The sequence below is a fragment of the Lepidochelys olivacea genome, assembly GCF_965140295.1.
Source record: "Lepidochelys olivacea isolate rLepOli2 genome assembly, chromosome: 10".
Lineage (NCBI taxonomy): Eukaryota > Metazoa > Chordata > Testudines > Cheloniidae > Lepidochelys > Lepidochelys olivacea.
In genome coordinates, this window is record NC_140420.1 from 36,365,272 (window position 1) to 36,508,764 (window position 143,493).

At 47.6% G+C, this 143,493-nt stretch overlaps 2 protein-coding genes across 6 annotated transcripts; one reads left to right on the forward strand and one right to left on the reverse strand.

Annotated features, from left to right (window-relative positions):
• The first annotated feature begins 8,544 nt into the window (after positions 1–8,544).
• Positions 8,545–32,963, forward strand: VRK3 (VRK serine/threonine kinase 3). Of its 2 annotated transcripts, none has more exons than XM_084642307.1 (14): positions 8,545–8,751; positions 10,776–10,918; positions 11,385–11,525; positions 11,936–12,082; positions 13,196–13,248; positions 15,675–15,741; positions 16,573–16,657; positions 17,469–17,571; positions 18,211–18,303; positions 18,683–18,815; positions 19,768–19,888; positions 20,250–20,308; positions 20,961–21,109; positions 32,394–32,963. In XM_084642307.1, exons 1-13 carry the CDS (start codon positions 8,552–8,554, stop codon positions 21,107–21,109), a joined length of 1,494 nt encoding a protein of 497 aa, XP_084498433.1. In that variant the 5' UTR covers positions 8,545–8,551; the 3' UTR covers positions 32,394–32,963. The 2 variants fall into 2 exon arrangements, with proteins under 2 accessions (XP_084498433.1, XP_084498432.1); XM_084642306.1 differs by lacking the exon at positions 32,394–32,963 and adding an exon at positions 22,469–22,860.
• Positions 26,444–45,694, reverse strand: CCNF (cyclin F). 4 transcript variants are annotated; one of them, XM_084642301.1, is made up of 17 exons: positions 45,545–45,694; positions 41,525–41,679; positions 40,931–41,037; positions 40,152–40,219; positions 39,325–39,518; positions 38,881–38,934; positions 38,050–38,154; positions 37,481–37,558; positions 36,847–36,998; positions 36,055–36,219; positions 35,091–35,214; positions 34,443–34,623; positions 33,902–33,989; positions 32,341–32,440; positions 31,892–32,022; positions 31,288–31,457; positions 26,444–28,355 (listed from the first exon to the last, which is right to left on the reverse strand). In XM_084642301.1, exons 1-17 carry the CDS (start codon positions 45,555–45,557, stop codon positions 27,889–27,891), a joined length of 2,352 nt encoding a protein of 783 aa, XP_084498427.1. In that variant the 5' UTR covers positions 45,558–45,694; the 3' UTR covers positions 26,444–27,888. The 4 variants fall into 4 exon arrangements, with proteins under 4 accessions (XP_084498427.1, XP_084498428.1, XP_084498430.1 ...); XM_084642302.1 differs by having other exon boundaries at positions 41,525–41,559; positions 45,545–45,680; XM_084642304.1 differs by having other exon boundaries at positions 41,393–41,559; positions 45,545–45,660.
• Between the last annotated feature and the right edge of the window lie 97,799 nt (positions 45,695–143,493).

A 143,493-nucleotide genomic window follows, 5' to 3' on the forward strand; every position in this document is an offset into this window, starting at 1 on the left:
TTGCAGAGACAAACTGAACTGTGGTAATTCATAGATTAATAGAGTGTAAGGCCAGAAGGGACCATTAGATCATCTAAATCTGGCCTCCTGTGTATCACAGGCCATTAAATGCCAGCCAGTTACCCCTGTATAGAACCCAATAACTTGTGTTTCACTACAGTAGAACTTCCAGGAAGGCAGCTAGGCTTGATCTGAGGACATCAAGGGATAGAGAATCCACCATTTCCCTGGTAGTTTGTCCCAATGGTTAATCCCCCTCACTGCTAAACATAAGTGCCTTATATCTAATTTTGAATTGGTCTGGCTTTGGCTTCTAGCCACTGGGTCTTGTTGTGCCTTTCTACCCACTATTTTCTTGCTGTGGAGATATATACACTCCACAATCAAGTCACCTCTCACCTCATCTTCTTTTTGATAAACTAAACAGATTAGGCTCTTTAAGAATCTCACTGCAAGGCAATTTCTCCAGCCCACTAATAATTTTTGCATCTTCTTTCTGCACTCTCTCCAATTTTTCAACATACTTTTTAAAATGTGCACCCCAGAACTCTGGACCCAGGTATTCCAGCACCAGTCTCACTAGTGCTGTATGCAGAGGTAAAATCACTTCCTTGTTCCTACTCACTACATCCCTGTTTATACATCCCTGGATCACATTAGCCCTTTTTGCCACAGCACCACACTGGGAGCTCAGGTTCATTTGCTTGTCCACTCTGACCTCAAAACCATTACTGCTTTCCAGGATACAGCTCCCCATTCTGTAGGTCGGGCCTGCAGTCCTCGTTCCTAGATGTGTAACTTTGCATTAGGCTGTATTAAATGTATTTTGTTTGAACAGGCTCAGCTTATCAAGCAATACCAATTGTTCATCATGACTGCCTTGTCCTCATTGTTCTTTACCATTCCACCAAAATTTGTGTCATCTGCAAATTTTATCAGCAGTAATTTTATATTTACTTCTCGATCATTGATGAAAATGTTGAATAGCATCAGGCCTAGGATCGATCCCTGCTGAACCCCAATAGAAACACCCTCATTGGATGATGCTTCTCCATTGACAACTACTTTGAGATCTATCAGTTAGCTAGTTCTAAATCCATCTAACCTGTGCTCTGTTAATATTGTTTAGTGTTATTTTTCATCACGTCATGCAGTTCTAAGTCAAATTCCTCACCAAAGTCAATTACATCTACACCGATACCTTTATCAACCAACTTTGTAATCTCAAGAAAGAATGAAATAAGGTTTGTTTGACAAGACTTACTTTCCATAAAACCACATTGACTGGCATGAATTATATTCCTGATCTTTAATTCTTTATCAGTTGAATCCCAGATCAGCTTTTCCATTATTTTGCCTGGGATTGATATCAGGCTAACTAGTCTATAGTTACCTGCATCATCCCCCTGCCCTTTTAAAATACTGGCACAACTTTAGTACTCTTCCAGTCTTCTGGAATATTCCTAGTATTCCAAGAGCAGGCCAAAAATCTCTTCGGCCAACTCTTTTAGGACTCTTGGGTGCAAATTATCCAGGCATGCTGATTTAAAAATGTTTATCCCTATTAGATATTGTTAAACATCTTGTTTAGTTCCTAATAGACTGGAAAGTACTTCCTCATCCTGCTTCTTTCTAAAGACAAAACAGAAATATTTATTGGACATTTCTGCCTTTTCTGCATCATTAGGAATTTTACTATTTCCTTCTATAGGCCTATATCTTTGCTAGGATTTCTATTGTTCCTAATATACTTAAACTCCTTCTTATTGTACTTAGCCCTGCCAGCCACGGGTTTTTCCCTGATGGCTTCAGCTTCTCTTATCAATTTTCTCCACTTCATACCTTCTAATTTATATTGATTGCTATCTTTTCCCCATTTGTTATATATTGCTTTTTTATTTCAAATTGCTGCCTTCACTTCGCCCTTGAACCAGGATGGGCCACAGTTGTCCTCTTTCTTGATTGTGGAATCATGAGTTTTTGGCTATCTAATAAACTCTTCTTAAAGAGTCCCCAATGTTCATTCACATTTTTCCATCTAAATTTTTTCCTTCCAGCTAATCTAATTCCTAATTTTCCTCAAATTTGGGAAACTATAACAAGTCTCTAGTGTGCAGGGTAAATTGAGATTTTTTTTCAAAGGCTTATAACTTGGCCAAGTATAGGCGAATTTTTATAGGGATGGCAAAAAGCACATCCCTGACACCCACTGCCAAATTTCAATTCCTTGCTTCAAAGTAGGGAGGCAATAGAGCTTTTCAATGAAACTGTTGCATGAATTCTTTTTACCTGGTAAAAGAATAATTTTTTCCTTAATCTCACTCTCAGAAACAGCTGGGTTGCTTTTGCTTGAATGTTTTTTGCCATCTCCCTCCTGGACCCTGAGCCTCCTCTCAGGGGGTCTAGCGCTGAGCCAGCCTTGCATGCTCTGCTGGGCAGCCCTGTGGTGGGGAGGGTTGAACAGATAGCCAACTCTCACTAATTTATCAGGACTCTAGTGATTTTGGGGGTGGTTTTTTTACCTGTCTCATAAACACATGATGAAAAGCCGCCAGTTGGGACCTTTTCCCTTATTCAAAATGGCCACCATCTCCCAGGACTGTCAATGCAGCTGAACCAGCAAGATGGCTGCCATTTCCCTACAGTCTATCTGCCCTCAGTAAAGTTGTCTGCCACCTCCCACTGTTTTTTCAATAAGGTTGAAGCCAGGCTTACCAGCAAAACAGCTGCCATTTTATTGCTCAGGAGCCAGGGCAGGACACAGGGACTCTAAGGAGAAGCAGCAGAGATGCTGCGAAAGGGATGGCAAGAGTGAGGGGGAGCAGGGCACTGGGCAGAACAGGAGGCAGACTTAGGGGCTGTAGGGGAGATGGGGCAGAAGGAAGGTTGAGAGGGGTGCAGAGAATTGCAATAGGTGAGAGATGGAGGGCATTGAATGGCAGCTCCACCAGCCTGGGGGCAGGGAAGGGGAGTCCCCTCTGAGCAGCCAGGGCAAGGCAGTAGGTGCTGCTAGGTCTCAAGTTGGTCACGAGTCAAGGGAATTTGGTGCCTGCAGGAGGAGCTGTTGTGCTGACATGAGAAGCTCTGTGAATCCTGGGTTTTTAGGGCTGGGCACCTGGGCTAGAGTGACCAGATGTACCGATTTTATAGGGACAGTCCCAATATTCGGGGCTTTGTTTTATATAGGCATCTATTTCCCCCCACCCCATCTTGATTTTTCACACTTGCTATCTAGTCACCCTCACCTGAGCAGAGCTGTATGTGAGAGCCTTGGAGCTAGGGACGCAGATCTGCCCTGCTTCTGGGCCATGTCTTCGTATTTTGCCCTACAACACAGAGAGTGGGAAGTGCTGCCACTGGGACCCAGGCAGAGGAGAAGCCCTGGGGCAGGGGAGGTGGGGGAATTGGTACCATTGTGTCCCAGGCAGAAAAGTCCCAGGGCAGTGGGAAGCAGATAATGTAGCTGCTGGGTAGGGGCAGCTTTAGCATGGGCTTAGCTATACCCACAGAAGTTACCCCACATCAGTGGCTCCTGTCCTGCAGGGCCCGGCCTGGCTCCCCACTCCAGGCATCATGACCTGGCGCATGGGGTCACACTGCCGCTCAGGTTTGGTCCAGCCAGCCCTCCATCGTGACGGGTGACTGGACTGGCTGGCTCAAATTCGAGTGGCATGGCAATCCCATGCACCAGGTCATGATGTCCGGAGTGGGGAGCCAGGCCCGGCCCTGCAGGACAGGAGCCATTGCTGTGGGGCAGGCTTGCTCTCCAGCCCCCATCCTTCAGGGCCTCCCCAGGCCAGGATTCAGGTTACAGTTCCAGGGTGAGTGGTGCTTCCTCAGCAATAGCGCCCTCATTGGACCGTGAGGCTACATCCACCCCTGCTGCTGGGCCATGACACAGTAGAGAAGTGATGGCCATCCCGTCTCAGGGATGAGGAGAGGGTAAATGGAGACTCCGGCTAAGTAGCAAGGGAGAGGGGTGCATTTGTGGTTGATTTTTTAACCTGAAGTTCTCACAACTCTTGGCAGAAGAATAGAGGGAAGGCAAACAACAGACTAAAGATAGGATTTGGGCCAATATCATGATTTTTGATCTCTTGAGGTTGGCAATACAGGGTAACTCAGGAATTATCATGCCTTATGCCTCTGGTGCTCCCTCTCCTCTCCTGTGTGTTTTTTACCCACTCCCCACCTTGGGCAGGCCTGGGTGTGAGTCTCAAGGAGCCACTGGCCCCAGGGGCTCAGCATCAAGAACAAGTGCATTGCACAGTTCTTCCTGCAGGTGGCTGGGGGGGGGCGGGGGGGAGGTGTGAGTTCATCACCCCAGATTCCCCAACATTCCATCAAGGACCACCCCCATTGACATGCACGTCACCTTCTACTAGAAACCTCATTATGCCTGCAGAAGAGTCCCCCACAACTCCAGGGGGACCCTCCCACTTTCAGAGCCTTTTCCCCCTACACATACCAGGGCCCTAGTAATTTTCCCTCATGGTCATGTGCAATGCTACAGGTGTGCCCTGCCTCAATTTCTCCTAATCTGGGATGTAAACATGTCCAAGTAGGCCTTCAGGTACTAAAGAACACCTTCTTTGGAGAGTTCCATTTATTTAACAGACACCACCCCCACAAAACGTAAGCAGAACCTTCAGTCAGCTACCTCACCAGAAAACCCTCTACCTCTGGATTAAGCAGTCTTGTACCTTGGCCCGTTAGCCATGAAGCACTCTCAGGCTGAATTCTTTGTCTGGAGCTTGGGTCTACACAGGGTGTCCTGCTGGCTGCCACTGTTCCCCCAACACTGCATGATTTGTTAGCTTAGGTGCTGGAACTAGGGGTGCGGTTGCACCCTATGGCTTGAAGTGGTTTCCATCATTGTGCAGGGTTTACAGTTTGGGTCAATGGCTCTCAGCACCCCCACTAAACACATTGTTCCAACACCCCTGTTTGCTAGTAGCTCTCCAGGTCTCATGCCCACCTTGTTCTCTTAGGCTGCTCCCATACATTCCCTAGGAGCACTTTCCCTCTGGGACGAATGCTCTTTCTGTGATTCCTTCTCTCCAGAGACACCTTCTCCCTAGGAGTAGCATCCCATCAAGGTTTGGGAGATTGCTTTTGTTGAGACCAGGCCTTCTAGGCTCCTTGCTCTAGTCTCTTGGGAGTTCTCTGTCTCCAGAAGCACACCCTCCAGGCTCCCTACTTTGATGAGCGCTCCTGCCTGATCCTGAGAAGCTTCTTGAAAGCCCAAGTAACCTTTTTATTAGGTCCAGGTGCTTGTTTACTGATTAGCCATTAAGTGGCCACCTGGGCAGTCATTCACCCCAAGGTAGGCCTTCAGAAGGCAGTCATGGACAGCATGGGCCCTGATTCCCCTTAAAGGGCCATCTGCCCTGTGACAGGTTCCAAAATTGGTTTTGTAACCTGTGCTTATCCTGTAAGGTATGCTTGCAGGACGTGGGATTGCTCTGTGAATCTTGGGACAGTCCCGGAAATATTGGGATAGGTGACAATCCTAAATCAAAGGATCACCTATGGCATAGGTAGTTATTGAGTCTTCTGCACACACTGGCTGATAAATGCCCTGCTTAGCAACTTGTGGTATCTCCATAATCTCTCAAGTCAGATCACATAAAGTAAGAGGTGGAAAAATTCTTGTTTTCCAGCCCATAAATCAATAAGAAAAACATATCCCACCTGGACTGTGCAGTCCTTAGAATATCTGGTGTCTATAAGCTATACCTATATCAAAACCTTAATATTGGTAGGACTGTGTTCCCAGTGCATTAATTTAACCATTTCTAACCAATCTAGTTAAGTAAGTGCAAAAAACTGTGTACACCCTGGCCTAGTGGAAAAGAGAGAACTAGTAGATGTGATATATCTCGATTTTTATAAGGCTTTTGATGTAGTCCCACGTGACATTATCTAAGTAAACTAAAGAAATGTGGTTCAGATGGAATTACCAGAAGGTGGATGCATAATTAGTTGAAAGACCATACTCAAAGAATAGTTATCAATGATTCACTTTCAAACGGGGGTCCTGCAAGGGTCTGGTACTAATCAGTATTTTCATTAATGACTTTGATAATGGAGTGGACAATACTAAATTTGCAGATCACACCAAACTGAGAGGGACTGCAAGGGAATAGGATTAGAATGCAAAACAACCTTGACAAAATGGAAAATTGGACAGAAATCAAAAGGATGAAAGATAAGTGCAAAGTGCTATACTTAGGAAGCAAAAATCAAATGCACAAATACAAAGTGGTGAATAACTGGCTAGGCTGTAATACTGTTGAAAAGGATCTGGGGTTTTGGTGGATCATAAATTGAATATGATCAAAAAAAGTTTAATATAAGTCTGGCGTGTATTAATAAGAGTGTTGAATATAAGATACGGGATGTAATTGTCCCACTCTACTTGCAACTAGTAAGGCCTCAGGTGGACTACTATGTCCAGTTTTGGGTGCCACACTTTAGACAGATGAGGTCAAATTGGAAATAGTTCAGAAAAGAGAAACAAAAATGTTAAAAAGTTTAAAAAACCTGACCTATGAGGAAAGGTTAAAAAAACCTGGGCATGTTTAGTCTCAAGAAAAGACGACTGAAGGAGGACCTGATAACAGTCTTCACATATGTTAAGGGCTTCATATGTTAAGGGCTGTTAAGGGATGGTGATTAATTGTTCTCCATGTCCACTGAAGGTAGGACAAGAAGTAACAGGCTTAATCTGCAGCAAGGATTAAATAATAGGGAACACTATCTAGCTATAAAGGTAATTAAGATCTGGACTTGGCTTCCAAAGGAGGTTGTGGACTCCCCCTCACTAGAGATTTTTAAGAACAGGTTGGACAAATTGTCACATTCTCGGGTGCAATCCAGACCAGTGAGGGGTTGTCACCACTTGCCCCGCAACTCAGGATGCCTCAATGCTTTGCTGTTGTAGCTCCCAACCTGGGCTGCTCACAAACAGCCACCAGCATGCAAGTCACACCCTGAGTATCTGTGTAGCTGCAGCTCTGACCTCAATAGCCTGTCAGCAACACTCCAGCTTCACTCTGGCTTCCACCAGCCTTGGTTACAACTTGCAGGGTGAACCCAACATGTTCCCAGTCCCAAATTTTCTCCAATATGTGTGTTCTGTCCAGCCCTCTCCTGGCCAATTCAGATATTAAAGGTCCTTTGCCGCTGCGAGGTATCAATATTCAACAGTTAGCTACTTTAACTGGAGATACCAAATAGTGCAGTTTAAACACAACACTGGATTAGTTTAGATTAAAAATAAAGTAAGTTTATTTAACTACAAAGTGATAGGGTTTAAGTGAGTACAAGGTATTAAAGTCAAAAATGGTTGCAAGAAAAAAGTGAAGATAAAATGTTTTCTAGTAGCTAAAACTTAACAAGATAGACTTGGTTCAAGGTAAAATCCTCTCCGCTTGTTCAGCAACAGAGCTGACCAAGTTTCATTACTGCTGATCTAGCTTTACTTGGTCCTGCCTTAGCACAAGGGCCTGGACAAGATAACCTCTCGAGGTCCATCCCAGCCCTGCTTGTCTATGAATCTATGACCCTGCAATGAGTCCTGCATAGACAGAATCCCACTGAGTTCAGTGGAGCTCCATGCAGATGCATTGGGTCTCCCATGTAGCAATCACAGCAGGAACTAACCCCTAGTGACTTACTTCACAAGTGTCTCTGCTTTACCTGCGCATTTTATCTGCACGTGTACATCTACATGAAGAAATCCATTTATTTTTCCACAAGCGTGAGATCTGCAAGTACCTGCGCATATTGATTTTTTTTTCTGATGGCTACCCAGTGCGTGACATTTGGAAAAAAATCTTGGATAAATCTAGCAATTAAGACCTTAAACCAAAGGTCAAATCAGTGAGGTACCAGTGTGAAACAGAAACTGACCCAAAGTACTTAATGTGATTATTTCTCAACAGAATATTCCTACCTGCCAACCATCTACCTGGAATCTAACTTTGAAGTCGTGTAGATATTTCTAGTTTTTGTCAGTAATTATTTACTCTACCTCTTCCAACTGCCCAACAATTCTGCAAACAGGACACCAGAGCTAGGTAAAGACACTTCCTGAAATGAGGTAGGAGAGGAAGAATAGAGAAGTGGCACTCACTCACGCCCTGGGTTTCCTCTGTGTGAAACAAGCGCGGCTGCAGGACTGCCAGCTCCAAGCACTGCAAACCGTGCGTCAGGCCTCCGAACTCGTGAGACTTGCTTACGAATCAGGGCAGCTAGGGGCTTGCCACTTGCCCTCCAGTGCCTGATCCTTGGGGTACGCGCGGGTCACGTGACGATCCCCCTTTGTTCCCCTCCCCCACGAACAGGAGGGCCAGCATCTTGCTCTTGGCTTTGCAAGTCCCGGCGCAAAGCTCCGGCTTGCAGGGCAAAGGCGTGAGGCCCCGCAGCCAGGCTGCCCGTGCAAGCCCCGCCCGCGCTGGAGCTGAGCCCGAGACGCCGCGGAGGTCAGAGGGGCCGGCGGAGGCGGAGGCGGAGGCGGGCGGGGCGGGGCGGGGCAGCGGCGGCCATGGGGAGACGCGGCCGAGGCGGCAGGAGGTTGCCGCTGCTGGTGGGCACCGGGCCGGCGGGCGCTGGGCGCCGAGCGATCCCCGCGGCCCGGCCCGGCCCGGCTGCAGCGGCCCACCGCGGTGTGCCCAGGCCGGGCCGGCCCAGTCCCTGGCGCCGGGGAGAGGCGAGCTGCCCGGCCCGGAAGCGGGGAGCGCACGGGTAGGGCCCCAGACCCGCTCCTAGGCCGCGGGGCCGGGCAGGTGCCTATGGCGGGATGGGGGGAACCCTGGGGAATGGGCAGGTGCTTGGGGGCGGGATGGGGGCACCAAGGGGAATGGGCAGGTGCTTGGGGGCGGGATGGGATGGGGGCACCAAGGGGAATGGGCAGGTGCTTGGGGGCGGGATGGGATGGGGGCACCAAGGGGAATGGGCAGGTGCTTGGGGGCGGGATGGGATGGGGGCACCAAGGGGAATGGGCAGCCGCTTGGGGGCGGGATGGGATGGGGGCACCAAGGGGAATGGGCAGGTGCTTGGGGGCGGGATGGGATGGGGGCACCAAGGGGAATGGGCAGGTGCTTGGGGCTGGAGTGCACAGGGAAAATTTGGTGGGTGCAGAGCTCCCACAGGCAGCTCCCTGCGCCCGGCCCCAGCTCGCCACCGCTCCGCCTCCACTTCCTTCCCTGAACGCGCCACCCCGCTCTGCTTCTCCCCCCTCCCCCCAGCTTCCCGCGAATCAGCTGTTCGTGTGGGAAGCCAGGGAGGGCTGAGAAGCAGGCGGCAGCTTTGCGCTCAGGCCCAGGGTGGCGGAGGTGAGCTGGGGCAGGGAGCGGTTCCCCTGCATGCCCCCCGGGTAACCTGCTCTGGCGCGGGCAGAACTCCTCGCGCCCCCCAGCTCACCTTCGCCTCCCTGGGCCTGAGTGCGAAGCCGCCACTTGCCTCTCAGCCCCCCGGCTTCCCATGCAAACAGCTGATTCACGGGAAGACGGGGGGGGGCGGAGAAGCAGAGCGGGGCGGCGCGTTCAGTGGAGGAGGCGGAGCGGAGGTGAGCTGGGGGCTGGCGCGGGGCGGGGAGCTCTGCACCCACCAAATTTTCCCCATGGGTGCTCCAGCCCTGGAGCACTCATGGAGTCAGCACCTAAGGAGCCACTTTTGGCTGGTGTTAAATTTAGAAGCCCTTGGGCTTCTAAATTTAACAACCGGTTCCCGCGAACTGGTGCGAACTGGCTCCAGCTCACCACTGGCTTCGGGGTAATGTGGGGCTGGACAGAGTCTCTGGGGCAGGAGTGCCTCTGGGTGATGGGGGCTTTGGGGCTGGGCAGGAATCCAGGGGGGCTGGCTGGGTAATGGGGCCTGCAATGTTTATGACACTGCTTTGGGTTTATCTATGGGCCCAGCCGGGCAGATGAAAGGCCCAGTGTAAGACTTGGTTTTGCAGCCCTATTGTCTCTTGAGGGTGTTGGCCTGGACCTAACCTCTTCCCCATCCTCTGGTGCTACTCCCTGCTCTGTAGCAGTGCTGCTGTAATCCTGGCAATTCATCATGGGACCCAGGGTCTTGCTGTGACTTCTCCACAAATACCATACTGGGAGTCCTGCCTGTTCCCAGTGCCCTCCTATTCCCCAGCGTTCACACCCACTAAAGGATTTCCCTGCAGTAGGAAAAGAAAGATTCAGTTAGCAAGTTACCTGCTACCTTTGGGAGCTTTAGTGACCATTTAAGCATTGCCCAGATGGATAGGTGAGGGGCAGAGAGGCAGAGTGCATGCTAGGACCTAGCAAACACAGCTGCATTGGGACTCCTTCCCCAGGTGGTGCAGAAACTGTCTCACTTGCTGTTGAGGTTGATAATAGTGATGTTGATAAAGGCAGATGCTTTCCCAGTTCTGCTGTCCCAGTGCTAGTTTGGAGACTCCACTTGCAGCATTATCTAGTGGCTGGAATGAGGACTCCTGGGTTCCCATCATCTCTCTGCCACTGATTCACTGTGTGGTCTTTAAATCATTTAATCTCTGTGCGCCTCATTTTCCTGATCTTTGCAGCTCAGTTAATTACACGTTTGCTCTTACAATAATATGCATACTGAGAGCCTCTGATGGTGGGTGAATGGACGTCTCCTCTTAGTAAACCTCTTTCTCCAGAGACGCAGCCACCAAAACACCAAAAAAACCTTTGAAAAGTTGACTTCTCACTTCAGCTCTGACACCTGTCCCTCTCCACCCTGCTTTGCCTTGGTTTGTTTTTCAGAATGATCAACTTTTGCCCGCAGTGTGGCCAGAAGGTAGAGACAGCATTTCATTTCTGCCCTGTCTGTGGGTATAAGCTGCCTAAAGAAGAAGATGAGGAGCCAATGCAACTCACTCCAGATGCCTCTTTGTCCTCTCTGAAAGGTAGGTAAGACTGGGTTAAACAGCAGCCTCTTTGGATAGAGATTCTGGATTAGCCAAACCCTCCTGATTACAAGAAGTAGTGGAGCATTGGCATACCAAGTACATGTCTGTCTGAATAGATCCTCTTATTGCTTGCTTTAGGGTATGCAAAATTGTTGTCTTTGATGGCAGTGCAGTGGAAGGGAGTGAATGCAATCTGACCTGAGGAGTAGAGTCCCAGGACTCCTGGGTTCTGAACCAGCTCTGCCACAGGCTCACTATGTGACTTCATCTGTGCCTCAGTTTCTCCATCTGTAAAATGGGGCTAACAGCACCGACCTGTTTTGTGGTGTGGGTGTGAGGTGTTTCACCTAAAAGGGCTTTGAGCCCCATGAATGGAAGGCGCTGTAAGTGCGGAGTGTTATGATCGACAATCATTGGAATACCATGGATGGCATTGTGAGGGTTTGTTTCTTTAATTGTTCAGCCCTGAGGCAGGATGAGCCGACTCCAGCAAGAGAAACAGTAGAGTGGATGTCTTCTGAGAAAATGCTAGCTTCCACTTCGACTGAAGAGAAGGCTTGGAGCCCACCAGCTGCTTCCCCAAGCACCAAGGTGGCATCCAAGGGTGAGAGCTGGGGTGTTCCTCACCACTGCTGTGCTCATGTGGGGGTGGGGCAGACAGCTACTTCATGGCACTTAAGGTAGCACTGGAGCACTAGAGAGGTGGCTTGTTCATCCTGCCATCATGTCCCTTCCCTACCTCCTGACTGAAGTACAGGGTGGTGTGGATGGGTTACAAGAGATGTTTGATTGTCCACTGCTGGAAGGAGAATACATGAAACCCAGGGCCTCACTGCAGGAGCAGGGTGAAGTGTCTGGGAGCGAGAGATGGGGAGCTCTATCAGGCTGGGGTGGTATTATCACAATGTCTCTGGTTGGAATCTGAGCTGCGGTGTGCTGGAGAGCAGCAGGACTCACTCTGTCTGTAGTGCCCTGTTATCTGATCAGAGCCCTGTTTTTGTGTCCTCTTCAAAGCAAAGGTCAGTCCCCGATCTCCCCGGCGGCTCAAGTCCACCTCCGTGGCACCTCTCCCAGAGGGCAAGATCCTGACCGACCAGAACAGCAAGCAGTGGAAACTGGGGAAGCTTTTGAACCAGAGCGAGTGTGGGCTGATGTATGAAGGTGCTGTGCAATCTCATGCTGGGATGCCGTCTGAGGGAGGATGATGAGTATATAGGGTGGGGAGTAGAGGAAGAGTAGCCCTCCCTTCCTCTCTTCTTGTGGCATGCTGAAAGTTCAGTCTACTGGGGAGGATCCCTCAGGGGATGTGAAGAGAGGGGGAACTGCTTCTTGAAAGAGATCATAATTGAAGCCTCTTGCTGACACTTCCCAGTTTGAAGACAGAGCTGGTCACCGGTGAATTCATATCTTAGGTAAATAAGGGATTTAGCTGCCCTTCCCCATCCTGATCCTGCCTCCTCAGACTCTATCAGTTCAGCAGACTCCCTGATTGCCATGTACAGTGCAGCAAGCACCTGAAGTGCCCTCGTAGGCCCATACCCCCAGAATCCTTTGCTCTGTCTGTAGCAGGTCTTCCAAAGAGATGCCCTGTGCAAAGGATGCTGGAAATGCATCCAACATTCTACCCAGCATATGTCTGGGTAGTGGTAGTATTTAAAAGCTGAGGGTTAGACTATTAATTCTTCCCTCCATTTTAGAGCATCCCTGTTCCACCCACCTCACACACAAATGGAAAGAACAGGTTCTGAGCCTTGGAGGAGGCCATAGATGTCCCATACTCTTCTTATGTGGAAAGGGACAGCATTAAAGGGTTGAAAGCCATTGATCCATTTCCTGTCCCTAGGAGAGGATAACATGCACCTTTGGCAGCTCTCTCATTAGCTTGGGATCTTACACAGTTTTCTATATTTGTGTTTTGTCAAAGACTGTGGCACATCTTTCTCCTGGTATTGATGAATCATTTTATTTACATACCAGGTTTAAAGAGCAGAGTCCCTTGATACTACAGCCATGCCTAGGTGCTCCAGTGTTTGTTGCTTTAGCAGTGTCTGGAGAGAGTTGAGACAAAGGTCTTATAACTCTGAAGCAAGGTGGGTATTGTCATGCAGCCACTTGCAAAGAGGCCTCCACAGATGGTATTTTCACAGTCCCAAGGTGAGGGAGGCAGAGGATAACTGAGACTCAAGCCACTCTTGCACTAGTTTCTGAGCAGCTAGCACTGCAAGTACTTTTGTCCTGTGCACCTGTAACCTCATTTGTTCCATCCTTCCACAGCACAGTCAGCATCTGGAGCCTGCCCTCAAAGGCAAAGATACTCTCTCAAACTTGTGAGTTCTGGTCTGTTCCATGTATGGGGCCCTTTGGTCTGACCTACCAGCACTGCTGGTACTATGGTGAAAGGAGTGGTAGAATGCAGAAGCTCAGATCATTATGGTTCCCTCTAGTCTTATTCTCCATAAGATTTCACAGTGTTAACTAGCATAATTGTCTTTGTTGTTGCAGGTGAAGTTAGTCAGAGAAATGAGGAAATAAACTGCATAGGTTAAAGACCCCGTACAACTCCCTGGGGAGTCTTACTTAGACTTCAATGGAAGCTGGATCAGGAGGCCCTTAATAAATAGCAGTGAGCAAAGCTGTAAGGAAAACAGATCTAAAGATTTAAAAAAGCCACCCCAAAGTGGCTGCCCTTTATATTACAAAGCTAAATTCTACCCTCTGTTACACCTCTGCTGTCCTGTCGATTTCCTGGTTGTAAATGAGGGTAGAGTTTGTCCCCTTTGTTTATAAATTTAGTATATGTCATAGAATCTTCTTTAAGCCTGTTTTGTAAAGGTTAACAACAACAAAACTCTAGAAAGTGTTACTTAAAACTCTTGGCGTGCGTGTGTTTTGTGTTGTTTTTTGTCCCCAGAAGTACTGAACACTCTGTAGTCTGAAAAGTGACTATAGATCTAACACTGAGCTCTTCTGTATCTGTTACCTCTCTGATGCCAGAATGAGTTTATAAAGTCAAATGCTGATTGATCTAAATTAGTTACCCTGTGACAGCTCCCCGGCATCTGCCAGTTCAGCTGGGCTTTCCAGAACTGGCATCATTCCCAATCATAAATAGTCTGCAATTGGAATTTCGCTGACTGTGCTTGACAATGCATGAGCCAGAGTGGTATCCAGGTCACTGTCCTGTGTCTGCCTTGGCTTTTCTGGTTAATGGGATTTAGAAATTGTTATTAGCAAAACCCAGGGATGAATCCTAGGAAAGAGGGGTTTTAGGAAGAATGTGCCCACTTAGTCACTGGAATAGTGTCACTGGAACTGTGCCAGGGAAGAACGAGTTAAAAGGTGCAGAGGAAAACATTACTGGGGAGACTTCTCCAATGAAGGGTTAATGAGAAATGTTTAACACCACAAAGAATGTGTAGATAGAACTAACAGATTGCCAGGAAACCTTCATCTCTGTGTGTTGACAGTACTATAGAGCAGTACCAACTCTCCCATTCAGCAGTCCCGTCCCATGCCAGCACTACCCACCTCATCTGCCCTGACACTGCATTGTTTCTACAGCCCAAATTCCTCCCTTTGCAGTGGCAAAGGATTCTGGGATATGGTAGGACACTGTTTTTGTTCATGGACACAAGGTCTTAGTTGTGGGTGTTGAGGATTCAGAAAGCAGGACAGGTTCAATACACATTCCACCAGCCAAAATACTCTTGGTGGGGAGGTACTGAAAGAATTCTGCAGTTTGTTTAATCTGCACCACCTGCCAGCTGCCGATTAACAGCACTACTCACCACGTGTGGGTGGGGCTAATGATATCAAACTGGGCCAGTGGATCTGAAATTGTCACCTCTCCCACTCTGTGATGTCTCTCCTAAGCTAGCATGTGGCATCCTGCAGCTTCTGGACAATACATTCAGGCCATTAGGGAACTGCAGTGGCAAAAGAGCAATACCAAATACATACCAGCATGTATCCGTCCACGTGCAAGAAGGTGTTCTGGGAACCCCAGAGGGTTTGTGGGTCAGTACAGCACCCAGACATTTGTCTGCAGCTTCTCAGGGGCAGGAAGTGGCATGAGAACAAGCTTCCTTGCCATATTTCTGGTACTTCTTGGCAGGTTGAACTACAGGGGGGTGGCCTTTCTCAGGGTTCAGTGCAGCTCCTGTTGTTAGAATTCCCATGTTATCTCACACGGCCTTGCCCCTGCTGTGGACAATTAGAGTTTCACCTTCAAGGCTGTCACCTGGCTCCTTCCACCAGCCCTGAATGGCCTGAGGAAACTCATAGAACCAAACTTCAGTAAGCTCCTCCACTGGAAGGCTCCAACCCCAGAAAGAGCTGCAGGATCGCACAGTTCCGACCAGTTTAGGGGGCTGTCTTCATTCTCTGGAGCACTTAGTTACCTGCAGAGAGCACTGAGCAGTAACACTTGAGCTGTCTGACCTGAGGCCTTCCCGTGCTTGGGTTAGCTGTGCTGTATAGATAGTGGGAGGTGGCGTGGTTCAGTAGATGGGGCACTGGACTGAGAGGCAGGAGACCATGTTCTGTTCTTAGCTCTGCCACTTACCTCCTGGGTGACTCCCCCTCTCCTTAGCCCCCTCAGTGCAGTACTGTGAGATCCATAGGTGAGAAGGGCTAGGGCAGGATTCTTACACCCACACTCTCCCTAGTAAATGGACGTGGTGGTGATACTGACGCAGCACATCGCTGAAGGTAAAACAGTGCAGCTTCGTCTCTCTCTCCTCCCAACCCTCAGGACACCAAAGATGGCAGGCTCTACAACGAGCAGATCTTCCTGCAGCGAGCGGCAAAGAAAATCACAGGTAAGTGCCATTCCTGGATGGTTGGGTTCCCTGTGCATCTGCTAGGAGACACTCCAAAGGCAAGACTCAGGTGACTCAAATCATTGTCTGACCTGTGCCTCAAAGAGTGCTGAGTGCTAACCAGTGTGTTTAGAAATGACTCTCCCAGGAGCGGGAAACCTCAGGGTGTCTGTTGGGCAGCACCTTCCCATTCCCAGCTCGGTGTTTTTCCTTGCTGCGCTCAGAGGAGTTCCCCTGCTGTAGAGTTGTCTCTGTCTCACTGACAGCTGTTTAACTGTGCACCCTGACCCCTCTGGGGTTGACTGGAGCCCATCCCGTAGCTGTTCCATCAACCCTGGCTGTGCAGAGCTGCTCTCTGTCCAGCTAGCTGAGCCTGGGGTACTCCAGTCAGGGCATGACACCTGAGGAGTAGGGATCCAGGTCAAACCTGCGCCTTTGTGATTCCCACCTCCCTTATATGTGGGACATAGGTGTCCATGCCATTCCCCTTCTCAGAATACCTAGGGCTGTAGCATCCCACACCTCTCCCCCTTTCCTGGCCTGGATTTGGCATCCCCACACCCCGATCCCCTCATCCTACCCTTCCTGTAACTCCTGCTGCCTGCCGCTGAGCTTTTACTATTACGTCTGATTGCCTGCTACTCTGACTTTTATGGGGACAGCTCAGGTGACAGGATGAGCCTTGAACTCTCAATTGCCCAGTGCAGAGGGTCTGTATCTGTGGGAGGAAGGAAAAGCGCTGGGGGGGGGGGGTGCCCTCACTGTTTGCAGAGTTCCTTAGCCAGCAGCATGGCAAAGCCGTGCCCATCTGTCCTGTTGTCTCCCTCCTAGTGGATAAGTGGAAGAGGATGCACTCGGTGCCTTTGCTGGGGATCCCAAATTGCGTTGGCTTTGGTCTCCATGAGAGTAACTACAGGTAAGGCAGGACTGCAAGCTGCCAGATGGGGACAGCTGGGGAGTTTCCTCCTTCCCAGGACTCCACTATCCTCTTTATCTCCTCGATCCCCACTGCCAGGCTCTTGCTGCAGCCTCTCTCTTCTCTCTCACAATACCACCCTTTTCTGTCCCCCAACCCTCACCCCACCAGCTACTGACCCACTGTCTGTGCATTGGCCCTCTCTCATCTGATTACTGTAACCCCGGCTTCCTGGGCCTCCTTGTCTCTCCTCCCAGTTAGTCTCTCCAAACTGTAGCAGGTAAAATCCTTTTCCCCTCTCGCTGTGCTGACCTTCATTGGCTTCCTGCATCATAGTGCTACTCAGATTACCCCACTGCTGTCTGCTTCCTGCCATTCACTCTCCTAGCCTCCCCTTCTTCCACTCTTGCCTTTGCATCTTCTTTCATGCTGCTGCTAAGGCTTGGAACACTCTCCTGCTCCCTGTGCACATAGTGACTTCTCTCTCTTTCACCTCCTCCTCCCAGGAATCCTCCTTTCTGCTGTCCCTTCCCCCTTGCCTGTCTTGGCCTGTGAGCTCTGTGTGGAAGGGAATGTGGTAATGAGTCGATAATACTTCAGAGGGAATGCTGACCTGCCAGTGTCTCTCCCTCTCCTCTCCACAAACAGGTTCTGTTGTCAAATACGAGGGAAGCTGTGTCTTTGTTAAACTAGAGAGTAAGGGAAAACAGTTCAGGTCAAGATTGGTAGCTGAGCTACCCAAATAAGCTTTGAGACCCTCCCATGACAGGTGCTGACCAAGTTCAACGTGCTCTTATCTCCTCTCTCACAGGTTTCTGGTGTTCCCTGAGTTAGGACGAACCCTTCAGTCAATCCTGAACGATGGCACGAACCTTCTGACAGAAAAACCAGTTTTCCAGATCGCCATCAGGGTGGTATGTGGCAGGCCGATCCTTTTGGGGGTCGTTCAGAGCTGGATTCTCTCTGGCCTTTGCAAGGATGTTAGTTCCAGTGCAGGCCAAGGCTGGGACCAGTGCGTCATGGGTGATTCCTGTGCAGCTGCTGCTTGTGCATTGCCTCCAGGGAAATTTTAAGGAAACTTCACAACTTACTTTCTAAACACATGCACAAAAGAGCACAGTGAAATGGCTCAAACTTACTAGAGTAACTTCCTGAAGCACTGAGCACCCACAGATCCCACTGAAGTCAATGGGCGAGAGCAACTTTTGCTAAGCACCTTTAAAGATCAGGTACAGCAGACTGAGCCGGGCTCCAGTCTCTGAATAGTATAACATTGTGCTTGAGCATGGGGCTGGTTGGGGCGGTTTGTGATGAACTTATGGGTCTATTAATGTTCTACCCCAAGGAAATTGGGAGACAGAGTGATTGGGACCCCCCTGAATTTCTCAGGTACCTCCCAACATGTGAAAAGCAGAGAGTGGAAGAGGCTGTGCAGTTAGCCTGCTCCTTAGTCTCCCAGCTGCCACGAGCCTGGGGAAGATGCTCTAGCTCAGAGCTCACTGGGGATGCTGAAGGGCTGTGCGTGAGTGTGACGTCTCCTGTTCTGCCCCTAGCTAGACTCCCTGGAGTACATCCATGGAAACGAGTATGTGCACGGGGACATCACAGCAGAGAACATCTATGTGAACCCAGACGACCTTGCAGAGGTAGGAAGTGAGAACAGCAGGAGCAGAGGGAGGTAGCAGGAGAAGTGGGGCAATGCCCTAGCCAGAGCATTCTCGTATGGAGGGGAGGGTTGATTCCTGGCTGCACCCTGTGTCAGTGCAGCCCCATAGCAGGCGCTGTGTGCAGCATTGCAAGGGTCACTGTACCCGACGTGTTCACCCCCCAGGGAAAGAATTTGGGCTCCCTTCAGTCTCTGCATCTTAAGGGGTGGTGCAGGGAGAAGGGGTGGGATCTCTTAAACTGGAGAGGGGACGTTGGGAGGTGAGGGGCTCCCGGGTTCTCCCAGAGCAGCAGCACTCTCCTCCTTCCCCTTGCGTGGTCGCCCAGGAAGACATTTCACAGTCTCTCTCTCTCTCCTAGGTCACCCTGGCGGGTTACTGCTCTGCATTCCGATACTGCCCGGGAGGAAAGCATGTGGCTCAGCGTGAAGGCAGAAGGACTCCTCATGAGGGCACCATTGAGTTCATCAGCCTGGATGGGCACAGGGGAGCTGGTGAGACTGCAGTCCCTGATGGGTTGGCGAGACTGTGACAGCTCTCCTCCCCTGCCACCCCTGCTTGCCTGGGGCGCCCTCTGCCTGTATCCTTCCCCCTCACTGTTCTTCCATTAGCTTTTGGTAACGGCTTCCTCTCTGGTCAGCCAGCTGCTCCCTCCTCCCATGCAGCTGCTCTGCTACTTCCACAGTCGCCAAGTGACTCAGGCAGGAGCGTGACATGGTGGGAGAATGTTTCCATTCCATGCGAGGTCGTGGTAACCCAGCCATGGAGGGGAGTGGAAATCCAGGACAGTGGGTGCTGGTTTAATGGGTGTCTGTAAAGCTTGGCAGAGTGCATTTCTCGCTGATTCAGGCCAATGTACGGGGGGGGGGTTCCCCAGCCTGTGTCCAGTTGTGGTCTCATGGCTATCTCCATGAGATGCTTGTGCATCTCAGCCTGCTCATCAGAGATGAGGACATTGCGGGTTCTGACCTGGACCACACAGCGGTGAGAAGAAACTGGAGACTTGGTTGGCTGGTCTGCCCCACCCTTTATCACCTAGGATAGAAGCCTGAGGTGAGTCAGGGCGCATGTGTGGACCAACGGATGCTACTTCAGATTCTGCGACTCTGGGCGCGTGCCGCACATGTGTAACCCTCAGTGAATATAATAGGGACCATCACTTGAAGAAGAGCTGAGGCACAAAGAGGTGAAGAGGCGCTCCCAAAGTTGCAGTGAATTGGTGGCTGAGCTGGGATGAAAACCCAGGAATTCTGACTCTAATCACTAGGCCACTCCACTAGGAAATGTTTCCTGCTGTTCAGCCGTGTGCTTTCCAGAGCTCGGTTCTATGCTGTCCCCTTGCGGGGAGGGACCCCCTTGAACCAGGCCTTTTTGGGTATTACTCCCAAACTCTGCTTTTCTCACTGTGTTTCCTGAGCTGCTGGGTTTCTCTCACTTTCCCATCAGGACCATCTCGCCGGAGTGACCTGCAGTCTCTGGGCTACTGCATGGTGAAGTGGTTGTGTGGCTTCCTGCCCTGGACTGACGAGCTGGCTGATGTGCACAAGGTCATGGAGCAGAAAGAGAGGTGAGCCCTGGGGTTGGGGACCCTGCCTACCATTCTGAGGGCCTGCGGGAGGAAAGCAGTGAGGGAAGGGGGTTCAGAACTAATGGGGAACTCAATAGTCCTGGTACAGATCTTGGGGTGTCTGAAATCTGTAACTGGAAGTGCTGCCTCCCATGGAAGTAGCTGGCCAAACTCCTCTTGACCGCAGTGGGAGCAGAATCCACCCTGAAATCACTGTGAGGGCGAAACGGGCTGGAGGGTTTGAGTTGAGCTGGTCATCATGCATGGCTTTCACCTGTCCCCATCGCTGGGGGCAGTTTGTTCAAGCGCTCGGTCCCTTCTTTCTTGTTTACTGGCATTGAGTGTGTGCTAAATGCTGTAGGTACAAAACAGACGTGGTCGGGCTTCTGCGACTGTGCTTCGGCCAAAAACCAGCTCCAGGTATGGACTTATACTGAGTGTGGCTGTGGGACCTAGTGGGTCACTGTGTGTGAGGGCTGGTTGTTCACTGAAGCTAGAAACTGGGCTGTCTCCCCCATGCAGTCTCAGCTGAAGAGCTGTGTCTGACCATAGTCATTCTAAACCCTTTGCTGCAATGCCAGTCTGCTCATGAACTAGTAGCCTTGACTGCGAGAGATGCCCTTGTAGATCCTGCCCAGGGAGGCTGTGGGAGCTTCAGAAAGATTTCTGATATCTGTGCGGGGTGACATAGCCCACTCTCAGGTTCCCCCATGGATCCAGTTTTTCTCCTTGCTCTGCATCCAGCTGGAATGAGGGTGATCCATGCAGCATGAGGTGGTGATTCTGAGCCTTGCTACAGTGGGATGCTGGCCAGGGATTAAAGCAAGTGAGTGGGAACAGGGAGACCTTGGTTCTAGTCCCAGTTCTGCTGCTGACTCATTGGGTGACCTTAGGCAAAGTGCTTCCCTCTCTGGGCCCGAGTTCCCCCATCAGTGCAGAGGAGGGGTCTGTTGGGAAAAGCCCCTGCGGAAGTGTTGTTTAACATCTGGCTTAGCTACGCAGGGAGTGAATGCTGGGGCTGCTGCTCTGGAGAACCATAGCCATTCCTGTGAGTGTCTGTACCACTTTGCAGATGCCCTGCACAGCTACCTGCAGCAAGCAATGGCCTTGGCCTTTGAAGAGGAGCCAGACTACAAGGCACTGCGAAAGTTCTTGGGGAAGCCGCTGGAGATGAGGAGAACTTCGGCTTATGACTCGGTGAATCTCAAGGTGGTGCCTTAGGTAAGGCGCTTTCTATGGGGGTAGCAGGTTGGGGGAGCACAGTCACACACACACACCCCTCCCCCCACCCCAGGTTACTTCAGCTGGCAGTGGTGACCACAGCCTTGTTATCAGATCTCCCCTCCACATGTGAGTCTAACATGGTCAGCAGGGAGGAGGCTTCTCTCTGCACTGGGTGTGAAGCTCTAGAAGGAGGGCTTAAGGGACTCTGACCACTCCAGTGGGGCCTGTGTTAACTCTTAGAGCACCGAGGGTGCTCATTTTCCATTCCTCAGCCCTCCTTCCCCACTCAAGCACCCTGCCCCTCCCTCCGACCTCTTTGTGATCAGTATCCTCCCCATCTCCAGTTGTGTTGAGAGTGGGTGTGGGGTCTCGTGGAGAACATGCATGTGGGTTCAAGGAAAGTTTCTGGCAGCAGGGAATAGGACTTCCTATCAGGAAGAGTGATGTCCCACCCTGCTTCCTCCCGGCTGGGGAGCCTCACATGCTGGCCTCAGGTCTCTCCCCCTAACACTGTTCCCATTTATCATCACTGGGGAACTCAGCAGTTCTGAAAGGGTTAAGATGTCCTGAGGGTCACTGCTCAGTACAAGGGGAGCTAGTTGGCTGGCTGTTCCCAAAGGCTGGGGCAAGATCAGAATTTGTGGCACTGTTCTTTGATGCTAAATGTGCCTAACCTGGCCAGATTGGCTTTGCCTCTCTCTTTGTCCCTGCGGCTCACAGACAGACTGTTGTCAGAGCCCTTTCTGGGTAGGAGGCAGGAGGAATGAAGATGTGCCCAGCCTTTTGGTAGAGAGCTGCCCAGCCTCACGCCACGTTCATCCATCGAAGCAGGCGCTTCGCTTTCTCAGGGACACTGACTGAGCAGTGGACACTCACGCCGTCCCCTCCCTGGAGGCATAGGTGTAGCTCTAGTTTTGCTGAGTTCTGGCAGCTTGCCACCTTCAGAGGCTCCCATGGCTAGTCTACGCCCACATCAGTAGGACCAGCCCTACTTTTGCCCTTTGGTCTCTCTGTGGCGTCCATCACCTTGGGATCTAAGGTGGGCAGAGGATGTGGTCTTGCTAGAGCAGGCAGCACACGGGTGGTCAAGTCCACCTAAATCTGTGCTGGCTAAAATCTCTCTTCCCACCCTGGAAGCTGTAAAATTTGTTGGTAGCCACCAAGGTATTGATCCAAATTCAGCCCTAGCACAATCTAATGAATTCACATGGAGACTTGGCCCTTGTCTCAGCTTAGAGTCAGACCCAAGTAAATTGGCTCCAGGTGGCACTGCCAACAGCACTGGCACTGAGTAACAGAGTAGAAGGGGCTGGTCATGCTCCATCCCGATTTATGTTTTTCTTTGTGGCTTTTCAGATCTCAAGAAACTGACTAAAACTGTGAGAGGTTTAACCTATTGGAAGGGCCCTGCTCTGGGGCAGCCAGCTCCTGCTGTCCTTCATTGTACACCTGTTCTAGAATTCCTTGGGGGTTTGAGAGGGATTGTTTTTAGGGCTTTTACAGTGATTTTTAGAAAGCTGACTTCTGAGCCAGTGCTGTAGCTTAATGAGCTCCAGCTAACATGAAGACTAAACTCCTGCTTGGCAGATGGCTGCCCCAACCACTGTTTGGAACTACCTAGCAACTGGGAGTGTTGCCATAGGGGGACAGACTGAGCCTGGTGAACAGAAAAGAAATCAGGGATTTTAAATGTTTGTATCCTGCCTACTAAACACTGCTTGTTTTGTAATAAATGCTTTGTGGATGGATCCCAAGGCTCTGTTTTCTGTGTTGATCCAGGGAGCGTAGGCTCTTTATTTAAATCCTACGTGACATCGACCTTGCCTTTTCATCAGACCTGAAAGCACTTTACCAATGAGGGCATGCTTCCAGATGAGGAAGTGGAGACACACAGGTGAAGTAACTTGGCTAAGCTCACAGGCAGGGACAGAGCTGGAAATAGAACTCATGTGTCCTCATGCTCAAACCACAAGAGTAGGTTGTCTTCCCTGAAAAGTAATTGGAAGGGAATTGTAGTAGCCAGTTATGTACAAAGCACCAAGTGTGTGAGTCATGAAATTTTCCCCTCTGTTCAATAAGCTGAGTAAAGATTCCTGCAGCAATGGCCTGGATGCCTGCAGCACAGAGGGGGCCTGTTAATAAAACCCTCCTCATTTTTCAACCTCTGCTCAAGCCAACATTCCTCCAAGGCTGGATTGACACTGCCTTGTGGAAGATGGAGCCAGGCACCAGCTGTGACCCAGTAGGGAAGCCTACTGTGACTGGCCTTTGCTACCTTATTTTTCTACAAGAGATTTAATTTGTAACATTGTTACGGGGGGCAGATGCTCAGGAGCCATACAGGAGGAAATATGGGCAAGTAAGGGCAGAGACCTGAAAAGTTTTTGGATTTGCCTGACGAGCTCTGAGACCATGAGCAAGTCAGTTAGCCTTGCTGGGGCTCATCTGCACCCCTTTGAGATAAGGAAGCTAGGTTTTTCATGCAGTTTGATGTTTATCTTTGCGCTGTTACCCTTGCTCAGAAACAATGCAGGCTGGCTCCCCATGAGGTCAGATACATGCCATTTTCATGTGAGAGTCATTAACATAATGCTCCTTTGAGCTATAAGCTGCACAGTTATTTGGTATAGTTCTAGTCTGCATTTTCCCTGCTAAGAATTCCTTATGTGAACTTACTACTAACGGATTCAGCTTTTAGCCCTATGGGCATAGGCCAGGGCAATTTCAAAAGCAGACTTAAGTAGGACCAATACATATAGCATAGTACTACTGCCTACATAAGAGAGCTGGGGTCAAAAGCCTTTCCTCATTCCCTATAGAGGAAGGAGCCAAAGGTATTTAACAGGGTCACAAGAAATCCACCTGTGTAGAAGTGCATGAGGGTCACATAGAATCTTAGGGTTGGAAGGGACCTCAGGAGGTCATTTAGTCCAACCCCCTGCTCAAAGCAGGACCAATCCCCAACTAAATCATCCCAGCCAGGGCTTTGTCAAGCCTGACCTTAAAAATATCTAAGGAAGGAGATTCCACCACCTCCCTAGGTAACACATTCCAGTGTTTCACCACCCTCCTCGTGAAAAAGTTTTTCCTAATATCCAACCTAAACCTCCCCCACTGCAACTTGAGACCAATACTCCTTGTTCTGTCATCAGCTACCACTGAGAACAGTCTAGATCCATCTTCTTTGGAACCCCCTTTCAAGTAGTTGAAAGCAGCTATCAAATCCCCCCTCATTCTTCTCTTCCGCAGACTAAATAATCCCAGTTCCCTCAGCCTCTCCTCATAAGTCATGTGATCCAGTCCCCTCATCATTTTTGTTGCCCTCCACTGGATGTTTTCCAATTTTTCCACATCCTTGTTGTAGTGTGGAGCCCAAAACTGGACATAGTACTCCAGATGAGGCCTCACCAATGTCGAATAGGGGGGAACGATCACATCCCTTGATCTGCTAGCAATGCCCCTACGTATACATCCCAAAATGCCACTGGCCTTCTTGGCAACAAGGGCACACTGTTGACTCATATCCAGCTTCTCATCCACTGTCACCCCTAGGTCCTTCTCTGCAAAACTGCTGCTGAGCCATTCGGTCCCTAGTCTGTAGCAGTGCATGGGATTCTTCCGTCCTAAGTGCAGAACTCTGCACTTGTCCTTGTTGAACCTCAGATTTCTTTTGGCCCAATCCTCTAATTTGTTTAGGGCCCTCTGTATCCTATCCCTACCTTCCAGCGTATCTACCTCTCCCCCCAATTTAGTGTCATCTGCAAACTTGCTGAGGGTGCAATCCATACCATCCTCCAGATCATTTATGAAGATATTGAACAAAACTGTCTCCAGGACTAACCCTTAGGGCACTCCACTTGATACCGACTGCCAACTAGACATGGAGCCATTGATCACTACCTGTTGAGCCCGACAATCTAGCCAACTTTCTATCCACCTTATAGTCCATTCATCCAGCCCCTACTTCTTTAACTTGCTGGCAAGAATACTGTGGGAGACCGTGTCAAAAGCTTTGCTAAAGTCAAGGAACAACACATCCACCACTTTCCCCTCATCCACAGAGCCAGTTATCTCGTCATAGAAGGCAATTAGATTAGTCAGGCATGACTTGCCCTTGGTGAATCCATGCTGACTGTTCCTGATCACTTTCCTCTAAGTGCTTCAGAATTGATTCCTTGAGGACCTGCTCCATGATTTTTTCTCCCACCATCCCTTAAGCTGTTTGTTTTTTTACTAAGTTGTAGCCTTTCTGCTTGTAGGTGTAACTGCTGCAAGGCTAGGTGCAGCTGGACACCACAAATGCCCCTAAAAGGCCATCTCAGTGCCAGAGTCCCCACTTCTGACTTCAGAGTTGATTCACTCCTTCCCATTGTGATCAGAATTGCTAATGCAATGGGCTTAGGCTTTGATGTTCTGCAGGGATAGAGGTGCATGCTAAAATCTACTTGTTTTCCATTTGTCTAGGTGGTTGGAAGAGCCTTAATAGAAGCCTGGCTACTGATTTTTGGCCCAGATCCCCAAAAGTATTTAAGCACTTAACCACTATGGAGGAGGTGGGCTCCTGGGGAAGGTGTAAAGCTAGGTTTCTACATGCTGAGTCAGTGTAAGCACCAGCTTTGTCAACCTTTTCCAGATAATTTCTAACATTGTAGCTTTTTTTTTTAGTAGGTTACTATGGAGGGATAGAGAAAGTATAAGAGTCAGGAGTTGTAGCAGATATTCATAGGCTTATAGATGACTAGCTGTTACACAAGGAGGGTGAGGTTATTTACAGTTACAGACTAGAAATTAAACCAGTTCCACTGCACCTTGACAGATGAGGGAAAGTGTCTTAGAAACCCTGCTTCTCTACGTTCCAGCTTTATGATCCACCTGTCAGTCAGGCTAGTTCTAGGAGAGCAGCTCAAGATCTGGAAGAAGCCAGGCTTTGTAAGTAATGTGCTTCCTGGAGATGCAGTATTCTCAAATCCAGCTTGTGAAAGTGACAATAGCAGCTTGCTTGATAAACCGGTGCTTTTCAATCCGTCAATGCTCAAGCTGGTAGCTGTAGAAAATAAGCCACTGTTTGCAGCTGCTAATATCTGTTCTGTAATGGTCTCAGTTGCAGAGACAATGGATCAGCTATAACCAACAGCTATCTAGTAACAGGTGACAGACTTGCATTGAGGCTTCTGCCAGTGACTTTGTAACACCTTAAGTAAGTCACTTCACCTTTCTATGCCTCAAGGCATGTGACTGTTAGACAATTTTCCTCCCATCACAACCCCTTTACAATCAGCTCCTTTACCAGACACAAGCACTACCCCTGTTTTTTAAAATAACACAGACAAGTATAAAAAAATTGTTTTATACAAAAGTCACTACACTGTATGTGAACGGTCAGTGTCTCTGCCACAATAATTTCTCAACAAAGGAAGGTAAACAGGGAGTATAGTTCCAGTGTTATCAGATGCCAAGCATGACAAACAGCTGCCAGAAATCTTGTACCATGTATGTTCTCACCACCTGTTCTAGAGGGTCAGCCCCTCTGGTAACAACTAAGTCAGTGGGTAAAGTAGCCTCTAGTCCCTCAGCTTCTTAGGGCTTTTGCTCTTCTTGTACAACTTCCACAGACTGTATAAGGCATGGAATCCTTTATCCAGGATTGTGGGAAAGACACCAGCTCTTCCTTGCTGACTGGGATGTCATGGAGAGGTATCTAAGATAGGGCTTCATGTAGAAGGGTTATTTGCTATTGCTACATTGCTTCCTCTGTCCTAGTGTTCAAAATAAATTCAAACAGGAAAGTAGAATCAGGCTCTATTGCAGGCCATTTTGGAAGAATAGCAAGGAAGACAAACTGCAATATGGACAGAACACAAAAGTGACACTGGGACTGAGTTCTTGCAGATTGTACCAGTGGTGCTGTAACTAAAGGCAAAAGGCAGTGAAGTGGTAAGGCACAGATAGGATGTTCTTCACTTGAAGAAACACATGGAGCTAGAGGGAGGGTCTGACTGACAGCTCTGTAAGTGAGAGTGAGCTGACTGGAGCTCCAGCAGTGTAGGACTAATGGAAGGAGAATAAGGCCTAGAGCCTGCCCCAGAGAAGGGACATTTAAAAGCTCCAGTCTGTTAGAGTAAGTATCCCCACTTACCACTACCACCCTTTGCTTGGCTCCAGAATATACTCTAGTGCAGTGTAGTTAATGTCCAGAGAAAGTAAGAGGGGCACCAGCTGGGAGTGAACTAACACCCTGCCTTAGCTTCAGGCACAAATAACCTGTTAAGGGAGTCTTCAGACAGCACTAATAAAACAAACAGGAGAGGCTGCAGCGTTGACAGTGCTCCACCTCATGGCTGGCTACAGCCAGGTTCCCTCGAGAGTTTTTCCTAGATTACGACCGTGTATGGGGAAAAACAGGTCATAGCAGCAGAGTTTTATTTTTTCCCCTTCTTCCTCTGTGGAGGAATCGGCTACCCACCGGGCAATGCATTGCAGGTAAAATCAAGATGGCTTTGGGTAGCACACAAGGGTTCTGGGTTTTCCTGACATGTGCTCAAGACCAGATGGGGTTCTTAATTTGCATAGGATCAGACTATAGGGAACATTTTAAAAAGCAGCTACCAAGAAACAAGGTAGCTCAGCACTAAGCCACAGAAGCATGAAATGGAGCTTGCAGAGCATGATTGGCATGGGCCGTCTGACACTGACAATTACTTGCTACCTTCCCTGCAAGACTATACCAAAATACTGCTTCCCAGAGCCCTCTGAAATGAAAGTAAACAGCACTGAAATCAGAGGCTCAAGAAGCCCAAGTTCATCCTCTCTTCTTCACTATGCTCGGCCACATTTTTCCGTTTGACTTGCCTTCTCTCACACTTGCCCTCAGTGGACCTGGGCCGGACAGATTGTAAATGTGATTTCAAGTAGTGAGGCAGGTATGGCCCTTTGTTCACGGCCCTGCCCAGAGACAGTGCTGAGGTAGTTTTGATCGGTGCTCCAAAGCTGCCATCTACAGAGGAAGTAGGACTGGCACTGTGGACAGAGGAATAGCCTGAGGTGGCTTCTAGTGTGGGTTCTTTTCGACCGTGACCAGCAAGCCGCTGTTTCTCAGCATCTGGCTGCTCAGGCTTCCTGGCTAGTACATCCTGTCCAGGCCATTCCGCAGCTAGGCTGTCTTCATCACTGGAATCCTGACAGCAGTGCTCTGCTGGATCCATATAGACCACAGTTACATCCAGGACTCCACTGGGAGCAGTCACTAGAGGAAGATATAGAACAGTGATTTGGATCTACCTGAGCAGCAGTGTAGTGAGAGCACAGAAGTCAGAGCCAGGAACTCAAGATCTCTAATCCTGGGCAATTAACTTTCTCTAAAGCCACAGAGGAAGTTAACACACAAGCTCTGATTTCTCCCTTGTGTAAAGTAGGGACTCCTCCCCATTCCACAGGTATGTTCTAACAGTTGTTTGTACAGGGGACATGGTATAAAAAGCTTTAAGGCTCAGCACTAACAAAACAAAACAGGAAAGGCTGCAGTGTGGACAGTGCTCCACCACATAGCTGGCTACAGCCAGATTCCTTCAATAGCTTTTCCTGGATTATGAGAACAGCAAAATCCCTTAATATGAAGCCATGAGGACTCCCCTTCACTCACCAATTGATTCAAAGTGCCCAGTGCTATCTGGGAGCACTCCTACCTCACAGCAGTACAGACAATACTCAGTAATCCTGTCTGCCATTTTCTACATTCCAGAGTCTGCAGCCATTGAGCCATATAAATAAGAAGGAAACAAAGAAAAAGAAGTGGGACCGCTAAACACTGAGGATGGAGTGGAGGTCAAGGATAATCTAGGCATGGCCCAATATCTAAACAAATATTTTGCCTCAGTCTTTAATAAAGCTAAAGAGGATCTTAGGGATAATGGTAGCATGACAAATGGGAATGAGGATATGGAGGTAGATATTACCATATCTGAGGTAGAAGCGAAACTCAAACATCTTAATGGGACTAAATGGAGGGGCCCAGATAATCTTCATCCAAGAATATTAAAGGAATTGGCACATGAAATTGCAAGCCCATTAGCAAGAATTTTTAATGAATCTGTAAACTCAGGGGTTGTACCATATGATTGGAGAATTGCTAACATAGTTCCTATTTTTAAGAAAGGAAAAAAACGTGATCTGGGTAACTACAGGCCTGTTAGTTTGATATCTGTAGTATGCAAGGTCTTGGAAAAAAATGTTGAAGGAGAAAGTAGTTAAGGACTTTGAGGTCAATGATAATTGGGGCAAAATACAACATAGTTTTACAAAAGGTAGATCGGGCCAAACCAACTTGATCTCCTTCTTTGAGAAAGGAACAGATTTTTTTAGACAAAGGAAATGCAGTGGATCTAATTTACCTAGATTTCAGTAAAGCGTTTGATACTGTGCCACATGCGGAATTATTAGTTAAATTGGAAAAGATGGGGATCAATATGAAAATTGAAAGGTGGATAAGGAAATGATTAACAGAGAGACTACAGCGGGTCCTACTGAAAGGTGAACTGTCAAAAGGCTGGAGGGTTACCAGTGGAGTTCCTCAGGGATCAGTTTGGGGACCAATCTTATTTAATCTTTTTATTACTGACCTCGGCACAAAAAGTGGGAGTGTGCTAATAAAGTTTGCAGAGGATACAGAGCTGGGAGGTATTGCCAATTGAGAGAAGGACCGGGAAATCATACAGGAAGATTTGGATGACCTTGTAAACTGGAGTAATAGTAATAGGATGAAGTTTAATAGTGAGAAGTGTAAGGTTATGCATTTAGGGATTAACAACAAGAATTTTAGTTATAAGCTGGGGTCGCATCAATTAGAAGTAAGAAGGAGGAGAAGGACCTTGGAGTATTGGTTGATCATAGGATGACTATGAGCCGCCAATGTGATATGGCAGTGAAAAAGCTAATGCGGTCTTGGGATGCATCAGGCGAGGTATTTCCAGTAGGGATATGGAGGTTTTAGTACCGTTATACAAGGCACTGGTGAGACCTCACCTGGAATACTGTGTGCAGTTCTGGTCTCCCATGTTTAAGAAGGATGAAGTCAAACTGGAACAGGTACAGAGAAGGGCTACTAGGATGATCCGAGGAATGGAAAACCTGTCTTATGAAAGGAGACTCAAGGAGCTTGGCTTGTTTAGCCTAACCAAAAGAAGGTTGAGGGGAGATATGATTGCTCTCTATAAATATATCAGAGGGATAAATACTGGAGAGGGAGAGGAATTATTTAAGCTCAGTACCAATGCGGACACAAGAACAAATGGATATAAACTGGTCAATGGGAAGTTTAGACTTGAAATTAGATGAAGGTTTCTAACCATCAGAGGAGTGAAGTTTTGGAATAGCCTTCCAAGGGAAGCAGTGGGGGCAAAAGACCTATCTGGCTCTAAGATTAAACTTGATAAGTTTATGGAGGAGATGGTATGATAGGATAATATGATTTTGGCAATTAATTGATCTTTAAATATTCATGGTAAATAGGCCCAATGGCTTGTGATGGGATGTTAGATGGGGTGGGATCTGAGTTACTACAGAGAATTCTTTCCTGGGTATCTGGCTGGTGAATCTTGCCCATATGCTCAGGGTTTAGCTGATCGCCATATTTGGGGTCAGGAAGGAATTTTCCTCCAGGGCAGATTGGAAGAGGCCCTGGAGGTTTTTTGCCTTCCTCTGTAGCATGGGGCACAGGTCACTTGCTGGAGGAGTCTCTGCTCCTTGAAGTCTTTAAACCACGATTTGAGGACTTCAATAGCTCAGACATAGGTGAGAGGTTTTTCGCAGGAGTGGGTGGGTGAGATTCTGTGGCCTGCGTTGTGCAGGAGGTCAGACTAGATGATCATAATGGTCCCTTCTGACCTTAATATCTATGAATCTGTGAATAAGAGCTCTCCAAGTCTTGTGCCCAAACATTTTGCAGCATTGCAAATGGACAAGGAGATTTTGGCATCGATCAAGAAACTTTTGCTGTTACAGGATGTGGTGTAAAGATAATCGCCATGGTACAATAGAAAAGGGACGTTCTTTCAGTGACTGCTGTCCCTCTGAAAGAGTTTGCACTTTTCTAGCAAGAGTAACCTGACTTTGTTAAGCTGCAGATGGGAAAATGCGGTCTCTCTCTATTGTAATCAAAGAAGAAAAAACACACTACTTACCATCTCCCTCTCTCTCCCCTTCACTTTCCTGATCTCCTTCATAACCCGAGCAGGAGTCCAAGCTCCAGTCCAGGAAGTTGTCCAGAAGGCTTTCCTCCTGCGTGGATAGTTCAGCTGTGGGTGTAGTCACAAAGCTGCCCCTATCTTCCTGAATGCTGTCTTCTCTTCTCCTGTTGCAGGGAAACTCAGAGGTTACTCTCTCAGCATATATATGGAGGAAATCATCCTGAATCAGGAAACAGGCTAGTCTCTGACCATTTGCCTCACTCAACTCTTTCAGCGAATACTAAAGATACAACTGGTCATTTGGTTTGGCCAGCAAAACATGGCATGAAACCCAAACTTTCCCTTCCAGCCATCCAGGGGAAGAGGCTAAGCAGAGTTAAGGTGACTGGGGAAGGACTGATTGAGTCCATAGAGAATGGCAGCTCAGAACAGGGAAGTGGGTAAAAATCCCACTCAGTGATTTGCACACAATTGATATTTTGGAGAGGCAAAAGACCCCCTGTCAGATGCCCATGAGAACTCCATACTGAATCATCCATGTCCAGTGGCTGCAAACATAGGAGAGAGAGTACACAGAACAGAGCTTAGTTTTACTTGCCTTTTAGTTCTCTTTCCAGAGGGAGAGCTAAGGAAAGTCTGAATTTCCTCAGCACTTGTGTGTAAGGGACTGGGCTCTGGGTCCTCCTGTTTCACTCCTAACAGTGAACAGAGCTGGCTATAACTCATCACCTAAACAACAAGACAGCCTAGTCAGACAACTACAGCAGTGCCCTCCCAACAACCAAAAATGCCTGATACTTTCTCTAGGATAAATATGTCTTGAACTGCTCCTTGGCATTTACAGCCCAACTGTGCAACTTGTATCCCCACAGGGTGCGTGAGGCTAACACCACTGCGCTAGCAGTGTACTCTCTTCATCTTCCCTTTGGGATTTTTAATTTGAACTTGTTACTTTTCAGAATACTGGATAGCCTGCTACACTGGTCGCTCTGCTTAAAGTGCTTGCCACTAAAGAATGGAGAGCAGAACAGTAAGGCTACTCCCCACCTTTTCCTTGCCAATTTCTTCATAACGCTCATCTTCAAATCGTTGTTTCACAGCAGTCAACACCACCTGCCTATAATCCTTTGGGACATCATCATGGAAACTAGGAAGAAAGAAAATCACAGCACAGGTGTTACAAGAGCACATTGGAAAGGACACAGTTCATAGAACTTGCTGACCTAAAAACATTCCTCCCTTCTTTTATGGCTCTGGAGGATGTTTCCCCTCAGTTCTGGTGTGACAAACTGTCATAAATATAAAGGGAAGGGTAAACACCTTTAAAATCCCTCCTGCCCAGAGGAAAAATCCTTTCACATGTAAAGGGTTAAGAAGCTAGGATATCCTCGCTGGCACCTGACCAAAATGACCAATGAGGAGACAAGATACTTTCAAAAGCTGGGAGGAGGGAGAAAAGAAAAGGGTCTGTCTGTGTGATACTTTTGCTAGGGACAGAACAGGAATGAGTCTTAGAACTTAGTAAGTAATCTAGCTAGATATGCGTTAGATTCTGATTTCCTTAAATGGCTGAGAAATTAAGCTGTGCTGAATAGAATGGATATTCCTGTTTTGGGGTCTTTTTGTAACTTAAGGTTTTGCCTAGAGGGATTCTCTATGTTTTGAATCTAATTACCCTGTAAGGTATTTACCATCCTGATTTTACAGAGGTGATTCTTTTTTACTTTTTACTTCTATTAAAATCCTTCTTTTCAGAAACTGAATGTTTTTTCGTTGTTCTTAAGATCCAAGGGTTTGGGTCTGTGGTCACCTATGCAAATTGGTGAGGATTTTTACCAAACCTTCCCCAGGAAGTGCAAGGGTTGGGATGATTTTGGGGGGAAAGATGTTTCCAAACAATGCTTTCCTAATAAATAAACCCAGATAAACGTTTGGTGGTGGCAGTGGAAGTCCAAGGGCAAAGGGTAAAATAATTTGTACCTTGGGGAAGTTTTAACCTAAGCTGGTAAGAATAAGCTTAGGAGGTTTTCATGCAGGTCCCCACATCTGTACCCTAGAGTTCAGAGTGGGGAAGGAACCTTGACACAAACCAACTGTGCTTCATCAGCAGGGAAGCTGACTAGCAGGACTGGTAGCTGGGCCTGAGACTGCTTAAAGGACCATCCCCCTTCCTCTCCTTGCCACTTGGTCAGGTCTGCAGCAGGGAGTGGGATCTGGGTCTTGAGACACCTTCGGAGATGAGCTTCCAGCCTTGCTGCGGATCTTCCTGAATTTGCTGACAAGCAAGTCCCAGCCTTGAGAATCGGGAGACTTGGCAGGCTGAGACTGCTGGTAATGAGAAGCACACCCCCTAGAACCCAGGGCACTATTCAGAGAACGCTAGGGCTGGTACTAAATTGGAGCAACAGCAGTAGGTCTCTCAACCTCTCCCGTGCTGTGGGGAGTGAGGCATATACTCTCCAATGTCACCTCCTTAGTTCCGAGACAGTAATTAATTAGCAAAACTTTATTATTAAGATTTATGCTGTGGGTCTGTATACAGCTGGATGCCAAACACTCCTCTCCCCCACAACCCCAGAGCTACTTAGAAAGGTTCTGAAGGTTATACCATTTTTGGTGTAGGCTTAGCACACAGGGTATCAGGTCTTCAAGAGAGAATCCAGTGCATTCAGACAGCTGGCTGTTCCAAGGATGTGCTGGAGAAGGGAATAAGTACATTAGCACCTAAAACTCCATACTGCAGAAATAAAGCAGATCTTACATAAGATCATGCCAGCAGATAATCCATCTGAATTTCAGAAGCAATTGTCGGGCTCCAACAACAGCTGCAGGTGCCAGAACTAGAGAGATTCCTAGCTGTGTAATCTAGTCCGTAGCATCGCTAGTAAAAATTCCGTGGGCATTTCTTAAACCCGAGTCTTGTGATAACGCTTGAGCTCAACACAGCAATTACTGGAGAAAAGGACCAAGCCCACCCCATCCTTCAGAAGCGTCTTATCTTTAACATGACTGAGGCAAGCTGGCACAAGTAGATACCTTGGTGCTAAAGCAGAAAGATTGCTATCCAGAGGGACAGCATGGATGAACATGCTACATTGCAGTTCCTGCAGGTCCAGTTATGAAATGATTAGCAGCAACCTGTTCCTTACCTTGCCTGTGCAGTATCTTAGCCAGTAGTAGTGCTGCAGCAGCCAGATTGGCAGGGGAATACACACAGAGACCTGTGTTCAATAGTGAGAGTTCACAGATAAAGCTGTACAGGTGAAGCGTTCGCCTCTCCAGAGGGATTATGGTCAGTAGCACTTCTTTGTAATCCACAACAGTAGGAATCTAACACATAAGGGAGAACACAGAGTTTGGCAAAACTCCGACACAACGAAGCACCAAACACAGAATGGAATTGTTCCCAGATGACCATCCCTTTTCATGGCTTCTTATTACCCCGGTGGTATCAAGATGTTTCCCAGACACTAAGGCAGGAATGCATGAGATCTCTGGACTTGGTCCCAAGGGGGTTAAATTTAACTTCCTACAGTGCAATCACATCAAGTACTTGTAGGTACAGAATTACATACAAACAATCCTCAAACATCTCACCCAAATGAAGAACCCAGTCACCAAAGCAGCAAAGGATGCTGGTTCAGAGGAAACCAGTAACACCCAAAACAACATGCCTAGTCTACAGAGAAGCGGAAGAAGGATCCACATCTCACCACTCAGTAATAGCAACTCTCCATAACTTAGCAAAGGACAGCCAGGAAGGTAAGCATCCCACCCCCTTGGTTTTCCAAACTTACCCTTATCTTGCCTTCCAGGGCAGAGATGATCTCCCCCATCATCCGGACCAGATCTTCATATTTGTATGTGTTGTCTGTTAGCCACACAGCTTCCCGTATTGTCAAGATCTCTTTGCTGATGAAGCTGCAATATTAAAGATGGTTAGCACTCAGGCCCAAGGCAGAGCCACACACACAGTGTTTGGTTGCATGCAGATATCCATGGATAGCCTATGCTATGGAGACACCTGCACAAGCGAGGAGAAGGAGAAGTTAGTACAGATTAGGAAGACACCAGGTAGAGTCATGTTGAGAGTGTCAGGTGTTCCCACAAGACGATGCCCTGTCCATGGCACCTTTAACCTGGGCCTGCACCTTTATTATATCACTGACTAGAAGGCCTAGATCCTGCAGCAGTTTTCACAGGTGTAATTCTCCCAGAAAGGCTGCAGAACCAGTAACCAGACCTATTCCTTGTGCCTGGAATTCAGTCTCCTGTGACTGGCAGCATCTCTGTTTAAACCCTAGAGACTTTGAAATAGCAGAAGTAGCGGAATTAGTCCCACATAAAACACTAGGCCGGGAACACAATACTTCTGTGCCACAAAGACTTGTTATTAAAACTGCATGAACACAGACATAGGTACAGATCTGCTTTTCTGAGTTACTTATGGCAGATGGGCTGATCAGAATGATAGTGCTGACCTGCTTTCTAGTAGGATTTCTGATGTTAATCATCTACTCTACACAGAAGACAGCACTTCACGTATGGAGAGCTCCAGCCCCTTCAGCACATTTAAATAAGTGTTCAGGTGGCAGCAGCACCACTTTGTATCTCATTTGGAAATATTAAGAGCAACATTCAAAGGGAAGTCACTGTGTAAAGGGATAAGGAAGGCCTGTTACTAGTGCAGCGGAGAAAGCAGAACATGATAGCTAAATGCTGAGTTCGTATCACTGATGCACATCAGTCATCAAAACTCACCGTGTACAAATGACCATGCACGCGATTCCCAAAAGCTGGAGCCGGGCCCGGGATACAGGTCTCAGCTTCAAGTACCGATCCACGCACCCCACTGTCATATGAAGACAAAGACTGGAGAAATCCTTCATGGTGGCCACTTCTACCAGCCAGTCAATCAGGATGTACCTAGATAGGAGATAAAAATCAAATGATCCCCTAGGTAAGAAGCCATCCAGACCTGTGCTAAGTGACAGCTATAACACCAGAGACTCTCCACACATATCAAGACTTATCCTTTCAAAAGTTACTAGCCAACAAAACATTGAACATCAAAACAAGACTTCAGTAAAATGTCCTGTTGCATCTAGGTAATAGGACAGATACTTGAGTCAAACTGCGGGCTGATGGACCATGGTAGGTGTTTTTTAGGCAGACTGGCAAATTAATGCAGATTGAAAGTAAAAAAGACATCTTAAAATATGAACTTATCAAAATAAGTGTCACTGTCATTCTGGGTCTATCCAGGGACACTGTGCAATGACCTGTAGCTCACAAAAGTTTGTTACTCTCTAAGGTGCTACAAGTCCTCCTTTTCTTTTTGCAATTAGTGACATTCACAAAATACAAACTTTTCTGCATTGCACTTCACTGCTCGTGTCCCAGAACTAACTCCACAAAGAGCTTCATGATCTAGTAGGTCGCATCTCATTCCAGACAGAACTATAACAAGCACAATGAAACAGTAGCAGCCTTTCCTGCCATGTCATAGACACACTTCTTTGCCAAAGACCTGGCTGCTGAGCTTGCCTTTACCTCATTGTTTCATTCATTCCCTTCTGCACAGTGAAGATGCTTTGCTTTCTGACAGAAAGGGAGGCCTGGAAGAGCTGAGACACCATCTCATTGGAGGCTTTTGCTTCTAATCCTAGCTGGTTTCCATTCCCACAAGCTTTGGCTAAAGATATCTACAGCAGACAGACAAGAGGTGAAATGTAAATAGCAAGTGAGATATTTTCCATTTGGACAGAGAAACAAAATTTGAACTGAAATCCTGGGAGAACTCATGTCATTTTTACATTCAAAATGAAATGAAACCTAGCTTATGGGACCCGCTCCAGAGACATTAAGAACAAACAGTTATTTTTCAAAGCTGGCAGAACTCTGGTACACAATGTGTGTTGAGTATTTTGGGACAGGCTCTTCAGACTAAAGATTGCTTACTAAAGATGAGCCCTTGCTCAGATTTCTTTATGCAAGTGCAGTATTTTCAGAAGAGATTACCTTGCAGAGTACATTTAAGTAAGTGTTTTCTGAGAAGAGTTTTAGCTGCTGTTCCTAATGGCCAGCGACTGGATCCATGTTTAAGCACACTCCCATGTCTTTCTACGCCAGTGTGGACAGGGCCGTGCAAAAAACAATGTCTTGGCGTCACTAGTGGAAGTCTTACCTGGGCTTCCCAGCAACCCTTTGCTGCATAGTCCCTTAGTTTCCTGAGGCTCTGAAGGTATCTGCCGGGATCTGACATCTAGAGAAAAGGAATATGAACAGCATAAGAAGGTATTGCCCCTTTTGTCCAGGGGAGATAACCACTTGGTTCGATGTTTATGAAGGCTGGAGTACTCCTACTATCCAACGGCATCACTTCTCTATCTCTTCTGCCCTTTGTGGGAAAATCCTCACACAACAGTCAGTCTCTTTCTCTTAAGGATGATCCTGGGTTGAAGGAATTGGATGGGGACTGAAGAGATCAGAGTTCAATTCTCAGTTGGGCCACAGACATCCAGTGTGACCTTGGGCAAGTCACTTAACCTCTCTGTGTTTATCTTCCCAATCTGTAAAATGGAGATACTACTTCCTCTGTCACCATTTATCCATCTTGTCTATTTAGATTGTAAGCTGTCTCTTGCTGGCTGTATATACAGCACTTAACACAACAGAGCTCTATTCTTGGTTGGGGACTCTTGGTGCCACTGTAATAGAGGTGAAAAGATCATTTTAAGAGCCAAGTGTACTCACAGCAGCTCTTCTGTTACTTTCCCAGAGGCGGTAGGAGCTGTTTAGGCAACCCTGCTTCGAAGACTCTTCAAACATTTCAAGGGCTTCTTTCCTTTTTTCTTCATCCTGAAAATAAAAAGGTCAAATGTTATTTATGGTTCATACCCAGTCAGCCCCACAAGCCCCAGAGACTCTGAGTGGTACAGAACATCCTCAGATTGAAAGCTACAGTACAGAATCAATCCATTACCATCAGGAACATCCTTCAAATGTTCAAGATGGTTTCCTGGACCACTGCAGGCACGGTCTTTAGAGACCCTGGCTTACGAGTTACTTCGCAGCTTTCTTCAGGTAGTCAAAAGCAATTTAGGCTTCCTGGTGGCCAGCATGCCCCTTCCTTTGGTACCCAGCGTGACAGGTCTCAAAAGGATGATACCTGGCATCCTATACTGCAAGCACAACAAGCGGGCCTACTAGCTAAAACTACTTTCAACTCATTAAAAAAAACAAACAAACAAAAAAACAACATGGGGGCAGATACTCAGTTGATGTAAACTGGCACAGTTCCACTGAAGTCAACAGAGCTGCACAAGTTTACTTCAGCAGAAAATGTGGCCCAGGATTTAATCCATAGCGAAGCTTAATTAGATTTCAAATTGACTTTCCCTTTAAATAGAAAAGGCCTTCACAGACTCTCTCACACTGGGGGAAACCAAGAACAATTGGTTTGATCTCACATGAAGATAATAACACAACTCATCTAACATTTGAAAAGTCACAGGGGAAATTTGTATTGTAAAATTGTACCTTTAGAATTCCCAAAGCAATCAGTGGGAAATGAACACTACTCACCTCAAAGAGACTTAAAACCTTAGCCAAGCAGTGGAGAATAGAGCCTTTCTGGGCCTAAAAAAATAGTTTTAAAACTGCACATTATTAAAGAGAACCACAAAATGAAAGAGACTTCTTCAAAATAGTCCCAGGCTAGAGCTTTGTTTGCCCTTGGCCTTTCATGGACCGACCATTTCCTCCCCCCTCAGTATTTCTTCACTTTTGAGATAGAAATTAACCTGGCAGAACAATCAGTTACAATCCTTTGACAGCTATCAAGCAGTGCTTCTCCTACATACAATTTTGCTCTGTATTAAATTTAATTTTTAAACAATGGTTAAACAGCTATAAATCAATGGCATGAGAACAAGATACTCCTTGGAGAAACTGAAATGTAATTGTGCAAATTGCTGGGTGGATGTGCTGCCCTGCCCTAAAGCCACTGACAGAAAGAGCACCACTTACTTTCTGCAACTGACACTCTGCTTTGAGGCTCTCATAGACTACAGCTTTACAACAGCTCCCGCTCACAGACCATGGGGGACGAATAAAGAGCCAGATAAAGGGGGCTGCCCAGACATTCAGACGCTCGGTCAGGCTGAAGAAATGAGATGCCTTTAACCCATTCACTTCTGCACGACCCTCATCGGAGATGGATACTGAATAAGTGAAACAGATGCTTTAAAGAGGGAACAGAAGCTAATTCATAATATCTGCTTGGAATTAAATAGGGCCACAGTACAACAGTTAGCAGGATGGTTTCACAGAAATGGTAACAGGTTGCAGAAGGAGGACTGAATAGTGCCTCTGCTTGGTTCAGTGTGAACCTTTTAACTGGCAAAATGACCCAACCAAATTTGACTGGAGGCTTCCAAAGCCTAACTTCAAGAGCTGCTAACAGTGTGATTCAAACACATCCACATTTCAGCTAGAAGTGGAATCCATTAGTGCTGTTTAGAGGTTTACTGTAGCATAATGGCATTTTAGCCCCAGAATTTCAATAGCCAGGGAAATGCTCGCAGTGCCATTGGCAGCTATCATAGAAAAGGCACAATGGTATACAAGACCTTGCCACATACTCAGAAATGACAGGGCAAAACAATCTTATAACATGGGCAGAAAAAAACCCAAACATCCATAAAATAGTAGGGATAAAGATTAGCATGTTGCAGATAAAAAGAATCCAAGCTTATTGATCAGACTTCACTATAAAATTTCTTTGTTCTTTTGAATAGAACCACACCCTCCACCATCATTTCCCTCTGCTCCACAGCACGTGCTTTCACACTTACAGCCTTCGTTGTACAGGTATGCTATACCCAGCTTCACAGCAGCTTCAAAGTTACCCCTTTCAGCAGCCCTAAATAAGAGTACAAAAAGGTAACTCAGTGGGCATCTGAATCATTTGAAGATTCCAGTGCAGCAGGAGACCTTGCTTCCATGTTCATTTCTACTAGATGGCCACAGCTCCAGAATGCAGCTGAGGAATTCAGAACTTGCACCTCTGAAGCACATAGGATGGTTACACAGGCACCAGACAGATTCAGCTCTTACGTTCTGCCTCTGCCAACACCCATACACACCTTTTTGAGATAGTGTCTTTATTCTTTCAAAGTACAGTCATTTGCTTGCAACTTTAGGTTTTTAAACTCATTTTGAAATATGGAGAGAGTTCAAATATTAGTCTTAAATTCTTTAAAAAACACAGTTGTGCAGCCTTTCGGTCCACATTTCTGGCTTATACATTACATTTATACAGTAGCAATACTTTTAGCTTATGCAGTACATTCCATCAGGGGATTGTAAAGCACTTTGTAGACACAGCATCCATTTACATTCCAAATATAACTATGACCCCTGCTCCGCTTAACAAGACATTTCCAATCTGAAGTGTAGACAGGAAACTAAGAGTACTCTTAATCAAATTAAGGGGAAGAGTTTCAACGGCAGAAAAGGCAGTTAGGTGTCCAACTCTCATTGAAAGTTAATGGGAAATGGGTACCTAGTTTTCCTCTGCACCTTTGAAAGTCTCCCCTAATGCATAGACCATGCCTGGATTCCTATACATTACCTTTCAAACATCTTCAGATTGTTTGGAGAAGGCCATACTTCTTGAAAACTTGCACATGCCCAAACACTAGCATGATTATCTACAAGGTACTTAAGATGAGAGTGCACCTAGAGGGAAAAATACAGAAGTACATTATTACAACATATAGGAATCCACCGAAAAATCCTTCTTGTGGTCTACTGTTATAGCCATATTAACATGGCACAGGTAGACTTTTGTACAACTATTGTTCCACTTTATTTACGTTAATTAAATTAGATTAGACAAAAGTAAATTTTGGAAAATAAGATAAGCATTCTTAACCGAACCAAACTGGTCAGAATGATTTGTCAGGATAGCTCCCTCTGGAAAATTTAAACAAAACACTCATATACTGCTGCTAATCCTCAATCTTGAGAGGTTTAGCAACGAAACTGCTACCACAATGGCAGAGATCTGAAGGAAAACTGAAGGAATACATACAGTAGTTAGATTTGCTCTGCCATGAGGATCCAGCCTTCCCTGTGTCCAGTCCTGCCATTGGGAGTCAGGGCATCACACTGACAGAGGTAAACCCCATCCCGTTACAGGGGTGAAGTGGGTTAGCAGACTCACAGCTCGGATGGAGAGGATATCCTCAGCAGGAAGGCCTTTCAGAACATGAAACAGAACATCTTCAGGGAGACTCAGTAATGTCAGGACACGAGGCCGTTTTCTTACCCTTCGTTTTGAAGGGAAAGAAAAACACCTGGAACATCTACAGTGGATTACTAGAAAAAACAAAAAGCCCAGACATCTCAGTTAGTGAAAGAGCACTGTCAAGTCGAAATTTCAGGACAAAAGACAACAGCTGTAAAGAATACTAGTCCGTATATTAACATGAAAATGATTGCTGTTACTGAGCCTGCTCTACTGCAGCACAAATTATGTTGTTTCTTCAATGAAATGGAAAGTAAAAAAGAATTCTAGGCTCTGATACGATAGCAAATCAATTGCACAGTCATATAGAAAAGGGGATCACTAACCAACTAAAGTAAAAATACTTAAATTGACAGGGCCAAAAGAGATCACTTGGGCCATTCAGCCCAACATCCTCCATTGTGCAAACTTCCTCCATATGTAATTCCCATTCATGCAGTATTTAATGTGCTGGAGTAACATCAGTGATGTGGACAGTCGCCTTAATTTTTTTCCCCTGTCAATATTTTCCTATCCCTTTCCATGGCCTCTTGTCACTGCTCCTTGAAATACCATCTTCAGAGATTCAAGTCCTTCCTTCATGCATTTGTTCCTTGTGATATTTAGACTAGTGCCTGGTCTATATATATTCTAGTCCCTTACTTGCTCCTCCTAAGGAGGGACAGGAAAGTTCACCCTGCACCTGCTAGCGAAAGGACTAAGTTAGCTAGAGAGAGGGCTCACTAGAGAGATTCAGGGGCAATACTCTAGTGAGAAGCCCAGTAGTGCTCCCACTTGCTGGGAAGGGCGAGGTGTCCAGATTTCTGCTGAGAAGCTGGCCCTGGATTCTGCTCAGGAACTCCATCTTTTGCATCAGTCTGAGTAGTAGGTGTCAGAAATTTGAAGCACCCTGACCTGCTAGAAGGGAAAAGGATCTCTCTTACCTTAAGCCCTGAACTACATGAAAGGGATCCCTCACCACCACATAGCTTTCTTTTGGGATTTTCCTCCCCAGCAAACAGCCCCAGTACCTGCTGTGGCTGCTGCTCAGAGATTTGCCAAGCAGCAGCAGAGTGAAAATGACATGAATCTTGTCAATTTCACTGCTGCCCACTCTGAAGAGCAGCAGGGACCAGAGACTTGCCAGTTTCATTGACAAGGCTCTGTGCAGCAGACAAAGCAAGTCTGTTTGCTCTGCGCTGGGTCACATTTGGAAAGTTATCTTTGCAGCCATAAAGGCTAGAAACACACATATATCCCCCCACTTTTCTGCAAATTGATGGATTAGGGCTGTTGTTCTTACCATGGAACATTTCCCACTTGGCAATGTCAGGTGTATTTTTCAAATCCAGTTTGTAGGTCTTTTTATTCAATGATAGTTTAGCCAGGAAGTCTAATTAGCTGGGTTTTCTTCTAGCTCAGTCATGAAAAATATGGGTCCCACTAGGGATCCCAGTGATATTCCACTTGCGGAATTAATGATTTTCCTTGTCCCCTGTTCTATCAGTTAATTTCCAATCCATGGTATTAAAAAAAAGTTTTAAAATAAGTGTAAATTTACAGAACAATGAAAGTCAGAAAGGTAATATAACAAGTGTACCAAACCACAAACAAATCATACATGAAATTAAATAAATAAAAATAAAGCAGCTGCAGGGACTTGATCATTTTTAATTATAGCACCACAGGCACTAGCTAAGCTAAAGATAGTCCCCACAACTGGGTATTTCCCAATGCACGTTTGTAAGTATCTGTCTAGGCAAAAAAAGCAATGGGCCACCTAGAATATCCTTTTATGCCAAAATGAATATGGAACTCTTTGGAGTTTCCAGGATCAACAATTAAACAAGCTACTATTCTAACTGAATGCCCCATTCTCCCCCAGGTAGCCCTTGGCTTACCTATTAGTTACCTTTGACTAAAGGATGATATCCACGTAATTAAGGGCAATTCTGACATGCACAAGTCACCAGACTATTATTCTCATAGGTGTTCCTTTCCCCACCATCCCCAATTTCAGCAAGAGAACTACTGCAATATAAGAGGCAATGCATTTCTAGACTGGCAGGCCAATTAAGCCTGTATTCAGAACTGAAACTGACGAAACAGCCCAAGAAATTGAAGTAAGACTAGATGGCGGACAGTTCAGCTCTCGTAGCCCAGAATTTATATTAGGATGGCTTTACTTTAAAATGACCCCATATACTACAAACATATCTATATTGTGTACACAAGCTGCATTTCTAATATTTTAAATTCAGGTGCTGATTAAGTAACTGAAGCATTCCAAAGTACATTTGGCAAACAAAGATAGTGTATTATAGAAGCAGGTCTGCTAGTGTTATGTACCCCATAGAACCAGAACATATTAAACTTGGGTGAAGTATTCAAATTCTGTCCCATTAATGCAGAAAGTGTAATTTAAAAAATCATTCCTTTTAAAATAAACCTGCCTTCAGCAAAATATTCTTCTCGATAAACCCATTTATAGTTTTTGGCAAAAAAAAAAAAAATTCAATGTCATTAGATGATCTCCCTAAATAGGCAGAGTGCACAGACCATAAAAAAGCAAGTTTTGTCTGCTCAGAACATAGGAGTCCTTAGCACTTCTGTAAAAGTAGAGGAGCTTGCCCCCATGACTTAGACCATATATTCTCTCTCTTCCCTCCATAAATGTGCTAGTTAGCTGCTACCCTCAACCCAGAGAAAGCCATATTAAATTAGCAATGAATATTGCAGTTTGTAAAGCATTTTGGTGTCCTGCATGATAAAAGGCACTCCAGAAATATAAGCTATTATTACATTAAACAACTAGAATTATATTTGGACATGAAAGAATGAGGTGCTGCTTAGATGTCATATTTCAATGTTAGATTTTACTGTCATGGCAAAGATAAAATCTTGATAAAAGGAGACTTCTGTTTAAAAGCAGTAAACTGCAATCCTCTCGTCTGATTTCTAGTCCTGTGACTAGCCTGAAATATCAAAAATCTCTCATTTTGAATTAAGTTTTTAAGTATTTTTATTAAAGTCTCTCCTTTTGATGAGGCAATTTTACAAAGTGTATATTTCAATAATTTACATTTCATTCATTCAAACACCCTGCCTTTCTGAAACAAAAATCTCATCTGCTCCTTGAAAAGCCTGCAGCCTCTCCTCCATTTTATAATTATAACCTTACTTTATAATTTAAGTGAAACTCTTTGCGCCGATGAGAAACCCGAAGTGGCCAAGACAAGACTGGTAGCTTTTTTCTAATGTCCTGGGTGCCCATGCAGGAGCCCCGAGTGAGTCCCCTCCCCCTGCAGGCAGGTCCTGTCCCACTATAGGCTCGGTTGATTTTTAAATCCACCCGCCTAAACCAGTGGGGCTCCCTCTCTTTTAGATTTTATTTTTAAATTCCAAACACATCCTCTGAACACAGGGGGAGAAGTAAAAAGGAAAATTAGGAGGTGCCACGGCCAGATACGGTCTGAGGAAAGTGGAAGGGAAGGTTGCAGGGGTTTAAGCCCATCTGATGTTGAGGGAAGTTGGTAGGATCCTGGCAGGGGTATTTCAGACATTTCACGGCCCTCCTGCGTCAGGTCTTAGAATGTAGCATCTGAGGCTTAGAGGATCATCCAACAGAGAGGGAGCATTTATCCATCCCAGGGATCCCCACGGACCCCGCCAGAAATTAGACAACCGAGCCGGCAGAGCCCCCGCCCTGGGCTTAACCCTCCCCAAACCCCACATGAGGAGTATTGAGTTCTGCCAGAACAGGGGCTGGAGCCCCCTAGCCACTGGCTGGCAACGCACCTTCTGCAGGATCCTCCATACTCCGCCCCCCAACCGCAGAGGGCCCCCACTCCCCAGAAGGACCCCCCCACAGGGCCCCATCCCCCCTACACTGACCACAGAGGGACCCCAACTCCCCACAGAGGCCCCAACCCGCCCAGGGGCGTGGAGGACGCTCACCGCCCACTTTCATTCCTGCCCCTCCACGCTGCGGTGCGAATCCCCAGGGAGCCGAGCTGTCACCAGCCACCACCGCACCCGCGAGCCGGCCAGGTCCAAATGAGCCCAGGTCCCGGCCCTGGGGGCCGGGGCGGAGAAAGAGGGGGCGGGGCGGGGCTCCAACTGAGCCCCGCCCCCATGCCGTTGGGCCCCGCTCCCCGGTATCAATGCGGGTTAGGGAGAGAGCGAGGAAGGAAGCTCCACCCAGGATCCGCCCCTTCGGGCTAGGCCACGCCCATAGCGTGCCGGATATCCGCTTCTCCACTCTGCGCGGGCCTTGCCACCAGGGAAAGGCCCCGCCCACCAGCCGCGCGCACTTTTTTTCAAACCCAGCTGGAGCTGTCACTGGTCGGTCTGCTGACAGGGCGGGGATATCGTGGCCGCGGCCCCGCCCTCCGCTCTGTCATTGGGCGCTCAGGATGCGAATTCGAATCGGGGCGGTTGGTGGCTCGCGCTTGTAGCTCGCTGGAATTGGGGGGCAGAGTTCTCAGGGACACCGTCCGACCGGAACTTCTACATCGCCTGCGGCGGCCTCCCCCCCCCCAGCGCCGGCCGGTGCAGTGCGGGAAACGGCTCCCTGTGGGACTTGCTACCTGCAGCAGTTACCCGTATGTAAGGGGCTGCAAAAACTGCTCTCTGATGTAATTGGCTGCCAGTAGCAGGCCAGCCGTGCCCCCCCCCGCGCGGCGTGTGAGTGGGGGCGCGCGGCCCCCTTGCCCCGAGGAGCCCCTGCGGGAAGCGTTGGGGGTCGGGAGGACAGGCGCGGTGGGAAAGGCTGGGGATCGGGGGAGCCGAGCCTGCGGGGAAGCACAGAGCCCCGCTGGCAGTGAGGAAGGCCGCAGAAACCCGGGAAGCGAGGCCGCGTGCCCGCCCTCCCTGGAGGGGGAAGGGGCTTTGCTGATCGGCCCTTGGAGACACTGGCGGGTCTCTCTCCCAAGCAGAAGAGCTCTGAGTGGGGCGGGGTGGGGACAACGGTGTGACCCTTTTGCCAGGGGGAGCTGGCAGCAACAAGGGCCTGGCTCAATATTCAGGGCTCCCTCTTAACAATAGAGCACAGAACCGGCCTGAGCCCTCACCCAGTAATCTGGGGAAATTAAGCACCACCCCAGCTGAGAGGCAATACTTCCCCCAGGCAAACACTGAGTCTCTGTATAGCAGAGAAAACATTTAATAAAAAGAGGAAAGGAGCCTGGCATTAATTTGGGGAAATGCCACAACCATGATTCAAACACATCTGACCATGAGCAAAACTCCTGTCCCAGAGTCCACGGGGCAGTGTCCTTTTGCCTCCCTTTCTCACCTTGTGGTGTTTAAATCCAACAAATGTTCCTTTAACACGCCAGTCCCCTCTCCCTTAGCAGAGACTCAGTGGTGCATTCACATGAGTTTATCTCCCTCCCAGAAAGCGGGGCGGGAGAAGAAACATTGAGCAATGACACCTCAACTGGCTTATAGTTGCCACCATTCACTCCATCATGCCATCATCTGCTCAAGTCACCTATGGCCCTGCAGTGTTACTTCTGCTGCCACCTCACCTGCCTCTCTACGGGGACCTATGTGAGTTGGTCTCTTGAGGTTCCACCCAGCTCGTGCAGGCTGGGTAATATTCCCCCCCAGGAGTCCTGTCCCTCAGCAGGTCTAAGCACTTAGACCTGATTATCGGTGATTTCAGCTCCAGTGATCACTTAAGACTCTGAATAGGGCCTGATTAGCTCTATCTTTAAACAGGGAAAAGGGGCAGGTCAAGTCATGCCTATAACTCTTACATAAAGCCTACACTACCGTCTTCTACCCAGCTCTGGCATCTGAATTCCCTTAAAATTAAATTAAAAAACCGTATGCTTTCATGAATTAATTTGATGTTGGTGAAAAGTTCTAGATTGATAACCTTCACTGGCAGGTCTCCAGAACAGGTTTTCCCAGGTGAGCAGGTTTCCCATGTTGCCTTTCCAACGTTTCTCACCCCTGACTCAGAAAGAACGCGTCTGGAATGATACAGGATCATTTGCCAAGACCTGTTCTGTCCTTGGCCTCTCTGCTGACACTTTCAACAAGAGGGTCAATTGCAGTGGTTCCTGAAATGGGGGTGCCCATCTAGATTGAGACTTCTGAACTCACCAGGTTGCTGAAGAGCCATCAGTCAATAATAAATGCTTTGCTCTTTTATATCACCCTCACCTGAGGAATTTAGATAGCATTACACATGTCATCAGTATCTCCATTTTACAGATGGGGAAAGTGAGACAGCGAAGCAGTTGATTTGTCTAAGGTTTCACAGCAAGTCTGGCAGTGCTGGAACTAGGACACTGCTCCACTGACCCTGCCAGTCCATGCTTCAATCAGCAGACTAGAGGTTTCCAAACTTACAAAATGAGAAGCACATCTTAATGAAGAGTTTATCTTGTGGATACATTTCTCCCACATGTGATCATTTGGATCCACCTCCCCTTCCTTTCAGAGTTGCATAACATCACTATGGCAAATACAGCAATTGCACGAAAAAGTAATATTGGGAAAGGAGTGAATGTATTTTTAGCTTTTAATGAGAAGTATTGTGTCCTTTTTGGAAAAAAAAGTTCATCACACTGTCAATATTTGTGCTCCATTTCATGTCCCCCCTCCTGCTGCTTTGTTTCAGCTAAAAACCAGTTGAGCCAGCACCATGTGACCAGACAGTTTTCTGCAAGCCACTAGCAAGAGCAGGGCAGGGAAATGTGGGGCAAAGGACATGTTGGATTCAGGGAGTGTGTTGTGACAGGGAAATGTGTGTGTGTAGAAGCGGGTACCAAGACTGGGAGGAAACAGAGAGGGAGAATATAGAGGCCAGAAGTGCATGGGGTAGGATAAGAGACATGATGCTGTTACTGGTACCAAAGCAGCTAAATTCAAAGGGTTGATTGTGTACAAAGCCAAAATATATTGTTCTTTTTTGACCTGAGATCTATCACCTGGGGACATCTGAAGGAGCATGTACCTCTTAAATGAGCATATGAGGCCTAATCCAAAGCCCACGGAAGTCCATGGGAGTCTCTCCATGGACTTCAGTGGGTTTGTGCTCAGGCCCACGAAGAGACAGGTCTGGAAAAAGCCACATTATTCACAGCAAAAATCCACTCCTGGCTCTGTGTCTACTGTCGCTCTCCGCCTGCCATCTCCCACAGATGAGCCTGTCCTACTCCAAGAAAAGGAGTACTTGTGGCACCTTAGAGACTAACCAATTTATTTGAGCATAAGCTTTCATGGGCTACAGCCCACTTCATCGGATGCATAAAAGTGGAAAATGCAGTAAGGATGTTTTTATACACACAGATCATGAAAAAATGGGTGTTTATCACTTCAAAAGGTTTTCTCTCCCCCCACCCCACCCTCCTGCTGGTAATAGCTTATCTAAAGTGATCGCTCTCCTTACAATGTGTATGATAATCAAGGTGGGCCTTGATTTGTGCTGGAAATGGCCCACCTTGATTATCATACACATTGTAAGGAGAGGTTTCAGAGTAACAGCCGTGTTAGTCTGTATTCGCAAAAAGAAAAGGAGTACTTGTGGCACCTTAGAGACTAACCAATTTATTTGAGCATGAGCTTTCGTGAGCTACAGCTCACTTCATCGGATGCATGCCGTGGAAACTGCAGCAGACTTTATTTATACACAGAGAATATGAAAAAATACCTCCTCCCACCCCACTGTCCTGCTGGTAATAGCTTATCTAAAGTGATCATCAGGTGGGCCATTTCCAGCACAAATCCAGGTTTTCTCACCCTCCACCCCCCCACACAAATTCACTCTCCTGCTGGTGATAGCCCATCCAAAGTGACAACTCTTTACACAATGTGCATGATAATAAAGTTGGGCCATTTCCTGCACAAATCCAGGTTCTCTCACCCCCCTCCCAAAAACCACATACACAAACTCACTATCCTGCTGGTAATAGCTCATCCAAAGTGACCATTCTCCCTACAATGTGCATAATTAAGGTGGGCCATTTCCAGCACAAATCCAGGTTTTCTCACATCCCCCCCACCCCCATACACACACAAACTCACTCTCCTGCTGGTAATAGCTCATCCAAACTGACCACTCTCCAAGTTTAAATCCAAGTTAAACCAGAGCATCGGGGGGGGGGGGGTAGGAAAAAACAAGAGGAAATAGGCTACCTTGCATAATGACTTAGCCACTCCCAGTCTCTATTTAAGCCTAAATTAATAGTATCCAATTTGCAAATGAATTCCCATTCAGCAGTTTCTCGCTGGAGTCTGGATTTGAAGTTTTTTTGTTTTAAGATAGCGACCTTCATGTCTGTGATTGCGTGACCAGAGAGATTGAAGTGTTCTCCGACTGGTTTATGAATGTTATAATTCTTGACATCTGATTTGTGTCCATTTATTCTTTTACGTAGAGACTGTCCAGTTTGACCAATGTACATGGCAGAGGGGCATTGCTGGCACATGATGGCATATATCACATTGGTGGATGTGCAGGTATACGAGCCTCTGATAGTGTGGCTGATGTTATTAGGCCCTGTGATGGTGTCCCCTGAATAGATATGTGGGCACAATTGGCAACGGGCTTTGTTGCAAGGATAAGTTCCTGGGTTAGTGGTTCTGTAGTGTGGTATGTTGTTGTTGGTGAGTATTTGCTTCAGGTTGCGGGGCTGTCTGTAGGCAAGGACTGTCCTGTCTCCCAAGATTTGTGAGAGTGTTGGGTCATCCTTTAGGATAGGTTGTAGATCCTTAATAATGCGTTGGAGGGGTTTTAGTTGGGGGCTGAAGGTGACGGCTAGTGGCGTTCTGTTATTTTCTTTGTTAGGCCTGTCCTGTAGTAGGTAACTTCTGGGAACTCTCCTGGCTCTATCAATCTGTTTCTTTACTTCAGCAGGTGGGTATTGTAGTTGTAAGAAAGCTTGACAGAGATCTTGTAGGTGTTTGTCTCTGTCTGAGGGGTTGGAGCAAATGCGGTTGTATCGCAGAGCTTGGCTGTAGACGATGGATCGTGTGGTGTGGTCAGGGTGAAAGCTGGAGGCATGCAGGTAGGAATAGCGGTCAGTAGGTTTCCGGTATAGGGTGGTGTTTATGTGACCATTGTTTATTAGCACTGTAGTGTCCAGGAAGTGGATCTCTTGTGTGGACTGGACCAGGCTGAGGTTGGTGGTGGGATGGAAATTGTTGAAATCATGGTGGAATTCCTCAAGGGCTTCTTTTCCATGGGTCCAGATGATGAAGATGTCATCAATATAGCGCAAGTAGAGTAGGGGCTTTAGGGGATGAGAGCTGAGGAAGCGTTGTTCTAAATCAGCCATAAAAATGTTGGCATACTGTGGGGCCATGCGGGTACCCATAGCAGTGCCACTGATCTGAAGGTATACATTGTCCCCAAATGTGAAATAGTTATGGGTAAGCACAAAGTCACAAAGTTCAGCCACCAGGTTAGCCGTGACATTATCGGGGATAGTGTTCCTGACGGCTCTGTCCAAACTGAAAACCCCTCCAGCCCCTGCTCTGGCCTTTGTCCCTCTCCCAGGCAAGGAGACAATCCAATCTCTTTGTTCTCCAACATCTTTAGTTGGCACCTTGCAGAGAAGGGGTCCAGGTCATCAGGAGACAGGGTGTTGGCCATTCTCTGTGCAGACCACGGCACACCCCTGCCCTTCTAGGGCTCTGCAACAATCACACGACCTTATCCCACCACCTAGATACTTAAGAAATGCATAAGGGAAACTGAGGCATCTACACAGTATTCAGAGAAAATATTAAGAACATTCCCACATCTCTCACCCCTTGGAGACTGAACTGAGCGGGGTCACTCTAACCAGTGACCTGGGGAAGTTCAGGCCCCCTTCTCCGGGAAAACGCATCAGCTATCACGTTGGCACTCCCCTTCACAGGGACCACCTCCATATCATAATTCTGCAGGAGCCAGGCTCCACCTCAGGAGACTGGCATTGGCTCCTTTCATCTGGTGTAGCCAGGTCAGGGAAGAGTGGTCAGTGTACACAGTGAAGTGTCTCCCAAATAGATATGGCTGTAGTTCTTAAGGGCCTACACCATAGCCAGGCATTCCTTCTCTATGGCTGTGTAGTTTTGCTCCCGAAATAACAACTTCGGGGATGTCTCTCCCCATTTTCATTAGCCTGCATTAACACTGCACCCAGCCCTGTGTCTGAGGTGTCGGTGGATACCATAAAGGGCTTGTCAAAGTCTGGGGTTACCAGAACTGGGCCACTGACCAGAGCCTCCTTCAGCACACACAGAGCCCTCTGGCATTGTTCGGTCCAGGCCACCTTGTCTGGGTTCCCCTTCTTGCATAGCTCTGTGGTGGGGATGGCTATGGAGCTAAAGTGTGGCACAAATCTTTGATAATACCCCGCCATTCCAATAAAGGCTTAGACCTCCTTTTTGGTTTGCGGAGCGGGCCAGTCTCTGATTGCCTCCACCTTGGCTGGTTCTGGCTTTAGGCAGCTGCTCCCCATCCGGTGGCCCAGGTAAGATATATCGGCCATCCCCACCTAGCACTTCTCAGCTTTTATGGTCAGCCCAGCCTCCTGGAGTCGGTCCAGCACTTGTTTAAGCTGGGACACATGGTCCTCCCAGGTCTGGCTAAAGACACAGATGTCATCAATGTACACCCTCTGACAGGCGTCACAGGATCGGCAATACTGTTGGACAGTAATAAAGACTCCAGGCCAGTAAAAGTTCTGTAGCAGCCTCTGCCTAGTGCACCAAATTCCCTGGTGTCCTGAGAGAGGGATGTCATGGGCCAGGTACAGTAACTTGCGGGGATACTTCTGGGGGACCACCAGCTGCCTGCAGATCTCCCAGGACTCCACTTCCCCTGGGGGAGCCCATTCTCGGTACAGGAACCTCTTCTCTCACAGGAACCTCTCCTGGTAAGCTCTCCCCACGGTCTGTGCTGCACTGAGGCCACTAAGCTTCCTCAAGGAGGGATCTTTCTGCAACTTGGCCTGGAACTCAGCAGCTGGGGAAGGGATGGGGACCTGCTCCCTCTCACTGGCTGGGTCTGAAGCCACCACCCCTCTGAGTCTTGTCCCTGGGCACTCCCTCCCCACCAGAGTAGGGTCCTATGCCTCCGGTGAGGTACCCTTCCCAATTTCAAGGCGTAGTACCCCTTGCCGGCTCTGGCTATGGGTCATTCTGGAGTTTGCTTGGCCAGTCCTCTAGGTCACCCCATCAACACCTCAGTGGGCAAATGATGATGCACCCTCACATCCTTGGGGCCCTCCTTGGCCCCCCATTTCAGATGTACCCTCGCCATGGGCACCTTGAATGGTGTTCTGCCCACACCCATCAGGGTCAGGTAGTTGTTGGGCACCACCCAATTTGGGGCCACCACCTCGGGCTGGGCCAGCATCACCTCAGCACCTATGTCCCAGTGTCCATTGACCTTCCTCCCATCCACCTCTAGGGGAACAAGGCACTAGCTCCACAGGGACAGCCCCGTGCCCACCCTTTAAGCTGAGAACCTTGAGTCAGGAGCATCCAGCTCCCCAGAGGAGCTGGTCTGGGAAACTCCTCCCTCCTGAGCAGCTGGCAAGCTGCCAGCTTCCCCTGCCTGGGAAGCCTGCCCCTCCTCCAGGTGGGTCCCCACCCAGTTAACCCTGTGTGGGTTCAGTCTGCTCAGTCTGCCCTTGAGCTTTGGGCACTGGGTCTGTACATGGCCTCTCTGGCCACAGTAATAGCAGTTTTTGTTCCATTGGTCCCCTCAAGCCAGGCGGTTGGTCCTGATGCCAGTTGTTCCCCTTGGGAGGGAGTTCTCCACATTCCCCCTTTGGGGGGTCCCAGAGTGACTTTCTGCAAATCATCGTGGGCTTATTCTTTTGGGACTCCTCCTTTCCACCCCCTGAACGGCTGTCCACAAACTCATCAGCCAGCTGCCCTGTGCTCTGCAAGTCCTCTGGCTTTTTGTCCACCAACCATATCCTCGGGTTGGTTGGGCAATGTTCATACAGTTGCTCCAGTACAATCAGTTTAACCATGTCCTCCTTAATCTGGGCCCCATGTGCCCACTTGCGGACATATTCCTCCATTTGGAGGATCAGTTCTAGATATGTGTCCTCAGGGGTTTTATGCTGACTCCGGAACTTTTTCCGATTCGCCTTGGGAGTCATCCAAATTTGCATAGCAGGGCCTTTTTGAACAGTTCATAGTCCTCTGCCTCCACCCCTTCCATTTGGCTGTACGTCCCCACGGCTTTGGGGTCCAGTAAGGGGGTGAGAAACTGGAGCCTGTCTGCAGGTTCAACCCTGTGCAGCTCACAGGCTTTCTCAAAGGCAATCAGGAATTCATCTATGTCCTCCTGTTCCTTAAACTGGGGCAGGATGTGCTTATCAAAGATCCATGCAGTCTTGGATCCCCCCTCACTCGCAGCAGCAGGGGGCTTTCTGCTCCTCAGCTTTGCCAACTCCAGTTCATACTGCCGCTATGTTTCCCAATTCTCCCGCTCCTCCAGTTCATGCAGCCGCTATTTTTCCCGATCCTCCAGCTCTTTCAGTTTTAACTCCCTCTCCCATTCCAAACCCCTCAGCTCCAGAGATGGGGAGCTCTGCCGTGAGGATCCCCTGCTAGCTGCAGGGGTCACAGTGCCCTCTGTGTTCGCCAGGCTCCTTCCAGCCCCTCTCATAGGTAGGTGAGACCTTGGAATGCCCTCAGCAGCAGTTTGACCCCTCCCAACTGGGACAGACACCGGTGCCCGCGCTGCATCTGCCAGGCTGCTTCTCTCAGAGACAGGGATTGTCTCCTCCTCCAGCTGGGCCATCGGCTGTTTTTTGGTGAGCCTTGCAATGCGCAGCCCTCTCTGCTTGCACAGCTCGACCAGGTCCCTCTTAAGGTGATGGTTATACATCTTCCCACTGTTCCCAAGTTGCTGTGGACTTGCAGACTTGTGCTCTCAGTTTCCCATGGTTTCCAGGAAGAACCCCTACTGTGCCAGCCCTTCTCCAGGTCACCACCTCTCTCCTGGGGTCAAGCCGCAGACTCCTCCGCCCCTGGAATTGCTCACCAGGGGGACCCCATTACTGCAACAGTCCTCCCTGGTCACACCCTCCCAGGGGTTAAGTGTAGCTTCTCTGTCCCCCAAAACCGCTCCTCTCTGAGCTTTCAGCATGCCTGATCCTTGTTAGTCCCCCTTCATTTTACTGCTCCCCAGTCACTTACTGCAGGAAGCGCCATCCATGGGGTGAAGTACATCCCACCACTGCCACCAGTGGTCATGGAGTGTGGGGGAGTCAGGGCCCTGCACCCCCCAGTTCCTGTGATTCACTGTGACTCTCAGCCAGCCAGTAAAACAGAAGGTTTATTAGACGACAGGAACACAGTCCAAAACAGAGCTTGTAGGTACAGGAAACAGGACCATTCAGTCAGGTCCGTCTTGTGGGGTAGGGAGCCCAGACCCCGGTCTCCGTTTCCCCAGTCAGCTCCAAACTGAAACCCCCTCCAGCAGTCTCACCCAGCCACACACCCGAGCTCCTCCTCCAGCCTTTGTCCAGTTTCCTGGGCAGAAGGTGTCACCTGGCCCCAACCCCCTCCTGGGCTCAGGTTACCTGCTCACATATCATCCCTCAAGTGAAGTCACACCCTGACATCCCATCACCATCCAGCACCAATGCAGACAGTACCAGTAAAACTCCCACGCAACATTCCCAGGTCAATACTCTCCACTCCCTACTCCGTCACAGAGGGCGCTGTCCATGTCTGGGGAGGAGTGCGGGGGGCCGCCATCGTCACCTGGGGAGGGAGATGGCATGGTTCTCTTTGGGGCATGGGGGAGCTGCTGTTGTCTGGGGAGGGAGGTGGGGGGGTGCTGTTGTCGTCTGGAATATTTTTATGACGCCAATGTGTGCCTCAGTTTCCCCCTGTAATTTTCCCCAACCGGGGGAGAAGGGTTATGTTTGCTTTGGGCCGGTGCAGGAGACATGAGGTGTGCGGCTCGCCTTGCAGTCTGGAGTGCAATGAATGGGCCGCTAAGGAGCTGGCTGGAACCTGCTGAATGTGACCCCATATCAGCATCCCAGAACATTCACACCCAGCAACTAGCCCCTGGAAGGAAGGAGGTTTCCCTCCCTGCCACCTCTCAAGACTCCAGCATGAGTGGGTGTCTGGAAGAGACTGGCTGCTCCCACCTGGCACTGTCAGACAGAGACAGAGCCTAAGATGGAGGTGCTCCCGCTTAGCTGCGGCGTGCTGTGGGTTGGCCAGCTGGAGGATGCTTTAAGCAACATTTCTCCAGGCTAAGCTCGGGACTCCCCACGCTAGGTTCTAGCTGCCCACTGAACGCGACTGCTTTGCAGACGCTGCCTGGCATGAGGGTTCCTGAGAATACTTGCTGTGGTACATTAGTCCCTGCAGAGCATGGCAGTCTCTGACCAGGAGTCTACGGCTGTGGGACTCGCCAGGCAGAGCTCCCGGGATGAAGCAGGGGGGCTGGAGCCCGAAGGCTCAATCTCAGAGATGCTGAGCCTATGGGCCTGCCCTTAAGGAACATTGGAGCCATGTGGGGGGCTGGTACACTGATGGACTCCTCCAAGGGACTGTTTGACAGCTGGGCACAGCCAAGACACCGGGGGTCCGGGACAGTAACACCCCAGCCGATAGTCCGCAGTTTTGGGAAATGTTTTAGGCATCAAAGGGCAGAATGTGAGCTATTTTGGTGAAAACTGGAAAACCATAAAAGCCTTAAACTGCTGCTCCCTGTTCTCCCTGCTGAGCTCTGCCTGACAGCTGTGGGACAGAGGCTCAGCTGGTGAGGGGGAGAGGGGCAGTGGAAGAAGAGAACAAAGGAGGTTTCATTCTTCCCTCCCTCCCAGTGCACTGTCTCCCCAAAACCTGTTCCATGGGGGAGTGAGAGATAGAGTGGGTGCCAGCTGTCTGCTCTCCCTTCCCAGCAGGGGCGCGTGTAGCCCATAGGATTATTTTGCTAGCTATTATATCCTACTAATCCAGCCAGCCGTATCAAATAATATGTTTCTCTTTCTGAATTAATCCATTTCATATATGATTCTTCTAGGTTATCAGTATTAATTCCTATGAAATTAGGATGTGTTGAGGCATATGATATGTGTTTCCTAATAGTTATACATAGAAAAAGTTTTGCTGAAATGAAAGAAGCCTACTGGCTTGTATCCGGTAAGATCCGCTAAATAGCTAAAAGTATGATCAGTTGAGACTAAGTCAGTATAAAAGCTGGCAACCTTTGGCACAGATAGAAATGGTCCCTGAACTTTGGTGAACCAAAGGAAGGAACTACACACAACACTGAACAGGTTTATCCGGCGTCTGCAACCAGTTGGTAACCGCAGGGTATACCACAAACCTGGAAGTCACCAAGAGAGCCTACGATAGCAATTTTTTGGAGTGAGACAATACTTATTAATATGTAGAGAATAAGTGTCATAATCTACTAACCTATAGGCTAAGGGTACGCATAAATTTCTTAGGGTATGGAAATAAGATTTGGGTATAGTAGGTTGGGCCTGAATTACATAGTGTCAGGATCCTATAAAATAAAATAAAATAAAATACCATGTAAGGATATCTTAGGGAGCTCTTTCTTTTCTTTGTTCTACCTATCATTCTATCTTCTGTCATGCTATCAGCTCAGCTTGTATGGTGTAGTATAACTACTCAACAGTCCTAACTACTTGGGAAGCCAGAGCCATCGTGTTATCGGGCATGCCAGGAGTAAGGTTGGTCCTTCACCTCCTATTACTGGATCCTCAAGGAAGAGTGTGAGTATGTTAGGTTAAGGTACTTATAATAGGAATGTTACTACCAGGAGTTTTGGAATTCTTTTACTGTTTTACAGTCACAAGTTTCACAGCATTTATTATTCTTTTGTTAATCTCAATAAACTTTTATCAATTTGGTATTGTCCTCAGTGTAAGTGTTTTTGACAAGCACCCTGAGAGTCTTCTCCCCATATAGAACTCTCTGAGTTCTCAGACCCTGTTGTCTGAATTGGACAAGAACCTATCAATCTTCTGGTCAGATGCGATCAGTGGCAAGCCATAACAACTATCCCATACAATTCAGGTCAAAACGGGGTAAGAAAGCTACTGTGGAGGGGGGAAAAAAAGAAGAGCCACAAGAGCCACTGCTAAGCAGGGCAATGGGGGAGCCATGGCATGGATGGGGGCACAGATGCCTGGTATGGGGGAGTTGCAGGGGATCCCAGAAATAGAGCGGATGGCAGAGGAGTCCCCAGGAAGCCTGGCAAGGTGTGGAGGGATGCAAGGTGCACCTGGTGCAGGCAATGAGCTTAGCCGACAGATGCAGTGAAGTTTGTGATCCCCCAGATGAGCGTTTCTCAGGTGGGGGAAGGTGTTTCTTGTGGCCACAGCCTCCTGGGCTGTGATATGGGGGTGGGGAAGCAGTGGTCCCCTCCCCAAGGGCTGCCAGCAGGGGTTAGACCCCGCCCCTTCTGGAGACACAAACACTGAAGAAGGCAAGAGCCAGTGAGTTCCCCACCTTCCCAGGCGTGATGGAATTGAGCGTTAGCCCTGGGGTGACAGGGCCCAGGCTCTGGCCATGGGGCTTCAGGCTCCATCTCTGTGTTCCATCCCTGGGCCCCATCCCCCGGCCAGGCAGCAGCGGGCTCTGACCCTGAGCTCATGCCCCCTCCCCCGCATCACCTCTGGCCCCAGGCTTCGGCCCAGTGCATACCCCAGCTGCAGGGCTTCAGGCCCCAGGCTCCAGCCTCAGGGCTTCAGACTCAGGCCCTGGAATCCGGCTATGGGGCTTTGGGCTCAGACCTTGGCCGTGCAGTGGCTGATGCCATCCCCAGCCTCCAGCCCTCCTATTGCTCTTGGCCCCTGCTCAGGGCCGGCTCTAGGTTTTTTGCTGCCCCAAGCAAAAAAATGTTTGGCTGCCCCCCACCCCAGCCCTGGGCTCCCCCCTGCACCCCTCTACCGCTCCAGCCCTGGGCTCTCCCCACTCCCACACCGGCACCCCCTGCTGCTCCAGCCCTGGGCTCCCCCGCACCAGTGCTGATGCCGCCCACTCCCCCCTTGTCTCCAGCTGGTCCGCCACTGGCAGTGTAGGGGTAAGCAGCGGGGCTCCTGGGCCACGCCTCAGCCCAGGGTCCCTCCAGCTGGGGCTCCTGCCTCCAGGACCGGCCGGGACCCGGGAGGGCAGAGCCAGGGGGACCACCCCAGCAGGGGGCTGAGGAGCCGGGGCAGGGCAGCCCCAGAGGGAGCGGGGCCCTGGAGAGCGGGATGCGGGCCCCACACAGCAGTGCCCTGGGCACCAGTCCCCTCTATGGTCCCGCTGCTGCTGCTCCTGGCCGCCCTGCCGCAGCCCCTGGGCGGCTTGGCCTGCTTCGCCCAGTCCCGGCTGGGGGGCGGCTGTCCTCCAGCACCTGCAGGCGGTTCCTTGCGCCCTGCGGGGCAGCCCTCTGCCCGAGTGTCCCAGTCCTTTTGCCGCTCCAAGGGAAAAAAAAAAAATAGCCCAAATGCTGCCCCTGAAAATGTGCCTCCCCAAGCACATGCTTGGTTTGCTGGTGCCTAGAGCTGGCCCTGCCCCTGCTGTCTCCCTACCCAACTCCCGATCCCGGGCTTTATTTGTCCCCAGGCTGAGTAAGCCTGCTGCTGTGAAAAGTGATACTTGTATGTTAATATCACTTTTCACAGCAGACTTACTAGCCAGCAAGTCTTAAAAAAAAAAAAAGCAACAACAAAAAAGACAAGCAAAGAACGTTATTCGTGTTTCTATTTTGTGTAGGTCCAGGAAAGAATAGAGATAACTGTGCATTATTTGTATTATTGAGTCTGCAAAAGTTAATTAAGTATTTTAGGAAAAACCGTCAGATCGGCCATGAGCAAGAGTTGGTGTCCGCACTGAGAGGCCACCAAAAAATGTGTAGTGAGAATCCCTGCCCTAGTTTATCTCCACAATGAGCAGAACCAGCCCCACCCTGGATCCTGGGGAGTGCTGGCACTTCTGGCTCCTGCATCATGCCCACTGAGCTATCAGGCACAGGCGCTCAGAGTTTCATCCAAAGGGTGGCACTCCCAGAAGCACAGTTCCCCCAGCACCATGCTGGCTCCTGGGTAAGGGCAGCCCCTGCTGAGTCACCCCCACAAAGAGAGAACCACCCCATCCCTACATAGTGCTGAGACCTCCCTGGGCTCAGCCCCTGCGGAGCAATCTGGTAACACCAGCACCACCTCCCGTGCAGGGGGCAGTTGGCCTCCAGCAATCCCCACTTCCAGCGTGCATTCGCCAGCTCCTCAGAGGAGTCCCAGGCTAGGGAAGTTCAGCTCCAGGACACGGCGCCCTCCATGCTCCAGGCCGTGCTATCTGTACGTGGAGACCCTGTCGAGGGCAGTGAGTGCGCCTAGGAATGTTCATGGCATGTGACGCCGGACGAGGCTGGGGCACTCCATGCCATGAGCCCTCCGCAGGGAGTCCCCAGGATGGGACACCTGGGGAAGCCTCCTCCCCCACCTCCCAGAGGGGCTGTGCACCCCACCCCTGCAGTCAGCAGTAACCTCAGCCAGCGGGTAACACAGATGGGTTATTAGTGGTCGGGGACGAAGGATAGAGTGGAGCTCGTTAGCACAAGAATTAGGAATATTCAGCAAAGTCCATCCTAACGGGAGGGCAGAGAACCCCAAGGCCACAGCTCTCCCCTCTCGAGTTCCCCAACTGCAGATGGACCAGCTTCCAGCAGCCGAGCCTCAGTCATTCCCAGCTGCCCTCCTCCATTCTCTTTCTCTTTCCTGGGCAAGCATGTCCCCTGGCCTACACCTCTGGCTTTGTTCTCCAACACTTCCAGCTGGCTGTCGCAGAGCATGGGCCCCAGCCATAAATTGCCAGGATAGAGTGTCGTCCATTGTCTGTGCCCAGGCAACCAGCCAGCAGTCACACCTGCCTGCTAGGGGTCTCTGGAACGATCACATGCCCTTATCCCACCACCTATATACTTGCGTAACACACCAGGGAAACTGAGGCGCACACTCTATTCAGACAAAATATTAAAAACATTCCCACTTCATCACACCCTCCCACCAGACAGACCAGAACCGGCTGGGACATCTCCCCCTTCCCTCCCCTCCCCCAGAGAGGCCGGGACATCTTCCCCCTTCCCTCCTCCACAGAGACTGGGACCAGCTGAGACATCTTCCCCCTTCCCTCCCACCAGAGAGGCCAGGACTGGCCGGGACACTTCCCCCCTTCCCTCCCCCATAGAGACTGGGACCGGTTGAGACATCTTTCCCCTTCCCTCCCACCAGAGAGGCCAGGACTGGCCGGGACATCTCCCCCCTTCCCTCCCCCATAGAGACCAGGACTGGCTGAGACATCTATCCCCTTCCCTCCTACCAGAGAGGCCAGGACCAGCCAGGATGTCTACCCTCTTCCCTCCCTCCAGACAGACCAGGCCAGGCCGGGCCATCTCCCCCTTCCTTCTCACCAGAGAGACCGGGACCGGCTGGGATGTCTCCTCACTCTCCTGCCCTCCCCTCCCAACAGAGAGACTGGCACTGTGAATGTGTAGTAGAGTCTAGGGCCAAGGGGAGTGGGCTGCCCTGCCCCACTTCGTTGTGGTCCTGGCAGGAGCCAGTAACCCCAGGGAGGTGAGGGCCTGGGTGATGGGCTGGTGATGTATCCCAGCCCAAGGTCCTTTTGAAGAAACGGCGCCTGACTCCAGACACGCACCTTTTCAATATCCCCTGAAGGGTGGGAAGTTTAATAGAGCCACAGATAAACTACACAGACATTGCTATGGACTGTACAGGTGAGCCAGTGTTTCCACAGTATCTCATCTCCCCCTGCAGAGCAAGGCTGGGGGCACACAGGGTTTTCCCTCACGCCCCTTGCTCTCCTAGATCCAGCCCCACTGAGCAGAGGCCACTGTCAAGCTTCCTGCCCTGCATCTGTAACCCAGCACAGGCATCAACCCACCCCGGGTGACAGCTCTTGCCTGTGTCCTGGTGTATATTGCGCAGTACACGGCAGCCCCCAGGAAGAAGCAATGGGTTTGTAGTCAGCACGCTCTTGCTTTCAGCCTGCCCCGGGCACACTCCCCTACCATCCAGCAACTGCTCTGGGGATGGCTGAGCCTTCTACTGCCAGGTGCTCTCTCATCAGGGTTCAGCCACACACGCAACAGGGGGCACCAGACACCCCATCGATAGCCATGTCATGTGGGGGGACCAAAACCCCTTCTTGTCCAAATGGGTAAATGCCAGATCTCTGGAATGCTCTGGTACCATGTGCCTGGCCGGTGTGTCCACGAACCCCGCCTCTGTTGTTGACCAAAGGCTATGTAACAAGGGAGCAGTATGCTTTCCAGCAGCATATTCCTGTGCCCCTTGTGCTAGGCAGACAGTGGGAACAGAAGTGCCACGAGTAAGCAGACCACGGGTCAAATCTGGACTGCCAGACGCTTTTGAATGGACTGTGAAATCTTTCTACTTACTTATTATCATTATGATTGTTATTATTTTTTAAAATTACCTTGATCAACAAATTTGGACCTTGACAAAAAATAATTGACTACCCCTGCCCTACTCAGTTCAGGAAGGCCATCTGCTCAAAGCCAGCTAGTATTTCAGGGCCCTTAGTAATTGCCGCCACCCGTGGGCAAACCACAGGAATAATCACCTCCCAAACTTCCATCACAACACCAACGGTTGGCTTGTCACCACCAAACTGACCAGCCACTGACCTGCAGCAGTCTGGGGCGGCCAGCTTCCATATGGCAATGGCTACCCGTTTCTGGACTGGTATGGCCTTCCTGCATTCTGGGGCTCAAGGGTCGGGCAAGCTCCTCACATGGAGCCTGTTTACTGACTTGGTGGGCTAAAAACACTTCCACACACGGGCCGAGGACAGACAAGTTCTCCCACAATACATTACAAAATAGTTCAGAGAGTGGCTTGGTTTAAAAATTGCCGGTTACGTGGAATCTGCCACAATTGTTGGCTGTTAAAAATGTGTGCCTTATTTCCAGTCTGAATTTGTCTGGCTCCAAATTCCAAAGATTGGATCTTGTTAGACCTTTGCCTGCTAGATTGAAGAACCCATTATAAAATTTCTACTTCAAAGTAGGTACTTAGAAACTACTATCGTCACCCCTTAACCTTCTCTTTGCTAAGCTAAAGAGACAGAGTTCCTTAAGTCTCACTGGTTTTCCAATCCTTTCATCATTCTCTGAATCTCTCCAATGTTTCTAAATCCTCTTGAACAGTAGGCTCCAGAACTGGACACAGGATTCCAGCAGCAGTCACACCAGTGCCAAACACAGAAGTGAAATAACCGCTCTGCTCCTACTCAGGTTCCCCTGTTTATACATCCAAAGATCACATTAGCCCTTTTGGCACAGTGTCACACTGGCAGTTCACGTTCAGCTGATTGTCCAAGATGATCTCCAAGTCTTTTTCAGAGTCGCTGCTTCTCAGGATAGACCTCTCCCACCCCATCCAGTAAGCGTGGCCTGCGTTCTTTGTTCCTCGCTGTACATTTACATTTGGCCATATTAAAACATACATCGTTTGCTTGTGCCCCATTTACCAAGTGATCCAGACTGCTCTGTATAGGGTGATTAGATGTCCTGATTTTATGGGGACAGTCCTGATATTTGGGGCTTTATCTTATAGAGGCTCCTATTTCCCCCACCACCCCGTCCCGATTTTTCACACTTGCTAGTTGGTCACCCTAGCTCCGTATCAGTGGCCTGTCCTCTTCATTATTTACCATTCCTCCAATGTTTGTTTTGTCTGCAAACTTTATCAGTGATGATTTTTTGCCTTCTTCCAAGTCATCAATAAAAATGTTAAACAGCGTAGGGCCAAGCTCCGATCCCTGTGGGAGCCCACTGGGGAAACACCCATTAATGAGGATTCCCTGTTTATGGTTACCTTTCGAGACCTGTCACCCAGCCAGTTTTTAATCCACTTAGTGGGTGCCAACATGTTAATTTTGAACTGTTCTAGTTTCTTCATCAAAATGTTATGTGTTAACAAGTCAAATGCTGCGCAAAATTCTAAGTACTACATCAACGCTATTACCTTTATCAACCAAATGTGTAAACACATCAAAAAAAGATATCAGGTTAGTTTGAGTGGATCTATTTTCTATAAACCCATGCTATTGGCATTGATTATATTACCCTCCTTTAATTCTTTATTGATTGAGTTGGGTATCTACCATTCCATTATTTTGCCTGGGATCAATGCCAGTCTGACAGGCCTACAATTATCCAGGGCATCCTATTTACCCTTTTAAAATATTGGCACAACATTAGCTTTCTTCCAGTCCTCTGGAACTTCTGCAGTGTACTAAGACTTATCGAAAATCAGCATTAATGGGTGAGCCAGCTCCTTGGCCAGCTCTTTTAAACTCCTAGATGCAAGTTACCTGGATCTGCTGCTTTAAAAGTAGCTGCTGTTGACATCCTCCTTAGTCACTGTTGGAATAGAAAGTATTTCTCACCATCCTATAACATGAATACATTATCTGGCATTTTTCCAAATGGAAAACAGAAATATTTATTGAATGCTTTGGCCTCCTCTACATTATCATTGTCAGCTCTACCATTTCCACCTAGTAAGGGACAAATACCATTGTTAGGTTTCCTTTTGTTCTGAATATTCTTTAAATGTGCTTTTATTGTCCTTAACTTGGCTGGCCATAGATATTCTCCTTGTGATGTTGTTTTGCTTCCCTTCGCAATTTTCTACAATTCCTAGCGTCTAATTTATATTTTCCCCCATATGATACATATTGTATTTTTTTATAGCTGCTTTCACATCTCCTCTAAGCCAGGTTGTTCGGGGTTTTTTCACCTGTGTAGCCTTCTTTCCAGCTTGGAGAATGTTGGCTTTTTGGGCATCTACTACAATGTTCTTATACAACTTCAAAATATGATTTACAATTTTCTGATTAAATCCTTTCCCCCAGTTCATTTGACTCGTCACTGTTTTCAGCTTTGTGAAACTGGCTCTTTTAAAGCACAAGTGTAGATATAATTATGCTGGTTTGGACATTATTCTGTTTGCACATGACAAATGTAATCAAGTCATGATCACTGGCACCTAAGCAATGATCAATAAGCCCAAGATGCTGCTCCTTAACAATATAATAAAATAAAATAATAATAAGACTCAGCTCTTATCTAGTGCTTTTCATCACTAGACCTCAAAGTGTTTTACAAAGGTCCGTAACATTATCTCCATTTTACCGTTAGGGAAATTGAGGCAGAGAGCGGGGCAGTGACTTGCCCAAGGTCACCCAGCAGTCCAGTGGTGCAGCCAGGAAGCCTTCTCCTCTGGTTTTCATCCCAATGTCCCCTACTACATGATTCCCATGCAATTAATCACTCCAGGAATGTGCTCCCTTCCCCCAAGCCCACAACTCACAGTTGACCCCACATGCCTCAAAGGGCGTGTGATGCAGAACGTGTCTGGTGGGACAGGGCCCCGTGGGCCCAGAGGACGCAGCTCTGCTGGTTTCTATCCGGCGGGGTGTCTCTGATGCGACATCAGCTGTGACACCCCCCACAGTCAGTGCACGGATGGGGTTTCTCTCTGTGCAGCACCAGAGGGTGCCCCGCTTTGCTTGCTCTCCAGTCAGGATTCCCAGGTGAGGACTCTCGAGTTGGAGACACAATCCCGTCATCATCTGGGATAAAGAGGCTGTCTGGGCACAAGCCATCCCATAGGGGTGAGAGACAGGGAACCTCTGTAATAGGAACTGCACACAGGTGTGTCACATTGTCACTGATAACCACTGCTCCCAGGGCACAAACCCCAGAGCTAAATGCACAACATCCATCTGCAGAGGGGAGGAGATGGGAGAGGACAGCTAGGAAAGGGAAGGCGACAGAGTGTGGGGGCTGCAGGGGTCTCTCTCTCTCTTTGCATCCCGAAGATCCTTTCTGGCTCAGTCACTAGCCACTGGACTGGATGCAGGATTCTCCAGAGGACGTTCTCTGGCCTGGGTGATTGAGGAGGCCAGACTGGATGGGCGTAATGGTCCCTTCTGGCCTCAGGACTCTATGTTTATGTTTTGTTTTATGGCTCCAGAACTCTCTGGTACTCAGGAGGCGAATCCCCCCAGGCAAAAAGGGGCTGCTCAGAGCCATGGCAAACACTGCACATTGCAGCTGAGACCTGCCTCTGCAGAGCTCACAAGAGGAGGCAGAGCTGGGGGGCTTGCGCCACTTTCCCAGGGTGCCAACATTTCATTTCACTCGTTGATGGGTTCGGAGGGGCTTTATCCCATCCCTCACCTGTGTAGATGCCTCGCAGGATCTCTGGTTCCTCAAGGCCCTGGGCAGCTGGGACAAAGGGCTCCTCGCCTCGCTCCAGACAGGAGATGATGTCAGGCTTGTGAATGGGAAACCCTGCTCCTTGGAAAGTCAACAGGTAAGGTCCCAGCCTGCCAAATGTCTCAGCATTCACTGTTCCATTATTTTAACCCCAGCCACCCTTCCCGTGTTCAAAAGGACGTGGGATCTGCACAGCTGGGGAAATACCAAGGAAGCCTTCTGGGGAGGTGAAGTGTCTGCGAGGGGAGTTAATGTGCCCCTGTTAAGACACCAGCACCTCTGTTAAATGCCAATGGATCCTCTATCTCCAACTCAGAGGGCTAAAGTCAATCCCTGCACTGCCGCTACTGTTCCCCGCCCCCCCCCAGGGGCAAGTTATAATGGGGGGGCACAAGCTAAAGAGGAGGACATGTGACCACCCCACGTGTCTCCCCTGCCGAGTGACACCCCCACCCTGCTCAGCCCCTGTCCCTAGCTGTTGGGGTGGCAGGAGGGTGCCCCCTCCCAGGCCTTGCTGTGGGATCAGGGGCCGAGTGAGCTGAAGTCCCCTCTCCCCCCTCTCCTGCAGCTTTCTCAGGCAGATGCGGCTCTGTCCTGCTCCCTGCCTGGCTGTCAGGGAGAGCAGCCAATTTAGCCAAAGGTACGGGGGTAGGGGAGGCACAGGGAGAGAAGGTCAGTGACGAGCTGCCAGAAGCTGAAGAACCAGTTCCTTCAGTCGCTCGGGGTCTTCGGCAACACTGAAGGGCCCACCACCAAAGTGCTGCCGAAGACCCGGAGCGAGTGAAGGACCCACCGCCGAAGTGCCGCCAAAGGACTGCAGGGCCACCGGGTGAGTAGAAATTCCCAGGGGAGCCTCCCCAGCCAAGAGCTCAGGTGGGACGGACAGGACGGTCCCGCGGGCTGCATGTGACCCCTGGGCTGGAGTTTGCCGAACCCCTTTAACAACCGATTCTAAACCGGCTTCAAAATTTAACAACCGGTTCGCGTGAAGTGGTGCGAACCGTCTCCAGCTCACCACTGGAGAAGGTAGAGCCTCTCTCCCTCCCCACCCCCAGGAAGACCAATCAGGGGGGCACTTGACACCACCCCCCATAGCCACCCACGCATCGCCTCTGCAACGTGGCTGACACATGGTGCACGTCGGGTCACTGCTCTGAAGAGTTCCGGCTCTGGCACATGGCACACATGCGCACCCACGTTTGGAATCCAGATAGGGACAACACATCTCGAAGAACCTCCAGTTACAGTAAGTAACCTCCTCTTACAAGTTAGATGATCTCAATATAATTCCCAGTGGTTGCTTCCCTATGTTATGCATAGTATTAAACCATAATATTATTGGGTCTGACTTGCAGTGTCTGCTTAGAATACACCCTGTAGAGGGAATAAATATTTCAAGTGTGGACCGAGGTTTGTTAATGACACTGTCTGAGGATGCTGTGTGTAATAGCAGGAGGCACTATAGATCAGGATTGAGAGGAACGGCATGGCTGCATTGTTGAAATGTGCACATTCTCTTTCCATATCTAGGGTTACCAGGTGTCCGGTTTTCAACCGGAACACCCTGTTGAAAAGGGACCCTGGTGGCTCTGGCCAGCTCCCTCGACCAGGCCATTAAAAGCCCGGTCAGCAGTGCTGCGGGGCTAAGGCAGGCTAGGCCCTACCTGTCCTGGGGCACCGCGCTTTGTGCTGGAAGTGGCCAGGAGATCCGGCAGGAGGGCCATGAGACGGCCACAGGGCTCCGCACACCGCCCGAGCTGGGGCGTGCCTGTGGGCAAGAGCAGCGTACACCGCAGAGCCTCCTGCCCCTGCCCCTGCCCCTGCCTAGGTGCCGGACCTGCTGGCTGCTTTCGGGGCACTCTGTGGAGCCAGGAGAGGCAGGGAGCCTGCCTTAGACCCCCAGCATCGCCGCCCCAACCCTGAGCCCCAAACCCCTGACCCAGCCCTGAGCCCCCCCAAACCCATAGTCCCCTCCTGCACCCCAAACCCCTCATCCCTGGCCCCAGCCCAGAGCCCTTAACTCCTCCTGCACCCTAACCCCCTGCCTCAGCCCTGATCTGCCCTCTGAACTCCTGAATCCCACCCCAGAGCACCCTCCTGCACTCCAAACCCCTCAGACCCACCCCAGAGCCCACACCCCCAGCTCAGAGCCTGTACCCCTCCTGCATCCCAACCCCCCTGCCCCAGTCCAGAGTCCCCTCCCCTCCCCTGAACCCCTCATCCCCAGCCCCACCTGAGAGCCCTCACTCCCTCGCACGCCCCAACCCCCTGCCTCAACCCGCAGCCCCCTCCCACATTCCAAATCCCTCGGCCTCATCTCCCAGCCAGGAGCCCCCTCCTACACCCCAAAACCTGCCCAGATCAGCCCCACCCCAGAGCCTGCACCCCCAGCCAGGGCCTAAACCCCCTCCCGTACCCCAACCCCCTGCCCCAGCCCAGTGAAAGTGAGTGAGAGTGGGGTAGAGTGAGCCACTGAGAGAGGGGGGGATGTAGTGGGCGGGGCCACAGGGAAGGGGCGGGGCCGCAGGGAAGGGGCGGGGCTAGGGTGTTCTGTTTTGTTCAGTAAGAAAGCTGGCAACCGTATATTACACCTAGTTTTCAGTCCCTCTCTTTCAAAAGAAACAACTTTTCCTGAAAATATACAAAAAGAGATCGAAAACACACATCCATCACCTATCACACATCCATCCAGCTTTTACTCTGAGGTCAATGCATCAAATTACCACCAGGTGGCATCAGACCCACAGGTGATTGCAGAATCCTGTTTCCTCCCCCCTAAATTTGGACTGATTTTAGTGCAAATGGTGACCAATAGCAAGGGGCACTAGTATTTTACGGACAAAAGCCCAGATCCTCCAAGGCACCTAACTCCCATTGGTTTTAATGGAAGTTAGGAGCCTAATAACCTTTGAGGAACTGGGCCAAAGGGCCCAATTCTGCAGTTCTTGCTTATGTTTCATTCAGATGTAAGTAATCTCGCTAACTTTAGTGGGAACACTACCATGAATACGTACTATCCAGGGTGAATAAGGGACACAGAATCAGGCTTTTTGTCATGAAACAGATTACTGCAGTACTTCCCAAAGGGTGGGGCATGCACCACCGGTGTTCCCAAACTTTTTTTGCTAGGTACCCCTTTAAAAATATTTCAGGCTGTTATGATCTGCCCCCCTCCCCAAGACCATGCCACCCTTACTTCTGTTCTGCTCTTGGCAGCAGCATTGCATTCTAGCTTCAGAGTTGGGTGGCTGTTGGATGAGCACCCAGCTCTGAAGGCAGCAGAAGTAAGAGTGGCCTGGTATGGTTCTGCCACCCTTACTTCTGTGCTGCTGCTGGCGGGGCGCTGCCTTCGGAGCTGGGAAACCGGCCAGCTGCCACCTCTCTCCAGCTGCTCAGCTCTGAAGGCAGAGCAGAAGTAAAGGTGGCAATACCGTGACTCCCTGTACAATAGGCTTGTGACTCCCTTTTGGGTTGGGACCCCCTGTCTGAGAAACAGACTAGCCAGAGCAGGGATGAGCAGTGGGATGGGCAGACCTTTAACAACACATGGTAGGGCTAGAGGGGCTGCAATTAATTCATTTTTCTGAGGGAGAGGGGCCCTCAGCTTTCAAAAACAATCCTAGGTTACTGGTTTGAATCCATACTAGGTTGATTGGCATTGAATGGCTGTTTGTGACTCATGTGAAATCAGTCTGTAGTCTCAGTCCAGTCCTTTAGTGGACACGTGTCAACGGAACCATCATCACGCTCAGCCCAAGGAGGTAATGAGCTAAGGAGATTAAACTCCTCTGCCCCACTTGAGGGTTCCCTCCAGGTCAGGGTTTGAGGCACACTGAACAAGCTGGCAAAGCCTGTGCTGCTCTTGTCCTGTGGCTTTAGTTTCTGGGTGCTTTTCACTAGCACTAAAGCCACTTGGAACAAAGACCACCTGTGTTAACATCTGCTGAAGAAAACAGGAAATGGAGTAATTCTCCCCCATAGAATAGCTGATTCACTTCAAACTCCTGCTAAAATAAGCGCAATGTAAAGACATAATTAAAGAGCAGCAATCCATAACAAAAAAAAAATGTACATTTGTGTGGGTAGAAAAAGCCTGGAATAGTACTAACCAAGTCCTAATTGGAGAAATAATTACACAGTGAAGACAGACAGCAGTCTTTTATCCGCCAGACAAGCAACAGCTGTCCTAGAGAAGAGCCAAAGGTTCTTAGCTCAGCGAGGCTTTATGGATAGCCCTGGAGGCACTCACAGATCAGATAAACCTCAGTTTCATTTATCTACCAGGACTATACCTTTTATAAAAAGTGTGTTCCAAGCTGCTTTGCTTAGTTAGGTGGGGTGTCCTTAAGGCACATCTGCCAGAAAAGGAGCATTGCAATTGGCGCTCATTAATAGGAAACTCTGTCAGCACTGGATGGCCCAGTGATCCTTTCTCATACCCCAAACAAAGTGAACCGTAAACTTGCTTTTGCTCACATTAGCAATCATTTGTCCTACGGAACACTGACGACCAGTGCCCTGGTCAGGATAGCTTGTCCTCACTGGAGTCAGATCTTTCTGACTTCAGAATTAAGAGCTCAAGGGGGCTTGGGGCTTGTAAGGTCTTGTTGCCACTTGGATGCCGTCATGGATCTAGACTGTTCTCAGTGGTAGCTGATGACAGATCAAGGAGTAATGGTCTCAAGTTGCAGTGGGGGAGGTTTAGGTTGGATATTAGGAAAAACTTTTTCACTCGGAGGGTGGTGAAACACTGGAATGCGTTACCTAGGGAGGTGGTGGAATCTCCTTCCTTAGATATTTTTAAGGTCAGGCTTGACAAAGCCCTGGCTGGGATGATTTAGTTGGGGATTGGTCCTGATTTGAGCAGGGGGTTGGACCAGATGACCTCCTGAGGTCCCTTCCAACCCTGATATTCTATGATTCTATGATTCCCTGAGGGGAGAATGGTATGGGTAGAAAGAGTGACCCTTGCCTGCATACCCCATCTCCTGGGGGGTTAACAGACAGGTCCCCCGGCTGTGGATGTGTTATTCTTAAAAGAAGCACATGGGATCTTTTTCAGGGGAAAAGGCAATACACCGCATTTATTGGAGATACAACAATTAGCATATGTATTCAATCACAACATACACACACACACACTGTCCTGCCAGTCAATGTTATAGTTACCAGTCCAGAGTCCGGATCAATCTAGTGGCCAGCTAGGTTGATCACGGGTAGGTAGGAGATGGGTTCTGTCGGTCACAACACAATGCTCCGGGGAAGTCTTGGCAGGACGAACCCAAAGTTTCATGGCAAGGCACCCTGTTTATATATTGATTTTCTTTCATTGGGACCAATGAGTTTTGCACCATCATGCTGTAATCAATTGTTGTTTGATGAGTGCTTGTTTTCTTAAATTGTCCTTCTCATCCTTTATCTTGTTCTTTCATCGAGTCTCTCAGGGAGTTACCCCATGCTGTTTTTGATCACAGCTATCTTGTCCCCATTGGTAAGTGCCTGTCTCATCTTTAGAGTCGCCAATCTGCCTTCCTCTGATATTTCAATAGGGGCGTGTTGCAACCTCCTAGAGTCCTTGCGTGTGTCTCCGGTTCCTCCCTAGAACATCTGGTTCAGTGATGGCCTTCATACTTATCTCTTAACACACATTCCTCAGTCACACACAAAACAGAATTGATTTACACAGATCATTTTGAATAGGAACATCAATACAAAAGAAAAACAATCATTGCATTCTTTTACTTATTTTAAAATACTAAACCTACAACAAAATGGTGACCCTAAAAGCTCTGTTACCGCCTTGAAATCAGCCCAGACAAAAAGATTCTGGCTAATGCATCTCTACCAATGGCACATTAGGCCATTCCTTTCTGCTATTCAAAAAGGGTGGCTGGAAGGATACGGTCAAATCATACATCAATACATTTAACACATGCTACATTATTATCTTATTATTCTTTATCCTTCATTCTAAATTATACAAAATACAAACATAAAATCCTACTACATGTCCCCCTTTTGACCCCTCAAGAACAATTCTCGAGTGGGTCATATTTTATACAACTGGTTGTAATTTAACAAACATTCTTTTTGCCCAACAGCACATACAACACATTCCTAACAAGCAAACACAGGACAATATTAACACAACCAGCAATGGGTGAAACATAATAGACAATATGCCTTTAGAGGTTGGCGACCAGCCTGTAAAAACGTCTTACCACTGATAGGCTGTCAGTTCTTTTTCAGACCTAGCAATTTTTAGCATGTCTACATTTGCATGTAATATTTGAATGACACGCTTCCCTATATCCCTCTGTGTCTGTTGTAAAAACTGAGTCACCTTTGTTTCTGACAGCAAATGATCAATTAGATCATGCCAATCCAGGCCAAGGGTAACAGAGAAATGAACTGGGATGGCGGTTATAGTGCTCTGTGCTTCTTCTATCTTTGGTAAATAGTATGTCTGATTGCTAGTATATAATACATGGGCATTACATTTACAAAAAGAAAAGGAGTACTTGTGGCACCTTAGAGACTAACCAATTTATTTGAGCATAAGCTTTCGTGAGCTACATTCACCCACTGGAGGTTGGCTAATGCTTGTACCCTCCCAGAATGCTGTTTCCCAGGATGTATAACACATACACATTGTCCGTTGTACAAAACACGTGTCACATTTTCTAGTTTGTCCCATACACATGTTCTCAATGATGTGTCCTTGCCGCATGGTTCTGTGGTGACAAGCAGGGACAAGCACACCCATTTCTGAGGGCTCCATTCCGTGCACCCTTGGATGTCCAATAATGTCTCCTCTTTCCCAGCCCACTGACCCATAACCCAGGGTAGCCAAAAGGATCCCATGGTCAATTTTGGGAGCTCCCACTTTCCATATTTCTGTCTCCACAGACTGGCGGTGAGCAATTTTAACAATAATTTCACCTAATAACAAACCAGGCTTACTCATGCTGGAAACATATTGCATCCATTCATTTGTAGGTGTCAAACAAGGACCTCTTCTGTTCTTTTAAAAGATGCGTTAATACCTGAACATTCCCAGATATTACCCAAAATGTTTCATGTTCACGTGATGCTCAACTAAGAATTTGCATCTCGGTACATCCTATGGTCAAGGCAGTTTTATTTCCTAACTCTATTTGTTGTTTATATAGCAGCCAGGAGGTGGTGTTCAGCCACCGCCACATATTCCATGTTGCTTTTAGATTTCCCAGACCTATTTGTACCAAATCCACAGTATTATCTGCCTGCTTGTGAATGAGACTATCTTGCAGTTGTGACAAGGAACTTAACTTATTCTTAATTACCTCCAGGTCTACAGTATTCATAATTCTTGCTCCAAAACCAACACCTCCTAGTATGGTGTCTACTACATCTCGTTTTGCTCGGCCATTGGAGTGTTGATGTGTTTTTATCCAGGCCGTTATAACAGGAAGGGAGTAGGGTGAACATTTAGGTTCCAATTTTCGAATGCATAGTCCCTGGTCCAGGTTCTGATGCATGTGTGCGGGAACCATAGGTTCAATTTACTATGAGGTATTGAACCGTATCCCACAATAACTGTTAGTATTGTCTCTGTCTTAACAGGCTTATCCCACTGATATAGTAATCGTGGGTAGCTGGATCTCCAGGTGGTATCCCCATAGGGACCCTCTATTTTAACCCCTATTTCCCAGTGGTTTGGTATTCCTGTGGTGTTTATAAGGTGAACCTTAAGTTCTACTTCCCCTTCCCAGGCATACACGTTGATATTTCCTAAGGGTTTTAAGATTTGGCTAGTATTTTTATCATACCATTCCATGAGGATCGCTGGATCATGGGTAGGAATCCATGATTGGTTGGCAGGGAGTGAATTATTTTTTAAATATTGGCTTATGAGGAGGGCTGCATCTTCTCCCATGATTGCTCTAATTATCTAGGTACTGAAAGTTCCCAGAAGCAGGTAAAGCCAGACCTTACACTGGAGTCTCATTTTCTGTGGATTAAAATTGTGGTAGTGAAGCAGCGCCTTGTGCTCAGGTTCTGGAATGTTCTTTTCTGCAAAGAATTCACAGATCATTATTTATGTAAACAGTTTAATTTGCGAACCATGGACCCATTTCAGTTTTCCATCTTTTTCAGTACGGTATACCAACGGGCTAAGGCAGTCCACTATGGAGTAAGAGCCTATTCATTTCAATTCCCTTTTCCCCATTTGAAGGTATGTGACTTGGTCCCCTGTTTCCCACAGGGCTGCCTTTGTGGGACTTGGTTTCTGAATTTTGTTGTTCACGTGTTCGATGGCCTGATTAACCCTATACTGGAGGGTGGTTTTATCTTCTTGTAACTGTTTGAGCCATTGAAAATAATCATGCTGGGTTATATTAAAGCTTTCTTCTTGACCCTGTACCAGGAAACTAGGATCAATCATTAGGCGCATTGAATGTCCAAACAGAATTTGAAAGGGTTGAATTTTTGTCCTTAATCTATTACTGATGTGGATGGCAGCCAAAATCAGAGGCAGTTTATCCGGCCAGTCTTTTCCTGTGTGATTTAGTACCTGCTGGAGCACTTCCTTAATAGTGCGATTTATGCGCTCTACTTGGCCTAAAGACTAAGGCCGGTGTGGTATATGGAGCTTTTGTTTAATTCCCCAGGCTTGTATCATCGTTGTAAAAATTTCTCCTACAAAGGCTCCCGCATTGTCAGAATCTATTATTTCGTGGATGCCGTATCTACATACTACCTCATTAAAAAACTTTTTGGCCACTACCCTGGTGCTATTGTCTTTAGTAGGAAATGCCTCCATCCATCCTGAAAAGGAATCAGTTATCACCAATACTGGAATCCTTCCTTACTCCTTGGCAATTTATCAATAAAATCAATTTGAACCCTGTGCCATGGCCCAAGCCTTCATTGGTACATCATGGGTTGTCAGTTAGGAGGATGAGCCTTGTCCTGAGCTCACCACACACAATTTCGCACCATGTTTTAACATAATCTTCCATACACTCCCATTCTGCTACTTGCTTTAGCCTTCTTAAAGTCCCTTCCACTCCTTCATGCATAAACTGATGGGCTACATTAAGTAACTCCTGTCCTTCTAGTTTTCCTGTAACACGGTTAGGGCAGTCTGTAGTGCCATCTGTTGGCTCAGATGTGTCAGCACAGACATTCCTTTTCTGACTTCTGGTTACAACTGCTATGTCATGCTGTCGGGCTATTGTTCCAGGTGTTCAATTATTATTATTCCAGGTGGCCTCCATACCCATTCCTTTATGTGTGCCTTTACATGTCGCACCTTTAAGTGTTTAGGGTCCATTTCCATTCCTCTGAATATGCTTTCCATCTGCTGCTTTCCACCTGTTCCTATGCTAATCATGTATCCAAAACTGTATCCCCTTCACACAAAAATCACTGTCAGCATAAATATACACAGGCTGTGGGGAATTTTCATATTGCCTTAAAACCTGATAAATTGCATGGAGCTCAGCATGCTGAGCCGATCCATGGTCTGAATGACTTCCTTTTCTAAGTTAATGGCAGAGTATTTTACACATCTTTTCCCTTTTACTACCATTGCACTCCTGTCAGATACCCATGGTATCTAATTCTTCCAATTCAATTCTAATTCAAGCTGCAGTGGGGGAGGTTTAGATTGGATATTAGGAAAAACTTTTTCACTATGAGGGTGGTGAAACACTGGAATGCGTTACCTAGGGAGGTGGTAGAATCTCCTTCCTCAGAGGTTTTTAAGGTCAGGCTTGACAAAGCCCTGGTTGGGATGATTTAACTGGGAATTGGTCCTGCTTTGAGCAGGGGGTTGGACTAGATGACCTTCTGGGGTCCCTTCCAACCCTTATATTCTATGATTCTATGATTCCAGTGGGGGTGCCTCTACCAAGGCAATTCTTTGCTCCAAAGTGACCTCTGGACATTCATGTCAGTTCCCTTTTTTGATTAGGGCATGTGTTAGCATGTCCGGCTTGGACACTGTTTCTGTGGTCACTCCTCTGTTAACTAAAATAAGCATCCATTGAGCCATTCGGGTGTTTGAGACTTTACCTCCCATCAATCTCCCTGATAAAATGTACTTGGGAGGAGTGTGGGTGCTTTGGATAGTAATAGAGGCCATTCCTGTAAGGGACTCAAAAGATTGTACTGCCCAGACAGCTGCTAGACACTCATGTTCACAGTGATCAAAATTTATTTCTGCTCCTTGAAATTTCTTGGATTCATATGCTACCGGCACTAGCTTTTCCTCTTCATTATTTTGTAATAGTGTGGCAGCCACGGCCATGTTATTAGCTGCAAAACAAATAACAAAAGGCTGTGATTGATCAGGGAATCGCAGGGCTGGGGCTGTGAGAGCCTTCTGTTTTAGCAGGGTTAAAGTGGAGTCCTGCTCTTTTCCCCATTCCCATTTTGTCCTTTTCTTTAGCAGTTTCCACAATGTTATTTCAGCATATTTATAAATGTGTGGTCTAAGAAAATTGAATCCTCCTCGCAGAACACTTAAAGAGTGGGCATTGGTAGGGGACGGCATTTCTACCAGTGCTCTTACCTTCCTCTGATCTACCTGTCTCCCTTCTTGTCCAACGACTAAGCCCAGGCATGTACTCTGAGGTAGCACCAACTGAGCCTTGTCTAAGGCTACTTTGAACCCCATTTCCTGAGTTAGCACCAAAACTTTTCCCATTAGTGTTTGAGTTTGCTCCTCAGTTTCCCCAAATATCAAAATGTCATCTACATATGAAAACACAAAAGGCCTTTCTTGTGAACTCAACTGGTCTAGTATATCCACAACATGCCGATGGGCAATAGCTGGGCTGTTGTGATATCCCTGGGGCAACCGACAAATGGTCCATTGTTGCTCCTTTATTGGAAAGGCAAACCGATCTTGTGAGTCCGGATGTAGTGGTATGGCAAAGAAACAGTTGGCCAAATCAATAACTGAGAAATATTTAGAAGTGGCTTGCACTTTTTGTATGACAATAGGAATTCTTTTATAATCAATTGTTAAACACCAGGATTGGCCATCTGCCTTTAGCACTGGCCATGCCGGGGAGCTAAAGGGTGAATTCGTTTTTTGAATGAGCCCCTGTTGTTCTAATTCCTGGATGGTTTGCACCAATTGGGCCTCTGCCTCTCTTGGTAAGAGTATTGTTTTTGGGGAGGCACAAATCCCCCAACAATCTTAACACAAGCGTTGATTTTACTGCAATCTGTTTTCTTTTGAGTCCATACTGAAGGGAATTTCAAGCGCCACTTTTCAGCTTGTTGAACTGTAAGTGCGGCTGCTGGTCTCTCTCCCCCTTTTGTTAATATGACATCCTGACCGATTTTTCCTGAATGGGGAGGGGGAATTTCTAACTTCAAAAGAGTACCTCTAGACATATTGATTATCACATTGTTTTTGAACAACCAGACGGATCTCAGAATAATTTCATCAGCCATATCAGGATTGGATCAAATTCCCTAATGTCTCAAACCCTTGCACCAAAAAGGGGACTTGGGTCCATTTCCACCTGAGACTAGGTTTCTCTTGAAAGGATTTCTGTTTTAATATTTTTCCTGCTTTTGCGGTTGTTCTGATGAAGAATACAGCAGCTCCTGTATCTATTAAAGCTAGTGTAGGGGTATATCCACCCTGCTAAATGTACACACATGGTCGTCCCCCGGGATGCCAGGAGACCTTGCCTATGAACCTCCACCTCTGTGCCTGTACTGGTGGTGGCGGTTCCTCGTTCAGTGGACCCCTCTATTCTTGCCCTGGAAAAGGGAGTGGTTCTGGAAAGCATTGCATCGAGGAAGAGGGTGGTGCATTAGGAGTTATGCTAACCATCTCTTTTGGTGGGATTTGCAACCTCATGGCTTCCCTGGCTAGTTCCAGTGTAGGGGCCCCGTTCCACTGTCCTCGCTCTGACCCTTCTGTCAGGGAAAATGATACAGATAAGATACATACAAACTATCTAGGTATATACACTCCTGGTCGGAGAGGTGCCAGTCCATAAGGGGGAGGATTAGAGTCCACACTCCTACCCGTCTGTCGGGGAAAAATTGCATAGGTGAATATACTCTTGGTTGTAGCAGGATCGAGCCCAAAAGGTAGGGGGCTTAGCGTTTTCCCCTCCTGCTCTGTCAAGCAGAGTTTTTAGTGGGTATGGACTTTTGTGTTTTGTAAGTCCCAGCACAAGCGTGGGCACAGAAGAGTTATAAAGGTAAAAGAGATTCATAAAGAAATATGTTTAGGTGAAAGGAGTCCCCTAAGGACAAAGCTCAAGAAGAGCAGAAAAAATTGCCATTCATACAGGAAATGACTCCTTTTAAGCCCTGGTCTACACTAGGAGTTTAGGTCGAATTTAGCAGCGTTAAATCAATGTAAACCTGCACCCGTCCACACGATGAAGCCCTTTTTTTCGTCTTAAAGGGCTCTTAAAATCAATTTCCTTAATCCACCTCTGACAAGTGGATTAGTGCTTAAATCGGCCTTGCCGGGTCGAATTTGGGGTACTGTGGATGGAATTAGATGGTATTGGCCTCCGGGAGCTATCCCAGAGTGCTCTATTGTGACCGCTCTGGACAGCACTCTCAACTCAGATGCACTGACCAGGTAGACAGGAAAAGGCCTGCGAACTTTTGAATTGCAATTTCCTGTTTGCAGGGTCACCTGCAGCCTGCCACGCTGGCCAGAGCTCATCAGCAGAAGTGACCATGCAGAGCTCATCAGCAGAGGTGCCCATGATGGAGTCCCAGAATCGCAAAAGAGCTCCAGCATGGACCGAACGGGAGGTACGGGATCTGATCACTGTATGGGGAGAGGAATCCGTGCTATCAGAACTCCATTCCAGTTTATGAAATGCCAAAACCTTTGTCAAAATCTCCCAGGGCATGAAGGACAGAGGCCATAACAGGGACCCGAAGCAGTGCCGTGTGAAACTTAAGGAGCTGAGGCAAGCCTACCAGAAAACCAGAGAGGCGAACGGCCGCTCCAGGTCAGAGCCCCAAACATGCCGCTTCTATGATGAGCTGCATGCCATTTTAGGGGGTTCAGCCACCACTACCCCAGCCGTGTTGTTTGACTCCTTCAATGGAGATGGAGGCAACACGGAAGCAGGTTTTGGGGATGAGGAAGAAGATGATGATTAAGTTGTAGATAGCTCACAGCAAGCAAGTGGAGAAACCAGTTTTCCCGACAGCCAGGAACAGTTTCTCACCCTGGACATGGAGGCAGTTCCCCCCAGACCCACCCAAGGCTGCCTCCCGGACCCGCCAGGCAGAGAAGGGACCTCTGGTGAGTGTACCTTTTCAAATGCTATACATGGTTTAAAAGCAAGCATGTTTAATGATTAATTTGCCCTGGCATTTGCGGCTCTCCTGGATGTACTCCCAAAGCCTTTGCAAAAGGTTTCTGGGGAGGGCAGCCTTATTCCACCCACCATGGTAGGACACTTTACCACACCAGGCCAGTAGCACGTACTCGGAAATCATTGTAGGACAAAGCATTGCAGTGTATGTTTGCTGGCATTCAAACAGCATCCGTTCTTTATCTCTCTGTGTTATCCTCAGGAGAGTGATATCATTCATGGTCACCTGGTTGAAATAGGGTGCTTTTCTTAAGGGGACATGCAGAGCTGCCCGTTCCTGCTGGGCTGTTTGCCTGTGGCTGAACAGAAATGTTCCCCACTGTTAGCCGGGGGGGGGGGGGGGCTAGCCACGTCATGGGGGGGAGGCAAAATGCGACCTTGGAATGAAAGCACATGTGCTGTGTATGTAATGTTAACAGCAAGGTTTACTGTGAAAGAATGTAGCCATTGTTCTAGAAAATGTGTCTTTTTAAATACCACTGCCTCTTTTTTTTTCTCCACCAGCTGCATGTGTTTCAATGATCACAGGATCGTCTCCTTCCCAGAGGCTAGTGAAGATTAGAAGGCGAAAAAAACGCACTCGTGATGAAATGTTCTCTGAGCTCATGGTGTCCTCCCACACTGACATAGCACAGACGACTGCGTGGAGGCAGACAATGTCAGAGTGCAGGAAAGCACAATATCACCGGGAGGAGAGGTGGTGGGCTGAAGAGAGTAAGTGGCGGGCTGAAAAGAGGGTTGAAGCTCAAATGTGGCGGCAGCGTGATGATAGGAGGCAGGATTCAATGCTGAGGCTGCTGGAGGATCAAACCAATATGCTCCAGCGTATGGTTGAGCTGCAGGAAAGGCAGATGGAGCACAGACCACCGCTACAGCCCCTGTGTAACCAACCACCCTCCTCCCCAAGTTCTATAGCCTCCTCACCCAGAAGCCCAAGAACGCGGTGGAGGGGCCTCCGGCCACCTGGCCACTCCACCCCAGAGGATTGCCCAAGCAGCAGAAGGCTGGCATTCAATAAGTTTTAAAGTTTTAAACTTTTAAAGTGCTGTGTGGCCTTGTTCTTCCCTCCTCCACCACCCCTCCTGGTGCTTCTCTTCTCCACCACCTCTCCTGGGCTACCTTGGTAGTTATCCCCCTATTTGTGTGATGCATGAATAAAGAATGCATGAATGTGAAGCAACAATGACTTTATTGCCTCTGACAGCGGTGATCGAAGGGAGGAGGGGAGGGTGGTTAGCTTACAGTGAAGTAGAGTGAACCAAGGGGCGGTGGGTTTCAGCATGGAGAAACAAACAGAAGTTTCACACTGTAGCCTGTCCAGTCATGAAACTGGTTTTCAAAGCTTCTCTGATGCGCACTGCGCCCTCCTGGGCTCTTCTAACTGCCCTGGTGTCTGGCTGTGCGAAACCAGCAGCCAGACGATTTGCCTCAACCTCCCACCCCACCATAAACATCTCCCCCTTACTCTCACAGATATTATGGAGTGCACAGCAAGCAGTAATAACAGTGGGAATATTGGTTTCGCTGAGGTCTAAGCGAGTCAGTAAACTGCGCCAGTGTGCCTTTAAACGTCCAAATGCACATTCTACCACCATTCTGCACTTGCTCAGCCTGTAATTGAACAGCTCCTGTCTACAGTCCAGGCTGCCTGTGTATGGCTTCATGAGCCATGGCATTAAGGGGTAGGCTGCATCCCCAAGGATAACTATAGGCATTTCAACATCCCCAGTGGTTCTTTTCTGGTCTGGAAATAAAGTCCCTTCTTGCAGCTTTTGAAACAGACCAGAGTTCCTGAAGATGCGAGCATCATGTACCTTTCCCGGCCATCCCACGATGATGTTGGTGAAACGTCCCTTGTGATCCACCAGTGCTTGCAGCACTATTGAAAAGTACCCCTTGCAGTTTATGTACTCGCCGGCTGGCGTTGCAAGCTTCCACAGGGCTATTGCCACTCGCTTCTCAACTGTGAGGGCTGCTCTCATCTTGGTATTCTTGTGCCTCAGGGCAGGGGAAAGCAAGTCACAAAGTTCCATGAAAGTGCCCTTACGTATGCAAAAGTTTTGCAACCACTGGGAATCGTCTCAGACCTGCAACACTATGCAGTCCCACCAGTCTGTGCTTGTTTCCCAAGCCCAGAATCGGCGTTCCACAGCATGAACCTGACCCATTAGCACCATGATGCCCACATTGCCAGGGCCCCTGCTTTGAGAGAAGTCTGTGTCCATGTCCTCATCACTCATGTTAGCGCGCTGATGTCGCCTACTCACCCGGTATTGCTTTGTCAGGTTCCAGTGCTGCATATACTGCTGGATAATGCTTGTGGTGTTTAATGTGCTCCTAATTGCCAAAGTGATCTGAGCAGGCTCCATGCTTGCCATGGTATGGCATCCGCACAGAAAAAAGATGCGGAACGATTGTGTGCCATTGCCCTGACGGAGGGAGGGGAGACTGATGACATGGCTTACACGGTTGGCTTACAGGGAATTAAAATCAACAAAGGGGGTGGCTTTGTGAGAAACTGAATGGCCCCCTCAAGGATAGAACTCAAAACCTCAAGGATAGAACTCAACACTGGGTTTGGCAGGCCGTTGATTTCACAGAGGGAAGGAGGGAGGGAGGAGAAAATTAATACAAAACAAATCTGGTCTATTTCTTGTTTTGAGCCACTTCATCTATCTTTATACATCTTGCTGGCAGCAGACTGTGCAGTACGACTGCTAGCCGTTATCATCTCCTGGGTGCTCGGCAGAAGGTGGTGCAATATGATGACTAGCCATCATCTTATGCTGGCTGGAGGTTAAAAGACAGTGCACCGCCAGTAGGATTGAATCGCCACAAGACGAAACTTAAAAGGGAAATGACCTGGCTGAGTCACTCCCATGTTTGCTCAGGCGCCTGATTAAAAGAGCACCCAGGATTTCGTCGATGACGGCTACCAGTCATACTGCACTGTCTGCTGCCAAAAGACAATTAACTGCTGCTGTGTAGCAATGCAGTACCACGTCTGCCAGCACCCAGGAGACATACGGTGACAGTGAGCTGAACGGGCTCCATGCTTGCCGAGGTATGTCGTCTGAACAGGTAACTCAAGAAAAAAGGCGCAAAACGATTGTCTGCCTTTGCTTTCACGGAGGGATGGAGGGAACGGGGGCCTGACGATATATACCTAGAACCACCCACAACAATGTTTTAGCCCCATCAGGCACTGGGATTTCTACCCAGAATTCAGATGGGCAGCAGAGACTGCGGGAACTGCGGGATAGCCACCCACAGTGCAACGCTCCAGAAGTCGACGGTTGCCTCGGTACTGTGGACACACTCCGCCGACTACATGCACTTAGAGCACTTGTGTGGGGACACACACAATCAACTGTATAAAACCGCTTTCTACAAAACCGACTTCTATAAATTTGACCTAATGTCGTAGTGTAGACATACCCTAAGACAATTTTGCAAAACTTTGGGCAGAGCCCATAAACCGAACAAGCATTAGCTAATGTCCATACTATAGCTGATTTGGAAGATATTTTGCCAATCTATCTGTTTGTCTACAGGCCATCAACCCTGATAAAAAGAGACTTGGCTCCAATTTTGGCTATTGTGGGAAGCATGCAATGAGGCATTCCTTTGCTTGGCTAGCTGCCAAGAGGAAAACGCTGCACTGGGTGAGAAACTTGGTGTATCTGAACGAGAAACTGCTAAATGGAAAATACTGGCCACTGGGGTCCAAAGCCAGTTCGACATTCTCAAAGATAGTCTAAGATAAATTAAAATAAAAGAGAGGGGATTATCTGAACAAATAGAGGAAAAACATAAAATACAAAAGGAGAATCAGGTTTTACATGGAATTATAAAGAAACTAATGTTAGAACAAGGTAGAGCCCCTGCCCATCACAACCACTGTGAACCTATTATTAAGCATCTTAAAACAAAATTGGGATTTGCCACCCGCCAAGTAGCAGCTCTGATGGCAGGAGAATGGGACCAAGCCCAATACGGTGAGATCTCCGAATGGGAGGGAGAATGGGACCCTAGTGAAGCTTGGAATGGAGATATATGGGATGAGCCCCAGGGATTGGAACCTAACGAACAAAATCCTATTGCAGCAATACAACCAACTACAGTCACAACACCCACAGAGGGAGGGGGAAGTACAACTGTCACCACTGTCCCTGTATCAGCCACTGACTTAGAAGCCATGGCTGATAGTTTGGGACCCCTAAAAAAGGACAATTTCTCCAGATGGTGTTCAAATGCATTTTTGCTCGCAATAAGGGAACAGCTGAACGCCCTTGAAGTCCGCTGCTTGATGGGCATCTGCACGGCTTCAGAGATTCGGGGGGTCCTAGATAGCATTAAAGTTGATGAGAACAATAGCATATTGACTCTAATTGGACTTTTTGGAGAGCAAATAGGCAGGTGCAATTTTATATCACAAGCTGTAGCCACAACCCAAAAGCCCAATGAAGACCCCGAGAGTTATTTAACCCAATGGGATCTGATGCAGATAATGGCCTGTTTAACTCTGTTGGGCAATGCCACAGTGCTGGAGATGGATCCTTCACTGGAGGTGTCTCTCTTCTTCATCCCAGAGCAAGGTCCAGTGTCTTCATTTCCCCCCTCTATCACAAGAGTGATAGAGTCCTTAACTTTCCATTCCACCCCTCCAAATGATTCTGGAAGGCCATGTCCTTCTCCCTCACCCACCAAACAGGGCCAAGTCGGCATAGCCACTGGCTCTCCCTGCTAGTGATGCGGTAAGAAGTATCTACCCCGCAGTAGGAGTAGATCCTGACTTGCGACCTGCCCACAGAGCAACCCCCAGCTGCTACAAGTCCTTCAATCTCAGAGTAACCCTGAAGCACCATGAGAGTGGCTTATAGAAATAAAGGCATTAACAGCCCAATTGCGGTTAAAGTACAGTTCAGAATGATTAATTAATCACATTTATATTTGTTGTCTCTTTTGCTCCTTACACAATGGCAAGAACATGAAAAAACCACATGGGCCCAGCTGGGTCCCAAAACAGTCACATTTACTAACTACATACAAATCTGAGCATCACTAGAGGGTTCCAAGCTATTTAAAGGGTTACTCTTCTATTCCTAAACACTCCAAGATTGATCAAACATACCCACTCAGTCATTTAATGCTGCATGTAGGATTGTTTTCATTTCATGTAATTAAGGAGCATGTTGTCTGGGGAGGGAGGGAAGTCAGAATGACAAGCGTGTACACATTTCAAATTTCCACTAATATTTTCTCCTCCAAATAAGAGCAGCATTGTTATTAATAGTCACCTTGCCAAGTTTGTGAATTGTTGATATTTTGATATGAGATATCTATGTAATTTAGGAACCACAGGCGAGGGAGGAAAATGTGTTTTCAATAGAATTTGAAATGGAGGGAGAGCTGCTGAGGAGGAGAGACAGAGCAAGGCTCATTGTTGATGGCAGGAACTGTCGAGAAGACACTTGAACTAATCTTTGCCAGCCTGTGCAAGGATGGAGAAGAGGCTGAATGCTGCGTTAGTGGTAGGAACTGAAAGCAGAAGAGAAAGAGAGAGAGAGCAAGAGCCATGGGCTAAGCTCAGATGTTTACAGTGAGTAATTTTGACCAAGATCTGGAATTAAATGGAAGCCAGCGGAACTGTTTGAGGAATGGACTTGTGATTATGCTTTACATGTGAGGAGATGGACAACAGAATTCTGCACATTCTGGAGTGGGAAGGCCCCAGGGAGGCTACAGAGAAGGGAGTTGCACTAGTCAAGGCAAGAAGAGATACCAATACAGAGAGATATGAGGATACAGGGAAGTTGAGGAACTGCCGTACTCACACATTTTTGCTTAACGTTATTTATATTCTCTGAAGAATGCTAATCTGGGCACAGCTATGTGTTGGTACTAACCCCTCCTGATACATAGGGAAACATCACGTATGGAGCACCAAAAGTGTGCAACGTGCTTCACAGGGCAAGGAAGAGAATAAATCCTTCAAGAAGCATGTACACTAAATATTATGGGGACAAGAGCCACTGTCGGATTGTGCCAATACTTGGCAGCTCTCCAGGCCAACACTTCTTTTCTGGTGAGCTCAGCAGTTACGACAGAAGTTACTATCCCATTTAAAGAAAAAAAGGATGAAGTCTCTAGCCCATATGGTGGCAAAGAGCTTCTGATTGCGGCTCAGTGTCGTACTGTCTCACTGACCCTGCAGCCAGATAGCCGGAAACAATGGTTCTAGAAAAGAGGTGGGAACTGCTGCTATTCAGCTCAACAGATATTCACTCTGAAGCCTAATGACTACACTAACTATGTAGACATCGTTCAATATTGTATTGCTGAACACATTAGCTGAAATGTGTGATTACTCTGGGATTGTGAGTAATGCACGAGTAGAATACCACCACACTTCTGCTTTCCCATATCCAGCCCCTGACAAGAATGAGAGAGATTAGGCTGTGTTCAATGTTACTGAGCCTGAGCAAGCCTGAGCAATAAACCTTGGCGGGAAGAGAAGCTGGTCTGTGTCTGAAACCCTGGCTGTCTCATTGTTCGGAGGGTTTTTTGTTTCCTATCTGTGTGAAAAGCTTTGGTTCTGCTGTGAAATGCTACCATAATTTAGCTTGCAGTGCTCTCCCTCTTCGTGTAAATATTTATCTGCACCCTACTCTCCCAGCCTGGTTTGGAATGACTTGCCAGAGGATTTCAGCAGTAACCAGAAACTTTCTTAGGGTATGTCTACACTACGCAGCTTTTAGTTACACGGCTCTGCTGCTACAGCCGTGCTGCTAAAAGGCATGCAGTGCAGTGGCTGTTTGTCGGCAGGAGAGAGCTTTCATGCTGACAAAAAACTTCCACCCCCAACAAGCAGTGCTAGCATTGTTGGCAGAAGAGCGCTCCTGCTGACAAAGTGTTGTTCACACTGGTGCTTGTTGTCGACAAAACTTTTGGCTTTCGGGGTTTTGTGTTTTTTTTAATATTCTTGTAACGATGCTGCCTTTGGTGGGACACTTCTGAGAGTATCAATTCAGGACAAATTTGCTTAGAGCATGGCAGTTACAGCCCAAGTCTGGGGTTTCTCCACTTCTAAGGCCCACTAAACCAGACAGACAGAGAGGACTTTGGTTTTACCCCACTGGCTAACCTTAAGTCACACAAGCAATTCCCTTAGACACTCCATTTTCCTAGTATCACCACCAGTGCCACTTGTTATGGGGATGAATGGTTATGAAAACCAATACCCCAGTAAAAGAAAAAAGGTTCTCTCGATCCCAAAGGACCAAGCCCCAGACTCAGGTCAATACACAAGTCAGATCTTACCCACAAATCACACTGTTGCCAATCCTTTAGAACAAGGGTCAGCAACCTTTCAGAAGTGGTGTGCTGAGTCTTCATTTATTCACTCTAATTTAAGGTTTTGCGTGCCAGTAATGCATTTTAACATTTTTAGAAGGTCTCTTTCTATAAGTCTTTAATATATAACTAAACTATTGTTATATGTAAAGTAAATACGGTTTTTAAAATGTTTAAGAAGCTTCATTTAAAATTAAATTAAAATGCAGAGCCCCCCAGACTGATGGCCAGGACCTGGGCAGTGTGAGTGCTACACGTGCCATAGGTTGCCTACCCCTGCTTTAGAATCTAAAATCTAAAGGTTTATTCATAAAAAGAAAGAAATATAGAGGAGAGCTAGACTTGGTTAAATGGAATCAATTACATACAGTAATGGCAAAGTTCTTGGTTCAGGCTTGTAGCAGCGATGGAATAAACTGCAGGTTCAATTCAAGTCTCTGGACTACATCCACAGCTGGGATGGGTCATTCAGTCCTTTGTTCAGAGCTTCAGTTTGCAGCAAGGTTCCTCCAGAGCTCAGAAGCAGGACTGAGGACCAGATGGAGGGGTTTCCAGGGCCTTTTATATTCTCTGCCCATGGAAGGACACTCCTTTGTTCTTACTGTGAAAAATCACAGCAGCAAGCTGCACATGGGCAAGTCACATGTCGAGGAATGATTCAGTTTGCAGGCCGATGCCATTGTTTACATGTTAGTTTGAACATTCCCAGGAAAGCTGAGATGTGGATTGGCATCTCCCAAAGTCCATTGTCAGTTAAGTGTTTCTTAACTGGGCACTTTCTGAGCATAGTCCTTTCTCAAAAAGCTGACCGAATGCTTCACTGAAACTACTTGGAATCAAATACATTTGAGATACAAGTCCATAGCCAATATTCATAACTTCAACTACAAAAATGATACATACAGACAGCATAATCATAACCAGCAAATCATAACCTTGTCACAGACACCTCACAAGACAACCTTTGTACAATATTTGCTGCAAATATATAACAGTGGTTGCAACAATGATCTATATGGTCACAGTTTATGTCAATAATGTCACAACTCTGAATAACAAAAGTTTTGCCTTTCACTTTCCAGGGTAGATAAAGCCTCAGCAACTAGTCCTGACCCATAGCAAGTCAGCCTTGATATTAATCAGCTTGACTAAACCTCTATAAACAATCTGGGATTGCTCAGCATAGCCTCATAAAGAATTGTAATAACATTGAGTTTATGTCTTTTTTTTTTTTTTAATCTTTGTGATCTATGAAGAAGTGCTGAGGGGCTTAAAGAAAAAGAAAAGGTGGGTGTTTTATGCTTTATTATTTTTAAACAGAAATATAAAAAATGTCAGACTGGGCTCAATACAGGGGTAACAGTGAAATGTAATAGCCTATGATACACGGAAGTCAGACTAGATGATCTAGTGGTTCCTATTGGCCTTAAACTAAGTATCTATGAAATCTGGGCCCAAGTTTTGCTGGAGGATTTCTTGGGTTATGTTTAATGTGAGCTTTCACATGGTAAATGTAGGGTGTTGAATATTTAACAAAGACAGCCTTTGTCCTAAAAGTTCATTGGGTGTTGGAGTTAAATGGGTGGTGACAAGAACAAAATGAAAAAACAAAGCCAAATTTTTTTGTCACTCTGTGTAAGGCTGTGACTACACTAAGATTTTATGGACCCTTAATTCCCCAAAAATGAAGCTCTATCTGTGGTAGCATTTGTGGCTGCTATTGTGTAGCCAGCATTCAGGTGTTTTTACCACCACCTCCTCTAAACCTGATCTGGATTAAGAACACCTGAGCCTTGAGAACAGTACATCTTCCAAAAGCACTGGTAGAGGAATCACCATCTCAGAGCACCCCCTCACCGCAAGACCCAGCATTACAGCACTCTGCCTCAGTTTCGCCACAGCAATCTTCAGCCTACTCCAACCATAGAGGTGACTTGTTGCGGTGGCTCGGCCCTCCAGCTAAGCCCATCCCTCCCAGAGCATCCAAGTCCAAAGCACAAACTCTTGCCAGTCTCAAACTGGGCCAAGCCCTTCCTTTCCAAGCAGCCTGTTTTTTTTCCTTCAATTCAGGCACTCTTCTGTCCATCCATTCGGCTCAGCTCTCACCCTGACCAGGCTCCTTTCCCTCTCTCCCCTCAGCTCCTTCTGGGCCTCTTTGGGTGTCCCCCTGCTTTTTTCTGAGCAGCTGCTTCCAGGCCTTCCTTTTTTGGAGTCTTCCACAGGCCTTTGGCTCCCCTCCAGCCAGCTTCCCACCGCTGGGCTGCCTTCCTCACCTAGCACAGGTATAGCAGTACAGGTCTGACTGGTGGTAGTTATGCACACATGTAACTTTAACTTTATCAGGGCCTCAGTCCCTTGACGTCTGTGATGTCAGAATTTCACTAGTTCTCCAGTTAGGGTCTTCCAGGGCAGACAAGACCTGAATTTTTAAAGCAAAAAGAAGCAGATTTAAAAAAAAAAATCTTTCAGGCCCTCCTCCTCAGAGAGAAAACACTCCACTTTTGTTCCTTGTCTCCTTTTACCTTCCACAACCACACAATGATTTATATAAAACATACAGTTCTAGGCAGAGTGTTGGTGTTATGCCTTCTCAGCGTAAAGGCCATTGAAATGTAATAGAAAATCTAACTGCTGCATCTCATTACAAAGAGTAAATGGCTAGCACATTTCCAAGCGTGTCTAAATACAATTGGAAAAAAAACAATCAGAACAGGAGGCTGTCATTTTAATAGCCAGAAGAAGTTGGGCTTGTTAAAAAATTTCCTTTGGATCTGGTTTCCAGGTTTTTGGCAAAACAAAAAAAAACTCATTTAGACTTTTGTCAAAAAAACCCACAAAACCGTTTTTGTTTTCAGCTGAATTTTTTTGTGTTTCAGCTGAAATGACCCAAAATGGTCCGTTTTGGCCACAAACGTTTCATTTTTTCCCACAGTTTCTGAAAGGAAAACCCCCCTTTCAGATCCACTCGAGTTAAGATGCGGGAATTGCAGAGCCCATCTGAACTCACAAGGCAGGAGGCTTTCAAAGAGGCTGTAGAGCAAGTTCAGTCACTTTTTCTGGTTTTGGTTAATTACAGCATTGGAAGCCTCTGCCTTTCTCTTGCAGTTTCAATGCTGAACTGCATTTTCTTTGTTTCGTCTACTTCCCAGCAGGCCTGTCTCTCAATATGTATTAGCGAAGTGTCTACTCCCTGCTAAGAGAGACACCCCCCCTCAGTCACAGCTAGGGCTGTATTAAAGCACAGATGTTTCTAAAATCTCGTTCGGAAAAACAAATCATATTTTAATCTCCTTACTTGATACATCTTTCTTGAGTTGTCTACTGTAACTGATCTCTTGAGAGGTCTTCTTTTCTGGCAAGGCTCTGTGGATTTCTCATGTGATGTATCCAATGAGTATCTCTTGGCAGGGAGTTAATTATTTCTGTGCCCTCCACATAGGACGTAGGATGGTAAATGCAATCATGCAAGGAGGTGGGTGGAGTGTAACTGTTGTCTGCCCGGTGTAACCCTTTTTGTGGTTTGTCCTAGTGATCGGCGCTTATGGAGCAACTGCAGCACGGTATGTCAGTGCCTCCTGCCAGGGCCATCCTTATGGTCCTATGGGACCCTACGCAGTATTATTAAACTGGTGCTCCTGTGCCCAACGGCAGCCTGGGTTCACAGCCCAGTGCTGGGGAAGGGACAAGGCAGCAAAGGATACGGAGACACCTGGCCCACCTCACGGCGGGCAGAGAGTCACAATTCCCTCCAGAGACCCCTGTGCCCTCTCCCTCATGCAGAATGCTTCTTAGCAATCCATTTGTCACCAACTATTATCTTTTGCGGCAGCAGAACACTCAGCCTGGGCCCGTTTGTCACAGCTGAAGTGACTAGGCAGAGAAGAGCCACAGGGAGCCAGGAGGAAGTGGTTTCTCCAGCAGGTGAAAAATGTGGGTCCTATCGAGCAGTTTGCATCACTCTTCGCACTGCTACACATTGGGTGGGATTTTTAATGTCCAGCCTTCCTTTTGGCACTTGTAACTGGCAGATCTGGCTGACGTCGTTCAGTTGTCTAGGGTGCACAGTCTCCAGCCCCTCCCTGTCTGCAAAGTATTGTTACGTTGGAGGCTTGAGAGTTTCTCTCATTCACCAGCAGTCGTTAGTTCAGTCTTCTTATGGAATGCAGAGCTTGCCAAGCCAATCCGCGGCAGCCTCATCAGTGACATGCAGAGCCCTCAGACCACCACCACATCTGGTCAGAGGACAGTCCAGTCAAAGCTATTACCTCTCATCAATCACAGACCTGATTAAAGCAGATGGGGGTGCAAAGCGCTTTCATCCAGGCTAAATGGAAGGGACAATTAAATGGTTTTTGTCTAGTGATAGCTGCAACAATGGAAACCACCATTCACGGCACTGCCCAGCATGGCAAGGCCCTGAGCAGCAGCTAATCCATTGGGCCTGGCTGCAGCTTTGTGTGTGTTTGTGTGCACCAGAGGCAGAAAGCAAGGAGAAAGCCAACAGACAGACAAGAGAAGCAGTGGTGAGTGTGGCCCTGGTTGGAAGCCCAGAGACAGCTGCTTTTGGGCACAGTACCGGCTGGAAAGGCAGACTTGGATTTCTGAACAAGGAAACTGCCTTCAGTTGTTTGTTCCTGCTGTGGTCAGGGAAACAGGACTTTGTGCACATCCTTGGTGAATAGATAGGATTGCACAAACGAATACCTGATTCTCTCATCCATTTCTCCTCCTAATGGAAACAACCAGCAAGACTCCTGGCACAAGGGGCTTGCTGGCCACTGTAAATGAAGCAGGTCCAGGGCCCCTGCTCTGTGCCAGAATTGCAACTGCAGCTTGGGTAGACATACCCACGCTAAGTTTAACGGTACTAGCTCGGTGTAGTGAGGCGGAGTGACCTCCCACTGACCCAGAGGGGGAGGAGCCACCGCTAACCCACTGCACTCGGTTAAAAATAGAACTGTAGACGTGACAGCATGGGCTGGCCAAGCATGCTGGGGAACCTAGGTCCGTACTTGTGTTGCTGAAGCCCATGCTACCCAATCTACACTGCTATTCTTAGCCATGTTAGCGTGGGTGTGCCTACCCAAGCTGCAATTGCACCTTGGATTGCAGTGTAGACATACCCTACATTTCAGAGTAACAGCCGTGAAAAGGAGTACTTGTGGCACCTTAGAGACTAACCAATTTATTTGAGCATAAGCTTTCGTGAGCTACAGCTCACTTCATCGGATGCATACTGTGGAAAGTGTAGAAGATCTTATTATATACACCCTACATTGCTTTTCCATGCAATTATCAGCAGATCTGAGTGGCAAGAAGTACATACCTCCAAATAAAGGAGATACAGGGATATGGAGGCTGTTAGTTGTATAGAAAGGTTTGTTACTTATCTCTGCTACCTTGTCAGCTCAGTAACTTCTGCTTTCTCTATCCCAGTCTCCAAAGCACTGCCCCTGAAAATGGGATTGTAGCCTCAGAAAATGATGGAGTCTCACGTCGATGTTGACATATGAGGATCCAGCAAACACTATAGGTGAACACGTAAATTCAGGGTCAGACCAATGTGAGAACCCAACTGTGGGACAGACAGGCTTGTCTACATGAGCATTGCAGGCTGTTGTATCCTTGCTTTGTGTTGGTCATGTTTTTCCACATAAGGTGCCTGGCTTCACAGAGGTTAATGACGACATGACAAATCTGCCTCCATCTTACTCTGTCAAGGGCTGTTACTTCCCAGTCACTGGGGTCAACCTGACATGCTTTCAAGTTTGACTTCAGTGCATCTTTATATCGTTTGTGCCATCCACCATGAGAAGAGGAGCATTACTTTAGCTGACCATAAAATATGGCCTTGGGCATTCTCGAGTCTGCCATATGAAGGAGATGCCAGAGCAACACAGCTGAGCTTTTATGAGAATGTCTTGAATGCCAAACATCTGACAACAATTACGGATTTCAATATTGGGAGTCTTGTCTCACCCAGCGGCGTATTACCGCCTAGGCTGACAAGACCTAGGCCTAGGGTGGCAAATTTTCAGGGGCGGCAAATTTATAACAGCAGCCAGAGGCTGCTTCCCCCGGCGCCGGTTCGCACCCTCCGCCCCCGGCCCCGCCCCAATTCCAACCCTTCCCCGCCCCCATTCCCCAACCCCTCCCTGCCCCTATTGGTCCCCTTCCCCAAATCCCTGCCCTAGCCCCGCCTCCTCTCCTGAGTGCGCTGCGTTCCCCCCTCTTCCTCCTCCTTCGCAAAGCTGTTTCGCGCACAAGGCAGAGAGCGGGGAGAAGCAGGACCCGGCGGTGCGCTCAGGGGAGGAGGTGGAGGCGGAGCGGAGGTGAGCTGGGGCGGGGGGTGGGGCGGCAATTATTTCAGGGCCTAGGGGCGGCAAAATCTTTAATCCGCCACTGGTCTCACCATTGGACCCTGCAAACAGACTGAAGACAGTACATTTGGAGCTGATAAAGTCTCCTCATGTGGTGGTGATCTTGTCTGTGTCTCACAACCATATGGAGGCATTGTTAGTGCAGCTACCTGATGGACATTGAACTTGGTGCTTGTTTTGATGCCCCTATTTTTCCATTGGTGCTGTGAGAGCATTCCAAATTCAGAGCCAGCCTTGGCTATGTGATGGGGAACCTCATCATCCATTGTGGCATGCTGTAACCGCTACGCCCTAGCTAGCAAAACTTCTCCACAGACATCAGAGGAGTGGTGTTGATCTTTAATAACTGGGTAGAGATGTGCAGCCCCCGGCAAAGGTGCTATGCAGATACTTCCCTCAGCTATCTGGTGTCCCAAGAGATGCCAGCGTAGAGTGTTCTCGTGCAGTCCGAGAGGAAGGCATCTGGGAGAGCAGGAGCTTCAATAATAAAACAAAAAGAAAAGGAGTACTTGTGGCACCTTAGAGACTAACCAAAGCTCATGCTCAAATAAATTGGTTAGTCTCTAAGGTGCCACAAGTACTCCTTTTCTTTTTGCGAATACAGACTAACACGGCTGTTACTCTGAAACCAATAATAAAACAAAGGCTGTGGCCTGTTACACTTCTCAGAGCAAGATGCCCTGCGATGCTTCTGCCTCAGTGCACTGGTAGCGGAGTAAGGAGACTGTGGCCTGGAGCAGGGCCAGATTAACTCATAAGCAAACTAGGCACATGCCTAGGGTCCAAATTCACGAGGGATCCCCAAAATCACAGGCCAGTGTCCTTCTCTTCCCCTGCGGCCGCTGTGTCTTTGCCCCGCCAAGGGGGCACCAATGCTGCAGCAGCACCCTCTGCCCTGGCACCCCAACCCTAATCCCAGCCCAGTGTGGAGGGGAGGCTTGGGGGGTTGCAGAGTGAGCTTGTCCCATGCTCACCCTGCAGCAACCGCTCCTGTCCCGCAGGGTTAGGACCAGCTCCCCATTCTGGGCATTGCGATCTGGCGCGCCGGGTCAAACCTGAGTGGCACTGCAACACTGTGCACCAGGTTGCTATGACAGTGGAGTGAGGAGTCGGGCCCTGCTCTGTGGGGCAGGAGCCACTGCTGCAGGGTGAGCAAGGGGTCGGCTAGCTCACCAACCCCACTGCCTCACCCCATCTGGGCTCTCTCCATGGCACCAGGCCAGGAGAAATGTATGTTTGCCTAGGGCCCAGTGAGGGGTTAATCTGGTCCTGGCTGGGCGTCCTGCCATCATGTGGGGAAACATAGGCAGCACCGTCAGGGAGTTGTTGGAAGGACTCAAAGACTCAGGGCCACTGAGCTCCAGACAGGGTAAGTGACTTGCCCCAGGGTCATATAGTGAGTCAGTGGCAGAGCTGAGGAGAGACCCAGAAGGTCTGACTACCACTTCTTTGAGCATTAGAGGTGCTGTTTTTACCTCCAAGTAACTAGTGCGAGTGCTTTTAGGGCAGCTCTGTCTGCTGGGAACCCTCTGTCACTGAATGGAAATGTTAGGGTACATCTACAGTACGAAATTATTTCGAAATTATTCTATTCAAATTTTCGGAAGCTATTTTATACATTCAGTCTTCTGTGTCCTACTAAAGCATGTGAATTTGGCGGATTACATCCACAGTACCAAGGCTTGCATCGAATGTCAGAGCGATGCACTGTGGGTAGCTATCCCACAGTTCCCGCAGTCCCCGCCACCCATTGGAATTCTGGGTTAAGCTCCCAGTGCATGATGGGGCAAAAACATTCTTGCAGGCGTTTCTGGGTGTGTGTCGTCAGAAAGCTACAGCAGACAATCGTTTCGCGCCTTTTTGGCGTGCAGAGGCCATACTGCTTTCAGCAGACGGTGCACCGCTGCTCTCCTGCTACTATGAATCCACCTCTCATTTCCTCTCATCTTCCCACGTAATCTCTACTATCTACTCTTCCTCTTCCTCATCGAACGCTTCTGCTGCCAACTCTGCTCGGCCATCGTGAACCGAGCAGCACAGCTTCCACCACCAACTCTGCCCTCCCGCTATTGCCACCCTTCGAGCTTCTCCATGTTGTCTGTCCTGGGCTCCATCCTCCGTGAAAGTCACAGAAGACAACCATTTTCCGCCGTTGTTCGGCTACCGTGAACCGAACAGCACGGCTTCCGCTGCCACCCTGCTCTCCTATGTTTCGCGCCCTTTTTCCAGGATTACCCATGCAGGTTCCATAGCCATGGAGCCTGATCAGATCTCCACTGCAGTTCTGACCACTGTAAATACCTCACGCATTATCCAGCAGTATGTGCAGTACCTGCAAAACCGGGCGAGGAAGCGACGACAGCGCAATTACTATACTGATGAGGACATGGACACAGATGGCACGGCATGTGGCGATTGGGAGATCATGGTGGTGTTGGGCCAGGTTCATGCCATGGAACGCCAATTCTGGGACCGGGAAACAAGCACAGATTGGTGGGACCGCATAGTGTTGCGGGTATGGGATGACTCCCAGTGGCTGAGAAACTTTCGTATGTGTAGGGCCACTTTCATGGAACTTTGTGACTTGCTGTCCCCTGCCCTGAAGCGCAAAGACACCAAAATGAGAGCAGGCCTCACAATTGAGAAGCGAGTGGCTATAGCCCTGTGGAAGCTTGCAACGCCCGACAGCTACCCGTCAGTCGGGAATCAGTTTGGAGTGGGCAAATCTACTGTGGGGGCTGCTGTGCTGCAAGTAGCCAGTGCAATCATTGACCAGCTGCTATCAAGGGTAGTGACTTTGGGAAATGTGCAGACCATTGTGGATGGCTTTAATGCGTTGGGGTTCCCTAACTGCGGCAGGGCGATAGACAGAACACATATCCCTATCTTGGCCCCGGAACACAGGGGTGGCCAGTACATAAACCACAAGGGGTACTTTTCCATGGTGCTGCAAGCACTGGTGGATCACAAGGGACGTTTCACCGACATCAACGTGGGATGGCTGAGAAAGGTTCATGACGCGCATCTTCAGGAACTCTGGTCTGTTTGAACAGCTGCAGGAAGAAACTTACTTCCCAGACCAGAAAATTACTGTTGGGGATGTTGAAATGCCTATGTAACCCTTCTGCCATGCCGAGTTGATAGCAGCAAGGGCCGGGTTCAGTACACAGGGGTTCCCTCTCATCAAAGCAAATGCAAAACTGGCTTGAGCCCCCACGCAGTGACCTGGGAAAATCTTACACACACCCCTGGGCTCCTCAAAGAGGCAATACTTCCCCTCGCACAAGCACAGAGCCTCGGTGTAGCAGAGAATCTTTAATAACATGAGGTAAACGACATCAGCATTACATTGGGAAAACACCACAACTAGCGTTCATCAACCAAACCATGAGCAAAGACCCACCCCAGCAAATTGGGCCATGTTCTTCCCCTCGGGTTCTTGAGTCCAACAACCCAAAAATCACCCAAAGTCCAAAAAGTCCAACAACCCAAAAGTCCAGCCCCAGAGTTCAAAAGTTCATCTGCAGAGTGTTACTCCCCAGTCTGGGTGAAAATGGGGGTGGGGGGGAGAAAGAGGTAAGGGGCACTTTACATAATCTGAAGCTGACTGCCCTGCAGCTCCATAGGGCTTCACTCCGATCCACCCCACGAGCCGTCCCAGACTCCGCTCTGCAAGCAGCTCCCACCATCCCACAAACTGCTCCGCCAGCCGATCCGTAAGCGTCTCCAGCTGTACCGCAAACTGCTCCGTTCCGCAACAGATCTTCAGGCTCCCCCCTACTTAACACAGTGCTCAGTGATTTCAGCTTGTAGCAGTGGGAGCCTCAGTGCTGGGGCACCATAAGGCCAAAGTGAATTCAGCTCAGCACCTGTAGCTAGATTCCTAATAGACCCAAAATTAGCTCTGATGTTCCACAGTGGAGAGAGACAGAGATGTAATTGATGTTTTCTCACAAATAGACCCACACCACCAGGTACTAATACCTATCTCCAGCCTCTCTCCATTCACAGAGTTTTGGAACCCATGTCCCTTGCCTAGCGAGTGCTACTTAGTTGATGGCGAGTCCCTCCATCATAACAAAAGGCCAAGTACAGTTCCACTGTCCTTGATTCCCATAATCAGGATAATAACAATTTATTCTTCCTGCCCCAATAACAGAGACACTGGGGATCCCACAGCAGCCAAAGTGACCATTTGGGCAGCTATGGGCTCATTCTAGGCGGGGTGGGTGAGCCTATGCAAATGAGATCAGCCCCTGAAGTTCTTTTCCACAACTTGCCACACCTCACCACCAGATGTCAGGATGGAGCTCATCCTGACTCTGCTTACACCTATAGTTATCCTCAGGGACCCAGCCTACCCCTTAATGCCATGGCTCATGAAGCCATACACAGTAGTAAGGAGCAGTTCAACTATAGGCTGAGCAAGTGCAGAATGGTGGTAGAATATGCGTTTGGACATTTCAAAGCATGCTGGCACAGTTCACTGACTTGGTTAGATCTCAGCGAAACCAATATTCCCATTGTAATTGCTGCTTGTTCTGTGCTCCACAATATCTGTGAGAGTAACAGGGGGAGACGTTTATGGTGGGGCGGGAGTTTGAGGCAACTCACCTGGCAGCCAGTTTCACACAGCCAAACAGGACGATTAGAAGAGCGCAGCAGGGTGCTCTGCACATCAGAGAAGCTTTGAAAGCCAGTTTCATGACTGGTCAGGGTACAGTGTGAGAGTTGTGTTTGTTTCTCTTAAAGTTACCCACCCCCTATATATATATGAAAGGAAATAAAGTCACAATTGTTTAAAAACCTTTCTTTATTATTTTTTGCACAAAATATTGAGAGAAATCAGAAGCTAGACAGGGGAGCGGGGGTATTGGGTTAGGGGGGTGGAAGAGGAGGGAAGGACAAGTCCAGAAACCAAATCAAAATTTAGGATATGCCAGCTTTCTGCTGCTTGTGCAATCCTCTGGGGTTGACTGTGTGGGTCCCCGTAGCCTCCCCCGGCCCGTGTTCTTGGGCGTCTGGGTGCAGAGGCTGTGGAACTTGGGGAGGAGGGAGGGCGGTTATTCAGGGGCTGCAGCGGCAGTCTGTGGTCTTGCTGCCTTTCCCGCATTAGATCCACCATACAGCGGAGCATGTCAGTTTGCTCCCCCATGAGCTTGACCATGCATCCTGCCCGCTCTCATCATGCACGTACCTCCTCTCTTCATATTCATGGAACGCTTTACGCGACTCCGCAATTGTTTGCCTCCACACATTCAACTGGGCCCTAGCAGTGTGGGAGGACTGCATGAGCTCAGCAAACATGTCGTTCCGAGTTCGTTTTTTCCGCCTTCTAATCTGGACCAGCCTCTGGGAGGGAGTAGATAGGGGCCGCATTGAAACATTTGCACCTGCTGTGGGAGGAGAAAAAGGGAGGGTCGTATTTTAAAAGATACATTTTAGAGAACAAAGGGGACACTGTTTCTCGGTGAAATAGGCAATTCATAGTACACAGCACATGTTCTTTCTGTACAAGGTTGCATTTTGCCTCTTATACTGAAATGCCTGCCACTTTGGTGTGAGTAAGCCATCACATGCAGCCAGGCAACAGAATTCAGCTTGCAGGCAGCCTGTGGGCTCTCTGGGATCATCGCTTCACACAACACCCTTCCCCCCCTCGCCCCCACACCCACCCACCGCGGGGCTCCGATGAGGCTCTAAGCAGGGATGAGCCCTTTAAACTGAACACAAACAGCCCAGCATGGCTCCCATGAGGCTCTGAGCAGGGATGAGCCCTTTAAACTAAACACGAACAGCCCAGCATTTCTGGGTTTCCCCCCATCCCCCCCTCCCGCATAGCTCTGATCAAGCTCTCACTCACCAGAAGTGCCTTCTCCAGGTTCATGGTCCCGGAGCATGCTTTGGGAGTGGGGGGAGGCTATTGGCTCCAGCATTAAGAATAGTTCCTGGCTAGGGGGGAAAACAGATTCCCCACTTGCCACCTGTGCACTGTCCTCCTCCTCTTTGTCCTCCAAAAACTCATCCTCCTCGCTCCGTGCTCCTCCCCCCTTGCAGGTGTCCACGGAGAGTGGTGGGGTAGTGGTGTCGTCACCCCCCCATAATTGCATGCAGCTCATGGTAGAAGTGGCGTGTATGGGGCTGTGACCCAGAGGTCCCGTTCGCCTCCCTGGCTTTTTGGTATGCTTGCCTGAGCTCCTTGATTTTTGTACGACACTGCTCTGTGTCCCTGGAGTAGCCTCTTTCTGTCATGGCCCTGGAGACTTTAGTGTGTGTATTTGCGTTTCTTTTTTTGGAACGTAGTTCTGCCATAACAGATTCGTCTCCCCAACATACAATGAAATCCAGTACCTCCCGTTTGGAGCATGCTGGAGCTCGACTGCGAATCCAGGACTGCGTGGTCGCCTGTGATGTTGGACTCTGTGTGGTCACCTGTGATGGTGGACTGTGCTGATGGTCACCTGTGCTGATGGTGACCAAACAGGAAATTCAAAAGTTCCCGGGGCTTTTACTGCCTACCAGGCTAGTGCATCGTAGTTCAGAGTGTTGTCCAATGCGGTCACAAGGGAGCGTTCTGGGATAGCTCCCGGAGGCCAATATCATCAAATTGCGTCCACAGTACCTGTAACCCAGAACTGTGATCTCGATTTTAGCGCTACTCCACTTGCCGAGGTGGAGTACAGAAATCGGAGTAAAGAGCCCTTTAAATTGAAAAAAACTGGTTTGGTCATGTGGACGGAACCAGTTTTATTTCACGGTAACTCGGCTAATTCCGAAATAACCGTGTACTGTAGAGCAGGCCTTAAGTAGAATGAAGCTAAATGAAGGCTCTTGTGCCCTAAGTGCAGGCCATGCTGGCATGGAGCTAGAAGGGTGAGTTTGCTAATCCAGCCCTGCTTTTTGCTCAACGGGTTTGCTTCTGCAAATAAAGGAGGCAACTGTGCAGGTGTAGGGACAGCGGCTGTGACTCCCGGCTGAGTATGGCTGTAAGGAATCACAAATAGCCCACAAACAGCAGAGTACGCGGAGCCAGTTACAGGCGCTGTAGTGAAACTAGCCATCTTTCCAGCACACTTATCAAAGCGTCTGCCCTCCCCATTTCACAACAGGCAAATAACTATCGAGGTGAGAGTGTTGGAAGGCAGGGTATTGTATGAACTGCTTTGCTACTGCCTCCCTCACTGGCGTCATCGAGCCAACCGCTCTGCTGGTGCTGCCCTAAGCACTGGCCCCTGCCTCTGGAAGTGCATGTGCAATGTAGGCACCGACCCCCCCAAATGCTGTCCTATTCGGCCTCGCTCAGCACAGAAGCTATAGCAGATGATGGCAATGAAGAGATTAAATAGCGTGGCTCCCCTCCCCCTTTCCAGCTCAGACTCAATGGCTTTTGGCAACTCTTGCCAGCATTTGAAAACTTAGCACTCATCTGACTCATGTATTCAGAGAAGCGATAGTTAGCAGAGTGTTCCTCGGCCTTCCTTTATTCCACTGCTTTCTGGGAAGCCACTTGCTAGCTGCACTTTTTCAATTTGGAGAGTTTTGGACCAAACTAGAGCCCTGTGCGGGACTGTTTTTTTAATCCCACTCACGTGCCGCCCCACAATCCCCACCCCCACCCCCACCCACTCCTGCATTGTTTTTTGCATTTTTATCTTACTCCTACCCACAAACCTTAAATCCTGCAAGAGAGACAGATTCCCCCATGCTACTAAAAAAACAAACAAACAAAGGTCAGTTCATATATTATATATATAAGCAGAATTCAGACACAATCTTTTCCACTAAAAGAATAAAACAAATCTTGCTTAAACCACATAAAAATACTTGAACTCCTGTTATAATAGATACCAAATCTTTATTTAAAAAGAAAAGAAAAAATTGCTTTCCATTGCAGAAATTCTATTTATGACAAATTAACGAGAGATTTAGTGTTTTCCCGCAAGTTACCGCAGTCTGGTTTTTCTGCCCGCGCAACCCTGCCCACAACAAAATACATTTTACCTGCTCCTCCTATTCTGGCAGTAGGTCCTGCAGGATTCCAGTCCTGTTAGAGGGCTTTAGACCAAACCTCCCCAAAGGTAAAAGCATTCCTGATTCCATTTAAAGTCTGCTGCAGAAAGCAGATCCCAAGAAGGAAATACAACTCATTAAGTTCAAAGGGGCAGGGTGGGTGCTCAGCCAAAAATGCTCCTTTAGTGACTTAGCAATCGTTTCAAGAGCTCACCTTGGTTACAGGGCCCTGGTGAGGCTTTGAGGAGAGAGCCCCTAAATTGAAAGCTTATGCTCAGATAAATTTGTTAGTCTCTAAGGTGCCACAAGTCCTCCTTTTCTTTTTTCCTAAACTGAATGAACTCTTCGGGGCAAGTCTTAGGTCTCCGATGAATCTCTGTGGGAAAACCGAGAATGAATTAACATAAACCTGGATTGCCCTGGAAACTCTAGGAAGTGTCAGGTGAACCCCCATGACGGAATCCGACCATATTCTGAGCTACAGTTAGCCTTTAGCAGGTCATCTGCCCAGTGCTGTAAAATGAGTAGTTGTAGCTGTGTCAGTCCAAGGATATTTAGAGACAAGGTGGGTGAGGTAATATCTTTTATTGGACCATCTTCTGCTGGTGAGAGAGACAAGCTTTTGATCTTACACAGAGCTCTTCAGGAGTTAGTGGGTTCAGATTTATGGTTTATTACAACAATGTGTACAAAGAAGGAGTACACCTAACCCCCTCTTTGTGTCCTATGACTACAGGAGTGTTAACAGGCCACTCTACCTCAAATGGCCCCTTACAACATGTGCTAACTACTTATGTTCAACAATCTGTTCCATCTTGCATTTTGCTGTGACGCAGGGAGCACCTTTCCCAGACCTGAAGAAGAGCTCTGTGGTGCGAAAGCTTGTCTCTCTCACCAGCAGAAGTTGGTCCAGTAAATGCTATTACCTCGCCCACCTTGCATCTCAAAAGGCACACACATGAAACAATGTCATGAGAGGCCTCATTTAAGCAGCACAACTGCTGTTTATATTGCTTTAAAAGCTTATTCTGGCCACTGACCTGGTGCAAGCTGGGAACAGTGACTTCATAAACCAGCTTAACTTTACTGAGCAGCTCCTCCACAATTGCAGCCATTATAAGCCATGTTCAGAAGAGTGTGTTAAAGTCATTAGCTGGCGGCTGTCTTAGGAAATTATCCATTCCCTAGTGATTAACCAGCAATTTCCCATCCCTCAGCGCCCTGCACCACACTCCATTAGCCTTTATGAGCTGTGCAAGGTACGTACACACGGAGAACACAGTAATTGCTTTAATTTCACTTCTGATTAGTAATTTTCATTCGCCAGGTTGTAGAGAATGCTGCTGCCCCTCTGCTCAGGAGTGTGCTGTTTGGTGCCTGCCTTCCTTCTCAGCATCCTTCCCAGGAGCTTGCTTTGCATGTATAATTAACCCACTGCTTCCCAGAGCCTTGTCACACTCTCCTGCAGAAGAATCAGAAATTTGATTGGATGGGGATGGCGGGGAGGTGTTAATGATCTCTATTGGGTTCCACTTGCCAATGACATCCCTGCAAAACTCTGTGTATTCATACTTATACCAGAGCCTAATTGTCTAGAACAGGCAGGCAGATTTTTTACTCCTCCTTCATCTGTTCTCAGGCAAGTTTATTAATGTTGCTGTGGGTTCGCATTTCAGTGCTTTATTAATCAGTTCATACTCATCTCTGAGGACACCTGTTTGAATTGAATATGCAGGACTGCATATTCACAGATTGCCTTTTAAAGGGGCATTCAGTTCTGTAGCATGAAGTAGAGCCAAGGACAGGGCCAGTATCAGCAGTGTACTGTAAGACGGAGCAGTACTTGAGAGGAAGGATGGTATTGTGGCTAAAACACGAACTGGAACTCGGGAGACCTGGGTGCTATTCCTGGGTTCTTTGTTATTGTGTGACTTTGGGAAAATCATTCTCCTCAAGCATAGTGAGCTAAACTAGAAGTATAACCGCAGCGGCAGGAGGGCTTAGCCACCCTGAGTATGCTGCCTCAGCTACGCTTCTACTTCTGGCATGGTAGCCCGATCAGAGCTAGTGCAGGTATGTCTCCTTGAGTGGAAATTTACACTTTCCATCTCCAGTAGATGTACCCTTTGATCATTAAGAGGAATTGCCATAGTGAATCAGACCAGTCAGGTGCCATGTTTCTGGTGGTGGCCAGTGCCAGCTATTTCAGAAAATGCAAAAAACAAAGAACCCAAACCCCCAACAACCAACCAACAAAAACCCTTTAGTAGTTGATCCTGGAATAACCTGCGCAGAGGGGAATATACTTCCTAATCCCTGTCAGTATGAAGCAGGAGGGTTTATGCCCCTTCTCTTATGTTCAGTCCTCTCTAATGTAACTGTGGTTGTTCCCATCCATATATATATATATATGTCTAGTGCTTTTAAAATACTATTAAGCTCTTTGTCTCAATTATATTTTGTGGCAAGGAGCTCCATGGATCAATTGTGTATCACGTAAGTAAAGTGTTTGTGTAGCACTTTGAGATCCTTGGATGGAAGGTGTTAGAGAGCTACAAAGTATGTAGATTGGCTGCCTCTTCCTTTGACATTATGTGAGAGAGGGAGAAGTGATTTTCATGCACAGAATTTTGGCCCTCTCTGCACCTCAATGTCCACACTGGCAAGCACACAAATGCAGACAGGTAGGCACGGACTGATACAGAATAGAAACACCCCTGTATGTGCACTTGTCCACAGGAAGAGAGTTTAGTCTGGGGATGCTTAATCCCCACCTCTCTGTTTCCACATGTGTTGTGGCCCCAATTCCCTGTCACGATCTTTTCCATTTTGTAAGTGGGACATCTCGCTTAGATCATTCTGTGCCACAAGGCCCTCATCAGTCACCAGATGTCTTCACTGCAGAGCTGACTCGAATTCTCTACTCTCAAGTGACTCCTCTCGAGTTAGCCTCTCTCGCGTGAGAGCAGCTGTATTGCAAAATAACACTTGAGTTGCTGTGGCCACACGGACGCTGCACTTGCTTGTGTGCATTAGGATTTCTTGGGGGCATATCCCATGGTTCTTAGTGCTGCTATAAGTTGAGTTGCCTTATGAACTCTTTTCCAGTGAATTGTGGGAGAACCTGTCTTTCCTTACTGGACACATGGGGGGAATTGTGGGAAGGCATTGGAAGACAAGGAGCACTTGAGTGGCGCTAGCCTGTATCCATGCTACAGAGTTGTGTTAATAGCTGACAAGTTGCACTCACTCAAGCATTAACCTAAATCTGCTCTTGGGGCAGCCAGTGTGACTTAGATGCAAGCACCACCACACCCTACTTAAGGGGGTTTGTGTATGGACAGGACTAAAGTTAGGGGCACATTCGAGTTATCTTTGCAGTGAAGACAAGCGCTCAGAAGATGACCACAGTCTTCTCCCTGCCCATAATCCTGAACACCTGTATAGTTAACTCTGTCTTTCTCTGTCTTCTCTTAGAGGCCAGACAGCTTCATTCCCAGTAAACAGCAGCTATCACAATCAATTGGCTGAAAGGTGAACTGCAAGGGAAAAAACCCCTTAAATGGTTGCATAATTAAGGCCTAAAAATGTGTTCTGTTTTTTCTTTTTTAACAAAGGTTCTTTTTAGTTTGTTTTCATCTTAGCAATAAATCTGGGTTTAGCCCACACTATTTCATGATAGTCAGTGTATACAAGAGGTCTTCCTTGGGGAGATGTCCGCTCATTAACAGAGTGAAAGAAGAAAGCTAATTAACACCGTGTCAGAAAACAAATCCAGCTTTGAATTATAGTGGAGCACTAGCTGTGCTATAGTTAAGGTTGAGAACTCCTTTCTGTTTAACAGGTCGATTCTTCTAAGTACTCTAAAGTCCACTTTGCTTGGAAATATGGTGTGCCTCGGGGGGTGCAGGGCAGGCTAGTGGTTCACATTTAGGTTCATTAAGAAAGGGGTTCCCAAGACACAGCTCCATGAGGAAAACAGATTTTCTTAACATTGACAGGTTCTACCAACAGTTTTTTGCACAGACTTGAGGATAAAACTCTGATTGCTGAAACTCTGATATCCGATGGCTCTGATCATGCTCCAAATGGTCTCAGTTGCTTGACATTTACCCCAGCTAGTGCATAACACCCACTAACTCCTTGAGGGAGCAAAATTAAAAATGGTTTTCAAAAAGGAGTTTGGCTTGCTAAATGGGTGCATGCCTACCATGCACATGCCTAATGGAGTAGCTAAAAGGGTTTCTAACATAGCAGTTTTCATATAACCAGGCTGGCTCAAGGGGCTGTACAGGAGCCATTGGTCCTGACCTACAGCTGGCCAGGGCAGATATCTAAAAAAGTTTCAAAGCCATGATGCTAAGATATGTCTCTGGCAGGGTTTTTTCAAGGGGGAGTGGGAGAATGCAATTTGAATACAGCAGATAATTTAGAAGATGCTCAAACTATTTTTGAAAATAAAGTAAATTACACATGTGCATGCTTGCTGGGAGGAAAGGGGGACTGGAAGCAGAGGATGGGGAGAGGGGTTTGGGGCTGATGCAAAGGGGATGATAGGAGTAGGGATGAGGGAATAGGAGGGGGTGGCAAGATGGAATTGGTGAGAATAAGTGTAGGGAGCCCTCCCATGTGTGTGCCAGGATCTGGGGGAGGGTCAGAAGTTTGTCAGTGACTCTTACTTAATGCCACAGTTTCTCAATCCCACGAGAGAGCCAAGACCCCTCTCCTTTTAGCAAACTGAGAAGGGCAGGGTGTTCAACCCCCACCCCACCCCGAACAGCTGCTTGAGAACACATATTTTATAGTAAACAATGTTTCATTTTGTTACACATGTACAGACAGTAGCAATTTCAGTAGATTGATATCATCTGGAAGTACTCCGATCCCTCAGGGCTTGCATACAAGTCCATTAGCTGTCCTAGTGTAGGGCTAGTGACTCTGAACCAAACCTTCAGTAGGACCTTATCACAATGCAAATAGAAGCAGCTTCTCTATGTGCAGCCTAGTTCAAGAGAATCCATCTTTAGGGCATACCAACAATACATTATTAAAATCATCACTAGTTAATAGCAGGTAAAGTTCCTACTGGGCACCACGCCATAACATCTGGGCTGGAGGATCTGAAAAAGCTGTGCAAACTGTAGACTCAGTTCACTCCCCCGGGCTGTGAATTGCAGTTGGTGTGTGTCAACACACAACACCACTACAGGCAGGAAATCAAAAAGAACCCCTGTCCCACAGTTCGTCTGGTCCATGGACCGCCAGTTGTCTTCAGACAGCTGGCTGGACACTTGGTGCTGGCTCCCTTCCATGTTTCCAGCTGAGAGAAAGAGAGTAGAGGCCAAGGGAGTGGGAACAGGCAACATGCTTAACTTTTATCAAAATGGACAAAACAACCACTGCATTCAAAGATGCTAGAATCCATGGAATAATCAGAGTGCCACTTTATTGTATAAATAATTGGTGTAGTCATCACTGGGATGGTCTGAGATTACAGAGGGTGGGGGAGATGGTGTGCACATTCACAAATGAGAAGGGAGTTGTCCATGAGAAAGTCTCTCTAGTGAGATGTGTGCACGCTATGAAAAAACACGAGAACCCCTGCTGTATCCAATTGAAACTGTCAGGACAATCTACGCAGGCAGAATGTAACCACGCAGATTGAAATCTAGCCAGATCACTGGGATTAACAGCCTACTCTTGGGAAAGTACCAAGGGACCTTAACATAACCCCAAGCAGTCAGGACATCAGATTTTTGTTTCGTCATCAGAAAGATGGTCTCTCCACAGCAGAATGCCCTCTAACAGCAGGCTGGGGAATTGACTTGGTTCTGATTCAGAGGAAAGAGCACCAGCTAATGAGTCACAAACATGATTGCATGCAGCACCTGTGTTTCCTTAGAGGTCTCCCATCAAAGGATAGACCAAGCCTGTTAAGTTTTTCAGATTTGGCACAAAGAGGCACAGGCCAAGAGAATGTGGATCACCGGTGAAGCTATTTCAATGGGCCACCCAGCTGCAAAGCCCAAGATCTAGCATCTGACCTGTTCCCAAACTCTGTGCTGCCAGGGTTCAGAAAGGGTGAGGACTCAGTTACACATAGGGGTAAGTGATATATGATGTGTTTAGCACTGATGTGTTTGTGTCTTGATTCCCTGGGAACCTAAAGTTATCACTGCAGAGTTTGGCCGCACAAAGCCATTTATACCGCAAATTAACTAATAGTAGACTGTAAGCAGCTAACATCACACTAGCATTTACAGGTATCATGTGGTTGCAGGCTTGGCAGCATTCTCTGAATCAGCTGTGCAAGGTAGAATGGCTAAGACATGGGGAATATAGGGTTAGAGTACAATGACTATCCTTTAGTCTATTAGTATCCACTTTGCATTTGTTCCAAGCAAGGGTATAATGGGGGGAAAGGGTCGGGGGGGGGTGACTTGGTTGTGCACCCACAAACCAAGCTCTGCCCACTTGAGAAGCCAAAATAAAATTGTGCAGCTCTTGTAAATATGATCATAAGGCTTCTGATGGGTCCTGTCGGCTTGGCTCTGCCTTGCTGGGGTTTGAATGCTCCACTGGGCCCGGTGAGCTTGGCTATTCCTCACTGAGGCTCAGCTGACACTCATAGTAGAATGCAGAGCTCTTCATGATATGATTGCCTCTCTCCTTTCTTGTGTGCTTTGACAGCAATGAAATAGTTAGCACCATTGACATTTTAACTGCCATCAGTAGGCTGCAGTGTTAACATCCATTGACCGAACTAGGTGCAGTTCAGTACATCTCAGAGCTATTGTTCTAGGCTTCCTGTAGATAAATATATGTATAATTGCAGATGAAAAGTACTAAAGACCTAAGTATTAATTATTAGTATATCAATTTACATTTAGTTTGATTTGGTGTTTTTTTGGGGGGAGGTTGCAAACCGTTAAGAGCGAGAGAGTTAATTTTTGTATTTGAATGAAAGCTTAGATTCTGGGGCACAAGAAACCAACCTCCAGAAAAAGAAAAGAAAAAGAAAAGGAATCACTGAGCAGCTGTGGACTGGCCCTGCACTGGCAATTTATGTGCAGCCACAACACCTATAACAGAGACCTGCCCCCCCCCGCATCCTCCATAAATCATTCTCCTTTGATTATTCCCACAGCAATCTGTGAAAGGAGCCTACTCATGACAGCAGCAGCAGCAGCAAAGAATCTAATTACGGGGGGAGGGGGGGAGACAACAAAGCACCGTCTTTTACCTCCTGGTCTCCTCTCACCAAAGTTGTCTGGTAAGTTGTTTACACAAGATTAAAAATGTTACCACACAAAGGCCTTGGGCTTTTGATAATATAAATTAATTTAATGCTAGCTTTTCCAGGAAATCCAGTGAGAGAAAAAGGAGACAGAGAGATGCACAGCTGGTCTGCTCTCCTTTATTCTGTCCCTGTCAGAGGTTGAGATGATTATGATCAAAGGAGTCATGGAAAGTGTTTTAGCCTCTCTTTTTAGCTTCCTCTCTCCTACTCTTCGTTTTTCTCCCCCCTCCTGTATTGTGAAGTCTTACAAAATTATAAGTAAGTTTAATGAAGCAGCAAGCTCGCCCTATGTCACTCATCACCAATGTGACTCATCCTAACCTTGGGGAAGGGGAGAAGTTGGTGTGTTCTCCATGACCCATCTGCTGAGGCTACCAACTAGTGCTAATTGTGACATGAACGCTTGTCCACTGGGAATTGGCTGAGATCCACCAGATCACTTCACCCAGGAGCAATGACTTTCATTCAGTATCAACCCAGGCCCATATGAACACTTATTAGTAATTCTTTGTGTGGTAGAGCCTAGGGTACATCTACACTGAAGTAAAAGACCCATGTCATGGCTGCAGCTGGCCACGGTCAGCTGAGCTTTGACTGCAGGGCTAAACATTGCAGTGTTGACGTTTGGGCTTGGGCTGGTGCCCAGTCTCTGCCCTCCCTCCTCTGCAGGGTCCCAGAGCCAAGCTTCAGCTCAAACCCAAACATCTACATTACAGTTTTACAGGCCTTTAGCCTGAGCCCTGTGATCCTGAGTCAGCTGACCCAGGCCGGCAACAGGTGCTTACTTGCTGTGTAGACATACCTTGAGAGACCGCAACTGAAATCAGGGCCTCACTGTGCTAGGCACTATGCAGATGTGAATCAAGAAAAGGGGCCCTGAACTGCAGAGCTTACATTCTAAGCAGACCAAGGAAGGCTTTTCAGATTGGAAACAGAAGCATTAAGTTCCATATCCTCAAAGGTATTTAGGTGTTTAATGCCCACTGAAAGGTATATCTAGGCACCTAGATATCTTCAAGAACCTAGGCCAAAGGGACTTGCCCCAGGTCGCAGGGAGCCTACAGCAGAGTTGGGAATTGAACACAGATGGTCTGAGTCTGAAACCAGCACATTTATCACAAGTAGGATTGCCAACCCTCTAGGATTGCTCTGGAGTCTCCAGGAATTAAAGATTAATCTTGAATTAAAGATTATATCATGTGATGAAAACTCCAGGAATACATCCAACCAAAACTGGCAACCTTAATCACAAGACCATTCTTTCTCTCCAACTGGTAAACTGGAGGTGAAAGTTTTATCCTATGGCCAGTCACTTATGGCACTGAGGAGATCCTCTCATTTTCAGAACACTAGGATGCTCAGTGGCTTGAGACCCAGAGAGGTTAGCTAGACTTTCATATAGACTTCTCAGTGCTCTGTCTGGTAGCCCAAAGCAGGTGGGTGGAAGGGTGCTGTTTTCCAGATTGTGGTGCACAATTCAGAAAAGGGGGTGTCCCAAGTAGAAAATTGGGGGATCCCTGTCTGCAGTGAAAAACCAAGTGGAATATAAACCTGCAGAACTAAATATAAATATCCACAGTACCCCCAAGGGTAAATCCATGCATTGAGAGGAGATTAATAAAAAACTCCCTGTTCTGGCCACAGAGTTGTGAAGAAAAGATGTGTCCCAGATGAACTGTGAAGATACTTTATAATACATCCAAGGAGACCTACTGAACACCATACATTTTTATTAAAAATCATTTAAATAGGAGATTAGAATAGCTGGTGAAATATGTTTATTTTATTAAAACGAAGAATGTTTTCTCCCCCTTGAGTTAGCCTTAAAGTGGTACAGCCCAGCAGCTAATAATATTAATTGCACCAGCATTGTTTTCTCAAAGGATTCTAGAGCACTTTACAAATATATATACTTTACAGGAATGGCTTCATCCATCATCAGTGAAATGCATTCACCTCTGGTGTAAAACACAGAAGCGAAGCTGTTTAACAGTGCACTGCAACATGACAACAGTTTAGAGCAGGAAGTGAAGAATACACTATTTCCAATAGAAACTTCAGGCCAACACTGTCCATTCACCCCTAATATGCACTTCACATCTGCATATTTCCTCTCTGGCCTGCTCTCATTTCAAAACCCTCTTATCACATGCATTTCAGAGGATGTAAAGGGGGAAATTGTGGTCTCAGTCCTGAGGAATGGGAGATCAGGGGAGCCATTTCCCCAAGCCCAGCTAGTAACTGTCAAACCTTCCATAACGGTACAAATATCTGTGAGACAGTAACGGTGCTAAGCAGGCTTGTGCTAAGAGAACAGATGCTGTTTAAAAGTTAAGAAATTATATTAGTCTGCAGATATCAGCAGAAGTGCAGGATCCTCGCTCTACTCATTGTATGCCAAGGGAGAACAGTTTCTGACCCAAATGTAATAGGGTTTCACTGAGCAGAGTGTAATAGCCTGCACTTTCGTCAGCAAGTCTCTGGTTACAGCCTTTGATCAGTTCACAGGAACTGATCTTGCTTCCTAAGATAACTGTGCTGCAACTGACTCATGTAATTGGAGGAAAGAGTAAACAAAGACTGCACAGTAACTGTTTTCTTTGAGTGTTCCTTCTTCACCAGCACATACTGAAAGGTAAAACCCACAGCCTTACACTTCCATAAGGTTTCTAGAGCAACTTCCGGGGTCTTAACCAGCTCCAATAAATCAAAAGTTTAACAGCTGCAGGTCTCAGGGGCCTCACACAGGCAGTACAAGACGAGGCCCTGAACAGGGCTTCCTTTCCTATGAAGGTGCAAACCCCTAAAGAGTCCCATACAGAGCAATCAGCAAGTGGTTGTCCTCCAGCTGCCCTCCCCTTAAGAATGGTAGAGAGTATCTCTGGAGACAGGAGCATAGGGGCCTCTGCTTCATTCACATTGCTGTGTGTCCTCCCACAGAAGGCTGATCAACAGTGCTTCACTCCCCATGGGGCAGACAGTCCCTTGCTCTGTTCTACTCCTCTGTGCCTGGCGAATGATGTGTCAAAGCAGGCTCAGGGTGCAGTGGTTTCAGATCTGGCTGGGTGCCAGTGGGAGAAGGCATAGGATATGGGGTGGGGTGAGGTGGGGTGGGGGTGTTCCACTAGGAGTTGTCAGCAGCTAACTGGGGCCCAGTGATGTAAAGCCTGCTGAGGGATCTTCCATAGAGTGTGTTGAATTTCCATTGCAACGGGCTAGACCTGGCGATGAAAGTGCCACCCCTGAATAAGCTCCAGATGATACAGTCCCTTTTCTGAACAATATGGTCCCAGTACTCCAGTCCCTGGCTCCCTCTCCAATACTGCATCCAATTTAAAGTCCTGCCCCAAGTCATGAGGCCTTCATTAGTCTGGGCCCTGGTTACCTCAGGGATTGCCCCTTTCTCTGTCATCTTGATCTACCATGGTAGCTCCTGGGGTCGCAGCTGGGTGAGAGAGAGTCACAAGCGCTTGGAATCCAGTATCCTTACCAGCTGGAACACGGCTGTGGGACTCCATTCCACCAGGTACCAGACTGCCTACAGAGCTCTCCTCCCTCAGAATGAAACATAAGGCCTTCCTCTCTACATTAGCTTTCCCCACACAGCTACCCTAAGCATGGCAGAAAAACACTTTCTCGTACACATCACACGCTTCTGGCATGATGGAAAAAGACTGACTTGGTCATGGGGAGATACTGACTGTCAGCTTGCTTCATGGTAGCGTGCAAGTGCTCAAACACTGTGGGGGTGGCATATTAGAAATGCCTGCATGGAAGAATGGGACTGTAAACATTTATCAGATGCTCACTAGGGAAAAGACTAAATGCACTACGTAGAGGTAGATCTGAAAAGGTGTGAAAGTCAAATCCTGACACCTTTAATCAGTATGTATTGAAGTTTTGCCTCGGAAACAACTGAGTGCAACCTGAGGAAGGAGATTAGGATTTTGCCAGGGAGATAAGATTATAAATGTATAGCTGATCTAGTCATCTGACTGGCACACCACCCCGAAGAGCTTCAGAGTTAAATTTCAAAGTACAAACAGATTAGGAGATATGTGTTGTTTTCTTATAAAGTGCTTCATTTAAAAAACAGAGAGATTAACAAAAAGAAAAGGAGTACTTGCGGCACCTTAGAGACTAACAAATTTATTTGAGCATAAGCTTTTGTGAGCTACAGCTCACTTCATCGGATGCATTCAGTGAGAGATTAACAGTTTGTCATCACTTTGTTCACTCTGCCAGTTTGTTCTACACTTTCTCCCACCCTGAGTCTGCCTTGTCTATTTAGATTGTAAGTTCTTCGGTGCGAGGAATCTCATCTGGCACTTTCAGACAGTAGTGTGATTTTCAAGTTGGTGGTGTCCCTTTAATATCACAATGTTAAAAATATACCATATGCTATGCATGTGTGTGTATACATAGATAGGCACACACCATATACAGAACCACCAAGAAGTGCATATAACACACCTAAATAACTGAGCAACCTTGTATATTGTAAACCTTTCTCCCTTCATTATACTTCTACCCCACTATGCATTGCTTTCACCTATTGCATCACATCTGTTGGATTCTAAGCTCTCCAGGGTAGGGACTGAGTCTGTTTTGTTTGTAAATAAAGTGTCTAGCAGACTTTAGGTGCTGTTTGAATAATAAATAAGAATCATAGAATATTTAGCAAGAAATCTGCATTTGTAAATGTAGTAGACCATACTTGCTGATTTCCAGTGTTCTATCGCAAAATCTACACACCGCCCTCCTTTACCAAAATATACTGTACTGTATCTACATATTCAGTAAAATTCTTCCTCCTGCTCAAATCTAAATATTAGCATCCCTGTATGTCAGGGAACTCTGGAGAAAATGAAAGGAATAAAACTAAAACACCCCTGCATGCACTCACCTGGAGCTGAAAGAGACTGAAACACAGATGAGGTAAGAGGCTGCAGGGCTTTCTAAATGGCCCCTGAACCCAGAATTCTCTTAAGCTTTGTTTATCCCGCAAATGTACTTAAGCATCATAGAAAAGGAGTACTTGTGGCACCTTAGAGACTAACCAATTTATTTGAGCATAAGCTTTCATGAGCTACAGCTCACTTCATCGGATGCATGAAAGCTTATGCTCAAATAAATTGGTTAGTCTCTAAGGTGCCACAAGTACTCCTTTTCTTTTTAAGCATCATACTGTAACCTGTAGCTTGACTGTTTTATAAACAAGGCTTGCTCTTGCCCGGGAGGCAGGAGCAGACTGTTCTGCAGTGATGAGTGCTATATAAATGCATATAAATATCAATGATCTGTGCTGAAGCAACAAGATCCAACAGCCTTTGATTAGAACAATGCTTTCCCCCATGCTTTCAGCTTGTTTACTTTGTGCACTTGGCAGCACTTTGCATCTGGTCAGTTTCACTGCTTCCCCTGTTTGATTGGGGCTTCAAACAAAAATGGGAGAGAAAAACACATTTCAAAAGAGGATAATATGATTGTAAAACCATAACTATTTGGCAGGGGCAGTTGTTGGGCCTGAAACAGCTGTTACACGATTTGATTCTGACAGCATTTCAAGTTGCTCATGTCCCTTTGAGCACAGCAACTGTGCTCCAGCCCATCTGAGCTCCAAAGTTACTAACCTTGCGCTGAGGGAAATAATGAGGAAAGGAAAGGGAGTCACCCAGAGGGCGAGAGGGCCAGGTTTCCAGACCCAAGAGCCTGGTAAGTGTAATTCAGAACTCGGGGAGGAGCTGTCTGACGGCTCCCCTCCACCCGTGGCTGGAAAACAGCTAATGTAATACTGAAGAGCTGTCTGTCTGGACCAGCTCGTCATTGCCAGACTCTGGGGTCAGATCCATTAGTGAGATCAGCAAGCGCAAAGCAGACCTGGCCAGCTGCAGCAGGGGAAGGGGAAAACTATGGAACAATCTGTAGAGGTTTCTACAGCCCAAGAGGCTGAGGAGGAAAAATAATTTTTAAAGAGGTGTTATCACAGCTGCCCTGATAATAAGTGACCAGAACATCTCCCTTTCTCATCCCCTCGCCCTTTGACCACAAAAATGAAATCAGCCTCATCTTCACCAGTTACCGTCCATTGTTCCCATTGCAGCCCTTGACTAGCAGGAAAACCCATAACAGCCACAGGCAAATGACCCCTGGCTGGTGTTCTCACACAAAGCAAATGGAAAACAAGCCGTGCCACTTTTACCCTTCCAGGGCCAGGACAGTGTCATGGGAAAGGGCAGGAGCGCTCTATGGGAGCCAGGCTCCTCCAGCACAACACCTCTCCGGGCTGTCTGCAGTTGCTGCAGGAATTGATTGTGTGTGTGGAAAGGATCTTTGTTCACGCTGGGGGTTGGAGACATTAGTCTGGGCCCTAACTTAGCTCTGACGGCTCCTTGAATAAGACCCAGCCAGGGCAGAGTTGCAAGTTCCATGCAGGTTGGTCGACTCTACTAACAGTTTCCCAGCAATCTAGTCATATTGCACATGTAGGTGTAACCCACACACCTCCTGAGTGTGGTGTTCTGTCCCATCTAATGGCACCAAGACCACGTACAGCGAGAGAGTTAAATGAGTCTGCTCTACAGCCTCAGCTAAGAGGCACTTGGCTTTTAGCTCATGTGGTAGAGGCTCACGCACTGAGCTCCAGAGGTCCCCAGTTCAATCCTGCCTGCCAACATCCAGGGTCTGTCGGTGTTACACAGGTACCCTTTACTAGAGGGGCCTCTGAACTTTACTGGGAGTGTTCCGGGGGCGAAAAGCCTGTGTGCTGCAATCTAGCCTTAGAGACTACAACTCCCATGATGCCTTGGGGAAAAAGGGAGAGCCTTCCTCGTGCAGGGAGAGCCGGCTGTGGACTCCATTTTGGGAAAAGGAGTGAGCTTGCTTCTGTGGAGCTCAGTCCACATCAGGAGCTGCTGCTAGGAGGCCAGAAGCTGCTGCTGTGAGCCTGCAGGGGCTTTGATCGAGCAGGGAGCCTCAGAGGCTGTTGGTGGCTTCACTGGGGTTGGAGCACAGACTGTTGCTGTGCCTAGAGCTGACAGAGGCGGGCCTGCAGTGAAGGCCCTGTGAGTAACCGCCACTTAGGGTGACCAGACAGCAAATGTGGAAAATTGGGACGGCAGTGGGGGGTAGTAGGCACCGATATAAGAAAAAGCCCTGACTATGGGGACTGTCCCTATAAAATTGGGACATCTGGTCACCCTACCCCCACTCTTGTTTGGGAAAGTACTTGCAAGGGAAGGGGCACAGCAGAGAGCCTGAGCCTGAAGAGAGGCAGAGTGATCTTCCCACCAAACCAGGCCCCAGAGCTGCTGATGTTTGGTGCCGCCAGCTCCAGTCGTCCGAGAGGTTGTGCAGCTTGTTGCCTTGGCTGGACTGATCCACAGAACCCACTGAGCGCTGTCTCCAGCTGCAGATCTTCCAGCGCGCCCACGCAAGCGTCTAGGACTTGGAAAGCCAGAGGCGGGTACACTCCGGGGTGGGGTAAATGGTGGCAGTGTAAATGCCAGTTACATACGTTTCATTTATTACTGTATACTATATTTGTTAATTGATTTTATTCAACTGCCCTCTGTGGATTTAAATTAGTAGTGACCTGTAATAGACTGTTGTACCCTGATTTTTTTACGTGGTTAAGTAAGGGTGTGTTAACTCTAATTTAAGTATATTGAATGTATATTGTTTATAATTGGTATTTTTGTGTTACACCCATGCCACAGATTATACTATTATTATTTATTATTCGAATAGCTTTATTCCTGGAGGTTCCCAAGGCACACCATTGAGTGTGTACAGGGGCCAGCCAGGTGGAGGCACTGCCAATTTTAAATTCCTTTAGGAGTAAAGGGACTGCAGCAGAGGGGTAAATAGAGGATTCCCACCTATGCAACAGCACCACTGGGATACTCAGGATCTTCTTTAATGTCAACAACATCAGGCACCCAGGCAGACAGGTGAGTGTTGCCTGCTCCTGAGTAACCCAGGGAGGAAAGGGGGGTTACACACATAATGGTCCTGGGCTGGCTGCCAGTCACAGTGGCTTTCTGAGACAGCAGTGCCACCTCCCCAGGCTGCCCTAGAGTCCTGTCCACATCCTCCCAATGCAGTGCCTCTCTTCTGCCCCCCACCCTGAGGAGGATTGGAACTACTAGGCCTAATGCTGGTGGGGCAGGACCAGCGCATGCTACAGGTTAACACACAGATTTTATGCGATGATAAGGGTGCAAGTGTGGACAGAACTGGAGAAAGAAAGGTGCGTTTTCACTATGCGCCCACCAGGCCGTTGGGCAGTTTGTCATGTGTTCTTCTGGTTCTGGGGTTGAAGCAATCACCACCTGGGGATTAAATCTGGTCCTCCTGGCTACAACTGAAACCTATCCCATATGTTTTAACTGAAGGCTTCTCTCACTTGGAGACAGAACCTGGCCCCCAGGATTACTGTCTGGGCTCTGCCATCTGTGGGGGGAGTGAAATCCAGAAACTCCAATGCTAACCTTTCTCAAATAAATTGGTTAGTCTCTAAGGTGCCACAAGTACTCCTTTTCTTTTTGTGGATACAGACTAACACGGCTGCTACTCTGAAATTAGTCTGGAGACTTTCTTTTGCTTTGCATCACCTGTTTGTGCCCATGTTGCCCTTGACATCAGATAATAGTCATGGCAATGGTCCACCTAGTCTAGTATCCTCAAGTAGTGGCCAGCACCAAAAAAAGTGTACAACCCCATAATGTACCTGCTATGGTCAATACAGTTATCTTTTTTAGCCTCTTTAACTGGGTTTGCTCAAACTTGCAGCAAAGACAGGAGGGAATTTCTCCCCCCTCCCTCCGTCTCATCATGGTGTTTTACAAAAACGTATGTTCCCTCTGCACTTGGCCCTTCCTGCACAAAGTGACCTATTATGAGTTCCAGCTGATGAGCCTAAAGCATTCATCTCCAGAGAGTACAGCTCAGTCTCTATAGGGAGAGGAAGCCTGCAGCTGAAATGGCTTAGAATAGGACCCTCATTAGTGAAAGAGCAAGGGTAGAAACAGAGAGGGAAGCCTCCAGGGAACAGAAGAGCACTAAGGCTATTGAAACAGCTAACATGGTATCCTTGACCTGCTTGAACAGGGATTGAGAGTGGTGTTGGAGCACCATTATCAGACTGTGCTACACTATCTAGAGGGTTAGGCTAAAGAAAAGAAAAGTCCTTTTCTTATTGGTAAAGGAAACCATGCCAGGGACCCCACTAGATAAAACAGCTGAAACATAATTGTTGCTAGCAGGGCTTTGGAGCGGAGCTGGAGCACGGAGCAGTGGAGCTGCAGGTTTTTACCTGGAGCTGGAGCACAGCTCCAAAGCCCAGGTTGCTAGTACCATGATATAACAGGCTGGCAGTGTTTGACTGAAGCCCCCGCTATGTTGGCAGACAAGGACCCTGTTAGAAGTGTATTTCACTGACCCATTACTGAAGCTGGCTCATTGCCCATTTGGACATGAGGGAGGTGGGAGTGGCTTTCCAGAGAGACAGAAGATCTAGAGTGTGGTCTGAGTAGCATTTTGAGAGGAACTGTGGGAACAGCCAACCATGGGGAGAAGGCTAGGGCAGAGTTTTGTGTTGTTTCTCCTTGTAAATGGGATCCTTGTAATCTGTCCTTCATCTGTCTTGTGTGTTTGGATTGTAAACTCTCCAGGGCAAGAACAGTCTCTTATGCTGTGTTTCTGCAGTGTCTAGCGCAAGGAGCCCCAATCTCACTGCTACCTTTGGTTGCTACCATAATACAAATAATAAACAAGGAGCTATTTTGGGTTTCTTTTGTGAATAAAAACAAGAAGCTTGATCCACTACAACATGTGAACTGTGTTTGGAACAGGATGGAAGCCACATATCATTTCAGTCACAGTGGAGACAGGCCCTAGAATAGGCAAAGAAAGAACTCCCCCAGAGAATCAAGTTGTGGGGAGAGTTCAGAAGAGAATGAGCAACTTTTCCAGTATCCAGATCTACCATGTCATCTGTGGGAGAGTTGTCCAGATTCCTCTATCCTCAATTCTTTGGACAGCAGTTAGGTGGGAAGTGAGTTGGGACGTCATACCGGATCTGAGGTTTCTTACTGTGGATGCAGAAGTTGAGCCCTGGGTTCCAAGCATGTCACCTCATTAGCAGTGTCACAGGACATTCTTGCTTGCAATATTTATACCTGCCTCTGGAAATTTCCACTTCATGCATCCAACGAAGTGGGTATTCACCCACGAAAGCTTATGCTCCAATACATCTGTTAGTCTATAAGGTGTCACAGAACTCTTTACCGCTTTTACAGGACATTAGCCAGACTAGCATATCACAAGGCTCCCCTAGTATTGAAATATTCTAGCTATCCAGAGGTCCTCTCCTCACAACTATACAACAGACTAGACAAGTCTTAGAATATAACACAGAACAAGAATAAATTCACCTACTGTGCCCAAATAGCAAAACTCCCTGCCTAACTGTGGACCGGTGGATACCGCTGTCTAGACGTTTCAGGTGTTGCCCAGGGCACATTTCACTTCTCGTAAAGCCTCTTGATATTCTTCCTGCGCTACAGCTATTCTATTATACTGCCTTTTCAAATTTTATAATGCTATAAAGTTATAGTATTACCCCATTAGCTTTCATTTGTCCAAGCAGAGCACCGTTTTTCTCCTGGCTCTGAGTTAGGAGTGACTCATCTACAGACAAAAGCCACGTCTGAGAGGCGTTTGTAACAAAATATGATTGGCATTCCAATATATAAAATCTGTCTGGAAAGCTGGGCCCCCTTCCAGTGTTTCCTGGAAACACGAGGATTTAGAGAAGTCTCCTTTATTGGTTCAGTATGGACTCAGCACCACTAGGGCTTTAGACAGTGCTGTGGTGCTGGCATAGCAACCTTCTGGATGAGATCTAACCAGAGGTCCTGATCATTTGGGGTCACCAATCGCAAGATCCCATGGCACTTTTCACCATACCAATGTCACAGCAAAATTCCAACCTGGGTTATTACATGTACCTATGTCAGGGTTCCCTGCCCACTCTGAACTCTAGGGTACAGATGTGGGGACCTGCATGAAAGACCCCGTAAGCTTATTTCTACCAGCTTAGGGTAAAACTTTCCCAAGGCACAAACTCTTTGCCCTTAGAGAGTACACTCCCACCATCAAGTGATTTAAAAAAGAATCAGGGAAAGGACCACTTGGAGTTCCTATTCCCCCAAAATATCCCCCCAAGCCCTTACACCCCCTTTCCTGGGGAGGCTTGAGAATAATATCCTAACCAATTGGTTACAAAGTGATCACAGACCCAAACCCCTGGGTCTTAGGACAATAGAGAAATCAGTCAGGCTCTTAAAACAAACAGAACTTTATTAGAAAGAAAAAAGGTAAAAGAAGCACCTCTGTAAAATTAGAAGGGAAGCTAATTTCACAGGGCAATCAGATTTAAAACACAGAGGATTTCCCTCTGGGCAAAAACTTTAAAGTTACAAAAAGAAAACCAGGAATACACCTTCCTCTCAGCACAGAGAAAATCACAAGCCAAAACAAAAGTAAACTAATGCATTTCCTTGCTAGTACTTACTAATTCTAATGGAGTTGGATTGCTTGCTTTCTTGATCTCTCTCCGGCAAGCACACAGAACAGATAGACAAAAGCCTCCCCCCCCCCCCCCCGACTGCCAGATTTGAAAGTATTTTGTCCCCTTATTGGTCCTTTCGATCAGGTGCCAGCCAGGTTACCTGAACTTCTTAACCCTTTACAGGTAAAAGGATATTGTGCCTCTGGCCCGGAGGGATTTTATAGTACTGTATACAGGAAGGTTGTTACCCTTCCCTTTATATTTATGACAACCTACATACCCCATTACAATATTACTCCAGAACCATATTATTCTTTACTTCCTGTCCTAAACTGTTTGCAGTGTTGCTGTGTGCTGCCCTGTTTCTCCCCCAGGGGTAGGGTGGGGGCTGCATTTCAGTGCTAGGCGATTTCTGCATATAAAAATTCAAAAGTGTTTTGGGCACTTTTGGGATAAAAGATGTCTCATTATAACAATAAACCCAAGCCTAAAGCCAATGGAAGTCTGCCTGAGTAAAAAGCAAGTTAAAAAAAGAAAAAGAATGTAAGGATTTCAGGTTTTGACACACAGTTTGGTGTCATATCTGATCCTGGGTTCCTGGCAGATAATAAAGATGAATAATTTCTGTGTTAAACCTCTAGTTTTTCTTTTGCAAAATTGTATTGCTTCATCTTGTTTGTTTTATCCTTAAAAGAGACCCTGATGTCAGCTTAACACTCCACAAGTTGCTGGCTCTACAGACAGGAGTCATCTGTTTATCCTCAGAACAGGTATTGCACAGATAGGGGCTGGAAAAGCTTCCTCATGTATGCACGTGCCCCTTGACCTCGCGTGGAAGGAACGCACCCTGAGGTGAACAGATGGGTCACTCTCTGTGCTTCCTTAACCTGGGCTTTTTGCTTGACTGCCAGCACAGGTGATACTAACTGCCAGTTACGCTGTGGACACTTGTCCATTAGGAAATTACCTGAAAGCATCAAATTCACTTCAGAAAGGCCAGCTACTGATTATTAGCTAGTAGTGAACATAAGAACAACCATACTGGGTCAGACCAAAGGTCCATCTAGCCCAGTATCCTGTCTACTGACAGTGGCCAATGCCAGGTGCCCCAGAGGGAATGAACAGAACAGGTAATCATCAAGTTATCCATCCCCTGTCGCCCATTCCCAGCTTCTGGCAAACAGAGGCTAGGGACACCATCCCTTCTCATCCTGACATTTTTTAACCCTGTTATAGTCTTGGCCTTCACAACATCCTCTGGCAAGGAGTTCCACAGGTTGACTGTGCCTTGTGTGGAAAAAATACTTCCTTTTGTTTGTTTTAAACCGGCTGCCTATTAATTTCATTTGGCAACCCCTATGTTGGAAGAAGAACAGGCTGACCCAGAGGCGGATTTGAGTAGATGGGCTTCTTTATTGCAGTACTTGTTCCCCTGGACCCAATTGTCCAGTAAGCACTGGATTAGTTACATCATACTCTTTTTATCTACATTAGTATGTAAATTCCTACATTTATTACAACACCCCCAAAATCCTTGTGGAGTAATATTAACCCCCCTTACAATGAATATTAATAACCCTCTATTGAATATAATTATCCCCGCCCCGATTACTATTTACCTCATTAGCATATTCTACCAATAAGTTTTACTTTGAAGATACACTTCTTTGCTATAATTGCAATCATGAACTCTTTGGATTAGAATTTTGCAGGGAAGGGAGAAAGGGGCCATGACCCCAAACTTGCCTGTGCAGTTGGGAAAGAAAGGGAGAGGGAGATAACACTATTTTACCCAAGAAGATATTCTGTTGATCCCCACATTCCTTAGGCAGCTGCCACCTTATCAAACTCTTAACAAGGAGAAAGGAGGGGAGAGAGGTAGTCCTAAATCTATCCAACACAGAACAATGCATCCACTTTATCTATCAATCGCAGAAGCGGTGCTTGCCCGTGCCTTTACTCCCTAATGCCATCTCTGTTCACCAGCAGTTTCACAGTTTTCTGCTTTAACCCTTACATATCCCAACACCCTAGTTCTTGTGTTATGAGAAGGAAAATCACAGCAACAAGATGGAGTTTGTAGCCACCTGGGCAAGTTACATGTCCATGAGTGATTCAGCTTTTTGGAGGCCAACGCCATTGTTTACATGTTAGTTTGAATGTTCCTAGGAAAGCTCAGATGTGAATTGGCGTCTCCCAAAGTCCATTGTCAGTTAAGGTGCTGGAAATCACTTTAGATAAGCTATTACCAGCAGGACAGTGGGGTGGGAATAGGTATTGTTTCATATTCTCTGTGTATATATAAAGCCTGCTGCAGTTTCCACGATATGCATCTGAGGAAGTGAGCTGTAGCTCACGAAAGCTTATGCTCTAATAAATTGGTTAGTCTCTAAGGTGCCACAAGTCCTCCTTTTCTTTTTGCGAATACAGACTAACACGGCTGCTACTCTGAAACCTGTCATTGTCAGTTAAGTGTTTCCTGATTTGGCACTTACTTAGAATAGTCCTTTCTCAAGAAGCTGCCCAAATGCTTCATTGATGCCACTTAGAATCAAACACACTGAGATACAAGTCCATAGCCAAGATTCATAACTTCAAATACAAAAATGATACACACAGACAGATAGCATAATCATAACCAGCAAATTACAACCTTTCCATAGACACCTTACTTGACCTCCTTTGTACAAGATTTGGTGCAACTATAGAACCTTGGTTGCAGCAACGATCTATACAGTCACAGTTCATGTCATTAACATCACAACCTTTTGCATAAAGCATATTCCAGTTACATCGCACTCACTCATTCACACTCATAAAGCATATTTCCATAAAACATATGGAGTGCAACGTCACACCAAGTCACGTTTTCACCCCAAATTATAAACTCTACATTGTTTTCCATGTAAATCAAATATACCAGGGATAATCTGTCTTTCACCCCAAATTAGAAGCTGCACCTCTGTGTGTCATCTGCAAACATCATCAGTCAAGGGTGTTGGAGCTTTCCCAAAAGTGGGGAGGTTGGGGGCTGCCCCCCAAGGCCCTACCCTCACCCCTCCTCTTCCACTGGAGGCCCCACCCCTGACCAAGCTAGAAGCCAGAGTAAGTGGAGCTCAGCCTCCCCCCTGCCAAGGGTGGGGTGGGGCTGAAAGCAGCCCCCTGCCTGTGTTCCTGTCCCCTGGACACCCCATCCAGGGCAGTATTATTAAACTGGTGCCTCTATGCGCGATGAGAGCCCGGGGCCTTGGAGCCACAGCCCAGCAATGATAAGAGCTGTGCGGGCAACTGTGGGGAGCCACAGCAGACCCTCCACCTGCCCGCGGTGCAGGAAGACTCTTCGAGAGCAGCCCGCGGCCCCACCCCCCCAGGCCTCCCACACAGGACAGGCTGTGGACCATGGCTGGGCTGCAGCTCTGAGGCCCCCCGCACCCAGAGGCGGGTCAGGAACAGAGGTGGCAGACCTTCTACCTCCACCTGCTCTGGGCCCGGTGGGAAGCCTGGGGGTGGGGACACAAGCTGCTCTCAGCCCCAGGGCCGTCCTTAGGCATACCCTGCATAGGGCACCTGAAAAATTGGGGTACCACTGGGTCTTAGTGTCCACCCACCTGGCTCTTCCTATCCCTGTTCTGACCCTTCCTGCACGCTCCCTCAGCTAGCAGCTGCAGTCTGGTGTCTCTTACTCTGGAGGGGATCTAGTAATTTAAAAGTAAAAAAGCCTGCCAGCCCTATCAGCACAACACTGAAACTGTTAAAGAGCCATTCAACTGGTAATAAGAAAAGGAGTACTTGTGGCACCTTAGAGACTAACACATTTATTTGAGTAAAGTACTCCTTTTCTTTTTGCGAATACAGACTAACAGGGCTGCTACTCTGAAACCTGTCAAGTGATAATGAAGCCGTTTAACAGGCATTTGCCAACCCCCAGGTATATACTGTCAGTTTCTGAATTTACTGACAAAAACAGTTGTGCATTACTGTAATATTTATTCAGAACATTTTAGTCTACAGGACCTTAGTTTAAAATTTGCTTTAAAATATTTCATTAGTGAGTTGGTGAAGATTATAAAATCACATATCTAAAAAATCCTTGCATAGATTTTTAAATGCACAATCATCTTTAGCCTTAAATGCTTGGATCTTCAGACATACAGTTTTTAAGGGTGGTCTTTTGAAGGATTTATTTATCTAAAATACACATTTTAATTTTAATTATTATAGTAAAAAAAAACGTGCTTCCAAAGTCTTCCTGTCCTTTCTGTCCATCCCTTTCTCCCGTCACCCCCCCGTCCCCGCCCGATCTGGACAAATGAGTTTCCCTTTCTTTACTTCTGACTATCAGATGAACTAGTTTTAAGAGAATCCTCCTGCAAAATCAGTACCTAGTAAGGTATAAAATCCTTTGTTATGCCTAAAATCTTTGGAAACATATTTTTTAAAGTTGGTGAAATTTCATAAACATGTCACACACATAAACTTTGTGTGATCTTCATAAATATGGAGATCACACAAAGTAAATTAGTGTTCCCTTTTTCTAAGAGCAATGAACATTGTTATCAACACGCTAAACGTCTGTGACTGATTAATTTAAAATAATGTCTTTGTTTCACTGAGTTAAATTTGTAGTCATCTGGAATGATTACTTTATGAAGGCTTAAGAGTACATTTAAAATATAAAATCAGTTTAAGAAATGCTGATTAAGAAAATGTAAAACAGAGAAGAGCTGCATCATGTATTCCATAATATTTAATGTTGTATTCAGCAAGACAGCGGGCTCACCCTTACTACAAAGTTTTTGCAAATAAATCTCTGACAAACTTTAGGGCATATCAAAAAACCTGTGACTGACATTTTTTATTCCCAAGTTTAGTGCTTTTAATTAGGTACCTTCTGCATATCCAGTCTTCACCATCTGGCATGCAGTGGAAAACATGCTCCATGTTCTTTTGAAAAAAACACTCTTCTGCAATTTCTTTCTAATGTCATTTGCTTCATTTGGGTTCAGGGATTTGGCTGGAAGGGGGCAAGCAGGGACGGGGAGGGAAGAGAGGAGAAAGACTGTGGCGAGAAAGTGGGGTCTGGGCAGAGTGGGGGTGGGGCGTGGGGCAGAGCAGGAGTGGAGTATGGGTGGGGCCACAGGCAGAAGAGATGGGCTGGGGAGCTAGCCTCCCCAAGTGGCAGCTTCACCCACTGCCCATGACAGCAGGTAAGAGTGGGTCGGCTTCTGCACACTCATCGCGCGCAGCAGTCTGCTTAGGCAGGGGCCGTATTCACAGAGCCAAATGCGCCGGCGTCAGGCATTCTGCATGAGGGAGAGGGTCGGAGGTCTCTGCGGGGAACTGTGACTTTCCGCCACCATGAAGCGGGCTGGGCATCTCGGTATTCTTTCCTGCCTTGTCCCAGACCCCCCGCCTTCCCCCTCCAAGGCTGCGAACCCAGGCTGCCATCAGGCACCAGTTTAATAATACTGTGTAGGGCCCCATAAATTCTAAGGACGGCCCTGCTCAGCACTCCTGCACTGCGGACAGGTGGAGGGTCCGCACGGCTCCCACACCTGCCTGGGCTCCCTGGCTAGGCTCCACACTGGCCTGGCCAGGGGGTGGGGCCTCAGGGGGAAGAGGAGGGGAAGGGGGCGGGGTCTGTCCCAGCAAAAAGTTGACTGGCCTAAATGGGAGGGCTATGCCCCCCCTAGCACCCCTGGTTTCAGCACCACTGTTATTGGTGATGATTTTATATTTTCTTCCAGGTCATGGTTCCTAGTCCCAGGCCTTCCAGCTGTGGGAGGCAAGCCACCCTGTTACAGACGGATAGGGATGGGCTGATGGAGCCATCAGTCACCCCTGAGAAGGGCAGAAGTAGACACATTTTGCTGTGCACCATTTTATAATAATGTTCAGCATATACTGTTAGTTTTAGTTGGTTATCTAACTTTCCAGCCAGAAAGTAATTTTCAGGAACCTGGTCCTTTACATAGTGAGAAGTGTGACAGGGCAATACTTACGTGGATTTCTCTGAATATGTAAAGATACCTCCCTTTCACCATTTGACACAATTTAAAAATACAGTGGCTCAAAATAGAAATCAGCAGGATAAAACTTAGCCTCACCACACCCCTCTCTCTCTGAGAACTCAAGCATAGCTCTGTCTTGCTGTATGCCCTGAAGGTCAATGCCCATGGGCCATTTCAGACCAGAGATGTGGAAGGGAGCAGGTTCCAAAGCTCCGGGCCCCACACAGAGCACGCTTAGCTGCTAGCCTCCTTCTTTTAAGCCAAGGAGGAACTTATCTGAAGGGCTTTCAGTGATTTCAATAGGTGTGATATGGCGGGGAAAGAAGCAGCTTCCAGGCACATTGAGCTTTTTAGGTCAATAGGAATCAAAAGGCTGATCCAGTGATTAGGGCACTAACCTAGGACTTGGGACCTGGATGCAGTTCTCTGCTTCACCACAGATTCCCTGTATAGCCCCCGGTAAGTAACAATCTCTCTGCGCCTCAGTACTGCTATAGACTGGGGAGCACAGCACTACCTCGCAGGGGTGTTGGGAGGATAAATAGGTTGTGAGGCACTCAGATGATCCAGAAATGGAGACCAGATAAGCACAACAGATAGACAATTTGTATCCTGTCCTGTGTCTGTTCCCTGGACACTAATGTGGCCCCTCCCCCAATTTGTAAATATATCCCCATGCACTGGTTCCCCCTGTGCATGATGGTCTTGCAGACTCATGCTAATGCCACCATCACCTTAGTAGCTGGGTTCCAGGTACTGTGATTGGAAGGAACCAGCAGCAGGTTCTCTGGAGGAACATGGCTCAGGGTGACCATATTTGGCACACCAGCAGTGTGGCAAGACCCCGGTCTTGTTAGTTTGATCCCACATGAGCAGGACTGCACGTAGTTGAGTCAGGGAGGGAATACCTTGTGTTACTCTGGAAGGACCTGTCTGGTAACTTCCAGACTGGGGGAGATGGACTCCACTGGGAACTGCCTACGGACCTCCCCCACTGAAAGAACAGATGCTGTGACTTGAAGGTGGGCTCAGGGAAACTAAAACTGAAAGGGACCAAGGAGTGCCTAAACAACCTCCCTAGGAAGAGAAAACGTGACCAATCTAATCCATGTTTGGTTCTGGGTGGAGAGGCCGTCTGTGCAGAGGCCATAGAAGGAGCATCGGCACTGGAGGAGAAAGCACAAGATTTTATTGATGAGCGAGGTTAGGCTGGTGACTCACAGTCACTGGCTGTACCTGGCAGTGACTCAGCTCCTGCTTCTTTCTGACACGACAGAAGCTGTAATAAAATCCCTGCCTGTTTGCGGAGAGAGTTTTACCCTGCTTTCCACGCCCACTGCAGGGTAAAGGACATAATTCACCAGGCCAACAACAGCGGCCAACACAACAAGGGTACATACATAATTATACACATAATGGTAGCCTGCTCTCTTGCTTGCTGATTGCTCCACAGGTGGAAAGGCCTGTGACAGGAATTAATGCCCTTCAAGTGCTGTTAAATAAAAACAGCTCGGAACCCTGTTCAGGCCCAGAGGCTTCACCTTTGTCCAGATAACGTTGGCAGAAAAAGCACTATTCAGTCCCACATCCCACCCCCCTGAGCCAAATCCTGCCACTGGCAGGGAAGGAGCTGCAATTCTTTAGCTAAGGGAAGAACGCATGTGACCTTATTGCTGATGGAAGACAAAAAGCCGGATTGCTTGGTCTTTGCGGGCAATAGCCAGGCACCACTGCAACCCCTTTGCTCAGGAGGTGTATGGTCTGCTTTCTTCTAGCAACCGCAGGGGCATAACCCACCCCAAAGGGGACATAGAGGAGCTACAGCCCTAGTCCTGCCTCCATTCTGCCTGGCCAGCAAAGCAGCACACCTGGGAACGATCCTGGGCAAAGGCCCTTATCTCTCTGCACAGTCTTCTGGCTCAGCTGAAATCTCAGGTTTTGGCTCCCTCACGCACTTTGGTCAGAGCCGTCTTCATTTTTGGGCCATTGTTCATCCTGTGAGAATTGGGTTCCCTACGCCCATCTGTGATGGATGGCATTCTGTGTGGTCCCTGGAGGAATCCCTATCTCTCAGTAATGGTCTGTTCCTCCCTCACTGCCTGCTCCCATTTACCTCATAGTACAGAGTGTCTCTTTCCTTCTTTCCCCGTTTCTTTTTGCAAGGAGGCCAGTGTGTGATTATTGGTCTTCCTCTTGCGCTCTCTACCAGCTCTGGAAACTTGGTTCCTTCCTTAGCAAAAGCAAGAGCTACTTTTGATGTAAAACAGGCCAGTGAAGTTAAGGGTGTATCCTAAAGAACTGCCATGTGGACCTTCCCCAAAGTCTGGCACTGTACATAGTGGGGAGAGCATGGTGGATAGCAGTTGGCTATGATTCAAGGGTCCAAACAACTTATTTTCAGAAGCTCTGTCTAGGACTCCTGGGTTCATGGAACAGATGTGCTGACCATATCTGCCTCCTGCTGCAACAATCATAGGAAAGCTCCACCAGGGGCTCCCCAGAGTTTTTTGTCCCACAGTCTCTCCCCTGGAACTATTTCCAGAGGGAGTGATCTGGCTCAGTGCCATTTAAAAATAAATTACAAATGCAATTATCTTAGTATGGGGGTGTGCATTGGGCTTAAACTCGGACAATGTCCCTTTAACAAGATAGGGTGCCCTTCTCAGTTCATAGGGACAAGTGCTTCCTAGCTTGTAAACCGCAGTCTGCTGAGCAGAGCCTGGTGAGTTTTCATTTAAAGATTGGTTTCCTACCATTTCTGGTGGGTGAACCTGCATGTTTGTTCATAAAGGGCCAGATTCTGAGAAGTGCTGAGCAGTAGTAACCCCCATTCATGTCATGGGTACTCTACACCTCTCTGGATCAGCCTGAGACATTGAAGCTAGGGTGCTGTTTTGCTTCAGTGTGAATGTTCATGTGCCATGTGTTGTCTCTCACAGCATTATGTTGCCAGAGTAATTTTTATAATCTAGTCCTGTGGAAGGATAAACACTGATTTTAATATACAAGATGATTATCAGGAGCATTGAGGTACTCCTGCTGGATCTCAAGCAAAGCAATTTGCTTTGACACTCTCCAGTCTTGCCATATTCTTCTATAATTAAGGTTATTATGGCCACAAGATGGAACACATAACCACTCCAGGGACAGATTTTAAGGCTTTGGAATTGTAAAAAGTACACAGAAGGGCAATAAAAATGATTAGGGGTATGGAACAGCTTCCATATGAGGAGAGATATAAAAGACTGGGACCTTTCATCTTGGAGAAGAGATGACTAAAGGGTGGTGGGAATATGATAGAGGTCTATAAAATCATGACTGATGTGGGGGAAAGTAAATAAGGAAGTGTTATTTACTCCTCCACATAACACAAGAACTAGGGGGGTCACCCAATGAAATTAATAGGCACCAGGTTTAAACAAGCAAAAGGAAGTTTCTTCACCCAGGCCACACTCAACCATTGAACTTGTTGCCAAGGAATGTTGTGAAGGCCAAAAGTATAACAGGGTTCAAAAAAGAATTAGATACGTTCATGGAGGATGGGTCCATCAATGGCTATCAGTCAGGAAGGGCAGGGACACAATCCCGTGCTCTGAGTGGCCTTAGCCTCTGCCTGCCAGAAGCTGGGACTGAATGACAGGGGATGGATCTCTCAATGATTGCCCTGTTCTGTTCATTCCCTTTGAAGCACCTGGCATAGGCCACTGTCAGAAGACAGGATACTGGGCTAGATGGACCATTGGTCTGACACAGTATAGCCATTATTATGTTCTTTAGCTTCTTCTCTGGGACAAAGGATTGGAATTAATTTAGCTACAGGGGCAAAAAAATTCTACCACGTAATATTTACCAACCTAGTTACAAAATCTTTTCACCCACTCTTACTATGAGTTCAGGTGATGGAAAAAAAGAATGATCTTTTACTCACGCATCAAAAAAATAATCAATCTACACAAATAGGCAGGCAGAATTTTGTGGGGATGTTACATCACTCCACAACTTACCAAACATTTTACCAATACTTTACACCCACCGACACACACACACACACAGAGCATGTTTGTACATTTAAAATCTTTAGAGGTGCTGAGTACATTCGACTCTGACACTATTGGAAGCTGAGGGTACACAGCACTTTGTAGAAGGCATTCAGCATGTTTATGAAGCACTCCTGCTCCCACTGAGGTCAGCAGAGAGAGAAGAATAAGAGGAGGTGAGATAAAGGAATACAAAATAACAGATGGCATCTAAGGTAATTCTATTCCTCAGGTTTATAATATATGAACAAGGGGAAAAAGTCAATTAAATTGAAAGGCAACATAGTTAAAGCTGATTAAAAGAAAAACTCCTCACAATACAATTAATTGGTGGAACTTGCCTGCCACAAGAGAAAGCTGGACTCAGAAAAGGACTGGACATTTACAAAGAGAATGAGAAGACCCAGATTTACCTTAGTTTGAGTTTAAATAGACAGGAAAGGACGGAAGCCATCATGCGTCAGGGCATAAACTAACCTCTGCCTGATTGGGTTAGGAAGAAATATTTCTTATGAGCAGGTATATAGCTGCCTCCTGAGGATCCCTGGGACCTTCCTCTGCAGCATCCGGTCCTGGCCACTGTCAGAGGCAAGATACTGAACTAGATGAACTATGAACCAATCCAGTCAGACCATTCCTACATTCAACAGTAAAACTTCCATTGACTTCCATGTGACAAGATAGGCCTCTTCTTTTATAAGCTCCAAGGTGCAGGGACTATGTCTTCCTCTGTACTTAATTTCCCTGCCATTGCAGCGGCCTCTGGCGTTGATCCACCTTGGTCTCTCCTATTCTCTGCCTGTGGAACAGAACAGTCTCATCTCCTGTGGACTGTGATACTTTGGTCTCATTTCAGAGTAACAGCCGTGTTAGTCTGTATTCGCAAAAAGAAAAGGAGTACTTGTGGCACCTTAGAGACTAACCAATTTATTTGAGCATGAGCTTTCATGAGCTGCAGCTCACTTCATTCCGATGAAGTGAGCTGTAGCTCACGAAAGCTCATGCTCAAATAAATTGGTTAGTCTCTAAGGTGCCACAAGTACTCCTTTTCTTTTTGGTCTCATTGTGGATGATGGGTTTAGTGCACGGATGCTGGGCGGTGGTGGCCTGTGATATACAGATGGTCAAACTAGATAATCTAATGGTCTCTTCTGGCCTTAAACTATGACTCTGTGCAGCACTGAGCATGCTCTTGGCATTCACCAAAGAATAGTAATGTGTCCTTCACAATGACGGGAGAAATAATTTTCATTTCCCCCTCTGCGAGAAAAAAGCTTGAAAAGCTCTCAGGTCTCATATTATCTGATGTACAGAGAGAGAAGTTTGTGACTGGACAAAACATTTATTTAAAACACATTAGGACAGGCAGTAAGTGGAGAAAACAGATGGAGAAGTTTTACAGTTGACTTTTAGTACACACTCCAGGGCTTCACTTTTGTCTCTGGCTCCTAATGACTTGTTCTCATGGCCATTTGAACTTTGGAACTCCCCAGAAGCCCTCACACAGAGTGCAGTGTGTACACTACTGCAAGTTCTCTCACTATACATGTGAGTGATAACACAAAACAAGATCTGTGCTCTCAAGAATGCCACAATGCTGAAGACCAAGGCCAAATCATCCCCAATGCAGGAAGAACTCCTGTAGGGTACAGGGCACTCTGAGTTTGTGGTGTTTCTACCAAATTGTGGGTGGGAGAGAGGAGAGGGGTCCCCTACTGTGGAAATGGAAGTGGGCACAGTCCCCAAAACCCAGAGATCCTGATTCCTGGGTGATCTGCAGAAGCTGGGGCCTTCCACATGGAAGACTGGATTGTCTCCCCCCTTCTCCCTCCCCCGGCCTCCGTGGCAGCATGGGTCACAAAGCTTTCCTTTCAAACAGCTCCATGGGAGAGGGATAGGTCTGTGTGCAGCAACCCTCATTGTACAGGACAGTGCTGAGTGACTGGTTCAGCATTGCCCTACATAGGTGTGGCCCAAAGGAAGGGTGTGGGAAACAATGCTACAGAGAGGAGCCATGCTCCCCCCTTCCAAACACACAACGCCTAACCCCTCCAGTGGGCCTTCCATGGAGGGGGTCAAGGGAAAGGGGAACAATGCAGTCAATACTCCTCTCTCTCACACCTCAATGGGCAGCTGAGCTCTATGCCACCCATTCCTGCTCCACACCTCAGCACAGCGGTGTGCCAGGACGAGAGTGGGTGCATACAGCTCCAACCACAAATGGGGTCCTACCCCATCACTAAGGCTCCTAAGAGCTACAGTAATAATAATAATTAATAATAAGTGGGCATGGCTGGGGCATGCTGCACTACAGTGATTCCCAGTCATCCCAGCAGCCCCTCGGGCCTTCATAACCCAGCACCATTTAGAGCAACCTTGAGGTTGCTCCATGTTGTAGTGGGGGCTGAATCAGCACCTGGCCAATCCTAGGTTCAGAGGGCAGGGCAAGAAAGTGGCATAAAACTACTTTTGTCTTGCCTTTCAGGCAGTTGAAGACTGAGCTTGCTGTGTCAAACACAGTATGATCGCTGGTACAGTTATACCAAATAACCATTGGGTGCACTTGAGGACCTGTGCGCTTCTTCAATTCAGAGCACCTTATAAATACAGAATATTTCACGTTCCAGACCATACCTGTTTCCTGTGGGCTGGGGTAGGCACTTGGCCTACAGGTGGTGAAGCTATGAATGGATTCTAGTAGATCATACCTAACAAGTGTCACAAACCAGCAAATTCCTTGTCTGTGACAGTTTCTCTTTGTTCTTGAACACCCCACACTGCCATTCCATTGGCAGACACCATTATTTGCAGGGATCCTGTCTCAGTGTTCCCTTCTCAGGGAATTCCACAAGAGGCTTTCTGGTGACTAATACCACCCCAGCGTGGAGCTAGATTATTAACATAAAAAACATTCAAATGGTCCCCAGAGCTCCAAAATACAGCCCACCAGCACAGCACGTATTCAGCTCCAGCACCCTCTGCCAGTCCCAGGGCTCCTGTTCTGTCCTAGCCTGTGTCCACCAGCCCCCACATCTCCACCCCCAGCGCCATCTAGCTGGAGTGCATCGCTGCTCTTCCCAGCAGGAACTCCTTAGTCTTACTACCTGGAGTCCTTTCTTCTCCAGTGAGAATCCAACACATTCTCAGTGTTGTCTATTCTCTGGCTTGACCAGGCAGCAGATGAACCCCTCATTGCTCCCCTGGCCCTCAGCCTTCTCCAACCCTCTGCTGATCTCTCTGGCTTGGAGAAGTCAGCAGGTAAACCATCCCCATCACTCCTCCTCCTCTTCCTCCTGCTGCTGCTGTTGACTGAATGATGATCTAGACTTCTCCAACTCTCTGATTTTGACCTCTCTAGCTTGGGACTCCCTCTCAGCCTAATTTCCTTCTTCATTCATTTCTTCTTCCACAGATGCCACTCTGCCGGCCTAATCAGGCCCAGCTGGGGAGTATCTATTGCAGGAAAGCTGGGGCCTGATTGTCAGACAGGGCTGGCTAGCCCTGGGCAATATGGATCTTAAAGGGGCAGACTACGCTGTTACGTTGTCCGTATTCAGAATCCGTTTTATGCCACATCGGCAATATCTCCTTTTTCAGAGCTGGTCATGCTTCTTCACAGCGGGCTCCAGGGTCACTGAGAATTCCTTTGGCGTTAGCAGCTCTCATAGGGTGGGATGTTGTTGGACACAAGATGCCCATTCTCATGATGTCTATCTGATTTTGATGAAGTCCCAGCATCTATTCTCTGAAGCCCCATTTTCCAATGTAAAGGTAGTATAGTAGGTATTTATGATAATACCAGGTACACAGACCCTTGGAAGATAACATGTTTTCTTTTTAAAGCAGTATACGAAGGGGTCACGCTGTTCTGTCACACACCATGCACAGACATTCTTAGGTTTTAAATGGGTTTTATTTTAAAACTAAACCACATGAGCAATGCATGAAGTGGCAATTAATTCATGGCAACCTCTGCTGCTAGTGGTGATCTGCTTTTGTCTGTAATATCAGCAGAAAATGGGACCAAGAATCAGCTCTATCAGTTCAATGTTATCCTCACCTGTGCCCCACCTCAGCTTACTCCAGTCCTGGCACTCACTTTGCTCTCTCTGCCAATGCTTCTGAAACCTTCACTAATCTAGTTCTGGACCCTCTATACAGTTCCATCAAGGCAGCCGGCTCCTGAGCTACAATGCCCACTGCTATCCTCACCTCTGATCTATTTTGCACAGGAACCACCAATTATACTAAATTATTTCAGCTATGTAGGAAGATAAAGCTTGAGGCTCCCATGAACTTATTATGGCTCGTCAAAAATTTTGTTTTTTGCTGGAAAATTGGGTTTTTGACTAAATGAATTTTGTGTGTGTGAAAAGCATTTGGTTTCCATGGAAAATTTTGACTTATTGAAAAACTAAACTCCTCAACCCTCACACCCCCAAAGTTTTCAGCTGTTGGCAGAAAAATAAAAAAATGTAGATTGGGAAATGTTGCTGCAGTGCCTTATGGGAGTTGTAGTTTGGGTGCCTCATTCCCTATTCTCTTCTATAAACAATGTTTCCCAGTCAGACTACATTTCCCATGAAGCACTATGGCCAGGGACTCCCATAATGTACCACAGTGGCTCAGCAAGCAGTGAGACCATGGTGCATCATGGGAGATGTAGTCCAGCCAGGGAGCCCAGCCCGTAATGGAAATGAGGGCATGATACACATGAACTACAACTCCCCATGAGGTACTGCAGTGCTATTTCCAAATGAAAATGTTCAGTTTTAAACCAAAAGGTTTTGGACAAAATGTAGGGTTTTCAGCCTAAAGTTTTTGGCTTTTTATTTAAAAAAGAAGTAAAAAATTCCATGGGAAAAAATGCTATTTCTCAAACAGCTCTACTTATTACACTTGTAATCAGATCAGAATTTAAATGTAGGCCCTCAGACATGGAAGGGTAGTGAATTAACCCACTGAGCCCCTGATTCAGGAAAGCACCTATGAATGTGCTTAAAGTTAAGCATATGCTTAAGCCTATTCTTATTCAGCAAAGAAAGCACTTAAGCACATGCTTAAGTCAATTGGACACCGGCACATGCTTAAAATAAAGATGTGCTTAAGAGCTTTACTGAATTGGGGCCTTGGCCCCACTGGCTGAAATCTTTGATTTACATAGACAAAGTATTTACCAAGCCACTATTTTTTTAAGCCCAACAAAAAAGAAGTTGCAAAAAGCAAAGCTAAATCCTGAGTAAAACCAGACAGCAAAAAAAGTACTCGCAAAGCAGGCGGTAAAGTTAATTGAGATGAACTCTGCAAATTCCCTACGTGGCTAACAATCCACTTCCTCAACGTGACTGCTGGAAGCTCGGTCAAGAGTAAAATTAACAGCTCTGTGTAATGAAAAACCCAAACAGACAATGCATTCAATGGGATCCACATGAGAAACCTAATAGCCTGACTGACTTCTGCAGAATGCCTACTAAGCAGCTCCCAGTGCCTGGAAAAAGAAAAGGAGTACTTGTGGCACCTTAGAGACTAACCAATTTATTTGAGCATGAGCTCTAGATGCTGCATCACTGTGAAACAGACACAGAAATGGCAGAGGGATGCCTTGAAAATGTCAAGCAATATACTAACCATGAATCCAATGCAAAATGCCTCAGCAGTTGGCATGATATAAACACATGGGGCCTGATTTCCAGAACTGCCGGGTGCCCACAGTTCCGAGTCAATGGGAATTGGGAGTGTTCAGCAGACCTTGGTAGATGGACATGTAACCCTTCTGCCCGTCAGAGTTGGCAGCAACAAGGGCCGGGTTCAATATCTAGGGGTTCCATTCCAATAACACAATGCAAACCGGCTCGAGCCCCCACCCAGTGACCTGGGACCAATATATACCACCCCCGCTGGGCGCCTCCAAGAGGCAATACTTCCCCTCTCGCAAGCACATAGTCTGAGTGTAGCAAAAGTCTTTTAATAACAGAGAGAAACAATGTGGCATTATGTTGGGGAAACACCACCAACAGGATTCATAACACAACCCATGAGCAAAAACAACCCCACCCCAGGCAAATTGGGGCATGCCCTTTTCCCTTTGGTTCTTGAGTCCAGCAACCCCAAATCACCCAAAGTCCCAAAAGTCCAATGCCCCAAAAGTCTCTGTCCCTGGTCAGGGCAGCCCCAGAGTTCGAAAGTTTATCGGCGGAGCTTTACCTCCCAATCTGGGTGGAAATGGGACAGGGGTAAGAGGCACCTTACGTGATCTGAAGCTGACCGCCCCATAGCTCCATAGCGGCGCTCCGCTCCGCCAGCCGCCCCACGAACTCCTTCGCTCAGCTGCGCTCCGCTCCGCCAGCCGCCCCACGAACTCCTTCACTCAGCTGCGCTCCGCTCCGCCAGCCGCCCCACGAACTCCTTCACTCAGCTCCACGGCCCACAAGCAGCTCCTGCCATCCACACACTGCTCCGCGTCGAACTGCTTCACCAGCCGTCCCGCAAATTGCTCCACAATATATCTTCAGGCTCCCCCACTACTTAACACAACACTCAGTGATTTCAGCTCTTAGGTGAATTCAGCTTATAGTAGGGGAGCCCCAGTGCTGGTGCACTGTCAGCCCAAAGTGAGCTCAGCAGCCTATAACTAGACTTCTAATGAAATCAAAATTAGCTCTGATATTCCACAGTGGAGAGAGGAGGAAGTGCAATCAGCATGTAAGGCCCTCACCAAGGGGCCCATGCCACCAAGTATTAATACTTGTCCCCAGCCTCTCTCCATTCACACAGTTTTGGAACCCATGACCCTTGCCTAGCGAGTGCTACTTAGTTGATGGTGAATCCCTCCATCATAACAAAAGGCCACGTACAGTTCCAAGCACAGTTCCCATAATCAGGGTAATAGCAATTTATTCTTCCTGCCCCAATAACAGAGACACTGGGGATCCCACAGCAGCCAAAGTGACCATTTGGGCAGCTATGGTCTCATTCTAGGCGTGGTGGGTGTGCCTATGCAAATGAGATCGGCCCCTGAAGTTCTTTTCCACAACTTGCCACACCTCACCACCAGATGTCAGGGTGGAGCTCATCCTGACACTGCTTACATCAGGATTGAAGACAAGATGGAGGAGCTGCAGCAGCTTGTTATATTCTCTTGCTATGTGGTCTTTCTTTCTTTGTTCCAAAGACAAGCTGTCTATCACATGGCATGGAAAAACCTCAGAGTTCTGTCCACAGGCATGTCCCTGCATACCTTGCTGAGTCACAAGGCATGTCTGCTTTCTCTCAATGGGTCAGTTGTATAACTGATGGTCCTTAATGGGCCATCAGGCAGGCTAGGCAGAGCTGACACCAACTTGTCTGGGGTGTCACCCAGAAGCATAGCATAAATTTGAAGTACAGACAGTATAGAGCCAATATTCATAACTTCAACTACAAAAATGAAACACACATATAGACAGCATAATCATAATCAGCAAACCATAACCTTGTCTTAGACACCTCATTTGACCCCCTTTATATAAGATTTGGTGTCATTACAGGACCTTGGTTGCAACGATGATCTATACAGTCCCAGATTATGTCAATAATGTCAGAACCCCCAATATAGATGCAGATAGGTAAACGGAAGAATGCTTCCATCGAACTAGCTACTGTCATTCAGGAAGGTGGTGTTCCTACTCTGATGGAAAAACCTCTCTTGTTGGTGTAGGCTGTGTTACACTGGCATAGCTATGGTGATGTAGTTATGCCAGTATAGTTTCTCTCATGTAGACATACCCTTAGCCCTGGTCTACACTACGAGTTTAGGTCGAATTTAGCAGTGTTAGGTCGATTTAACCCTGCACCCGTCCACACAACGAAGCCATTTTTGTCGACTTAATGGGCTCTTAAAATTGATTTCTGTACTCCTCCCTGACGAGGGGATTAGCACTGAAATTGACATCGTTGGGTCGAATTTGGGTTAATGTGGATGCAATTCAACGGTATTGGCCTCCAGGAGCTATCCCACAGTGTTCCATTGTGACCGCTCTGGACAGCACTCTCAACTTGGATGCACTGGCCAGGTAGACAGGAAAAGCCCCGCGAACTTTTGAATTTCATTTCCTGTTTGGCCAGCATGGCAAGCTGATCAGCACAGGTGACCATGCAGATCTCATCAGCAGAGGTGACCATGGAGTTCCAGAATCGCAAAAGAGCTCCAGCATGGACTGAACGGGAGGTACTGGATCTGATCGCTGTATGGGGAGATGAATCTGTGCTATCAGAACTCCGTTCCAAAAGACAAAATGCCAAAATATTTGAAAAAATCTCCAAGGGCATGAAGGACAAAGGCTATCACAGGGACCCGCAGCAGTGCCGCATGAAACCTAAGGAGCTCAGGCGCAAAACGATTGTCTGCCGTTGCTTTCACAGAGGGAGGGGTGACTGACAGGTTACTGGCATAGTGGATGGGGGAAGCAGTAGGCGTGATTTATCTTGGCTTTAGTTAGGCTTTTGACACAGTCCCATGTGACCAGACCAGCCTACCTGTGACATGTTCTACTAAGGAGAATGAGCCAAGCCAGATCCACCTGTGAATAGTTAATTACCTCAGGGGCTGGGAAGCTGTTAATTAGCTAAATGGACACCTGGGCTTTACAAGAGGGCTGAGAGAGATCAGTCTGGCAGCTGGAGCCTTCTATGGAAGGCCCTGAGCCAGTGTCTACTGTGGAAAAGGTACTCCAGGGAAACCAGCCTAGCACCTAGCACTGTAAGCCAGAGTGGAGAAAGAGACTCTCAAGGGTACTCCAGAAGTGGGCTGGGAAAAGGGCTCAGAGGGGGGCTGAAGAGAAACCCCAAAGGGGAGAAGAACTTTGTTGTTTCCTGGGACTTTTTAGTTTGGACTTCTTAGTTTGTGACATGACTGAAGGGTTAAGATACTTATCCAGAACTGAAGGGTGTGTGGAGAGCTGAGGAGACCTTCCTCAGGGAGGGAAACTGCGGCAGGGATTGTCAACCACACCACACTCAGTCACCAGGGATTGCTACAGGGCAGCTGTGCCCTGTAACATCAACATTTTTATTAATGAGTTGGATAATGGCGTGGAGAGTATACTTATAAAATTAGTGGGTTATTCCTAACTGGGAGGGGTTGCTAGTACTTTGAATTATAATCCTAGTCTCCAAAATGACCTTGACAAACTGGAGAATTGGTTTGAATCAACAAGAAAGACAAATACCAAGTACTATACTCAAAAAGCAAAAATCCAACACACAACTATAAAACGGGAAATCACTGGCTACATGGTAGTACTGCTGAAGAGGATCTGGGGGTTAGAGAGGATCACAAACTGAGTTTGAGCCAACAGTGTGTTGCAGTTGCAAAAAAATGCAAATATCATTCTGGGATGTATTTACAGGAGAGTCACATGTAAGACATGGAAGGCAATTGTCCCACTACTGTGCACTGGGGAGGCTTCAAATGGAGAACTGAGTCCACTTTAAGAAAGATGGGGACAAATTGGAGAGAGTCTAGAGGAGAGCAAAAAAAAAAAAAAAGATAAAAGGTTTAGAAAACCTGACCTATGAGGAAAGGTTAAAAAAACTGGGCATGTTTCGTCTTGAGGAGGGATCTGACAACAAACTTCAAATCTGTTAAGGGCCATTATAAAAAGGACAGTGATCAATGGTTCTCCATGTCCACTGAAGGTAGGATGAGAAACAATGGGCTTATTCTGCACCCAGAGAGGTGTAGGTTAGCTATTAGAAAAAACTTTCTAGCCATAAGGGGAGTTAAGCTCTGGAACGGACTTCCAAAGGAGGTTGTGGGATCCCAGTCATTGGAGGCTTTTAAGAACAGGACAGACAAACACCTGTCAGGAATGGTCTAGGTTTACTTGCTCCTGCCTCAGCACAGAGGAGCTGGACTATGACTTTTCAAGGTCAATTGATTCTGTGACTTTCCTGAAAATTTATTTCCTTTTCTGTTCACCTATCATTGACTTTTTAGACTATCTGTCTGTAAGCAGTGTCAGGATGAGCTCCACCCTGACATCTGGTGGTGAGGTGTGGCAAGTTGTGGAAAAGAACTTCAGGGGCCGATCTCATTTGCATAGGCACACCCACCACGCCTAGAATGAGACCATAGCTGCCCAAATGGTCACTTTGGCTGCTGTGGGATCCCCAGTGTCTCTGTTATTGGGGCAGGAAGAATAAATTGCTATTACCCTGATTATGGGAACTGTGCTTGGAACTGTACGTGGCCTTTTGTTATGATGGAGGGATTCACCATCAACTAAGTAGCACTCGCTAGGCAAGGGTCATGGGTTCCAAAACTGTGTGAATGGAGAGAGGCTGGGGACAAGTATTAATACTTGGTGGCATGGGCCCCTTGGTGAGGGCCTTACATGCTGATTGCACTTCCTCCTCTCTCCACTGTGGAATATCAGAGCTAATTTTGATTTCATTAGAAGTCTAGTTATAGGCTGCTGAGCTCACTTTGGGCTGACAGTGCACCAGCACTGGGGCTCCCCTACTATAAGCTGAATTCACCTAAGAGCTGAAATCACTGAGTGTTGTGTTAAGTAGTGGGGGAGCCTGAAGATATATTGTGGAGCAATTTGCGGGACGGCTGGTGAAGCAGTTCGACGCGGAGCAGTGTGTGGATGGCAGGAGCTGCTTGTGGGCCGTGGAGCTGAGTGAAGGAGTTCGTGGGGCGGCTGGCGGAGCGGAGCGCAGCTGAGTGAAGGAGTTCGTGGGGCGGCTGGCGGAGCGGAGCGCAGCTGAGCGAAGGAGTTCGTGGGGCGGCTGGCGGAGCGGAGCGCCGCTATGGAGCTATGGGGCGGTCAGCTTCAGATCACGTAAGGTGCCTCTTACCCCTGTCCCATTTCCACCCAGATTGGGAGGTAAAGCTCCGCCGATAAACTTTCGAACTCTGGGGCTGCCCTGACCAGGGACAGAGACTTTTGGGGCATTGGACTTTTGGGACTTTGGGTGATTTGGGGTTGCTGGACTCAAGAACCAAAGGGAAAAGGGCATGCCCCAATTTGCCTGGGGTGGGGTTGTTTTTGCTCATGGGTTGTGTTATGAATCCTGTTGGTGGTGTTTCCCCAACATAATGCCACATTGTTTCTCTCTGTTATTAAAAGACTTTTGCTACACTCAGACTATGTGCTTGCGAGAGGGGAAGTATTGCCTCTTGGAGGCGCCCAGCGGGGGTGGTATATATTGGTCCCAGGTCACTGGGTGGGGGCTCGAGCCGGTTTGCATTGTGTTATTGGAATGGAACCCCTAGATATTGAACCCGGCCCTTGTTGCTGCCAACTCTGACGGGCAGAAGGGTTACACTGCTTCATACCTCTGGAGGGACTTTGCTACAAACGGAAGCTCTAAATAAAGGACTGATCATAGAATCATAGAATATCAGGGACCTCAGGAGGTCATCTAGTCCAACCCCCTGCTCAAAGCAGGACTGATCCCCAAGTAAATCATCCCAGCCAGGGCTTTGTCAAGCCTGATCTTAAAAACTTCTAGGGAAGGAGATTCCACCACCTCCCTAGGTAACGCATTCCAGTGTTTCACCACCCTCCTAGTGAAAAAGTTTTTCCTAATATCCAACCTAAGTCTCCCCCACTGCAACTTGAGACCATTACTCCTTGTTCTGTCATCTGCTACCACTGAGAACAAATCTAGAGCCATCCTCTTTGGAACCCCCTTTCAGGTGGTTGAAAGCAGCTATCAAATCCCCCCTCATTCTTTTCTTCTGAAGACTAAACATCCCAGTTCCCTCAGCCTCTCCTCATAAGTCATGTGTTCCAGTCCCCTAATCATTTTTGTTGCCGTCCGCTGGACTCTTTCCAATTTTTCCACATCCTTCTTGTAGTGTGGGGCCCAAAACTGGACACAGTACTCCAGATGAGGCCTCACCAACGTTGAATAGAGGGGAACGATCACATCCCTCGATCTGCTGGCAATGCCCCTACTTATACATTCCAAAATGCCATTGGCCTTCTTGGCAACAAGGGCACACTGTTGACTCATATCCAACTTCTCGTCCACTGTAACCCCTAGGTCCTTTTCTGCAGAAGTGCTGCCTAGCCATTCGGTCCCTAGTCTGTAGCAGTGCATGGGGTTCTTCCGTCCTAAGTGCAGGACTCTGCACTTGTCCTTGTTGAACCTCATCAGATTTCTTTTGGCCCAATCCTCCAATTTGTCTAGGTCCCTCTGTATCCTATCCCTACCCTCAAGCGTATCTACCACTCCTCCCAGTTTAGTGTCATCTGCAAATTTGCTGAGACTGCAATCCACACCATCCTCCAGATCATTTATGAAGATATTGAACAAAACCAGCCCCAGGACCGACCCCTGGGGCATTCCACTTGATACTGGCTGCCAACTAGACATGGAGCCATTGATCACTACCCGTTGAGCCCGACAATCTAGCCAGCTTTCTATCCACCTTATAGTCTATTTATCCAGCCCATACTTCTTTAACTTGCTGACAAGAATACTGTGGGAGACCGTGTCAAAAGCTTTGCTAAAGTCAAGGAACAACACGTCCACTGCTTTCCCTTCATCCACAGAGCCAGTTATCTCGTCATAGAAGGCAATTAGATTAGTCAGGCATGACTTGCCCTTGATGAATCCATGCTGACTGTTCCTGATCACTTTCCTCTCCCTAAGTGCTTCAGAATTGATTCCTTGAGGACCTGCTCCATGATTTTTCCAGGGACTGAGGTGAGGCTGACTGGCCTATAGTTCCCAGGATCCTCCTTCTTCCCTTTTTTAAAGAAGGGCACTACATTAGCCTTTCTCCAGTCATCTGGGACCTCCCCCGATCGCCATGAATTTTGAAAGATAATGGCCAATGGCTCTGCAATCACATCCGCCAACTCCTTTAGCACTCTCGGATGCAACGCATCCGGCCCCATGGACTTGTGCTCGTCCAGCTTTTCTAAATAGTCCCGAACTACTTCTTTCTCCACAGAGGGCTGGTCACCACCTCCCCATGCTGTGCTGCCCAGTGCAGTAGTCTGGGAGCTGACCTTGTTCGTGAAGACAGAGGCAAAAAAAGCATTGAGTACATTAGCTTTTTCCACATCCTCTGTCACTAGGTTGCCTCCCTCATTCAGTAAGGGACCCACACTTTCCTTGACCTTCTTATTGTTGTTAACATACCTGAAGAAGCCCTTCTTGTTACTCGTAACATCTCTTGCTAGCTGCAACTCCAGGTGTGATTTGGTCTTTCTGATTTCACTCCTGCAAGCCCGAGCAATATTTTTATACTCATCCCTGGTCATTTGTCCAATCTTCCACTTCTTGTAAGCTTCTTTTTTGTATTTAAGAGCAGCAAGGATTTCACTGTTAAGCCAAGCTGGTCACCTACCATATTTACTATTCTTTCTACACATCAGGATGGTTTGTCCCTGTAACCTCAATAAGGATTCTTTAAAATACAGCCAGCTCTCCTGGACTCCTTTCCCCCTCATGTTATTCTCCCAGGGGATCTTGCCCATCAGTTCCTTGAGGGAGTCAAAGTCTGCTTTTCTGAAGTCCAGGGTCTGTATTCTGCTGCTCTCCTTTCTTCCTTGTGTTAGGATCCTGAACTCGACCATTTCATGGTCACTGCCT

Excerpts from the sequence above, each read along its gene's own strand:
- VRK3 (XM_084642307.1), top strand. The coding sequence starts at position 8,552 with ATGGGGAGACGCGGCCGAGGCGGCAGGAGGTTGCCGCTGCTGGTGGGC. Across the intron at positions 18,304-18,682 it reads ACCCAGACGACCTTGCAGAG|GTCACCCTGGCGGGTTACTG; the intron begins GTAGGAAGTGAG and ends TCTCTCTCCTAG. Across the intron at positions 19,889-20,249 it reads GTCATGGAGCAGAAAGAGAG|GTACAAAACAGACGTGGTCG; the intron begins GTGAGCCCTGGG and ends TAAATGCTGTAG.
- CCNF (XM_084642301.1), bottom strand. Across the intron at positions 40,220-40,930 it reads AATCTGAAGATGTTTGAAAG|GGCTGCTGAAAGGGGTAACT; the intron begins GTAATGTATAGG and ends ACTCTTATTTAG. Across the intron at positions 39,519-40,151 it reads ATACCTGTACAACGAAGGCT|TATCCATCTCCGATGAGGGT; the intron begins GTAAGTGTGAAA and ends TCACTTATTCAG.